The 144,179-nt window shown below is 34.4% G+C and overlaps 10 protein-coding genes, 1 long non-coding RNA gene and 1 pseudogene across 22 annotated transcripts; 6 read left to right on the forward strand and 6 right to left on the reverse strand.

Moving 5' to 3' along the window:
• Positions 1-1,571: 1,571 nt before the first annotated feature.
• LOC142635805 (uncharacterized) lies at positions 1,572-4,619 on the reverse strand. The gene is made up of 4 exons (XM_075809886.1): positions 3,629-4,619; positions 2,074-2,832; positions 1,780-1,993; positions 1,572-1,695 (listed from the first exon to the last, which is right to left on the reverse strand). Exons 1-4 carry the CDS (start codon positions 4,617-4,619, stop codon positions 1,572-1,574), a joined length of 2,088 nt encoding a protein of 695 aa, XP_075666001.1.
• An 8,177-nt stretch (positions 4,620-12,796) lies between these two features.
• On the forward strand, positions 12,797-16,755 carry LOC142637071 (equilibrative nucleotide transporter 3-like). Its single transcript, XM_075811361.1, has 10 exons — positions 12,797-12,905; positions 13,349-13,397; positions 13,643-13,750; positions 14,393-14,548; positions 14,704-14,847; positions 14,982-15,087; positions 15,511-15,686; positions 15,780-15,940; positions 16,127-16,385; positions 16,477-16,755. Exons 2-10 carry the CDS (start codon positions 13,356-13,358, stop codon positions 16,585-16,587), a joined length of 1,263 nt encoding a protein of 420 aa, XP_075667476.1. The 5' UTR covers positions 12,797-12,905; positions 13,349-13,355; the 3' UTR covers positions 16,588-16,755.
• An 11,951-nt stretch (positions 16,756-28,706) lies between these two features.
• LOC142637301 (equilibrative nucleotide transporter 3-like) lies at positions 28,707-32,317 on the forward strand. Its single transcript, XM_075811576.1, has 9 exons — positions 28,707-28,745; positions 28,861-28,968; positions 29,852-30,007; positions 30,114-30,257; positions 30,362-30,467; positions 30,776-30,951; positions 31,041-31,201; positions 31,683-31,941; positions 32,207-32,317. Exons 1-9 carry the CDS (start codon positions 28,707-28,709, stop codon positions 32,315-32,317), a joined length of 1,260 nt encoding a protein of 419 aa, XP_075667691.1.
• A 6,856-nt stretch (positions 32,318-39,173) lies between these two features.
• On the forward strand, positions 39,174-42,870 carry LOC142636696 (equilibrative nucleotide transporter 3-like). Of its 3 annotated transcripts, XM_075810983.1 has the most exons (10): positions 39,174-39,187; positions 39,577-39,642; positions 39,781-39,885; positions 40,332-40,487; positions 40,592-40,735; positions 41,037-41,142; positions 41,436-41,611; positions 41,702-41,862; positions 42,237-42,495; positions 42,587-42,870. In XM_075810983.1, the coding sequence occupies exons 2-10, from the start codon at positions 39,601-39,603 to the stop codon at positions 42,695-42,697; spliced, it is 1,260 nt and encodes a 419-aa protein (XP_075667098.1). In that variant the 5' UTR covers positions 39,174-39,187; positions 39,577-39,600; the 3' UTR covers positions 42,698-42,870. The 3 variants fall into 3 exon arrangements, with proteins under 3 accessions (XP_075667098.1, XP_075667095.1, XP_075667096.1); XM_075810980.1 differs by lacking the exon at positions 39,174-39,187 and having other exon boundaries at positions 39,194-39,642; positions 39,778-39,885; XM_075810981.1 differs by lacking the exon at positions 39,174-39,187 and having other exon boundaries at positions 39,194-39,642.
• Positions 42,871-43,224: 354 nt separating this feature from the next.
• On the reverse strand, positions 43,225-46,422 carry LOC142635806 (isocitrate dehydrogenase [NADP]-like). Its single transcript, XM_075809887.1, has 9 exons — positions 46,298-46,422; positions 45,661-45,740; positions 45,483-45,584; positions 45,240-45,331; positions 44,999-45,102; positions 44,683-44,732; positions 44,349-44,383; positions 44,131-44,230; positions 43,225-43,998 (listed from the first exon to the last, which is right to left on the reverse strand). Exons 1-8 carry the CDS (start codon positions 46,420-46,422, stop codon positions 44,177-44,179), a joined length of 642 nt encoding a protein of 213 aa, XP_075666002.1. The 3' UTR covers positions 43,225-43,998; positions 44,131-44,176.
• A 21,074-nt stretch (positions 46,423-67,496) lies between these two features.
• Positions 67,497-71,332, forward strand: LOC142634042 (equilibrative nucleotide transporter 3-like). Its single transcript, XM_075808310.1, has 10 exons — positions 67,497-67,578; positions 67,966-68,031; positions 68,170-68,274; positions 68,724-68,879; positions 68,984-69,127; positions 69,428-69,533; positions 69,827-70,002; positions 70,093-70,253; positions 70,681-70,939; positions 71,031-71,332. The coding sequence occupies exons 2-10, from the start codon at positions 67,990-67,992 to the stop codon at positions 71,139-71,141; spliced, it is 1,260 nt and encodes a 419-aa protein (XP_075664425.1). The 5' UTR covers positions 67,497-67,578; positions 67,966-67,989; the 3' UTR covers positions 71,142-71,332.
• A 1,232-nt stretch (positions 71,333-72,564) lies between these two features.
• Positions 72,565-75,236, reverse strand: LOC142635807 (isocitrate dehydrogenase [NADP]-like; annotated as a pseudogene).
• LOC142636221 (uncharacterized) lies at positions 74,092-79,386 on the reverse strand. 4 transcript variants are annotated; one of them, XM_075810360.1, is made up of 3 exons: positions 76,432-79,386; positions 76,277-76,331; positions 74,092-74,195 (listed from the first exon to the last, which is right to left on the reverse strand). In XM_075810360.1, the coding sequence occupies exon 1, from the start codon at positions 79,062-79,064 to the stop codon at positions 76,500-76,502; it is 2,565 nt and encodes an 854-aa protein (XP_075666475.1). In that variant the 5' UTR covers positions 79,065-79,386; the 3' UTR covers positions 74,092-74,195; positions 76,277-76,331; positions 76,432-76,499. The 4 variants fall into 4 exon arrangements, with proteins under 4 accessions (XP_075666475.1, XP_075666478.1, XP_075666476.1 ...); XM_075810363.1 differs by having other exon boundaries at positions 76,277-76,350; XM_075810361.1 differs by having other exon boundaries at positions 74,093-74,149.
• Positions 79,387-88,512: 9,126 nt separating this feature from the next.
• On the forward strand, positions 88,513-89,842 carry LOC142637398 (uncharacterized). Of its 2 annotated transcripts, none has more exons than XR_012844622.1 (2): positions 88,513-88,846; positions 89,015-89,842. It is a non-coding gene; the product is annotated as an uncharacterized LOC142637398 (long non-coding RNA). The 2 variants fall into 2 exon arrangements; XR_012844623.1 differs by having other exon boundaries at positions 89,476-89,842.
• A 1,221-nt stretch (positions 89,843-91,063) lies between these two features.
• On the forward strand, positions 91,064-99,427 carry LOC142636116 (lysine-specific demethylase JMJ28). 6 transcript variants are annotated; one of them, XM_075810201.1, is made up of 13 exons: positions 91,064-92,151; positions 92,228-92,376; positions 93,520-93,625; positions 93,719-93,851; positions 93,931-93,994; positions 94,094-94,835; positions 94,977-95,306; positions 96,120-96,683; positions 96,759-96,831; positions 96,912-96,997; positions 97,456-97,575; positions 97,659-97,726; positions 99,406-99,427. In XM_075810201.1, exons 1-13 carry the CDS (start codon positions 91,441-91,443, stop codon positions 99,410-99,412), a joined length of 3,153 nt encoding a protein of 1,050 aa, XP_075666316.1. In that variant the 5' UTR covers positions 91,064-91,440; the 3' UTR covers positions 99,413-99,427. The 6 variants fall into 6 exon arrangements, with proteins under 6 accessions (XP_075666316.1, XP_075666313.1, XP_075666312.1 ...); XM_075810198.1 differs by lacking the exon at positions 99,406-99,427 and adding an exon at positions 99,095-99,304; XM_075810197.1 differs by lacking the exon at positions 99,406-99,427 and adding an exon at positions 98,799-99,088.
• Positions 99,428-101,279: 1,852 nt separating this feature from the next.
• LOC142636656 (uncharacterized) lies at positions 101,280-106,604 on the reverse strand. Its single transcript, XM_075810931.1, has 5 exons — positions 106,472-106,604; positions 103,756-105,094; positions 102,613-102,882; positions 101,886-102,041; positions 101,280-101,701 (listed from the first exon to the last, which is right to left on the reverse strand). Exons 1-5 carry the CDS (start codon positions 106,477-106,479, stop codon positions 101,582-101,584), a joined length of 1,893 nt encoding a protein of 630 aa, XP_075667046.1. The 5' UTR covers positions 106,480-106,604; the 3' UTR covers positions 101,280-101,581.
• Positions 106,605-112,013: 5,409 nt separating this feature from the next.
• LOC142633884 (protein MOTHER of FT and TFL1-like) lies at positions 112,014-113,260 on the reverse strand. The gene is made up of 4 exons (XM_075808140.1): positions 112,965-113,260; positions 112,812-112,873; positions 112,662-112,702; positions 112,014-112,565 (listed from the first exon to the last, which is right to left on the reverse strand). Exons 1-4 carry the CDS (start codon positions 113,163-113,165, stop codon positions 112,342-112,344), a joined length of 528 nt encoding a protein of 175 aa, XP_075664255.1. The 5' UTR covers positions 113,166-113,260; the 3' UTR covers positions 112,014-112,341.
• Positions 113,261-144,179: the final 30,919 nt, after the last annotated feature.

The raw sequence follows: 144,179 nt of genomic DNA on the forward strand, positions 1-144,179 counted from the left end.
GCAAATCTCATATTTCAGGTGGAATCCATGCACGTCGAAATATGTTCTTTTACTTAACAAGTAACATTCACAAAGACACACACACACACACATATATATATATATATATACATATGAAAATAAAAATATTTATCTTTGCACAGTTGGGGAAAATTTTTCTCCAATTGTTCTGTTTTGAATGAAATTTCTCTTGATCTGGAAAACAGGGAGACTAAATAGAATTGGAATATTTCATTGATTGAGAGAATGAATTACAATGAGAGTGAATGAATTACAAATTGGAATGAACCAAATGAATAATAATCTACTCTATCCCCTGTTTATATACAAAAGGTAAGATAACTAACTCTACAAGTTGGCGCCAAAATCTGTTATTTGAAAACTTCCAGAAGCTGTACACGTGGCAAGTCCAAGTAACTAACCCCTGGATTTGTGGAATTAACTGTCTCAACGTTCCTGGATGAAGAACTCATGATGTGGCATAGACTCAATCAATTCCAAGACTGCTGAGCTAATTATGTTCTATGATGCAAGCTTCACTGCCTGAGTAGTGCACACCTCATCAGCAAATGCTACGTTGCTTGCTGCCCTCATGGCTTGTCTAATGCTCTTAGCATCAGTAGCAGCTGCACTACCTACTATACCACTAGCTAATTGTGTGCAAGACTTCTTTGCAGTCTTAATACTCCCCCTCAAGAGTATATCTCTTGCCTTTTGATCCTTTACATCAGTATAAGGATATTCAACCTTAGAAGCAAAAATATTGATAATTCCCAACCTTTTTATCAACCTTAAGAAACTTTCCACTCCCAAGGCTTTGGTAAATACGTCTGCCAGTTGGTTTTTAGTTGAAACATAGAAGGTTTTGAGTGTACCATCAAGGATCCTATTCCTCACAGTATGGTAGTCAGCTTCTATGTGTTTTGATCTCTCATGAAACACTGGATTTGCTGCTATATGAATTGCTACCTGGTTGTCACAGTACATCAGAGTGTAGGCTTAGCATGGTTGACATGTAAATCTTGTAGCAAATGCAAAATCCAAGTCAATTCACAAGTGGTTGTTGCCATGGCCCTGTATTTAGCCTCTGCACTGGAGCGAGACAAAAGGCTTTGTTTCTTAGATCTCCAAGACACTAAAGCATCTCCAAGGAACACACAATAGTCAGCATCACAATATGCTTTCAGATGTAGATCAAATTCAGTGGGGAAGAAAACTCCTTGACCAGGTGTTCCTTTTATGTATTGAAGGATTCTAGCGGCTGCTTTCATGTGTGGTGCTCTAGGCTGTGCCAAGAATTGGCTAAGCCTATGCATTGCATATGTTATATCCGGCCTGCTCAAAGTCAAGTACATAAGCTTGCCTATAAGCCTTCTGTACTGCCCTGGATTAGAAATCAAGTCTCCACTGCCCTTAGATAACTTCATCTGCTGTTCCATTGGGCTTTGGATTGGTTTACATCCTGTCATACCAGTTTCCTCAAGGACTTCCAAGGCATACTTCCTTTGGCTAAAGCTGATGCCATTCTTGTTTCTTGCAATTTCCAAACCCAAGAAATACTTGAGTGACCCTTAATCCTGAATACCAAACTTTGAATCCAAAACAGATTTGAAAGAAGCAACACAAGTGAGATCATTGCCAGTGATTACCATATCACCAACATATACAAGTAGAGCAGTGAACAAAGATCCTTTGCTATGGACAAATAGAGAATTATTAGCTTGTGATTGAACAAAACCAAGCTCCTTGATTGTTGCTGACAATTTAGTGTACCACTACCTTGAAGCTTGCCTCAATCCATAAAGGGACTTAACCAATTTACACACCTTAGGGACAGTAGAAGAGGCTGATACACACTCCCCCTTACTGTGAAAACCTGGGGGCAATGTCATGTAGACTTCTTCATCCAAATCCCTGTGTAAAAAGGCATTATTAATGTCTAATTGGTGTAAAGGCCACTGCTTGGTAGCAGCAAGAGCAAGCAAGACTCGGACTGAAACAATTTTAGCAACTGGAGAGAAAGTTTCAAGGAAATCAAGCCCTTCCCTTTGAGTGTATCCTTTAGCAACTAGCCTAGTTTTGAATCTTTCAACACTCCCATCTGGGTTAAGCTTGACTTTGTAAACTCAATGGGGGTTTTATCAGGAGGCAAGGTAGTCACAACCCAAGTGTGATTCAGGTCAAGGGCTTGAATTTCTTTGTCCATGGCAGCCCTCCAAAGTGGATCTTGAACAGCTTGGGAAAAAGTGGCAGGTTCTTTGGGGCTGGACCTAACTGCTAGCAAGCAAGAATGATAGCATGGCTCTAAATGAGAATAAGTAAGACATTGACCAATGTCATAAGGAGCACCAGCTGCAATAGTAGCACAAGCATAGTCCTGCAAATATGCAGGAGGTCTGATATCTCTAGCAGACTTTCTCAGAGGCATTGGAGGCACTGAAGCAACTGGTGAAGGAGAAGAAGGCACCAGATCAAGAACAGGCACCTGTATAGGACTAGAAGAAGGAATTTGGGAAGAAGGTAAAGCATTAGGAGTAAACTGAAAAGAAGAAGAAGGAGAATCAGAAACTTCCAAGGAAGATGGATCAGAGATGCTAATAGGAGTAACAAAGTTATCAATGCCAGTAGGACAAGAGGCTGCAACATCAGAGTGAAGAAAATGATCTGCAATAAAGGGTGAAACAGAAGCAAAAGGGAAAGAATGCTCATGAAAAGCCACATCCCTAAAGAGAAACACCCTATTGTTGGACAAATCCAGAACCTTATATCCTTTGACCCCCAAAAGGATATCCCAAAAAAACACATTTAACAGCTCTAGGGGCAAATATAGACCTATGATTAGAAAAGGTATAAGTAAAACATAAGCAACCAAAAACTCTTAAATGTGCATAGCTAGGGGAATGACCAAATAATAGCTCAAAAGGAATTTGATTTGACAAAGTAGATGAGGGAATTCTATTGATCAAATAGACACCTGCTAGGATAGCATGACCCCACAAATGCAAAGGCAAATGGGATTGAAACATGAGAGCTCTTGCCACATTTAAGATGTGTTGGTGTTTCCTCTCAGCAATTGCATTTTGTTGAGGGGTTCCAACACAATTTAAATGATGCAAGATGCCTTTTTTAGCAAAAAAATCTTTCATAATGAACTTAGTCCCATTGTCAGACCTTAAGATTTTAATTTTCTTAGAAAATTGAGTTTCCACCATAGTGCAAATATACCCAAGTGCATCTAGAGTAGTCATCAACAATGGTTAAAAAATATTTGCAATTATCAATAATGGAAACCAAGAAAGGTCCCCACAAATCACAATGAATCAGCTCAAAACAAGATTGAGACAAATGTGAACTTTTATTAAAGGGTAAACGTTTTTGCTTTGCAAGTGGACGAATGTCACACTCAAAGTTCTCAACAGGAATGAAACTAGAAACATCACTTGGTTTATTGAAGCCAATTTAGCATTGGGCAAGTGACCCAATCTGTAGTGCCAGATGGGAATTTGTGAACTATTTACAGAAGCAACAATGACAGGTGTAGAAGTACAGCCCTTACCAAGTAAGTAGAGCCTATTGCTTTCTCTACCCAGACCAAGTGTGCTCCAATGAGCAAGGTCCTAAATAATACATAAAGTTCCAAGAAAAATGAGGCAACAGGCAGTGGGCATAGCTAATTGACTGACAGAAATGAGATTAAAGCTAAATGATGGAACACAAAGAACATTGTGAAGTACAAGATGTTTAGAAATTTTCACAATGCCAATATGAGTAACAGAAGCAACTTCTCCATTAGGTAAATTGACAAAAGTGTTCAAGGTAGAAGTGATAGTAGTTAAACATTCAATGGAATGTATCATGTGATCTGTGGCCCCTGTGTCAATGACCCAGTCTAAGGCTTGAAAGGCTTTTCTATTAACTGTTTTAGCAGAAAAGATGGAATGTTGCAAGGAAGGAATCAAAGGATTACCTGACATTGTGTCAACAAAAGGGGAATGAGCACTGTCTGAGGATGTCAAGGCTGTGGAAGGCACAACAGGTGCAGCAGGTACACCAGTAACTCCAAATAGCATGCTAAAGACCGCAACACTTGTACTAACACTTGCAACAAGGTGATTAGCACCTTGATCATGTCCAGAGTTAAAAAGAGCCAACAATTGCTCACATTGTGCTTTAAAAATAGGGCACTGAGCAACTGCATTAGAAGGTACTTCCACAACTTGACCTTGAGGATATGAAACTTGATTAGCATTGGAATTAGGCTTCCCTTTGTGTTTGTAACCTGGTGGATACTTGTGTAGCTTATAACACTTGTCTACAGTGTGTCCAAGCATGTTACAATGAGTACACAAAGGTCTCTCCTTCTTAGGACCACCTCTATTACCTAAATTCCCCTTCGCATTGGCATACATTGCCACTGAATCAGGCCTAGGTGTGAAGGTAGAGCCATGACCAATGCCTTTATGAGATTCTTCTTGGAGAACAAGAGCATACACCTTGCTCATTGAAGGAAATGGCTCAAGCATGAGAATGTGACTCCTCATTGTCTCAAAGCTCTCATTGAGCCCTATCAAAAACATCATCACATAAGATTTCTCGTGTGCAATGCTCAGGATATTCATTGCTCCACATGTGCAAACTGGTAGAGGTTCATAATGAATCAGTTGATCCTAAAGCTTCTTGAACTTAGAGTAATACTCTGTCACCGATAATTGTCCCTGAGTAATTTGTGAAATTTCTTGCTAGAGATTATAGATTTTTGGTCCATTTCCCTGTGTAAAGACACGCTGCAACTCAAGCCACATCTCCCTCGCAGTTTCATAGTACATAATACTGCTTGAAACATCAACATGCATGGAGTTAATCAACCAAGACAGTACCATTGTATTGCAACTTTCCCAATCTTCGTACAAAGGAGATTCAATCTCAGGTTTAACGATCTTACCATTTACGAATCTATCTTTTTCTTGGCAATTAGAGCTAGAACCATAGCCCTAGACCAAGATTGATAGTTCTTCATCCCCAACAATGGTTGAGTGACTAAGATGTTTCCTGGATTTTCACTTGCACTAAGGAAAAATCGATTGGGAGAATGAGACTCTGTGTTGAATTGAGGAATTTGCTGCGTGGATTGATTATGCACAGGTTCAAATTCACTTCCTTCAACAAAAGCCATTGATGCTTCTTACGAGCTTGAATGGAAATGAAGAAAAAGAAAAGAAAACCTTCAAGATTCAATTTCTTGAAGTAATCTCTGTTTGGTAAGCAAGAAAAATTGTAGCAAATCTAGCACACACTAGGGCTCTGATACCATGAAAAACAGGGAGACTAAATAGAATTGGGATATTTCATTGATTGAGAGAATGAATTACAATGAGAGTGAATGAATTACAAATTGGAATGAACCGAATGAATAATAATCTACTCTATCCCCTGTTTATATAAAAAAGGTAAGATAACTAACTCTACAAGTTGGCGCCAAAATCTGTTATTTGAAAACTTCCAGAAGCTGTACACATGGCAAGTCCAAGTAACTAACTCCTGGATTTGTGGAATTAACTGTCTCAACGTTCCTGGATGAAGAACTCATGATGTGACATAGACTCAATCAATTCCAAGACTGCTGAGCTAATTCTATTCTCTGATGCAAGCTTCACTGCCTGTGTAGTGCACACCTCATCAGTAAATGTTGCGTTGCTTGCTGCCCTTGTGGCCTGTCTAATGCTCTTAGCATCAGTAGCAGCTGCACTACCTGCTGTACCATTAGCTAATTGTGTGCAAGACTTCTTTGCAGTCTTAATATAATCATTTAGAAAAAATCCCTCTAAATAAAACTATCCTCTCATATTCTTAGTTATATAATCTATTATATAACTGGAGATAATCATAGTCTTAATAGACATATATAGTTTTATCTATTACTGAATAAATTGGAGATAATTTATTCAAATTGGCTTGGAAAATATCTTTATTCGCTTATATATATTTTGGTTTGTACATTTATTATTTTCATGAGGTACTACTACTATTAGACCACTAGTAAATTACCTATGCGATGCACGGATAATGTTGTAATATTTTATGTAAGATGGTTTTAGAAAATGTTGTATAATTATAATAGCATAATTGTTATAGAAATTTATTAGCAATGAGTTCATCATTAAAAACAACAATAATAAATTGCACACTCATATCCATTATAATTATTCAATTGAAGCAATGAGAAAAAAAAAATTTAGAGGGATACAATAGAATAAAAGTTGATATAAAATATGTCTTTCTCTTTCTCATTAATTCTAAAACAAAATATACATCTCAAACACCCACAGTTAATCACATCATTTACAAAACTCACAAATCCACAACATCCGACATTAACATAAAAATTGTAATTGTCGTTGTTGCTCAATATAAAATGCAAGTCCCCCTTCCTTGGTTGTAGTCACCTCATACAGGTTAGGATTGGATGAGACACAATGTTAGAGCTAGATAGGTGTAGTTGAAAGATTGAAGGAAAATTACATTGTTTTTGGTCTGTGTGTATTTGACGTAGGATGTCATGAAGGGTTATAGGTAGGTAAATATAAAGGGGTAGAAGTGCAAGAAGTAAAAATGATGAATTAAAATGCAAATTAAAGAGCGTTGTGTGTATGTGTAAGGGATGGAAAGTCTTGAAACATTGAACCAAATGATACAAAGAATATTTTTTTTTTAATTAGAAAATTTTTGAAACATTGAATCAAATGGAACAAAAAATCAATATTTATGGCATGTTTGGATGGAGGGAGGAAGGAGGGGAAGTGAAGGAGAGTAGAGTAGAGTAGAGTTGGCTAAAAATAAGCTAATTTTGTGTTAAATCTACTCTACTCCCCCTCCCTTATCCTCAATCCAAATGGATCATTAATTTATTCTTATCTTGGATGTGGCACTTGAGAAAATATCAATTCTCTTTATATAGAATGCGCCGCTTGGCAGAACTTCAAATTTTTTCCTATGAGGTCTCTTTTAAATATTTTGTAGGAAATTATCTTATAACTCATTGGATTTATCAATACTATAATTCTTAGTTACAATAGTCATAGTTTATGTACGAAATTTGCTAGTATAAGTGTAAAATAATAGACAAACGAAATCTTATTATCATTAAAAACCAAATCTACTAAGTTTGCCAGTAAAAGTGTAAAAATCTATGGACTTTGTAGAGATTTGCAATTCCCAAACACCCATTCTCATCACAGGTAAACCAAATCCTAACCAAACCAGCAAAAGGATATCAGTCACAAACCATAGATATTGACATATGATAGTTGATGAAGAACATAAAAATGAAAGATATAAAAGAAAAGATTGACTTCAAAGGGAAAATTCAATTGTGATGATACTTAGGCAATTTTGGTGAAGGAGTAGAGAGAGAATAATTGGACTTGGATCAAGGGAGACAATTCCGTACCGTACCGGCCGGTACGGCCGGAATTTTTCGTGCCGGCGCCTGGACCGGTACAGAAACAGACCTGATCCGTATCGCTCTAGATACCGGAGTGTACCGGGTTGTTTCGGCTGTTTCGGTGGATTTCGGCGATTTCGGCCGATATATTGGTTTCGGACCGGTATAAGATTTAAAGTAAAAAAAAAAAAAAACCAATTTACCAAATCTGCACTTCTTCTTCTTCGTTGCTAACAGTCGCTTTCCTTTTCTACTCTTTGTTGTTCTTTGCTTCAATTTGAGAATAATGGTGAAAAAAATTCTTCTAATCTTGTATTTTTTTTTTTTCTAGCTTTGCTCACTTGTCCACGGGCTGAGAAAGCGCTCATCTCCATTACAGTTGAAGATTGAGTCCATTGCTACCTTCGATTTATACTTGGAATTTTCTAGAACGGCCTCTTGAGTTGTGGTTCTTTTACCGAAGCTTTTGTGTAGTCAGTTCAGTTGTGGTTCTTTTACCAAAGAAAAGAGATAAGACCAAACACTTTTTAAAAAAAAACAATAGCTGGCATCAACTAGCGCACTGTCATAATTATAGAATTACTCTCATTAAAGAAAAACCACTAATTCCAAGTTTTCAACTCTGTAAATTGTTATTTGTAATGAATAAGTCTGAATTTATTTGCTTTTCATTTTTTTTATACATTAATATATTCTTTTTTTTAATGCTAATACATTAATATATTCATTGTTTACTAATGTACCCATAAGGCCATTACATCATTTTTAATATTTATATTATCATTTTTTGACAAATAAAGAATAATAAATTAGTTGATTTTTCTTTAGTCCAAAGAAAATTTTGCTTAAATAAAATATTATACCCAGAAAATATTGTATTTATATATCTATTTATGAAAATAGCGGTAAACCCGAAACGGTACACCGGTATTGACCGGTATCCGAAATATATCGTACCGCTGGCCAAACCGGTACAGCCTCCGGTACGGTATTGACTTCCTTGACTTGGATATGCTTGAATTCCTTGCTATTGCCCTTGTTATGGGATTTCATAAGTCACTTCCATTTATATATGTGTGTGTGTGTGTGTGTGTAATTCAACAAAACACCCAACATGGCTAAATTGTAAACTATATAGTAGATTTAGGAAAATTTTAATGCCAAATTTTATGGAAAGCAGTTACTTTTTTATTTTCTTATAAATTTTTAAAAATAATATATCATAAACCAAAGCCCTTAAGGCATCCGTTAACATTGAGGATTTTGTTTGCTGCCAAAAATTCCCGTGCCAGCCAAGGAAAATTCTAGAGCATGGGCTTGCGCTTTACAACAAAATATCATGGGCTTAAATTTTAAAACATACCCAACAAAATATCATGGAGTTGTAGGAGAGTATTAGGATATTCTCTCTCCATTTGTTCTTAATATAGAGACAGACCATTATACAAAGAAGATTTACATTTTATGAATTTTAGATGAGCTCATCTAATTTCTAATTAGCAGAGCCTTCTGGTCTCTCTTCTCATCTTCATAGACGGTAGATGTTAAGGGAAACTTAATGATAGTAGCTCAACAACATTCTTTCCATCGTTACAATTCCACCTTCTTTCTATTTTTCAGTTTTTATTTCATGACTCAAATCATTTCCATCCCTTCCCTATCTGCGCTTCTGTGTGTGTGTTTTGGAGTAACAATTTTACAATTAACATGATGGGTTGGGCAGCAGAGGGGAAAATTGACTCCTCCCCCCTCCTCACTGCTTTTCTGTTATTGCCATTTCCTTCTCAAAACACTACTCGTTTAAATAAATCTGTACAGGGGTAGTGTTATGGAGTTGTTGAGTGCATTTGAATTCTCTTCAAAATCAACTAAAGTCTGTAGCCTCCAATATTTCTGTTCCTAGAATTAATTTGTTAAATCTTAAATCTTGTGTGCCATTCGGTGTGCAACCTTGTTAACTTCACACCTGACGTGCTTAGATTTCCATGCTCGTAAATATGATGCAACATGCTTTGCATCATCATTGAGATTGCTGAGAGCATTTTGTAACCGTGGAAGTGGAAGAGTTGAGAGAACTAAAAAAATGATTTAGAATTCTGAATAACCTGTGGAATTAATGGGGAAGTGGAAGAGTTGAGAGAAAAGTAGAGTAGCAGTGTTAAATGATGAGATGGAAGTAGAAAAAATAAAGATAAAAAAACTGAATGGCTAAGTTACCAAAGAAGGGTGTCATTTGGCAGAATATCATACTCTCTCACTTGAGGTCTCTGCTTTTATATATATATTGATATTGATATTGATTATTATTAATATTTAGGACTGGGCATTTGTCAGGGTAGTATTATTTGGAATATGACTGAAAGGTTTGTTCCCCCCCCCCCCCCCTCTTTTTTTAACAAGAGATTGAGAGGGGTATGTTAAACTTTTTTCTTTCATAAGATCTATTTTTGTTTTGTTTGCCCTCTTCTCCTTTAACTGGCATAATACCCATCTTTATTCGTAACTCTCTCTAAGTCATTTCAAATTTGAATATTTTTAAGGATACAATTAGTTTCACGATATATCGAAAATTGTCAATAATTTATACTTATTATTGCAATACCCTAGCAGTTTACATCTTGCAATGAACTTTGAAATTAATATGTATTATTTTTTCAATGTAAATAATATGATGTATGATTATTCTTTTACGTAAATAATGACTAAAAATTGAAATGATTAACAAACCTGTTTCGTCGGATCTTATTCAATGCATTTTATCTTTACTATTGTCTTCATAATATTCAAAGATAAATCTTCCTATGATTTTTTTTTTTTTTTTTTTGCATGTATTTTTGGTATTTCTTGTATAGGATCACATTTTTTACCATTCCTATCATTGAATTTTTTTAAAGAAAATATTAAATTAATGGCATTTTGTGAGATAATATATGATATTTATTAGATTTTTTTGTTGTTATAAATTTTAGAAATATGCACTTGTCAATTATTTCAGCAACCTCAAGGGTCTTAAGATTTATATATATTTTTGTTGCACTGATCGATGACAGAGAATTTGTCTACATAAATTGCATCGAACATCATTAATAGACAAACGCATATTGAATTGAAATTGGGGAAAAATAAAGACATGATTTCATGATGATGAGATTTTCTAGAAGTATCACCTATACGTGGGGGAGGAAGAAGAGAGTTTGTAAGAGAGTAAGAGTTTTTGCTTTGATTTACACGTGGGAATGGTCAAACTTGGGTCATAATATGTAAGATAAGAACTGGCTTGAGTTTTCATAAAATTTGGTCTACTTTTAAAAGGTAGTTTATTTTATAGTGAATTAATTTTGGTCTAATGGGTCTAACTGTCAAGAACAACCCATATTTTATATAATAGTAAAAAGAAATTACTATGATCTATTGGGTAACAGTAAAAAAAACTTAATAAAAAGATGTAAAAAATACTAAATTTATATAATAATAAAAATAAGTGACTATGATCTATTGGGTAACGGTTAAAAAAACTTAATGAAAAAAGGTAAAAAATATTAAATGCAATATTAGAATGCCACATAACAGGACAGTAAAAAGAAGTTACTATGATCTATTGGGTAACAGTTAAAAAAACTTAATGAAAAAAGGTAAAAAATTAAATGTAATATTAGAGTGTCACGTGGCAGGACCTTATGCACTCTCACATGAGGTCTCTGCTTTTATATATATTTTTATATAATAGTAAAAAGAAGTTACCATGATATATTGGGTAACAGTAAAAAAAAACTTAATAAAAAGAGATAAAAAATGCTAAATTTATATAATAGTAAAAATAAGTTACTATGATCTATTGGGTAACGGTTAAAAAACTTAATAAAAAAAGGTAAAAAAATGTTAAATGCAATATTAGAATGCCACATGGCAAGACAGTAAAAAGAAGTTACTATGATCTATTGAATAACGGTTAAAAAACTTAATGTAAAAAAGGTAAAAAATTTAATATAATATTAGAGTGCCACATGGCAGGACCTCATGCACTCTCACATGAGGTCTTTGCTTTTATATATATATATATATATATTGATGATTAGTTGGGGTCAATTTATAACCCAAAACATACACACACACACCCCTTTGCTCTCTTGTTAGATTTGTTGTCAAGAGAATATATATATATATATATATATATATATATATATGTGTGTGTGTGTGTGTGTGTGTGTGTGTGTTATATATATATGTGTGTGTGTGTGTGTGTGTGTGTGTGTGTGTGTGTGTATGTAGAGAGAGAGATAGAGATAGTATTTAGTTTGAATGATTCTAAAGACACAACATTTTTCACTATCATTTTCATAATTTATAAAGGTGACAATTTGTGATTGGAACACCATCACTTTCATATAAATCCACCACTAATAGCATTTTTTCTATCCACAAATCAAAACATATCATGTCAAAAGTTAGGAAAAAGATGGTTCTGATTTAGTTTTCCATATAAGAACCAAGTGTTTCAGGTTTATATATATATATATATATATATATATATATATATATATATATATATATATATCTATATTATGTCCCTTGGGCATGGATTTGCACATCGCACATGATTCTAGAAAATCTGAAGTTTTGTTTACATGTACCCTCAATCAGATGCACACGATTGTTCACTTGTTGTATACATTTTCTGATGTGCTTGGTATTATGGAGGTGACAACCAAGAGAATTTTTTTTGACTTATTGCAAAGATCCATGGGCAACAATTTTAATTTATTAGAGAGAGAGATGGCATATGCACTTATTTTGTCACTTTGATGTGTTAGTATGACACATTTCAGAACCTCAAAATTTTGATCCTTAAGGATTTGGTAGCCAATTTTGTAATAAAAACTTTCTGCCCGGGAAACAAACAAAAGTATCTATAGATTCACATAAGAATAGTATGAACACAAACTTAGAAGATGAATCTGAACTGAAACCACCAGATCTGGTTCAGTTGGGTAAAGCAATACTAAATAATAAAGCTTTAGCTGGTGAGAAAGCTGATATCACATGGACATCTTTTTCTATTTCTTACGTCTAGCCGTTTACTTCAAAAATTTATTGAACTTATTGACTTTACATTTGGAATAACCAAAACTACATACACTACATGATAAAGAAAGCAGACAAGTACCTAGGAATCCTAAAACTAAACAAGTCCATAAAATACGACTAAAAACCCGCCAATTTTAATGAAGACCATGTTATATGGTTGTTCTTGGATAAAGTAAACATGGTTCTGGCATCATCAACTAATTTATAATTTTCAAGAAGTCAAACTCCACCAAAATGATTTAGCTTTCACTTAAGCCATCTGTCTGTCATCGTTGACACAGTCTCTGAAGATCTTACTAAAAGGCAAAGAACCTTTGTTCTCAAAATTCCACGCTCAGTGATTACAAGCTCATTTCTTTTCCTCAATACTCTTGATAAGGTTTATAACCACTATTCGATTTATAGTTCACAACATAAGTTTTCATTTTTTTTTTTTTGCCAAGCTTTATTTAGCCAAAATGTTAATTTAATATTTTTCTTCTGGATAATAAGTTCAACAGTATCTTTAGTGTAGTCAAGAAAATCAACTTTTGATTCACTTCATCTTATTGTTTTTCTATAATCTTTTTCCACATTTCTGTTCCTCCAGTTAGCACTAGCAGTGACAGAAGTCCCAGGTTCAAGCCAGAATACAATGTTCAGATTGATTTTATTTAGATATAGTTTCATTTCCATGTAACCAGTATTGAATAAGCTTATTTTTTATTTTTGTTATTTGTATCTTTGACATGGTTCCCGTAGACGATTTCCAGTATCATTTATATTGCAATTATTTCCAACTACATGAGAAATATGCCTTACATGGTTTTTCTAATTTTATAGGGAAGTAATGACTATTGTTGATAAAAATCAGCCTCAAACAAGACTTCAGGTTTGTGCTTAGTCTTTGTTACACTGGTTGAATTTCTTTAGAAAGGATATATATGTGTGTGTGCGTGTGTGTGTGTTAAAAATGAGCCTCAAACAAGACTTCAGGTTTGTGCTTAGTCTTTGTTACATTGGTTGAATTTCTTTAGAAAAGATATATGTGTGTGTGTGTGTATAGACACACACACACACTCAACCCAATTGAAATATATATATATATATCTAATATTTTAAAATTTCTGTAAGAAGCAAGGAAGATATAAAGCAGTGGCAGTTTGCTGGATTCTTGGACTGGGGTCCCTGATGTCATGGAACAGTATGCTGACTATAGGAGATTACTACTACAAGTTGTTCCCAGTAAGTTATTCATAATTGATGTTACTTGCCATTTCTTCTTAAAGCTCAATGAAAATCAGAAGACAGCTAGATTTGCCTTCTGTTAAGTGATCTGACGTTTTTCTGAACCAATAATATGAAATCTAGCCTAAGACCTTGTTGTGATTCAAATAAGTCACTTTGCAGCACAAGGTGCAATTTCAATTTCGTTGAAGTGGCTATGATCTGTAGAGAAAATACAGGTTTGAAATTGTCTGCTGTAGGAACCTAATTCTTAGTAGAATAGGAGTAAGATTGTCTTATCCATCCTGGAAGCTAGGCAAGCCTTAACAATGCATACGAGTAAGATTAGTATATTCTTCAATTCTGAAAAGAAAAAGAAAATGAGGAAGAGTTCAAATTCCTTGATTACTAATTTTCTATACTTGTTAGTTGGTTAGTGTCTATAGTGGTTGAAGACTTGAAGCATCTTATCATGTTCACAAGATGGTATAAGGAGGAACTAACCCTCATTGATTTCTCAAACTTGAACAGCGCAAGGGAATTACTTGCTTAGTTACTTAGAAGATAAATGTTACAATTATATATCTTACTACATAATAGAAAAAATTGAAAAAGATTCTAGATTGACTAGTCTGATAAAATTTTCCTCTTTCTTTGAAGCTATACCACCCTTCAAGGGTACTTACCCTCGTTTATCAACCATTTGCATTTGTGACAATGGCATTACTAGCCTACAATGAGTCAAAGATTGATACTAGATGGCGGAATTTGCTTGGATACTCACTCTTCTTTGCAAGTACTGTGATGCTCATAGTTGTAAGTAATGCTGATACAGTGATACTTTGTGATATGCCCAACTCAATCTTGGATTGCATCATCAGATTAATTACCTCACACTTGTTTGATGTCAATTCATTGATCATTGCTTCTAATATATTTGGTTCGACCTTACATTCATTTTTCTGTGAAAGTTGGATTTAGCAACATCTGGGAAAGGAGGAGTTGGTCCTTATATTGGTATATGTGCAATTGTTGGTTCCTTTGGAGTAGCAGATGCTAATGTTCAAGGTGGAATGGTTGGAGACCTATCTTTCATGCACCCAGAACTCATTCAGGTTTCTTCTGCTCAATGTGTTTTGACGTTCTTTCTCTCTGTTACTAGCCTATCAGCCTGCTATCTCTTCTTCTTCTTTTTTCCCTCAGGCTATCAAATTGCTCTATTAATACACACTGTTAGTATGTTCTGCAGTCCTTCCTTGCTGGTTTGGCTGCATCAGGGACTCTAACGTCTGTTATGAGAATAATCACAAAAGCCGCCTTTGAGAAATCTGATAATGGTCTTCGCAAGGGGGCTAGTATGTGAATTTTTTAAACTATATTCTCTTTAAGGTCCACCACTGACCCCACTTTTATTATGCATCAATCAAAACAGGCCAAACTAGTTGTGAAAAATATAGTGTCCCTAGATTGATCGAATCTCTAATAATAAAGAAAATTGCCTGTTCTACTTCAAATATTTGTTAGTTGCTAGGCTAAATTACTTGGAGCCTGATGTTTTATATTCTGAGTTGGTCCTTTTCTTGTGATTTATATAAGTATGCTTTTGTCATATGCTATAGTGATCATAAGTGCAAAGGAAAGTTTATTTTTATAAACTGGACTAGTAGGCATCTACTTTTTAGGCTCACACTGCAATCAAAAATTCGACTCCACAATGTTTTCGATGTATTTCAGGAACTTTCCTCAGCAATAATTTGTTTTATGACTGTCATTTGCAGTGCTATTCCTAGCAATCTCAGCATTCTTTGAGTTTCTCTGTGTTATTCTCTATGCCTTCTTCTTCCCTAAACTGCCAATAGTGAAGTACTACCGCTCAAAGGCAGCATCTGAAGGATCAAAAACAGTATCAGCTGACCTTGCTGCCGCTGGAATTCAAGTGGAAGCAGACCAAGAAGTATTGTAACACTCCCATTATTCTCATAATACATGGTGTTTCAAGGACATTATAAGATTTCAAATCACTAACAAGCTTTTAAAATTTTCACAGGCACATAGGAATGCTAAACGCCACGAACGATTGAGCAATAAACAACTATTCTTTGAGAACATTGATTATGCAATTGACCTGTTCCTGATATATGTGCTGACATTGTCAATTTTCCCCGGTTTCTTATATGAAAATACAGGAACACACCAGTTGGGGTCATGGTAAGTATTCGTTTGTCCCAAAGTGAGAGTAGTTAGTTCATTGATGGTGATTTTTGTGCATTCTTTTTGTTATGATCTATTTTAGGGGCCTAATAACTTGAAGTGTTCTGTATTTTATTTTATTTTTAAATGAAATTGTCATTTTTTTTAACTATAGAATTTTTACAAGGCTCGTGGCGTTTGCAGGTACCCACTAGTTCTTATTGCAATGTACAGTGTCTGGGATTTCCTATCAAGATACATTCCTCTTTTGCAATGCCTTAAGGTGGAATCCAGAAAGGGCCTTTTGATTGCAACTCTTTCTCGGTTCTTACTCATCCCGGCTTTCTACTTCACAGCAAAATATGGTGACCAAGGATGGATGATCATGCTCATATCCTTCTTGGGACTATCCAATGGTTATCTCACTGTTTGTATCCTCACAGTAGCACCCAAAGGCTACAAGGTTAGTTGATATCATTGTTCACAACATGTAGCACATTTAACATTTGCCATAGGTTCCTAAAAAAATTTCCTTTGGTTTTTTTGTTTTGTAGGGACCTGAGCAAAATGCCTTGGGTAATTTGCTTGTGTTGTGTCTTCTAGGTGGTATATTTGCAGGAGTTGCTCTTGATTGGTTGTGGCTAATAGGTCATGGAAAATTTTAAGGCGAGAAGTCCATAACTATCACTGAATAAAACCACTCGCGTCACTTGATTGTAGAACTGTTTGTGTAATTATAATGAAAGCAAACTGTAGAGGCTTGATGAAATTATTGACCTTGAACCCAAGAACAACAGCAAACAAACAAAAAGTCTTAATCCAAAAGTTTTAAGGTCGGCCATGGATCCTCAATAGGTTTTTTAGGGTCGGTTATATGTATTTTTTTTCTCTATTTTATTATATCTACTATAGTCATAGGATTTGTATTCATCTATAGTCATACTCTATGTTGCTCCCCTTTGAAAATTGACCTTATCTATTGGCTTTAAACCTAAATATATATATATATAGGGGTAAAAATAGTCCATTTTTTTCCAAGTATCTTATATGCTTGTCTTACACACAACCACTCTTTTTTTTCTTTTCTTTTTTCTTTTTTTTTCTTTTTTTTTTCTATTTTGTTGAGAAAAAACGCACTGCCAATCTTTATCCAACTATACACTGATCATAAATATCCCAAATAACTATAGTCTACAGACCCTCTTAAGGAATAAGAATATCAATTCACATATATCTACCATCTATAGGATCACTCTGGTTGGCATCTAAAAAACAAAAAAAGGTGAAAAGCCATATAAGAGGAATATATGTATGGACCTCATCTTTCTCCTACATGAAGCATGAAGTATACCACTATATATGCCTTGGCTTATATACAAATTTCCATACAAAAGTAACTAAACACAATTATATCTGTAAAAATATAAATCAATCAATATATATATAAAAGCAGAGACCTCATTATGTGAGGGTCTAAGCTTTTGCCAAGTGGCACCTCCTATAAAGTTTCTCTACAATCATCCAACTCTCCCATTAATTGACTGAGTTTACATCACAACTCTCTCTCTTCTTCGTGTCTTTTAGTATACCAAATGTTTCAGTTTTTTTTTTTTAATAAAAAGGGATACTAATAATTGATGAGATCGAGATAGATAATATTCTAGCATTTCTGTTGCCTAAATTACAAAATTCCATATCTTTTATTTATTATAATCATTATTATTTTATTTTATTCTATGGGAATCCTTATTATTTTATGGTTATGAATTTATATACAAACATCTCATAAACAAAGTCTCCCTCCCCTGTTAGTCTTTTTCTTTTTTTTGCTTTTTTTTTTTTTTGGTATGGCAAGTTTTTACGTTAGTTATTTAAAAAGTTTCTGCCTTTATGATTGTGTAGATGCATTAATCACAGCTTGCCTTCAAAATGACGTTTTGGTTTTTGCCTTTTTGTTTTCACATTATGTACGTTATCAATACTTTGCTTTAATGATTAATGTAGGATTTTCTAAATCTTTGACTCCCCAACCACTCTCTCACGCTTTGCCTTCCCCTCTCAACTTTGACCATATGCCTCCATTCTCTTTCTTTCTCTCTTAAAAAAACTTTCTTTCTCTTAAAAAAAAAAAAAAAAAAAACCTTTAATAGTTAAATTTCCTAAACTACTGCTACTCTCAAATTTTTCTTCCATACTCATAATTTTTTAAAACACCAAGCCAATGGAAGAAACCTATTGCTCCTGTAATCTTTTGTTGTAGCCAGTGGCTATCCATCGCACATTAAGTGGCCTTGACATGTATGAGTTCAAGCTATCTTTTGTTACTTTCAAAATTTCATTTCTTCACTTACAATCGGTAGGGTTAAGATCGTGAGATTCTTTGTCTTCCTATTTTCTTTTATAGGTTGTGTTATTGTGTATGTCGATTTCCAAAAGATGCTTGAAGTCTAGAACTGAGAAATCAATAATTGTTTATTTAGTGTAAAAGTCTCATTGTCATTGTCCTTTCAAGATTGTTTAATCTTCGCATATGACTTTAGTAGATTGGTCTTTTCAAAATAAACAAAAGCTAAACATGTTGTAAATCACAAATTGGATTATAGGGATCAAGCAGTTATCATCTAGGGTGGAGGGTTTTTTTTTTTTTTTTTTTTTGATACAAAATAGAAATTTTACTTTAGCCAAATCTAAGTGTATATGTGTGTGAAGCTCTCTCTTAGAGACTTGAACCCCGGCCCTTGCCCCCCATACCCCCACAAGCGCTTATACTTGTGAAGTGACCATCACACCAAGGGTGTGCAGTGATAGGGTGGAGGGGATTTAGTCAATGGCAATTGACTTTGCAGAAGAAAAACAACACGACTATTCAATCTGCATTCTTTAGACTCCAAAGCTTCTTTCTCAAGTAAGTCTCTTGATATTTCATTAAAGAAATACATATTGACTATTTTCCTACAATAAATTGAGTTTTGGGTTTTTTTTTTTTTTTTTTTTTTGAGTTTTGGTTTAATGATGATTGTATAATGATCTATATGTGGTGTGTGCTTTCTTTTCTATGAATTTCAATAATGTATGAATTGAGGATTTTAGCATTTTTGTGTATTAAGGTTTTTTTTCATCTTTATTTCATTATTTTGTTTAGTTTTTGTTACTTTTTATAATGAACTCATCAATCAATATATATATAAAAGCAAAGACCTCATGTGAGAGTGCATGAGGTTCTGCCACGTGGCACTCTAATATTACATTTAACATTTGTTACCTTTTTTCATTAAGTTTTTTTAATCATTACCTAATAGACCATAGTAACTCATTTTTACTATTATATAAATTTAGCATTTTTTACCTCTTATTATTATTATTATTATTATTATTATTATTATTATTATTATTATTATTATTATTATTATTATTATTTTTTAACAATTACTCAATAGATCATAGTAACTTCTTTTTACTGTCATGTCACGTGGCATTCTAATATTGTATTTAACCTTTTTTACCATGTGGCACTCTAATATTACATTTAACATTTTTTACCTTTTTTCATTAAGTTTTTTTAACCGTTACCTAATAGATCATAGTAACTCATTTTTACTATTATATAAATTTAGCATTTTTTACCTCTTTTTATTATTATTATTATTTTTTAACAATTACCCAATAGATCATAGTAACTTCTTTTTACTTTCCTGTCACGTAGCATTCTAATATTGCATTTAACCTTTTTTACCTGTTTTCATTAAGTTTTTTTCACTATTACCCAATAGATCATAGTAACTTATTTTTACTATTATATAAATTTAACATTTTTTACCTCTTTTTAATAAGTTTTTTTTTACTGTTACCCAATAGATCATAGTAACTTTTTTTTACTATTATATAAAATATGAGATCTTGACAATTAGACACATTAGACCAAAATTAATTCACTATAAAATAAACTACCTTTTAAAAGTAGACCAAATCTTATGAAAAATTCAAGCCAGTTCTTATCTTACATATTATGACCCAAGTTTGACCATTCCCACGTGTAAATCATAGCAAAATCTCTTACCCTCTTACAAACTCTCTTCTTCCTCCCCACGTATAGGTAATATTTCTAGAAAATCTCATCCTCGTGAAATCATGTCTTCATTTTTCCCCAATTTCAATTCAATATGCGTTTGTCTATTAATAATGTTCTATCCAATTTATGTAGACAAATTCTCTCTCATCGACCAGTGCAACAAAAATATATATAAATCTTAAGGTCCTTGAGGTTGCTAAAATAATTGAGAAGTGCATATTTCTAAAATTTATAATAACAAAAAAGTCTAATAAATATCATATACTATCTCACAAAATGCCATTAACTTAATATTTTCTTTAAAAAAATTCAATGATAGGAATGCTAAAAAACATGATCCTATACAAGAAATACAAAAAATACATGCAAAAAAAAAATTTTCATAAGAGGATTTATCTTTAAATATTATGAAGACAATAGTAAAGATAAAATGCATCAAATGAGATCCTACGAAACATGTTTGTTATTCATTTCAATTTATACTCATTATTTACGTAAAAAAATAATCATACATCATATTATTTACATTAAAAAAGTAATACATATTAATTTCAAAGTTCATTGCAAGATGTAAACTGTTAGGGTATTGCAATAATAAGTAATATTGATACAACAATAGGTTGGTATTACATTTTATGCGTACTTTGTGAAAGGAATGTCAAACCACAAGCAAAATCATTTTGGTATGCAAAATGTGAAACAAAAATAAATCTTTCTATCCCAAAGTTAGAGGCACTCACATTAACTACATACTCTCCAAATATTTATAATATATTTATCTCACTATAACCACTATATATATACAATTGCAAACTACTTCAGATACATGATTCAAATTGAAGTTTTTGATACAACTATCAAAACAAATTTTGTAATATTTGATTGAGATGTCGAGAAAATCCTAATTGAATCTACAAGATATTTTGCTGAAAAGTACAACTTATTTAAATTATTGTAAAAAAATTGATATTGGAGAACGAATTCCATGTGATTTGAAAAAAAAAATTAGGAAAAAAATGGATTTCTCTACTTCATTTGAATGAATTCAATTTAAAGGGTGATTTTGAAAATTACATGGTTGCTAAGATTTTTGATGCACCTTCAAATGATAAAAAGGTATGGAAGAAAAAAAAATACACAATTCAATATGCTATATTAATTCTTTTTGCTGCACTATTCCAAAATTAAAAAAAAATAAAAAATAAAAATATTTACAAAAAGCTGTAACATCATTGAAATTTAATATAAATGCAAATACTATGAAAAATCTTAGCAACAAAGTCTAAATTTTGTAAGATTCAATTAAGAATCTCTTGATGCCAATTCATTAGTAATTAACATAAATACTATGAAAAATCTTAGCAACAAGTCCAAATTTTGTAAAATTCAAGTAAGAATCTCTTAATGCCAATTCATTAGTGATTAACACAAATGATGCAACAAAAGAAAAAAATTGATGAAAGCTCAAAAATTGAACACATATGGACGGACTAAACTTCAAACGTTGAAGATAGAGAAATTGATGATGATAACAAGCACCACCATACCTTAATAACAAAGATTGAAGAAACAAAAAAAAAATCATAATGAAGCTTTTTATTACATCATATAATAAAAATCAATAATGTAGAATGAATTAATATGCTTTTATCAACTTTTATTATACAATATTACTCCAAGTGATTTTAATTATTGTCCATTACTTGAACAAAATAATTATAATAGATATATGTGAGCAATTTATAATTGTTACCTTTTATGATGAGCTCATTACTAACAAAGTTTTATAATAAATATGCTATAATATATGTCTAATATTTTTCAAAAACAAATTTACATAAAACATTACAACAGCATCCGTGCATCGCACGGGAAACTTACTAGTTACTAACAAAGTTCTATGACAATTATAGTATAATATATGTACAACATTCTCCAAACTTATCTTACATAAAACATTACAATATTATCTGTGCATCGCACGTGCAACTTACTAGTATATATATAAAAGCAGAAACCTCATTGTGTGAGGGTTTACGTTTTTGCCAAGTGGCACCTCCTATGAAGTTTCTCTACAATCATCCAACTCTCCCATTAATTGATTGAATTTATACCACAACACTCTCTCCCTTCTTCATGTCTTTTAGTATACCAAATGTTTTAGTTTTTTTTTTAATAAAAATGGATCAATACTAATAGTGTAGAGATCAAGAAAATAATGTAGAAAATTTTTGAAATAGATCATTTCTATCATTCTCCACGCATAAGTGATAAATTCCACAAACTAAAACTTCCAAACACATACTGTTCTCGCTATGTGATATATCATATCATAGCCAAAAAGTCAGGATTTTATTTTTACTGTTCAAGATTGGTGGAAAAAAAAATCATTTGATTAGAGTGTCTTGGGTATTACGTGTCCTAAATTATTGGAGATATCTTGAAGTTGGGTTAGTTGTTGTGGGGCAACTAATCCACATTCTTAAGGTCACTGTGCACTCTAATGATGTAGTTTGCCACGTTAGGAAAAAGGTGCTCGAGATTTGCAATATAAATAGAGTGACATCCATTAAGGTCATCACACTTCAATAATAAATAGTAGAAGTATCATCTCCATAACAATGTCTACAAACAATGTTAGTAGTGAAACAGGTTCAGGCTACGGGCTTGGGTCTGGTAGTGGTTCAAGCTATGTGGTTCAATCAGTGGTTAGTTCTGCTGTGACCATTGTTGAATCTGTTGTTGAAACGGTTGTAGATACAGTTACTGGGGCAGAATCATGTGGTAGTTTTTGCTAAGTGGGATATTGTATGACATTCTTCTCATTTAAGCTTCCACCTCGTCTAAATTTACCATTTATGTCAAACTATTAAGTAATGACAAATGCATTTATTTCAATGTATTAATAAAATTCAAAGAATTTGTATACATTTATAACTTTACATGCTTTGAATTGATGCGGATGGATTTAAAAAGTCATGAAAAATGTAGGATAAAATTTAAAGAATTTTTATATAAAAGCAGAAACCTCATTGTGTGAGGGTTTAAGCTTTTGCCAAGTGGCACCTCGTATGAAGTTTCTCTACAATCATCCAACTCTCCCATTAATTGATTGAATTTATACCACAACTCTCTCTCCCTTCTTCATGTCTTTTAGTATACCAAATGTTTTAGTTTTTTTTTTTAATAAAAAGGGATCAATACTAATAGTGTAGAGATCAAGAAAATAGTGTAGAAAAATTTTGAAATAGATCATTTCTATCATTCTCCACGCATAAGTGATAAATTCCACAAACTAAAACTTCCAAACACATACTATTCTCGCTATGTGATATATCATATCATAGCCAAAAAGTTAGGATTTTATTTTTACTGTTCAAGATTGTTGGAAAAAAAATCATTTGATTAGTGTCTTGGGTATTACGTGTCCTAAATTATTAGAGACATCTTGAAGTGGGTTAGTTGTTGTGGGGCAACTTATCCACATTCTTAAGGTCACTGTGCACTCTAATGATATAGTTTGCCACGTTAGGAAAAAGGTGCTCGAGATTTGCAATATAAATAGAGTGACATCCATTAAGGTCATCACACTTCAATAATAAATAGTAGAATTATCATCTCCATAACAATGTCTACAAACAATGTTAGTAGTGAAACAGGTTCAGGCTACGGGCTTGGGTCTGGTAGTGGGTCAAGCTATGTGGTTCAATCAGTGGTTAGTTCTGCTATGACCATTGTTGAATCTGTTGTTGAAACGGTTGTAGATACAGTTACTGGGGCAGAATCATGTGGTAGTTTTTGCCAAGTGGGATATTGTATGACATTCTTCTCATTTAAGCTTCCACCTCGTCTAAATTTACCATTTATGTCAAACTATTAAGTAATGACAAATGCATTTATTTCAATATATTAATAAAATTCAAAGAATTTGTATACATTTATAACTTTACATGCTTTGAATTGATGCGGATGGATTTAAAAAGTCATGAGAAATGTAGGATAAAATTCAAAGAATTTTTATACGTTAATAATTTTACATGCTTTGAATTGATACAGATGGATCTAAAAAATCATGAGAAATTTAGGAATCAAAAAAACTTTTCAATTTCCTGCATAAGACTAACTTCAATACAAAATTGCAAGAGTCGAATTCAATGAATTGGGCAAATATTATTTGTCTCCACATTTGTCCAGTATAAATCTCCATTTCCATTGGATTTAAAAATTAAACTTCCAAAATTTTCTCGCAATGTCTTTGTTTTTCTTTCTGAGAGGTATGTTAATTTTCAAAATATTACGTTTGTCTTAAATATTTTGTTTAGATTTTATGTACACAATTTTACTTATGCAACATTGTAATTTATTTAGGCTTATTTTTTCATATTATGTGTCAATTTATATTTTAGGTTTTCTGTATGATGCGTATACCTGATAAGGATCTATTTTTGCTACTTTTAGTTCAATTAAAATTGGAAGTTAAATTGTGATATTATTGCATCACTACTTTTAGTTTTCTAATTTATTTTATTCTATGGGAATCCTTATTATCCATCTCATAAACAAAATCTCCCTTCTCTGTTAGTCTTTTTTTTTTTTTGGGTATGACAAGCTTTTATGGTAGTTATATAAAAATTTTCTACATTTATGATTGTGTAGATGCATTAATCATAGCTAGCCTCCAAAATGACGTTTTGGTTTTTACCTTTTTGTTTTCACATTGTGTACATTATCAATACTCTGCTATATTGATTAATGTAGGATTTTCTAAACCTTTGACTCCCCAACCTCTCTCTCATGCTTTGCCTTCCCCTCTCAACTTTGACTATATGCCTCCATTCTCTTTCTTTCTCTCTTAAAAAAACTTTCTTTCTCTTCAAAAAAAAACCTTTAATAGTTAAATTTCTTAAACTACTACTCTCAAATTTTGTTTTCATATTCACAATTTTTTAGAACACCAGGCCGTTCCTATTGCACTTGTGATCTTTTGTTGTAGCCAGTGGCTATCCATTGCACATTAAGTGGCCTTGACATGTATGAGTTCAAGCTATCTTTTGTTACTTTCAAAGATTCATTTCTTCACTTACAATCGGTAGGGTTAAGATCATGAGATTCTGTGTTTTGTTATTTTCTTTTATAGGTTGTGTTATTGTGTATATCGATTTCCAAAAGATGCTTGAAGTCTATAACTAAGAAGTCGATAATTGTTTATTGTAGTGTAAAAGTCTTATTGTCATTGTCCCTTCAAGGTTGTTTAATCTTAGCATATGGCTTGAGTAGTCTAGTCTTTTCAAAATAAACAAAAACTAAACCTGTTGTAAATCATAAATTGGATTACAGGGATCAAGTAGTTATCATCTAGAATGGAGGGTTTTTTTTATTTTTTTTATGCAAGATAGAAATTCTACTCTAACTAAATCTAAGTGTATATGTGTGTTAATGTCTCTCTTGGAAACTTGAACCCACAAGCACTTATACTTGTGGAGTGACCATCACACTAAGGATATGCGTGGTAAGGTAGAGAGGATTTAGTCAAATGGCAATTGAATTTGCAGAGGAAAAACAACACAACTACTCAATCTACATTCTTTAAACTCCAAAGCTTCTTTCTTGAGTAAGTCTCTTGATATTTCAATAAAGAAATACATATTGAATTTTTTCCTACAATAAATTGAATTTTGGGTTAATGGTTTTTTTTTTTTTTGAGTTTTGGTTTAGTGATGATTGTATAATGATCTATATGTTGTGTGTGCTTTCTTTTCTATGAATTTCAATAATATATGAATTGAAGATTTTAGCATTTGGTTCATTAAGTTTTCTTTTTTTTTTTTAATTCTAAATTTCATCTTTATTTCATTATTTTGTTTAGCTTTTGTTACTTCTTATAATGAACTCATTACTAACAAATTTCTATGACAATTATGGTATAATATATGTACAACATTCTCCAAACCTATCTTACATAAAATATTACAATATTATCCATGCATCGCACGGGCAACTTACTAGTTGACCATAAAAACTCGTCCTTGGATACCCACATCACGTGGCATGAACAGAAATCTTAAACATGAGGGAAGGAACAAACATGAACGGAAAATTCAACCCACCCTTTTCTTCTTAGCCTGAACTGGGTTTTTTTTTTTCTTTTTTTCTTTTCCTCTCTCTTTAATTAATGATAAAAATAAAAAGTTAAGGATGTTCACAGTGAAATATTGATAGACTTAAACGGAATGGTCAAATAATTGGATCTGTTCTCAAAGTCAAGGGTGTAAATTGACAATTTTAAAACACGAGGGATCAATTGACAATAAGCACAAACTAAGAGAGAGTAAAATACATTTTTACCATTACATTAAAATGTACGTTTTGAAATCGTCTCTTCAAATTAAAAGTCTATATGAGAAATTGCATCTTTAAAATGCGATTTCATGTTGAATTTGGAACCACATACGTGACAATGTTTGTATACTTCACATTGTGAATTGTGATACCTCAGGTTCATATCCTACAATTTGACTACACAGTTCAAATCGCGATTCAAAGTTGTGTTTTCATTGTTAGCAAATGCGCATCTTGATCTTGAATTCGTGATCGTGATTTCACTGCATAGTGAAGTTGCAGTTTAATTTCATTTGGGTTCTTAAAATAATAATAATAACAAACAAACAATCACATTTGCACATTCCAAATCCCAAATAAATGATTTCATGAACGATCCCTCTCCAATCTTAGCATTCATTATGTTATTGGTTAGAGTTGACTGTAGACCTAAGACCGACCTGCCTAAGTCGGTTTTTGAAACAAATGACCCGCCACCGACCGGTGACTTGATCAGATCCAGTCAAATCCTTCGAGTGGGTCAAGTCGTCAAATTGGATGGACAGCCCTACTTTTAATTAAGAGAGAACTAGTAGCTAGCAGATAAGCACAATGGGCAGAAAATTTTGATAATTTTTATTTTTTTGTTAAGTGCAAAATGAAAATAGTAAATATGACTTATAAATGTTAGTTTCAAACCCTTTTTAAAATAATGCTATATTTTCTAACAAAGTATAGACAATACATTAGATTATTTTCTAAATTAAGCTATTTATATATTTGTTTCTTCTAAAAAAAATCTATTTATATTTGTTATTTGAAAGTGTTTTAAATTTGTAAGTTCTTTTTTCATTGAAAAATAATGCATTTTACATTCAAAAATTTTTTTTTTTTTTGAGAAGGATCAATTATTATATAAGGCGAGATATCTTGTAAATAAAATAATGTAAGGTTGGAATTTATTTTAAATGCTCCTTACGAACAATTCATCCTCTATTTGTCTCGAATGGCCTATAGAGGAAGCATATACAAATAAATCAATCACTTATATTAGAAAAACTAAATTAAAATCATGCTTTAAAAACACAATTTCACAGTTTTAACTAAAATCATGTTTTCAAAACATGAATTCAAATATGTACAAAATGCATGGTTTTAAGGACCAGTATGATCAATGAGTCAACTTTGGTCCCAATTCTTGGTTTTTTCCAGTTTTTAACCAGTTCTTACTAATTTTGACCGGTTTTAGGGCTTTCACCAGACCAAGCCGCCAAGTTACTCTTATTGGCCTTTTTATTTCTTGCACGCATATCAAATTTTCTCTATACATATTACCGCCGAGCTGTTCTCTTATAATGCTTTTCTGACACCACTTCCACTAGGTAGTTGCCCTATCATTTATAACACCTTCTCTTCTGCATGTAAGAGGTAGAACCGAAGAGGGCATCTTTTACATACCTTTGTCTGGAGAGAATCTGAACGCCAAAAAAAAAAGAGCCTGTCGTTTTAACTGACCAAGCTTCTCTTGACGCTTATAGAAGAATGAAGTTACACATTTTCATCTTCTTGACACGTTCACACCATGCGTTCTGCCTTCTAGGCTCAATTAGTATGTACAATGTAGTCATTGACAACTAGTTTTGAATCTTATAATATTAGGCAAAGACCCTTTTGCTCTAATCCATTCTTTCAAGTGCCAAAAACATTTGCTTTTCCCAGTACACTTGATAAGGTCTCTCTCTCTCTCTCTGACTCTCTCTCCCTCTCTCTTGAATAGTTCACAACATAACTGCTGTTTCAGTCTGTATGGTTAGCTTCCTGCTTCTTTTTTGGTTGATTGTTGTGTATTTCTTCTCTCCATGTGAGGGGGTTGCTGTGGTGTAATTGTTGGTGGCGGCCCTGTTTGTATGTTGTTTGTGGTTGTAACTGTGTTTCCTCTTGGATGTTGTTGGTAATGTCCTAAAATCTTGCTTGATTTATCGGGAAAAATAATGATAAATTTTCATTTTGCCAAGTTTGATTAGTGCAAAAGTTCAGGGATCGACTATGTATGGTTTCAATGTTTGATTCCCGGTGTCAAAGACAATATGCATGTTGGAGACATTCCTGCTTATCATTAATGTCTTATGGAGGGGGAAAAAATTTATTAAAAAAATTATTTGGAAAAAGATATATTTTATATTATTTTATTTTATAAAATGCTTTGACTCTATATTTATTTTTTTTTAATTTCACAATTGTTATTCATTTTTGAAAAAGTTGACATTTCTATCTTTCATCTCAAAAAGAAGAAGTTGACATAAGCATAAAGTGTTTCTATAACTAAATAAGATATACATAAAGATATACATCTTTGCGGTCTTACTTTTGTTTTCTAATTCTTATAGGGGAGTATTCATGGCGAATGATAATAGTAAGGCTCCAATAAGACTTGAGGTTTGTGCTTAATCTTTGTTACATTGATTGATTCAAAAGAGAGTTGAATTTCTTTAGAATATTATAAATTTCAAACTAATTGAAATATAATATTTTTCAAAATTTCTGTTAAAAGCATGGAAAATTTAAAACAATGGTGGTTTGCTGGATTCTTGGACTGGGGTGCCTTTTCTCTTGGAACAGTTTGCTGACTATAGGAGATTACTACTATAGCTTGTTTCCGGTAAACTATTCATAACTTATGTTACTTTCCATTTGCTTTCAGAGCAAAATGCAAGTCAGTAGACAGTTAATTTGTTTTGCTTTTATTAAGTAATTATTGTCTTTTTTCTAACCTTGGAATATAAAATTAGTCTAGGACCTTATTATGAATCAAGTTACACTTGGCAGTTGGCAGGATAAGGTACGGTTTCAATTGAGAAATTTGTCTTTGATGTGACTATGATCTCTAGAAAAATACACCAGTTTGAAATTGTCCACCGTAGGAACCTCATTCCTAGCTAGTAGATTGTCTTATATAAATTAAAAAAATATTATGTTTCATTATGTAATTTACCAATTACAAGATACCGTATGTCTCTTTTTCTTTTCTTATAAAATAATCAAAATTTAAAATTGAAAAAAAAAACATATAAATGGCATAGTCTAATTGATAGACTTAAAGTGAAATACTTTTAAGATGATTGAAAATTTTTGTTCATGTTATTTTATATTGGATCTACAAAAATTAAGAGTGGTATATTCTTCAATTTTGGGAAAATCGAGAAGAGTAAAAATTTCTTAATTACACATATTTTCACACACTTTTTCATCCATAAACATTTTTAAAAAATACAAACAATGTTACTATGACAATATTAACAAACAGCACCTTAGTTTCTAAGGCTTTAGTATTGTTCATGCATCTTTTCAAGTTCACAAGATAGTACAAGGAGACTAACCCTCGTTGACTTCCCAATTGATACGCTTAAGAATATTTCCTCCTTCAGCAGGGTTACTGAAACTATAAGTGTTATAATTAATTGTATATCTTACTATATATTTGAGTAAAAAAAGATGGGTTTTCAAATTAGTTGGTCTGATAAAATTTTCCTCTTCCTTTGAAGCGATACCACCCTTCAAGGGTACTTACCCTTGTTTATCAACCTTTTGCATTTGCAACAACAGCAGTACTAACTTACAAAGAGGCAAAGATCAATACTAGATTGCGGAACTTAATTGGATACGCTCTCTTCTTTGCAAGTACATTGTCGCTCCTAGTTGTAAGTAGTGCTGATTTATGTACCTCATGATACTTATTTCATAACAATTCTCTGATCATTGAGTCTAACAAATTTGATTTGACCTTTCTTTTACTTTCTGTGAAAGTTGGACTTAGCCACATCTGGGAAAGGAGGAGCTGGCCCTTATATTGGTATCTGTGTAATTGTTTGTTTTATTGGAGTTGCATCTGCCAGTGTTCAAGGAGGAATGATGGGAGAATTATCTTTCATGCTCCCTGAACTCATCCAGGTTAATTCTGCCAAGTGTTCTTTTAAGGTTCTTTCTGTTTTTTTTTTTTACTTTCCTATCGTCCTGTTATCCTAATTAATGCAGAATAGTACTATGTTCTGCAGTCCTTTCTTGCTGGTTGTGCTGCAGCAGGGACTCTAACTTCTGTTTTGAGACTACTCACAAAAGCAGCATTTGAGAAATCTGATAATGGTCTTCGCAAAGGGGCTTGTATGTAAATTTTATTTAATGATGAAGAAAAATGTTGGTTCTATTCATTACTTGTGTTAGTGAGTGCCTTACTGAGAACATGATGTTTTATATTCTGATTTAGTCCTATTCTATAGGCTTTTCTCATATGCTATAGTGATCATAGTTGCAAAGGTCAGCATGAGAATAGCACCGCTTGCTATTCTCACATAGGTTCACATAGCACCGCTTGCATTTTGAATTTTGACACTTCAATATCTAACTTGAGTTTAAAATGTATTATAACACTTCTATAGACGATAACTCATTTTTATTCCTGTCATTTGCAGTGTTATTCCTAGCAATCTCAACGTTCATCACGTTTCTCTGTTTTATTCTCTATGCCTTATACTTCCCTAGCTTGCCAATAGTGGTGTACTACCGCTCAAAGGCAGCTTCAGAAGGATCAAAAACAGTATCATCCGACCTTGCTGCCGCTGGAATCCAAGTGGAAGCAAACCAAGAAGTATTGCAACACTCCCTTTCATCTCATAACGCATGAAGTTCAAGGACATTATAAGCTTTCACTAACAAGCATTTAAAAAAATTTCACAGGTTGAAGGGAATGCCACACCCCAACAACGATTGAGCATTAAACAACTATTCTTTCAGAACGTTGATTATGCATTGGACCTGTTCCTGATCTATGCAATGACATTGTCAATTTTCCCTGGATTCATATTTGAAAATACAGGAGCACACCAATTGGGCTCATGGTAAGTATTCATTTACCAGAAAGTGAGACTAGTGGGGTATTTTATCATAACATGGAACAAGATTGTAGTATTTTGTCCCAAATCCATTTTGCAAGGCATTCAGGTGTGACTGCAAATGAAAAGCTTTCATTTTTTTCATTTTGCATATTCTCAGAACAACAAAACATCTGCTTGCTATTTGGAAAAAATGTAAATCACGAGCTTAAAATCAATACTTATTCCCTATACTTTTAGCTATTGTAATTTGATGACATGGATGTAATTCATTATTATCATATATTTTCTTAGGTCCATCACAAGCAAACAATTTTTATTACTTAAAACGATTTTTGCATGTACTTTTAGACTGAAAAATCAATTGCCATACTAATGCCGATTGGAAAAACATGACTGTCTTTGCTTTGACTAAAATGATGTACTGAAAATCTTATCAGGTAGTTTTTCTCCACATTACCTTATCATTTGGCTTTTGACCTTTCAGGTACCCACTTGTTCTGATCACCATGTTCAATACCTGGGATTTCATAGCAAGATACATTCCACTTGTGCAATGCCTGAAGATAGAATCTAGAAAGGGTCTTATGATTGCAGTTCTTTCTTGCTTCTTACTCATCCCAGCATTCTACTTCACAGCAAAATATGGTGACCAAGGATGGATGATCATTCTCACATCCTTCCTGGGAATATCCAATGGTTACCTCACTGTCTGCGTCCTCACAATAGCACCTAAAGGTTACAAGGTTAGTGGATGTAATTGTTCACAATATATAACACATTTAACATTTGTCACACCACTACACACCTTAGTGCGATGGTCACTCCACAAATATAACTGCATGTAGGGTGTGAGGAGGCAAAGATCAAGGTTCAAGTCTCTAGAAAAGAGCTTCACATATATATACATTTAGATTTGACTAGAGTAGAATTTATATATTGTATAAAAAATAAATAAATAAATAAAAACATTTGTCACAGACTCCTAATAAAAGTATTTTGGTTTTGCAGGGACCTGAGCAAAATGCCTTGGGTAATATGCTTGTGTTGTGTCTTCTAAACGGTATATTTGCAGGTGTTATTCTTGATTGGTTGTGGCTAATAGGTCATGGCCACTTTTAAAGTGACTAGTCCATAATTCTCTTATCGAAGAAATCCAGTTGCCTCATTTGATTGCTTCACCAATCAAATCTTAGTACATTGGCCTTATATTATAGATTAAGCATTTTAATTCATCCTTTTCTTTTACAATATTCAACAAGGATCTTCTATGCTTGTCTTATGCACAACCAATCTTAAACCAAATATATCCCAATCTAAGAAACCATTACTTTTCTTCTTTCACTGGTGAGAACAAGAAGCCCAATTGGCTATTGTTTCCTAGTGAGAACAAGAAGCCTATTGTCTCTTGATGATTAAGAATGTCAATGTTATGATCCAGGTTGATGTGTTAGATAAATTGTAATTTAAATTATTTGAATTTAGGCTTAAGAGATAGAATTTATCTCAATAAAGCTTGTTAGTCTTTAGGAGCAGTGATAGGTATTGTCAATTTGTTTTATAGTAATTGTTATCATTAACCTGTAATTCCTCTTTAAGACTTTCTTTAAGACTTTCTCCTTCTCCCCATATATGTGTGTGTGTGTTAAAAATACTTAATATTCTAAAAAAAATATCTCAAACAACTTATAAATTGCAACCCAAATCAATCATACAATTACATAATCAAAGCATGAACCTATAACATAAATTACCTTCTGAATTACTACTTGAAATTTTCACAATTATTAATTGAAAGAGAATCGCCAAATTTAATTTTTAGAAAACATCAAGACAAGGTATAAGAATTTTTTTTTTTTTAAACTTCCGTAGAAAAAAATATTACCTACATTATTTCAACCCTTATGGAAAAGAAGGCTTACATGTAGCATACAAAACATGTTTAATTGACTTAGAGATTTAAAAATTAGTCAACCGACTATGGTAGAATTAAGGTTTCAAAATTTAAATAAAACAATTCTACAATAATAAAAAATTATTTTGCGATAAATATGATTATGAAATGCATTATTTTATATTAAACTAGCATATAACCCATGCAAATGCATTGATACATTTAAAATTAAGCAAAAATTTTATTATAAAAATATAAATAATTGGTCAAATTATTTTTTTTAATTAAACGTATTTAGTCATATGTTAAAATTCTTACCTAAATTTAATACTACTTATAATCATTTTTTTATTATTCTTAATAAGATAAAACGTGTGGTAATTTTTATTAGGGAAATGCTAATGAATGCTCTTAAGGCATTGGTTAATAATCCATTTAAAGAAAGTTTTTAAGTGAAAATAAAATAAAACAATTAATGTTTTGACAGTATTTTTCATTTTCCATAAAAATTGTGTCAAAACTTTCCTAAATTGAATTGTTAACCAATGCTCTAAGGACATTCGTTAGCATGACCATTTTTACTAAATACATATGATTGTTTTTTTTTTTAATTATAGTTCATTAATATTAAATTCTTAGTAATCTGCACTCATTAAGAGGGTCATTGGTAATGTTGTTCTAGTAACATTGTTTGTATTTTTTAGAAATACGTGTGGGTGAAAAAGTGTGTAGAAATAAGTGTAATGTTGTTTAAAAATAATCACGTACCAAACAGCCCCTAAATCACTTGACAAAAAGATTAAAAAATTTAAGTAAATAATTATGGTGTGGTCTCCACAAAATTGAATTCCAATTTTAAATTTTAATTGAACTTTCTCTAAATTTTACCTATTATTATATATATAGATATAGATTAGTTCAAATTACAAAATAATAATAAAAATGAGACTACTCTTAAAAAATAACCACGTACAACGCGCGAATCCGCGACTAGTGATTATTAAAACTTGAACAAAAGCCAAATGTGTCAATGATTTCAACGAAGGGCACAATACATATTATACCTTTAGAGACTACAGGTAAGATGCATGAAGATACGCATGACCAAAGAAAGAAAATCAATAAAACCAGGTACAAAAGAAATATGCATGTGCACGTTGAATAATAGCCAAGATCATCAAGGTTGTCCATATACCGTCCACAACAAGAAGTAAATTAAGATAATCTTCTAGAATGGCTGGCAGCATGTAAGAGAAAACCTTGAGTATAATCCAAGCCCAATTAAAAGAATCTATTCATAAGGGTGACACAAATCATATTGTACATAATGACACAACTTGCTTTCACACCCGTTGCCCACATATGAATGAATTTGCATCCATTAACCCGTGAAGGAAGCATTTATTGACCCAGCCAATGTGTCTAAAATACTTTGCTACTTTGCTAAGTTCATCCTTGTTGATGCCATCTAGTATTAGAAGTGAATGAACCCAAACCACGTTGTTGTGTTACAAGGACATATGGCAAACCATGGATATGGATATTGATGGGATGTGCTTTGTAGGGACGAATGGATGGACCAAATTACATAGCAGATTCCGTGTCGCCGAAAGAGCAACCAAACCGCAACTACAAAGCTTTCAAAGATGCACAGATGGTGTTCTTGGCGATGGTGGGGTCAATTTTCTTGAACCGATGAGCTATGAAAGGGTCTTGCCGCTTTGATGGATGGTAGCAGCAAGCGTGACTTTGACTAAAAATTGGAATACTGAAAATTGGAGTTTAAAAAATAATCTATATATATGTAGGACAGATGAATCTAGTGGCAAAACAATGGCATAGAAACGAACTCAGAGGAGAAACACTAAAGAAGACAAAGACCGCTTTTTAAACATACAGTAAGTACAGAAAATCATGACCACAAAAAGGTAGTTCTAATATGTTAAATATAAGTATTGATATATCATGTTAAATATACTATAATAAATATCATTATCTCCTCCGCTCTACTTACTATTTAAATTCCACGTGTTGGATCTCACTTATTAAAATGTAGTTTGAGTTAATACATGAGGAGGAGTGATAGAAGTATGTGATTAAATTATTAAATTTATCATATCTTAATAGTTTAAGTTTTTAGAATAATCAATAAAATAAAATAAAAATAACAAATTAAAAACACAAAACTAGAGTACATCAACCCAAAGCAAAGTTCTATAGAATACAAAAAAATCATTAACTTAAAAGTAGAAATGCAAGAAAAAAATTTAAAAGATTTTAAAAATCCACTAAAAAAAGAAAAATATATATATATGACGTAAATGCACTTTTAGTCTCTACATTTTGACTCGATTTCTATTTTAGTCCCTACATTTTACTTTTAACCATCTTAGTCCCTAAACCAATTAACGTGTGACATTTAAGTCTTTACCGTCACCCAACTAACAGAAAATGCTGACGTGGCTGACGGCACAGTAAAATAATAATTAAAAAATCTATTTTGGCATTAAAAAATTGTCACGTGAACATCTAAATTAATTTTAATTAAATAAAAAAATTAAAAACAAAAAATTACATCAATTGTGATCTAAGAACATAAGAACTTGTTCTTCAATGTTCTTCTTAAATCAATAAATAAACTCAACAGCGACATGACATCAAACCCAGAATCAAAGAGCAAACCTAGATTGAATATCAAATACATCAAACCCAACAACAACTTCAAACCCAACAACGACTTCAAACCCAAAATCAAAGAGCAAACCCAGCAACGACACTTTCCTTTATTTGAAATCCAAATAAAAAACAAACAAAATTTTTACTTTTTTTAGTTTTAAAGTGAACACCAGATTTTCACTACATAAATTTAGATCTGTGTTCATCTTCAACAATAACACAATGAACACAAACCCATATTTAAATATAACAACACACCCAAATTTTTTAGCATTTCTTGCCATTTCTTGTCAACCAAACACAAAAACAAAAACAAAAAAACACACACAAACCGTGGCAACCAATGGACTCAAGGTAGTGAAGAACTCCATCCTTGAACTTAGTTTGGTTTTAAGGAAAATTAAGATACACTTATACATTTTCTTGGCAACCAAACAAATTTTTCAGTTTCAGAAAAACAATATTCTAGATCTGACAACCAACCAAATTTTTGATGTCAATCCTAAGATCTAAACATTTTTCACAAACCCATCAAATCCCCTTATACACAAACCCAACAAATTCTCTATCACAAACCCAAAAAATTCCTTTCACAAACCCATATTATCCTTTTTCAAATTTATCAAAAATCCAAAACAAATACAGCAAACTCAACCCAGATAAAGAGAGAGAGATGAGAAAGTGAGGAGGGAAAGGGGTTTCCGATCTAACTGGAAACCCATATGATGGTGCTCGGAGTGAACTGGAGCTCGGAGGAGTTAGCAAGTTGGTAGACTAAGCGAACGAAAGCACGGCGGCCTTTCTGTTCCTTCTCCTTGTCGTCAAAGGCGTAGATGAGGTCTTTGAGTTGAGCGCCAGGGAGTTGGCCGGTACGAACGCCGAGGACGAAGCACCAAGATAGATTTCGTCGAAGATGAGAGAAGTGGAGAAACTTGCTTAAAGAGTTCAAGAAGGCTAAGCACCAAGATAGAGGGAGAAAGAAGAAAAAGAGGAAGAAAGAAAGAAGACTAAAGAAAGAAAGGGAGGCGGGAAAACTGAGAGAAAGATCTGGGGAAGAAGAAGAAAAAGAAACTAGGCACAAACATAACAGATCTAAGTTCCACCATTTTTTTGTTTTTAATTATGTTTTTTTGTTTTTTATAATTTTTAAAATTGATAAATTTATTTTTTAAGGTCAGAAGCTGATGTGGATGTTGATGTAGCATTTTTAATATTATTTTAATGAACACATCAGCATTTACTGTGCCAACAGTGCACTTCGTTTGCCACGTAAATTTTGCCGTTAGTTGAGTGACGGAAATGACCTAAATGTCAGGCGTTAATTGGTTTAGGGACTAAAAGTGGTAAAAATAGAATGTAGGGACCAAAATGGAAAAAGTGCAAAATATAGGGACTAAAAGTGTATTTACGCCTATATATATATATAAATGAGAGAGAACAAGGGTGAGAAGAGAAAAAATAAAAGGAAGATGCAAGGATAGAAGGAAAAAGTGATATTACAAGGTAGAGAGTAGTTGGGAGAATGATATGTTCCACACCATTTTTGCTCTCAAACTTTGCAGTCCCCCCTCTACTTTTATATAGCTATTAACTAAAGCTATTTTCTTTGCATCCATACTCTTGATAGGTTTTCTATTTTACCCATTTTGTGCATTGTGGTATATCATTTCTGATTAAATATGTTTTAATTACATCCCAAGCTTAGAAACCTGGAGAACAAGAAGCCTCGTGTCTCTTGATGATTAAGAATATCAATTTGCATGTATCTTACATTTATAGAAGCACACTCTCGTCCGAGTATGTTCAAGGTGAAAATCATATTCCATGACCCAAAAAAAGTACAAGATCATTTTAGTGCTATATTATTTTATTATAATATTTAATTGATTGGAAAGTTGATTTAAAACAAGATTATGGATTGTGAACCATTAATTATTTTAAATAATATAACATGGGAGGTTAGGAATTCCAAATACTAAAAATTATCTTTAAGACCACACAGGGTGTGGCTTGATGGTAAGAGTTCTTGTCTTAACATCCAAAGAGAAACAGTTTGAGCGATAGCTGCAGGAAAGCTCTACAGTACACATAATATTACTCATCATCGTCACGTGACATGGAGTTGATGAGCCCATACTAGAGACCTTTTTTTTATTCAGCGAAAAAAAAAAATTCAAATCTAAATCCTCTAAAAAATTTACACACCAAACCGATATCTAAATTGTAATAATTTATCAGGTAGGTGTAAGTTGTAATTATCTGTTGAGAAATGGGTTTAAAAGAGTTGAATAAAACTCTAAATTATTTTTATCAGGCTTTACAAAATAATTTAAACTCAACGACCCAACCCAATTGGTGTTTAGAGTTGTCACGTTGGGTTGGCTTCTACCTTTATAATGCTATCATGGGGTTGGCTTGCTTTTCAGTCATGAGAGCTGTGACAACTTGTAATAACAAGATAGAGAAATGCAACAAAAGACAAGAGAAGAGTAGTCATGGAATATGAGTCCATCTCCTACCATGGTTTGACTAGTATTTATAGTTCCACTATTTTTTTATGAATTATATTTATATAGTTCATCTGTGAAGCTTTAGTATCATAAATAATAAAATATTTTGAGAAAACGGTACCGTGATCCCATGGATCTACCCACAAGGAAAGATAATATATCTTTTTATACATATAAGTAATAATAACGAAAGATAATATAAAATTAAAGTATTTAAATAAAATTTTGGGGAAAAAAACCTACTATATATATATATTTGGAAAAACAGTATAAACCATAGAATAACCCTCTAACTAAATGCTTGTGGGGTGTGGGGGGCAAGGGTCGAGATTCAAATCTCAAAGAGGAAGCTTCATACACATATATACTTAGATTATGCTAGATTAGAATTTCTTGCTTGTATCAAAAAAAAAAAATATATATATATATATATATATATTATATATAAAAGTTAGTGGGTTCCAGTTAGTTCAATTAGTAAAGTCTCTAATAGTTGCATAAGAAATTTGGAGTTCAATCCCTGCCTACACCAAAAACTGATTGATGTCTTGGTGTAGGCAGGGATTACTACTATAGTAGATTCCTTTGCTTTTTAACATTTGTTCTTACTTGAATTTTATTCCATTGATTGACTATACATTTGAGCTAATCATCCAAAACTTTAATTCACTAGTCAAAACTCACCCACAAAGATTCTTTGGCTATCCTTTTGATTCATTAGTCATTCATCAATCGCGACCACCTTCTGTCCTTTCATGATTCTAAACCAAAAGAATTTTAGTTCTTTTTCTTTTTCTTTATAAAATTATATGGTCGACACCCATTTTTGCTTTCAAACTTTGCAGTCCACCTCCATACTTTTATATAACTATTAACTAAGGCTCCTTTCTTTGCTTCCATACTCTTGATAAGGTTTCTATATCCCTCTTTTGCATTATAGTATGCATTTCCTTTTGTATAATTTCAAGCCTTTGTTTTAATACAGTGAAAAGTGAACATTTAGTTCATGGTTTTTACTCCTTTTGCATTCTCAAAGCCATTCCTACCGCTTTTTTTAATCTTCTTTGAAAGTTTTGTACTTGGAAGGAGCTAGTTACTGCTCAAAACCCATAAACAAGGCTTGTTGAAACTCATGCTTGCATTTATTTTTTTATTATAAGTAGGCTGCATAAATGTAGATGTTTATTCCCATAATCATGCTATGATAACTCTTCAGTTTATAGCTCTTCCTTCAATGTTTTGTTTGCTTCCAATGGACCATTTTAAGTATCAGTTACAATAAAAGTATATAACTATTGCAGAGTCTTGACTCGTGACAAATAGCCATGACTATTTCTGTAGAAACTAAGGCTCCAACAAGGCTTGAGGTTTGTACTTCACACATTGTTTCATTGCTAGAACATTAACTTGGGGGATTTTGCAAATTTTCAAAGAAGAGACTGAGTGGAATTTATTTCAATCAGAACATTTATATCTAATATTTAATTAATACCTGTAATAAGCAGGGAAAGCATAGAGCAATTGTAGTTTGTTTCTTTCTCGGGCTTGGGTCTCTTGTGTCATGGAGTAGTATGCTGATAATTGGAGATTACTACTATCAGTTGTTCCCGGTAAGTCATGCTTATTTCAATATATTTTTTGAGGCTAAAGATGACTGCATAAACTGTTCCCTTTAGATATTGTACAAGTGCTTTAATCTTTTGAAGCAAGGAAGACACTACAGCTTTTTGGAATTCAATGTTGATAATGTATGAGAAGGGGCAGGCTCAACTGAAACTTTTTTTTTACTTTTATTTGGTTTATATTTTATTTTATATATGCCCTATGAAAACCTAGAAAACTAAAATTGGGGGGGGGGGGGGGGGTGAAATTATTATTAAACCATGAGTTCTATGTTATAATTGCTGAGAGCCTAAAAATGGAGGTACCTATTCCTGTTTTACAAAATAGTTTTTAAGGAAAAAACTATTGTTTATGGCATTCTGTACTTCATTTGATTTATTGTAATGAGTTTTGAGATTAATTAGACTTACAAGGTTTTCCCTCTCTTTGGAAGAAATACCATCCTTCAAGGGTACTTACGCTTGTGTATCAACCATTCGCGCTTGGAACAATGGCTATACTAGCATACAATGAATCAAAGATTAATACTAGGAAGCGCAACATATTTGGATACACTCTTTTCTTTGCAAGCACTTTGTTAGTCTTAGTTGTAAGTACAGCTTTTCTCATTTTATATTCTTAATTTTGGCCATTTAATACTTGTAATTCATATTGCATCCATTGTAATTTCCCTTCCTACATGTTTGGTGACAGTTGGATTTCGCCTCATCAGGGAAAGGTGGAATTGGACCTTTTATTGGTTTATGTGTGCTTTCTGCTTGTTTTGGAGTTGCAGATGCCCATGTTCAAGGTGGAATGCTTGGAGACTTGTCTTTTATGTGCCCTGAATTCATTCAGGTTGACATTCTCAAGAGTTCTTTTTATGTCCCTAAATTTTAGTCCGTGAGTTTTTATAATCACTAAAGTTTAAAGTAGTCATTTTTAGTCCCTATGGAGTGATGACATGTCAGTTTTAGTTTGGCCATGTAATATAAGGACTAAAAGTGATCATTTTAAACTTTAAGAAATAAAATCTCTCGTGAGCAGAACTTTAGGAAATCAATAATATATTTGAGCCGAATGTTTTCAACAATTTTCATTGTCGTCTTCATCTGTTTAACCTTAACTTTAATACATGTCCATTGTTTATGCTCTGCAGTCTTTCCTTGGTGGTCTAGCTGCATCAGGGGCTCTGGCCTCTGGTTTGAGGCTGCTCACAAAAGTATCCTTTGAGAAAACTGATAACGGGCTTCGCAAGGGGGCTAGTATGTTGCTCTTATTTTACTAATAGTCGACTGTTATGGTTTTCACAATTTCGCTCATATGTAGTCATTGCTGATTTGATGGAAAATGATGTTCCTTACTAGTTTGTGCTGTTTCAAATTTCAATCTTTCTGATACGCTATTATTATTAGTATTGAGAAGCCAACAATATGGGGTTGAATTTAAGCGTACAGGAAAAGGAAATTGAGCTTCACTAAATTGCATAAAATAAAATTCTTGGTTTTATATAAACTTTCTGAAGCTAAGATGACTAAAAAACATCTTTATTTTGCAGCACTGTTCCTTGCAATTTCCACATTCTTTGAGTTTCTGTGTATTCTGCTCTATGCAATTGTCTTCGCTAAACTGCCAATAGTGAAGTACTATCGCTCAAAGGCAGCATCAGAAGGATCAAAAACTGTATCATCTGACCTTGCTGCTGCTGGCATCCAAACAAACTCAAACCAAGGAGTAATGCACCTTCTCTTTAACCTCATAATGCATCATGTTCAATGAAGTTTTGAGATTGCAATATCGTAATGGCCTTAGAAATTTTCACAGGATGAAGATGGCGCAAAACAACTAGAGCGCTTCAGCAATAAGCAATTGTTCTTTCAGAATGTAGATTATGCAATTGGCCTATTTCTGATTTATGTGTTAACATTGTCAATTGTCCCCGGCTTCTTGTATGAAAATACTGGAACACATGGGCTAGGCTCATGGTAAGTGCTCAATTATCAGAGGAACATTTGGTTTACTTTTTCAAATGATGGTAGTTGAATGAGTAAATGTTTTTCACTGTATTCTAACTGAGCCTGCTTATCAAAAACCATCATTTCCATTTTTAATTTCAATAAAAACAAGTAACATTTGGATATATATACTCCATTAGTCCAGTTCTTTAACATTATCATTCCCTAAATGATTTCTTTGCAGCTTTCAATTGTTTCAAATTGCACTTTGAATGAAGTTTGCAGTTTCAAACCATAGTATTGTTTCTATGCCTAGCTATGTGCTAGTTGCCTACATGTTTGCCTCATCTAGTGAACTAAAAAAGTGAAACTACAATACTAGCACATTGATGATGATCTTTCAGGTATTCACCTGTTCTGATTGCAATGTACAATGTCTGGGATCTGATATCAAGATACATTCCTCTCATCAAAAGCCTGAAGTTAGAATCAAGGAAGGGCCTTATGATCGCAATTCTTTCTCGTTTCTTATTTATCCCAGCATTCTACTTTTGCGCAAAATATGGTGATAAGGGATGGATGATCCTGCTGACATCCTTATTGGGAGTATCTAATGGCTACCTTACTGTCTGTGTCCTTACAGTGGCACCCAAAGGTTACAAGGTTAGTTGACATAGCATGCTACATAATGTGCAGTAAATATAAGTTTTCAAGTGATTCCTGTTTAATATTTATTGGTTTCATTGTTTTGTAGGGACCTGAGCAAAATGCTTTGGGCAATTTGCTTGTGTTGTGTCTTTTATGCGGTTTATTTGCAGGAGTAGCTCTTGATTGGTTGTGGCTCATAGGTAAAGGACGGTTTTAGAGATCCAAGTTACTGTTGTAAAAGATGAAGCAAAGTCAGTTCCTCTTGACCATTTATCACTTAACAGAATGAAAATCATTAGATGAATAGCCAAATGCTAAACTTTATGCATTGTATTAGATGAATACCCAAATGCTAAACTTTCTGCATTGGAATTATATTGTTGATTATATAGCCATGATCTTTTCTAATTTTGTTTAAATAATTAAAAACCTCATAAATAAACTTTACGCATTTGAATTACTTTGTTAATTTTATTGCCATCACATTTTCTAATTTTGTTTAAATTATCAATAACCTCATAATTAAACTTGACAGAGGCACAGGAAATTTTATGAACCAAACAATATTGTGTCCCATGCAAGAAATATGGAGTAAGACCATAGAATTGAGTTGAGCAGGACACAACATATAATCCATTGCAACTGATTTATTGCTTAGTCACGCCAAAGCAGGGACACAACTTCCTTACATAAATCTAAATTATAAAAATAAAATGAGCCTCGTTAAAATATAGTTTTACCTAAAAAATAAGTGATGCTTTAAAAATGTGTGCAAGTAAATAAGCTAAAAGAAATAGTTGATGGCAAATAGGCTTTTCTCACAGCAAATCCGTATTCTTGCAAAAATACTCCATACATGCCTTTTCTTAATGACGGTAGTGATACAGCTGAAAATGGAACATATGTTTGCAGCTAGGGTTCAAAATTCTGTAGCAATTAACATATACAACCAAGACATACACATAAATGCAGTCTGTATCTATATCATTAAAAAATAACAAGTAAAAGTTGTCCCCAACTAATCAAATTAGACTCTAGATGATCATTTATGTGTATTTTGACGCTGCGACAGAATAACCCTATACAAAAACATGAAAGATTTTCTATACATAAAAACTAACATTAGTAGAAGTAACATTTTTTTATAAGTAACATCAGTAGAAGTAATAAAAAATGGCATGTCAATTAGGGAAGTAACTAAGAGCATGACTTTAGATAGCATAGAATGGAAGAAAAGAATTCATATAGCCGATCCAATCTAATCTATTAAGGATCCATAGCCGACCCCAAATATTGGGACTAAGGTGTTGTTGTTGTTGTTGTTGTTGTTGTTGTTGTATATAAACTAAGCACAACAGCATAACTTTCAAAAGAAATAGCCTTTGACAGCAATTACTTGTACCCATGAATAAGAAGTTCAAGATCCTTCGTCATCTTCCCTGATTTGACTGTTCCAACACATGCTGCTCCCAGTTTCACAGTAAATCCAAAAGTTGTGTGTTGTCATCCAACTTTGCCCTGATAACATTGATTTGCTCAATTTTCGCATGATGATTTAAATAATAAGAAAAATCCAATTCCTAAAACTTCAAATTCACAGAACTAAAATTATACAAAACAAATCAATAAAACAAGAAATTAATCTGATACCTGTGTGCAAGACCTCGTGTTCAAGCAAATATTGATGCTATGCTGTTTATGCTGGTTTCACCACCTCTCTGATGGAGCCAGTAATAGTGGTCATTGTCACCTGAAACCCAAGTCCAACTTCACATGTATTAGAAGTGAAAAATGGACCAAAAAGAAAGGCTTAAAAAAATAATTTTAAAAAAATCAGCAAAAATAAAAATGAGAACAGCAAAACATACCAGCACTGATGTCAGCAGCCCAAGAGATCCAAATCCTGTACCAATGGCAAGAGTTTTTATCGTAAACTAGATGAATAACTTAACACTCAGTTAGGACACTCCAAGAGCAAGAAACTTTTCACACAATTTCCGCGTTGATACAAACATTGGGCAAATCAATCACTCTACATTGCGATCATAGTTTCTGCAAGTCCACAAAACCTCCTTCACTTTAAGAACCTAAGCTACCATATTATCAGTGATGGTATTCATACCTAGCAATTCAACCACATAAGTTGATGACAAACAACTTAAACTTCATAAAGTAATTAGCATGATGAACTGGATATCTCACCATATCCTTGCAGCATCAAATTTAGATTTCCATTGAGTTTCATGGACTTCCTGAAATATGTCATTGAATCTTCATGAAATTCGCATGATAAGAAACTAGCAATACATAATAAGTAAGACAGACGCTAAATGTCCACATGGAAGAAAAAAGGCCATGCCTCTCGATGCATAATTAGTAAGATAGACTCTAAAGTTCCACATAGAAGAAAAAAGGCCATGCCTCATATTAAGGTAAAAGAGAGTCTTTGATAATTCAGTTGGAACAAAATTGAACAGAATTGGAATACAAAAGAAAGTCTAACAAGGTAACAGTATACCCTCCATCATATTTCTTAAGAACGGTGTTTTTAGTACTAAGATAAAGTAGCCACCTTTTCTGGTAAGCAGTATTCATTGATGCCTCAGCAAAAGCATGAATGGACTGTTTTCAAAAAAATAATAATAAACAATAAATAATAATAATAACACTAAAAACACTCCTCTAGCAAGTCAAATTCAGGTCAGGCACCAAGTATGAAAGAAACAAAGGAAAAAGAATAGCATTTGTGAGATCTGAACCTCATCAGTGTTATACATGGACAAGGCTACACCTCCAGCACCAGTAAAGTTGAAAACCTCTAACTCTTTCTTCTCATCATGTTTATCCAGTACTGCAGAAATTTCAGTTTCCCTTAATAGGTTGATTACATACGAAGGCATTGACAGAAATATAGAACTGAAAAAACTAAGCCATAACAAGTCTCTATAAAAAATGAAACTAATAAGATCATTGAAAAGCTGTCAACTGGGAGAGGATTTTACCAAATACCAATTTAAGTTTTCTGGATCCTGGTATAACTGTATCAGTTGCCCTGTACTGATCACCAAAAGCATGACATTTAATGTACATAGGCTCAGTCCAACCTGACAAAGAAAACCAAGTTAATCTGGGCCCTTGGCTTTTTAATATTACAAACCAAATCAAGAAAACATTACAAACCTCTTTCAAGATGGGGGATGTTTTTGCAGATATTTGGTTCTTTGAAAAGAGTACCTGGTGTAAATGGAAAGCACAGTGACCTCTTTCATCAAATAAAAATCTGAAGCAAATAACAAGAAAAAACAAAACAAAAAACCATTACCATGGGTTTGGGTAAAGAATTTATATTTGCACAGAGAAAAGAATGGGGTTTAAAACCCACCATTTATCAATTTCATTGTTTCGTTATCATATATAAATACAAGGAAATAGTACCAATATCTACGTAAAATTCCATGTTTAAAAAATTCTGAAATTCCTTGACCAGTTATTGCTCTACTTTATCAAATTTATAAGAAAGGAGGGGGGGACCCTGAATCCAATCAAATACTTATTGCTCTGTATAAAAATACCATGTGGCCATGTTTTGCTGAAAATTATATATATATATATATATATATATATATATATATATATATATGTATGTATGTATGTATATGTCAGGCTCAATTAAAGTTTGCCCAAATTAAATTGAGGATATTAAACTGAAAAGCCCATCAGAAGAGCGAATTTGGGTGATTTTGATGCAATTAATTGAAATGAGGAACAACAAAGTTTCCACAAAGACGACTAAGGTAGTGAATCTAGTGGTGCTGACTTTGAACAAGGCTGTGGCATAGCATGGGGTATTTCAGTCAGTGACAAGTTGACCAAGGTCATACGAGCCAGAGTATTTACAGCTGGGGATGACGTGGGAGCTGGAGACAAGCTGGTAGGGGCCATGGAGATGGGAAGGAGGTATTGAATAACTAGCAAGTGAGCGAGAAACGTGGAGGAGTTTAGAAACAACTACTGAATAGGCAGAATTTGTAAATCGAAATTTAAGAACTGAATTTCTGGCTAAAATTCTATACAGAATTTAGAATTTCTTCCTACAGCACATCCAAACAAGGAATTTTATTTTATTTAAATTTAAATTCTGTCATACCCCTAAATTCTGTTTACAAATTAACTAAGTAGCCTCCACATTATTTGACAACAAGACACAGCATTTAACAACTGTACAAGCAAGCTATTTAAATAACAAAAATAAGGACAAGCAATTACAATCTCTTTCTTTGTGACAGCTCTAATACATTGTTCAAAAAGAAAATAAGCATTAATGGACACAGCAACAAGCCACATTTTGTTGAAGATGGTAATCATTTTTTTTCCTTATAGGTAAGAGTAATTATATTAAAAAAAAATTAAAAAAAACTACTTCACGCACAATGGGCACAAAGTAGACTAAAGAATTACAGAAATAACAGGTGGAGGGTAAAGAAGTTTAGTCAAGATTTGTTGCAGAAATAAAGTACTTTTGCCCTATAAGTTATGTTAATATTTCATTTGAAAATTAAAAGAAAGGTTACATTTAAAAAAGACAACTTAAACAAGCTTCATACCCCCCATCTTTATACAATAATTTTTTTTTAGGAAGCATAGCAGCCAATCATAATCTTTGCAATCATATATTATCCCTTTTCAAATTTATCAAAAATCTGAAACAAATACAACAAACTCAACCCAGATAAAGAGAGAGAGATGAGAAAGTGAGGAGGGAAAGGGGTTTCCGATCTAACTGGAAACTCATATGATGGCGCTCAGAGTGAACTGGAGCTCAGAGGAGTTAGCAAGTTGGTAGACTAAGCGAACAAAGGCATGGCGGCCTTTCTGTTCCTTCTCCTTGTCGTCAAAGGCGTAGATGAGGTCTTTGAGTTGAGCACCAGGGAGTTGGCCGGTGCAAACGCCGAGGACGAAGCATCAAGATAGATTTCGTCGAAGATGAGAGAAGTGGAGAAACTTGCTTAAAGAGTTCAAGAAGGCTAAGCACCAAGATAGAGGGAGAAAGAAGAAAAAGAGGAAGAAAGAAAGAAGACTAAAGAAAGAAAGGGAGGCGGAGAAACTGAGAGAAAGATCTAGGGAAGAAGAAGAAAAAGAAACTAGGCACAAACATAACAGATCTAAGTTCCACCATTTTTTTTGTTTTTAATTATGTTTTTTTGTTTTTTATAATTTTTAAAATTGATAAATTTATTTTTTAAGGTCAGATGCTGATGTGGAAGCTAACGTAGATGCTGATGTAACATTTTTAATATTATTTTAATGAACACATTAGCATTTACTGTGCCAACAGTGCACTTTGTTTGCCACGTCAGCTTTTGCCGTTAGTTGAGTGACGAAAATGACCTAAATGTTAGGCGTTAATTGGTTTAGGGACTAAAAGTGGTAAAAATAAAATGTAGGGACTAAAATGAAAAAAATGCAAAATGTAGGAACTAAAAGTGCATTTACGCCTATATATATATATGAATGAGAGAGAACAAGGGTGAGAAGAGAAAATATAAAAGGAAGATGCAAGGATAGAAGGAAAAAGTGACATTACAAGGTAGAGAGTAGTGAGGAGAATGATATGTTCCACACCATTTTTGCTCTCAAACTTTGCAATCCCCCCTCTACTTTTATATAGCTATTAACTAAAGCTATTTTCTTTGCATCCATGCTCTTGATAGGTTTTCTATTTTACCCATTTTGTGCATTATGGTTGTAGAAAGGGAAAATTCCCGACCTATCACAAGTTGGCACATCATACTACCAAGTCCACAAAATACAACCAATTACAAAGCGCCACGTACTGCTGCTAGGTTTTGCCATCACTATTCAGAAACCAATAGAAATTTGTCAAGTGTCATTGAAATAAAGGCATGAAGCACATCAGCATGCGTAAGCAATGACACAAGCAGCCCTACACGTGTAAGCGATGACACAAGCAATCTAACATGTGTAAGCGATGACATAAGCAGACCAATCAAGCTGTGACATGTGTCACCAATCATACTCTGCCACGTGTCGCTCACCCACCTCCAAACTCCTATAAATAGAAGCCTTCCTAAGATATTTGGCCGGACAAAAAAAAGATATCTTAAGTTTAGAAATCCAGAAACTCTGCCGGAATCAAACCCCGAAGCCTCCAAGAATTTCAAGAACTTCAACCTCGAATACAGACAACATTCGAAGCAAAATCATCCAAACTACTCGTTCAGGTCTCAAAGGTCACTAGAATCAAGCTCAAAAGCCTCCAAAAATCTCAACAAACCACAAATCAGCGAAGCTCTAAGGATTCTAGCCTCTAAAGCCCTGAAGAACTTCCACCACAAACCTTCAGAAAAGAAGAACACACGAAGAACACACAAAGAACGTGAAGAACAAAGAATTTCTAACAAGCTCATAGCTAGAGATTCATTGTAATTTTGTTTTAAAGATCTTCGATCCATTCCTCAGCCAAATTGAAGGATATCTTGTGTTCGAATTAAAATCACATCACCACAATTCCAATCAACAAATCTTTCAAGGAAATCAAATCAGAGGATCACTCTTTTGTAATTACAGAGAATTGTACCACATATTCATCAATACAAATTCGCATTTGTGAAACTATTTTACTTGTTTGATTTATTTCGAACTAAGAATTTAGTCGTCTACAAATTCTGGCATGCCCAGTAGGACATCTCTGCCTCTCATCTCTTTCTCTTTTAAAAGAAAAGAAATTCGATTTGCTACTAGCTTCGATGGCCTCTAACAAGAATGCTCAAAAAACGGTGAGGGATGCTTCCGTTGCAGATGATTATGTCAGCCCAATCACTCGTAGTCGATCCAAAGCTCTTGATCAACCGCAACCTCAATCAACCAAAGAAAGCAAGATTCATAATACCATCTCTCTGGACTTTCTTGCAAAAAGGAAAGCTACCGCTAAGGATTCATCTATCTCGAAAGATTTTGAGATCAATGATGAATCATCCCCAACAAAGACCTTTTCTATCAACTCTTCACCTGTGATGAGAAACTTAAGGAGCAAAATGCCTTTGACTCATCCTGTCTCATCGTTTTCTCCATCATATCTAGAGGTCATGCCAGTAATGATGACCAACACCTCTACTATGGAAGAAAAATGGCTGAAATGGAACAAACGGTCACCCTTCTCACAAAAGCACTTGAAGATAAGGATGTCCAAATTGCAACCCTGATGAACAAACTGGCAGTCCAAGATTCGCGTGAATCAAATCTTGACCTTGAGCACCCTCCTAGCTTTACCTTGAAGGGAGAAAACGCTAGGGGTGATAAGGGAAAAAGAGGTGAAGGCACTTCTCAACAAGGACATTCCACCTCAATGGCCTCGATATCTGTCCAACAATTGCAGGACATGATAACGAACACCATACAAGCACAATATGGAGGTTCTTCCACACATTCTCTCATATATTCAAAACCCTATACGAAGCGCATTGACAATATGAGAATGCCAAATGGGTATCAACCCCCCAAGTTCTTGCAATTTGATGGCAAAGGAAACCCTAAGCAACACGTTGCTCACTTTGTAGAAACCTGTGAGAACGTAGGGACTCAAGGAGGCCTCTTTGTACAGTAGTTTGTTCGTTCACTGAAAGGGAATGCCTTTGATTGGTATACGGACTTAGAACCTGAGTCAATTAATAGTTGGGAACAGTTGGAAAGGGAGTTCCTTAACCGGTTTTACAGCACGCGTCGCACGGTAAGCATGATGGAGCTTACCAATACTAAGCAGTGGAAAGACGAGCCCGTTGTTGACTATATCAATCGGTGGCGTTCTTTGAGTCTAGATTGTAAAGATAGACTGTCTAAAATATCTGTTGTAGAAATGTGCATCCAAGGCATGCACTGGGGACTTCTGTACATCCTGCAAGGGATAAAGCCCTGAACATTCGAAGAATTGGCAACTCGTGTGTATGACATGGAATTGAGTATCTCTTGCCATGGAAATATGAAACCTCCCGTACCTGAAGAAAAGAAAGAAAGGCGAGAAATAAAGAAAAATGACAGGAATACGAAAAGTAATTTCAAAGACTCCATGAATAACAACCCTGCCCCAATCAAAATTTCAACAGGAAATGTGAAGGCTAATGAGAAGAGGCCTGAGGGAGGCCAACGACGCGAGACGTGTCGCTCATCACTCAAGGAATGGGAACAAAAGGTGTATCCTTTCCTTGATGCTGATATGCCCGAAATGCTAGAACAATTGCTCAACTTGAAATTAATTGAATTGCCAGAATGCAAACGACTAGAAGAGGTAGGAAAGGTTGATGACCCGAACTATTGTAAGTATCATTGCATCATAAGTCATCCAATCCAAAAATGCTTTATTCTTAAAGAACTCATCATGAAGCTAGCCAAGGAAAGGAAAATCGACTTAGATGTTAGTGATGTTGCTCAGTCAAACCTTGTAACATTTGCTTACGGGTCACCTAGTTGCATGTCTCCAACTACTAAGTAGGGGGTAAATACCACGTTCATCCAATTTGGTTCTTTGGAACCTGTTCAAATTCAGCTCTCACAAAAAGCAACTGATTATAACTCAAATGATGATAAAAAGTCAACACTGGATGAGGAAGAGGGTTGGACGTTGGTTACTCGTAAGAGATGGAAGAAGAGACGAGTATTCCCTCTTCATTTGATCACCCAAGATTTCAGAAGAGCACAAAACCAAATTCAGCCGCAATCAAGAAGAAAGAATGATAAAAGGAAAGAAAGACTAAGAACGAAAATGAATGATGATTCGGCACAAACCCAAAAATTTTGAAGTCTCGTCACATTGGAAGAATTCTTCCCCATAAAATTCTTTCAAAACAAGTCAGCAGAGGCTGTTCACACGGTCTCTCGTTGCGAAGTTGATGAAAAACAAAAAGGTGTTGACCATGGTAGTTCAAATGAGACTTTCTCATCTTTAGAACAACTCAAATCTTAGGTTGATAAAGTTGAACCCTCGCAATCCTCCACCTCACCAAAAGAAGGGATCACCCAAGCTCTTGAAGAGCCAAAGATTTACACTCCTTGTACCAATACACTTCAACAAACACAGGAATGTTGTGTGTGCTCTCCAGACTTAACTTTCACTGACGAGGATCTATTGTTATGCTCTAAGCCTCACAATCGTCCACTTTATGTCTCTAGTTATGCTCGTGAACAAAAGATTGATCGCATTCTCATTGATGGAGGTTCAGCTATTAATATACTACCGAAAATGAAAATGAGACGACTTGGTCTTGCTATGGAGGAATTATCGCACAATCACTTGGTCATACAAGGTTTTGACCAAGGAGGACAACGTACCATCGGCATGATACACTTGGAGTTAATTATTGGAGAATTGACAAGCAATGTTTTGTTCCATGTCATTGATGCCAAGACAACCTACAACATGTTGTTAGGACGTCCATGGATCCATGGGAACGGAATAGTGTCGTCAACTTTACACCAATGTTTCAAGTATCTTCAAAGTGGAATAAAGAAAGTCGATGCCGACTTGAAGCCTTTTTCTAAGACTGAAGCTCACTTTGCTGACGCAAAGTTTTATGTAGAAGATGATATCTCTAATGAAGTTCTCCCAGTTGAAATCCCGTCCATGAAAAGCAAGCAGGGTGAAAAGAAGCATGTTAAATTCATCACTAGAAAGGATATTCCTTCCCCAAAGGAAGATCCAGGATATGGGAATAGCCAGTCTAGTGAATCTACAAGCAATTCAAAGAGAGCGAAAAGTTCTACGCCTTCCAATAACCCTCCATTCCTCCGTTATGTACCATTATCACGCCGCAAGAACGGACAATCACCATTCACGAAATGCCTTCAATCTACAATGGACATACGAAGACCTCCTACAAAGCTCACAATGAAGGTTGTAGCCATATTGAAAGAAAATCATGTTATGCCTTTAACTTCATCCACAAATCCTTTGCCCTCGAAGCCACTAAATGGATTTGTGAGGTCTTCACAAAGTTTGACAGAGCATGGTATTCTACCAAGTAAACAGACGAAAGAATGGTTTGACCTAAAGGCATATAGGCTATTAGCCAAAGCAGGCTACGATTTCTCAAAACAAAGCGGCCTAGGGAAACTAATTCCAGAAGCCACCGGAGAAAAGATGCACGGCCTTAGTAAAACACAAGGGAAAATGCGGCTTGAAGGGCATGAAATTCCTATCCCAAAAACCGGAATAGGTTATACTCCAGAACCACCGGCTCAAATATGGATCAATAAAAAAGCAATGCTTCAAGTTCCTAATACGTAACAGTAGAGGTCGACGAAAGTTCGAATCAAAGAAAAGATCACTCTTCATCACGCATCTTAGTATTCGATCGCATTAAGGCTTCATCGTCACTAATTACAGTGTTCGACAGGTTAAATACGGCTTGTTTAACACAAAGTCGGGACACTTTTGCGTGTGGATCAGTCTTTAATCGATTGGGGGCAACGAAAAGGCCCATTGATAGTTGCTCTCAAAGCTCAATAAACTTTGAGGTTTAAAAGAAGGAGAAAGCTAATAATGAGATCTGCAGTAGTATTCCTTCACGCATGAAGCGCAACTTTATCTTATATATCAGCACTGAAGGAGCTCTCAAAGTCAAAAGGCGAACGATTGTACACACAAGTCAGTCACTCGTCCACAATGAGCAAATTGAAGAGGTATCATCCTCGTTTCATATTACAGTAGAAGAAGATACACTGTCAGATTTTGAAGCCACCAAGGATGAGGTCGATGAAGCTCCCCTAGCCTTGGAAGATGGAGTACAAGCTACAGTTGATGAACTTAAAGAGATCAATTTAGGAACTACTGAAGAACCTCGACCAACTTTCATCAATGCCCTTCTCAGTCCTGAAGAAGAAGAAGGATACCTCTAGCTCCTGGTAGAATATAAAGATGTGTTTGCTTGGACTTACAAAGAAATGCCTGGGCTCAATCCAAGTATTGCCTTACACCATTTGGCAGTAAAGAAGGGCGTACGCCCAGTAAAACAAGCTCAAAGACGCTTTCGGCCGGAGCTTATCCCTCAAATAGAAACTGAGGTCAATAAGCTAATTGAGGCAGGCTTCATTCATGAAGTACAGTATCCAGAGTGGATCACTAATATCGTCCCTGTCAAAAAGAAGAATGGACAAATCCAGGTGTGCGTTGACTTCCATGATCTAAACAATGCGTGTCCTAAGGATGATTTTTCGTTACCTATCACTGAGATCATGGTTGACGCCACTACTGGTCATGAAGCCTTATCTTTCAAGGATGGCTCTTCTGGTTATAACCAAATTCGAATGAATCCTAAGGATGAAGAGTTCACAGCTTTTCATACCCCTAAAGGCATTTACTGTTACAAAGTAATACCTTTTGGATTAAAGAACGCTGGTACTACTTATCAACGAGCCATGCAAAAGATCTTTGATAATGTACTTCATAAGTACGTGGAGTGTTATGTCAATGATCTGGTGGTTAAAACAAAAAGGAGGGAAGACCATTTGGTAGATTTGCGATCCATGTTCAACCGCTTAAGAAAGTATCAGCTTAAAATGAACCCTCGCAAGTGCGCTTTCGACGTAACATCTGGGAAATTTATTGGTTTCATTGTGAGGCACTGCGGTATTGAAATTGACCAGTCCAAAATTGAAGCAATCCAGAAAATGCCAGAGACCAAGAACCTGCGAGAACTTAGAGGCTTGCAAGGAAAACTAGCTTACATACGACGATTTATTTCAAACTTGGCAGGTCGATGTCAACCTTTCAATAGATTGATGAAGAAGGATGCGCACTTTGAATGGGATGAGACTTGTAGCAATGCTTTTGCGCGCATCAAAAGATACTTGCTTAATCCTCCAGTTTTAGGTGCTCCTTTCCTTCGAAAGCCTTTGGTACTGTACATCGCAGCACAAGAAAGGTCTCTAGGTGCTCTTATGGCACAAGAAAATAAAGAGGGGAAAGAAAGAGCCCTTTATTATCTAATTCGAACTCTCAATGGAGTTGAATTAAATTATTCTCCTATTGAAAAGATATGCCTCACTCTTTTCTTCGCCATAGACAAACTAGAGCACTACATGCAAGCACATACGGTCCGTTTGATAGCAAAGGCAGATCCAATTAAATATGTCCTCGCCAGGCCAGTGGTTTCAAGTCACATAGCTCGATGGGCAGTCTTGCTGCAACAATACGACCTTGCATATGTTCCGTAAAAAGCTATCAAAGGACAAGTATTGGCAGATTTCATAGCTGATCACCCAGTTTTATCTGATTGGGAGTTCTCTGATGATTTCCCGGACGAAGACGTGTTTTACATTGAAGTAATGCCACCATGGATGATGTTTTTTGATGGGGCTGCACGTCAAGAAGGAGCGGGGGCAGGTGTAGTGTTTGTTTCTCCACAACAACAAATACTTCTATACTCGTTCTCATTAAGCGAACTTTGCTCTAACAATGTAGCCGAATATCAAGCATTGATCATTGGTCTACAAATGGCCATTGAGATTGGCATATCACAACTCGAGATCTTTGGGGATTCCAAATTAATTATCAACCAAATCTTGGAGCAGTATGATGTCAAGAAAGAAGACCTTGTCCCTTATTGCAAATATGCGAAGAGGTTGCTTGCAAATTTTGAGGTAATTACATTGGAACATATACCAAGGAAGGAGAATAGACAAGCTGATGTTTTAGCTAATTTGGCTACCGCCTTAGCATTATCCCAAGAAGAGACAGCCAAAGTTGCTATTTCCCAAAGGTGGGTGGTGCCTTTCGTGGTTGAAGAAGAAGAAGAAGAAGAAGAAGAGCAAGTCAATGCCATTTTTGTATGCCTTGTCGAAAAGGAAGATTGGCGACAAACGATCATTGCATACCTTCAACATGGAAGACTTTCGGATGATGTACGCCACAAGACCGAAGTTCGGCGAAGGGCTGCTCGATTCATTTACTATAAAGAAACTCTCTTCCACCGTTCATTTAATGGTTTGTTTCTCCGTTGCTTAGGAGAGGAAGAGGCTAAACAAGCCTTAGAGGAGTCTCATTCTGGAATATGCGATGCACACCAATCAGGTCCTAAGTTACACTACAGGATCAAGCGAATGGGTTACTATTGGCCTACGATGGTGCAAGATTCCATGGAGTATGCTAAGAAGTGCGAAGCTTGTCAATATCATGCAAACTTCATCCATCAGCCACCAGAACCTCTACACCCAACTGTAGCTTCTTGGCCTTTTGATGCATGGGGGCTTGACACAATAAGACCATTACCAAAATCATCTGGTGGTCATTTGTACATCTTGGCTGCAACTGATTACTTCTCAAAATAGGCAGAAGTTGTGCCTCTTAGGGAAGTGAAGAAAGAAATGGTGGTCAATTTTATCCGAACTCACTTGATCTATCGGTATGGTGTCCCTCAGTATATCACAACCGATAATGGAAAACTGTTTCAGAATAGGTTGATGACGGAGCTGTGTGAGAAATTTGCATTCAAACAGTACAATTCTTCTATGTACAATGCCCGAGCGAATGGATTAGCCGAAGCCTTTAACAAAACTCTTGGCAGTTTGTTAAAGAAAGTGGTATCCAAAACTAAGCGAGACTGGCATGAAAAAATTGGAGAAGCATTATGGGCATATCGAACAACATTTCGAACGCCTACTCAAGTGACCCCATATTCTCTCGTTTATGGAGTAGAAGCTATCCTTCCCTTAGAATGCCAGATCCCATCACTACGGATCACCATTCAAGAAGGGTTAACTAAAGAGGAAAATGCCAAGCTTAGGTTACAAGAGCTAGAGGCACTGGATGAGAAAAGGCTCGAGGCCCAACAACGCCTTGAGTGCTATCAAGCTCGTTTGTCAAGCGCATTCAATAAAAAAGTTAAACCACGATCATTCCAAGTTGGTGACTTAGTCCTCGCCGTTCGAAGACCTATCATCATGACTCATCGTACAAGCAGTAAGTTCACCTCAAAATGGGATGGACCTTATGTTGTACAAGAAGTCTACACTAATGGAGCTTACAAGTTGATTGATCATGAGGGTGTAAGGATCGGCCCCATCAATGGAAAGTTCCTCAAATGCTTCTATGCTTGAAAATCAAGAACTGCTCCTCAGTAAGAGTTTAAACTGCTTACTGTAGCACTACAAGAGTACATGATGTCTTCCCATTACCTTTGAAAGTGTACAAATAAGGAGAAATTAATCCCACTCTATGTCACCATTTGCGAGTGTGGCGTAGTGGCTGGATGCCCATGTTGCCCTTAAGGCCAAGGTCTCGAGTTCGATTAGAGGTGGTACCCACTATTGCGCAATTGGTACCCATGAAATGCTGTGGGGTGTAGGGCGAGGATTACGCACGTGAGCCCTCCCTTTTTTTTTTCTTTGTAAAAAAGAAACAACAAAAAAAATCATTAAAAAAAATTAATTAACAAATATATATATATATATATATATATATATATATATATACACACACATTGAACTACGTAATGACTTGATCCCTCTCAAGGGTACGTAGGCAACTTAGTATCTTTTTGCTAAGTTCAGTCACTCAAAAAAAAAAAGAGTTTCATTATTAAAACATGAAAAGAAAGAAGCAGAGAATAAGTCTTCTTTATTGATTGACAAAAGGAAAATAGTACAAGGGAAATCATAATGACACGTATAAAGGGAATTAAAATACAAAAGATTACGACATCCATTTCAAGTCTTTCAAACTAGAATGACTATCTTCCAACAAGGCTCGTATCTTCTCTAAAGCCTCCATATCTTGGTCTTCAAGAACGGGAGCGGATTTGACTTCTTCAAGTTGTTCCTCCAAAGCTTGCACAACGTCGTCTTGTTCAACCTGATAAGTTTCGATCTGAGACAATGATTGTTCTAATTGGCCAAGCTCGGTTTGCAAGTTAGCCATCCTCAAAGTAACAATATCAAGCTCAGTCTTCAAAGATGCCTTCTCACGCAATGCTTTAGCAAGCAGGAATTCAACTTCAGTCTCACGTTGAATTAAGATAGCAGGACTTGGTCGTGTATTCAGAGATTCTTTCATCTTCAAATAGTCTGCAATACCCTTGCAATATTTGTCAACATTTTCGCGTAAGTATTGAGGGTCCATTCCAAGAATTTCAACCTCACTATAAATTTCATGTACTTCAGCTTGTGGGAGGATATTGTCTATAGAAAGATTCGAAAGCCTGTTTAAAAGAACATCTCCTAACATAGAAGCTCCTATCCTACGCACGGAAGAAATATGCACCTTGGCATGAAATATAGAAGCTTCTAGAGGGTTGATTGGTTGCAAGGATGAGAGAGGTGTCATTTCTGTCTCAATTGGAAATTTGGATGACGTGCCAGCATCAGCAAACTTACGCCTCTTGAGATTCTGAACTCTTCGTAGATGGCTTTGAGGTAGAAGACTAACTATGTGTAAGAAGATGTGCATGATCAGTAGAAGTCTCCACATCAACACCTTTTATTGGACTCTTTAAATGTTTCCAACTGGGGTCGAAGTCGTTACACACCTTCTTTTCAAAAATTTCAATGGCATCCCTAACTGGTACAGCAAGCAACCCTTTGATGCTTTGACTTTGTGCAAACTTTGACAAGGGTTGTGGAATGTTTGAGTCTTGTAGATCCCTTTTTCCCTTCTGAGGTTTGTTGAACGTCAGTGATTTAACAAAGGAGAAGGCAATTTCAACTAGTAAATTTGTTCCTCTGGTAAAATTAGTTTTACATACTCCTTCCCACCATTATTTGTAGCTATGTCTAACCCGACTTCCAAAGTCTAACGCAAAAGCCAAAATGAGTACCTTGGAATCTGTGTTGCGACAAGTGAAAGATTGGTAGAATTGGTACAGATCTTTTAAAGAGCCTGTATGAATTTTTTCCTTTAAGTCACTTGGAATGTCTTGATGAAATCCAAAGCACCGACTGAATCTATGGGGGCTATATGCTTCTACAATGTGTTGGTCTTTACATCAAAGTGACAAGTACCCTGAGCAAAGGCTCATAAAGTAGTCGAACCTCTGAATGGATAAATGATCATTATCGACGAATGCCTGGTCATAGCTTTTATTAAAAGCAGTCTCGTGCCAAAAGAAGTCAGTGGCAATTCGTATTTACTTTCGTGCGGACAATTCACTGAACACAGAGGCAGAACCTACACCGGAGTATTTAGTCATCAAAGGATGGGATAGTTTGGCATGGGCGATGCGGTTGCTTCTGAAAAAATGACCTACCCAGGCGTAAACATAATGAATAGCAAAACTAGCTCCAAACTTGCTCGGAGTAGGAGAGGAAGAAATGGTGTTAAGCCCACGATAAATGCTAGTTAATACTGGGGGAGCAAGGCCAAATGAACAACCATTGGCCATAGAACTAGCAATCTTGAAAGTGCCGAGACAAATGCTATTCGGATCCTTGCTAGGAAAGACAAATATGCACAGCCAACAGGAAAGAAGTGCCGATAGGTAAGTCTCCTCCTTTAAGTCACCCTCAATTTGAAGATCTACAAAGACCCCGTGTTCTTTATCAGACCATGGTCCAGGCTCGTTTATCTCACCAAAGGGATTCTGACTCCACTTGGGAATGGTTGCCCGTCTCGCTGGTTTTTTGGGAGCTGGGTACTTGCTGTTTCCTCTGTACCAAAAAGTAATCCAGTCACGAACACTCACTTTCCCTTGCCTTTTCATCCAATTTTGAAGGTGATGATACGCCATGAAAAGGTAGCGACAGCTGTGGGGTAGATAGGGTCGTCCTTGGTCATTGGTTCCATCTAGCTCTTGCACATTGGGTACCACTTCATCATAAAATTCACTTGTGCAAGGAAGTCCGCCCAGAATGGAAAGATCCCATGGTGTGATAGAAATTTCCCCAACTGAGGTGTGGAGGGTATTGGTAGACGGACTCCAACACTCACACAATGCCTTCATGAGATTCTCATCATAATCATATGTGAATAGGGAGGCAAAGACAGCATTGTAAAGGTGGACCGCATCAAGGAGGTCCTTACACCGGCCAAGCACATCTTCTAGCCAATCCCAATAAAGGAAAAAATAGGAAAACCCTTCATTCGTGCTAAAGGAAGAATCCCAATTGGCAGGTTTTGCAATTATCTCTCGTCCCAAAGTGCTGTACGGCTTTGATTTGGCAACATTTTCGTGATGCGAAGCAAGAAGGGTAACTATCTCCAAATTAGAGCCGCCATCAGAGGGAACAACTTGTGACCATTTCGGCAAATTGAGAGGATAAGAGTTACATCCCCATCTCTCTGAAAATCTTCCAATTATGGGCAGACAAACAATCAAAGTTGTAGCCTTTGCATCCTTGTCATCTTTCTCCTTACAAATGAACAAGGCTGGTTCTTGACCAATCTTCGAATCCTTGAAAAAAAGCATCATGATACCTAAAAAAAATATTAGTAAAAAATAAATAAACATAAATAATAATAACAATTAAATAATTAATAAATAAAAAAAGATAAGTAAAAAGATAGTTTCTCTATACTTATATTACGTTACCCATTGAAAGCATATTGTACAAAACTTAGTGCATGGCCTAGGTGGCTTTATATAGGAGCCTTGGGAAACTATCAGAGAGCTGTGGAAAGGCAAAGAACCGTACTTTCAAAGAATATTGTGCTAACTGCCCCCAGAAGATCATGCTGGCAGAAAGAATTTATTGCATTAGACTTACGATGGAGTTCTAGTCTGCATATTGTTCGAGAGTAATGCTGCCGCCACAAATTATTTTACAACATTTTTTTTATGTGATTAACCTCTTATTGGTTTATATCTACACCTACCATTAAAATCACTTTTGTTTATATACTAACAACTACCCACCACATTAGCAGTTTGTAAAATTATTTGTATATCTAGCATTATTTACTATTCAAACTAGCTGTGTCACCACCCTTGAAAACTTGAGATGTCAAACACTGTCAGAACAGAGAAGACTAAGATGGCAACCAGTCCAACAATGTCCGCCGTCTCCTCTTCTAAATTTCTAAATCCTCTGACAAGATATCACAAAAATCAACCCACAAAAATCTTCTGAGGACTTCGAATAAACAAGAAGATAGCAACAAAGTCCAACAATGTCTGCTGGCTTCTCTTCCAAATTTCTAAATCCTCTGACATGATGACAGCAAAATCAACCCATAGGAGTCTTCTACAGCCTTCGATCCACCAAACTTGAAAATTTCAGGCCTAGATACCCAGCCAAGCGCTGCCACACATGGCTACAAATTCTCAGTGACCCGCAGGTTTCTCATTCAAATCTACGCAAATGTGAGAACAATTTTACAAAATTGATGCTACCATTAGAGCTATCGGCCTTCACTCTACAAGACCTAAAATTTTTAGGTCCAAACAATCAACCACGCGCCGCCACAAGCTCACGATGACCACCGGTTTAGTCCATCAAAACTGTGCAAATCTGTGCACAATTTCACAAAACCGACCATACAAGGGTCTTCTACGGCCTTATAACTACAAAACCTGAAAATTTCAGGCCCAAAATCACAGTCACGTGCCGCCACGCACCGCTAGAAGCTCTGACGAACGAACACGCGCTCCCACGCGCCACCCTCACCTTCCACGTGCTCCCATGCGCCGGCTCATCTCCCCACGCGCGTTACACGCGCGGGCATGTGTCACACGCGCCAAGTGCAATCATATGACATCATCCTCCACGAACTGGTTTGACCCGGACCGACCAGGAAAACCAAACCGGATCCGGACCGCCTGAAAAAAAAATGCTTTGACAAGTTGGAACTTTGACTTTGACCAAAAAGTAAAAATTTTCAAAACAGGCCTGTCCCACTCAATTTTTTGCGTACTTTCCAATTTTGGGATCTATTTCTCCAACCGAGACTTGAAAATTGCACAACAGTCCAATTTCTAAAGAGTTTACTTTTGCACAAATCTTGACCAAAAGTCAAAATTTTTGAGATTGACCTATCCCACTCAATTTTTCGCGTACTTTCCAATTTTGGGATCTGTTTCTCCAACCGAGACTTGAAAATTGCACAACAATCCAATTTCTAAAGAGTTGACTTTTGCACAAATCTTGACCAAAAGTCTAAATTTTTGAGATTGACTTATCCCACTCAATTTTTCGCATACTTTTCAATTTCGGGGTCTGTTTCTTCAACCGAGACTTGAAAATTGCACAACAATCCAATTTCTAAAAAGTTGACTTTTGCACAAATCTTGACCAAAAGTCTAAATTTTTGAGATAGAACTGTCTTGCTCAATTTTTCACGCACGTTCCAATTTTGGGGTCTATTTATTCATTTAAGAATCCAAAATTGCTCAAATAGTATGATTCTACAACTATTGGCTTTGATGTAAACTTTGGTCGAAAATCAAGATGTTCGAGCAAAGCTTGTCCTATCAGGTTTTCATAAAGATTTTGATTTTGAAATCTACGTATTTGTTTTGGACTTAGAAACCACCAATCTGACCCACTTCTCCGAAGTACTAGCGGTGTCCAAAATTTAAGCTCTCAAGATCATAATTTGAGATCCATCCATTTGGTTTGGATTCCCTTAAAATTATCCTCTAGACTTAATCAAGGATCCCCTTTCAAAGAACAAATGAACTCTTACAAGTATGTCTCAAAATTGAAATTACACTAGGTCACTATTTCAGCCTACCATTTCCGTCGGTGCCTACCAATCTCCAACCTACCATTCTCATTCTGCGCCTATCATTTTCGTCCACCATTCTCACCAAAAAGTCTCGTCTGCCATTCTCAACTACCTAACTACCGTTCTTCATATCTTTGCTATAAATAGAAGGGTCGGATTCACTAAAGCCCATCAAGAAAAAAAACACACTGAATCATGAAATGAAGATTTTTTTCTTTCAAATTTTCAAATCCTCCTTCTCACGGTCATTCCTCACTGTGGCCTCATCATTCTCAACACCTAGCAACCAAAATCGCTTCATAATCAGTTTGAAATCAACCCTCTCATGGTTCAGTAGAAACCCTTCTCATAACATTATCGTTGTTTTAGGATTCAAACAAGTTTTGTTTCCCTACTTAATGACCTCATTTGTCCATAAAGTTACTCGTAACAAGGTCTGCATTGTTGTTCCATGCTTTCTTGGATTTGTTTGACCAGGAAATCCAAGTCCAGCAGAGACACCCGTTCCTAAGATCAGGGCTTCCGTAGTCTCTCTCCAACTGTTTCGTCTCCCATCAGAAGCAGTGATTCGGAACAAACAGCAACTTGGCTGGTTTCTAAAACCAGGATCACAAGTTAGCTCCACCTTTCATTTTGTTGTGCTTTCCCAACAAGTTGCATTAGGTGAAGGTGGTAAAAAGTGTTGGGGTATCCTACAAATTGTCTCCCATCCAACACTTACAATGACCTCCAAGGTACTAGCTCATCAGAAATTAGCCTTTGGTGTCGGCAAATGGTCGCCAAAGTCTCATTCCATATTTCCACCAGCGTGGAGCCCAAAGGTCATCATTGTTGGTACCTCAAAACACACTTTTTGGAATTACTCCAACTTAAGATCAACTTGAAGAATTTCAAAAAATATACTTCTAAAATTACTTCAACTTAATGTTCGTCAGCATGGTCTAGTTGCACAAGCGCATTCAACGACTTGTTGTCGGACCTTATTCAGCATGCAGTCAATCCCACATCCCAAGGTGTACTTCCCAGAGACATCTACGTTAGAGAGTCCCCAACATGCAGGGTCAGTACCATGGTGTCATATGTTTCATTCATTCACTTCATTTTCATTTTTATCTTCTTCACCACCAACATCAGCACACCCAGAATCCTGAAATTACCTCAACTTAACCTGAGTGATGCAATAACACATACGCATTCAACCACACTCCCACATGTTCTTTTTGTGATCCGAAGTATACCCTTCAGATATAACTTCACCAGAAGTTCTTAAAAATAGGAGGCTAGCTCTAGAGCTCTGCATGCTGTACCCAGCCAACATTCTCACCTCTTCTCCATCTTCAACACCCTGTGATCGCCACCAACGATCCAAAATACTCTTCTGAAATTACTTCGACTTAACCTCTATTGAGAAAACTTGGTCACGCGAGTTCATTCAAGTACTCGCAGACCCCTTCTCGATCTCATCAAAGCCTTTCATATGGGTGGGTCTACTCTTCTGAAATTACTTCATCCTGTTAAAAGCTCCACCACCTTCAGCTATTTCACTAAAAGAGTCAAGTATAAAAATCTATTTTTTTTCAAGACTCATTCACTCACCATACTCCAAAACTATGTGCATGAACGAGTCTCGATGGGGCATTTGTAGAGAGGGAAAATTCCCGACCTATCACAAGCTGACACATCATACTACCAAGTCCACAAAATACAACCAATTACAAAGCGCCACGTATTGCTGCTAGGTTTTGCCATCACTATTCAAAAACCAATAGAAATTTGCCAAGTGTCATTGAAATAAAGGCATGAAACGCATCAGCACGTGTAAGCGACGACACAAGCAGCCCTGCACGTGTAAGCGATGACACAAGCAGCCCTGCACGTGTAAGCGATGACACAAGCAATCCAGCATGTGTAAGCGATGACATAAGCAGACCAATCAGGCTGTGACATGTGTCACCAATCAGACTCTGCCACGTGTCGCTCACCCATCTCCAAAATCCTATAAATAGAAGCCTTCCTAAGACATTTGGCCGGACAGAAAAAAGATATCTTGAGTTCAGAAATCCAGAAACTCTGCCGGAATCAAACCCCGAAGCCTCCAAGAATTTCAAGAACTTCAACCTCGAATACAGACAACATTCGAAGCAAAATCATCCAAACTACTCTTCCAGGTCTCAAAGGTCACTAGAATCAAGCTCAAAAGCCTCCAAAAACCTCAACAAACCACAAATCAGAGAAACTCTAAGGATTCTAGCCTCTAAAGCCCTGAAGAACTTCCACCACAAACCTTCAGAAAAGAAGAACGCACAAAGAACACACAAAGAACAACAAAGAACGTGAAGAACAAAGAATTTCTAACAAGCTCATAGCTAGAGATTCATTATAATTTTGTTTCAAAGATCTTCGATCCATTCCTTAGCCAAATTGAAGGATATCTTGTGTTCGAATTAAAATCACATCACCACAATTCCAATCAACAAATCTTTCAAAGAGATCAAATCAGAGGATCACTCTTTTGTAATTACAGAGAATTGTACCACATATTCATCAATACAAATTCGCATTTGTGAAACTATTTTACTTGTTTGATTTATTTCAAACTAAGAATTTAGTCGTCTACAATGGTATATCATTTCTGATTAAATATGTTTTAATTACATCCCAAGCTTAGAAACCTGGAGAACAAGAAGCCTCGTGTTTCTTGATGATTAAGAATATCAATTTGCATGTATCTTACATTTATAGAAGCACACTCTAGTCCGAGTATGTTCAAGGCGAAAATCATATTCCATGACCGAAAAGAAGTACAAGATCATTTTAGTGCTATATTATTTTATTATAATATTTAATTGATTGGAAAGTTGATTTGAAACAAGATTATGGATTGTGAACCATTAATTATTTTAAATAATATAACATGGGAGGCTAGGAATTCCAAATACTAAAAGTTATCTTTAAGACCCCACGGGGTGTGGCTTGATGGTAGGAGTTCTTGTCTTAACATCCAAAGAGGAACAGTTCGAGCGATAACTCCAAGAAAGCTCTACAGTACACATAATATTACTCATTATCATCACGTGACGTGAAGTTGATGAGCTCACACTAGAGACCTTTTTTTTATTCAGCCAAAAAAAAAATTCAAATCTAAATCCTCTAAAAAATTTACACACCAACCCGATGCCTAAATTGTAATAATTTATCAGGTAGGTGTAAGTTGTAATTATCTGTTGAGAAATGGATTTAAAAGAGTTGAATAAAAATCTAAATTATTTTTATCAGGCTTTACAAAATAATTTAAACTCAACGACCCAACCCAATTGGTGTTTAGAGTTATCACGTTCGGTTGGCTTTTACCTTTATAATGCTATCATGGGGTTGGCTTGCTTTTCAGTCATGAGAGCTGTGACAACTTGTAATAACAAGATAGAGAGATGCAACAAAAGACAAGAGAAGAGTAGTCATGGAATATGAGTCCATCTCCTACCATGGTTTGACTAGTATTTATAGTTCCACTATTTTTTTATGAATTATATTTATATAGTTCATCTGTGAAACTTAAGTATCATAAATAATAAAATATTTTGAGAAAACGGTACCGTAATCCCATGGATCTACCCACAAGGAAAGATAATATATCTTTTTATACATATAAGTAATAATAACGAAAGATAATATAAAATTAAAGTATTTATATAAAATTTTGGGGAAAAACACCTACTATATATATATATATATATATATATATATATATATATATATATATATTTGGAAAAACAGTCTAAACCATAGAATGACCCTCTAACTAAATGCTTGTGGAGTGTGGGGGGTAAGGGCCGAGGTTCAAATCTCTAAGAAGGAGCTTCATATACATATATACTTAGATTAGGCTAGATTAGAAACTCTTTCTTGTATCAAATATATATATATATATATATATATATATATATATATATATAAAAGTTAGTGGGTTCTAGTTAGTTCAATTAGTAAAGTCTCTAATGGTTATATAAGAAACTTGGAGTTCAATCCCTGCCTACACCAAAAACTGATTGGTGTCTTGGTTTAATGATAAAAAGCTATCATCAGAAGCGAACGTCATAGGTTTAAAAAAAAAATTAAATATAAGATAAATCAAAATACAAAGATTCCAAAGCATGAGGAGGAGAGTCCTCAATCCAAATGACATCAAAACCCTACGCCACACTGCAATACTTAAGTCAATTTAAACCCTACACTTTCATTAGCATGCCAATCAAAATCCTATCCCACTTTATTAAGTTCTGAATGAGATATCTAATATATGCACAAAAAATGCATTGATTTATCCAACTTGTATTCCTTATAGTATTATTTCCTCATATTAGAGGAGAATTTTACCAAAAAGAAAAACTCATCTGAAAGAAATTACCCCTCCCCCTCGAACAGAAAACACCAAAATTGCCTTCTTCAGAAGGGAAAAAAAAGTACCATACTTGTGTGTATTGGTATTAAATTTCTCATTATAATGGCAGAATTTAACAAGGAGTGAGACTAAGGGTTATGATTGTCACGCCAATAAAAGCATAGAAAATTGTGAAAAAAAATTATTTAACTATATCACTAACACTCTCTTTTATATGTGGACTCAAACTCTCTTAATAAGTCCAACCTAACATACGAAATTTTATTACTTTATAAATTGAAGACGGATATTGGAGACAGTGTTCAAACTCAAACCATATTTCTGACAAATTCAGCAAGTAACAACAACAGGCCCTACTATGAAGCAAACCCAGAGTATAGAGAGTGCTCAAAATTAGATTGGGATTCATATTACTAGTTATGATGATCCATCTACCTAGTAAAGTAATAATAAAATGCTATTAAAGTCTACATAATTAAAGCAATTATTATTAATTAAAAACTTCAACTCCGGTCCATCCAAGATTCCACGTGGATGTCCTTGTCTAGGATGAAGATTTTTTAATATGAAAGTATGAAACCCTGACCCAATTTCTTAAGAAATGGCAATATCAAACACTGGCTAAAGCAGATTGCAGAAAATGAAGTTTTGTCAGCCAAAAAAAAAAGGCAAATTACTACTATAGTAGATTCCTTTGCTTTTTAACATTTGTCCTTACTTGAATTTTATTCCATTGATTGACTATACATTTGAGCTAACATTTGAGCTAATCATCCAAAACTTTAATTCACTAGTCAAAACTCACCCACAAAGATTCTTTGGCTATCCTTTTGATTCATTAGTCATTCATCAATCGCGACCACCTTCTGTCCTTTCATGATTCTAAACCAAAAGAATCTTAGTTCTTTTTCTTTTTCTTTATAAAATTATATGGTCGACACCCATTTTTGCTTTCAAACTTTGCAGTCCACCTCCATACTTTTATATAACTATTAACTAAAGCTCCTTTCTTTGCTTCCATACTCTTGATAAGGTTTCTATATCCCTCTTTTGCATTATAGTATGCATTTCCTTTTGTATAATTTCAAGCCTTTGTTCTAATACATTGAAAAGTGAACATTTAGTTCATGGTTTTTACTCCTTTTGCATTCTCAAAGCCATTCCTACCGCTTTTTTTAATCTTCTTTGAAAGTTTTGTACTTGGAAGGAGCTAGTTACTGCTCAAAACCCATAAACAAGGCTTGTTGAAACTCATGCTTGCATTTATTTTTTTATTATAAGTAGGCTGCATAAATGTAGATGTTTATTCCCATAATCATGCTATGATAACTCCAGTTTATAGCTCTTCCTTCAATGTTTTGTTTGCTTCCAATGGACCATTTTAAGTATCAGTTACAATAAAAGTATATAACTATTGCAGAGTCTTGACTCGTGAGAAATAGCCATGACTATTTCTGTAGAAACAGAGGCTCCAACAAGGCTTGAGGTTTGTACTTCACACATTGTTTCATTGCTAGAACATTAACTTGGGGGATTTTGCAAATTTTCAAAGAAGAGACTGAGTGGAATTTATTTCAATCAGAACATTTATATCTAATATTTAATTCATATCTGTAATAAGCAGGGAAAGCATAGAGCAATTGTAGTTTGTTTCTTTCTCGGGCTTGGGTCTCTTGTGTCATGGAATAGTATGCTGACAATTGGAGATTACTACTATCAGTTGTTCCCGGTAAGTCATGCTTATTTTCAATATATTTTTTGAGGCTAAAGATGACTGCATAAACTGTTCCTTTTAGATATTGTACAAGTACTTTAATCTTTTGAAGCAAGGAAGACACTACAGCTTTTTGGAATTCAATGTTGATACTGTATGAGAAGGGGCAGGCTCAACTGAAACTTTTTTTTTTTTTACTTTTATTTGGTTTATATTTTATATTATATATGCGAAAACCTAGAAAACTAAAATTGGGGGGGGGGGGGGGGGGGGAGGGAATGATTCTTCAACCATGAGTTCTATGTTATAATTGCTGAGAGCCTAAACGTGGAGGTACCTATTCCTGTTTTACAAAAAAGTTTTAAGGAAAAAACTATTGTTTATGGCATTCTGTACTTCATTTGATTTATTGTAATGAGTTTTGAGATTAATTAGACTTACAAGGTTTTCCCTCTCTTTGGAAGAAATACCATCCTTCAAGGGTACTTACGCTTGTTTATCAACCATTCGCGCTTGGAACAATGGCTATACTAGCATACAATGAATCAAAGATTAATACTAGGAAGCGCAACATATTTGGATACACTCTTTTCTTTGCAAGCACTTTGTTAGTCTTAGTTGTAAGTACAGCTTTTCCCATTTTATATTCTTAATTTTGGCCATTTAATACTTGTAATTCATATTGCATCCATTGTAATTTCCTTTCCTACATGTTTGGTGACAGTTGGATTTCGCCTCATCAGGGAAAGGTGGAATTGGACCTTTTATTGGTTTATGTGTGCTTTCTGCTTGTTTTGGAGTTGCAGATGCCCATGTTCAAGGTGGAATGCTTGGAGACTTGTCTTTCATGTGCCCTGAATTCATTCAGGTTGATATTCTCAAGAGTTCTTTTTACGTCCCTAAATTTTAGTCCGTGATTTTTATAATCACTAAAGTTTAAAGTAGTCATTTTTAGTCCCTATAGAGTAATGACATGTCAGTTTTAGTTTGGTCAAGTAATATAAGGACTAAAAGTGATCATTTTAAACTTTAAGAAATAAAATCTCTCGTGAGCAGAACTTTAGGAATCAATAATATATATTGAGCCGAATGTTTTCAACAATTTTCATTGTCGTCTTCATCTGTTTAACCTTAACTTTAATACATGTCCAATGTTTATGCTCTGCAGTCTTTCCTTGGTGGTCTAGCTGCATCAGGGGCTCTGGCCTCTGGTTTGAGGCTACTCACAAAAGTATCCTTTGAGAAAACTCATAATGGGCTTCGCAAGGGGGCTAGTATGTTGCTCTTATTTTACTAATAGTCGACTGTTATGGTTTTCACAATTTCGCTCATATGTTGTCATTGCTGATTTGATGGAAAATGATGTTCCTTACTAGTTTGTGCTGTTTCAAATTTCAATCTTTCTCATACACTATTATTATTAGTCTTGAGAAGCCAACAATATGGAGTTGAATTTAAGCGTACAGGAAAAGGAAATTGAGCTTCACTAAATTGCATAAAATAAAATTCTTGGTTTTATATAAATTTTCTGAAGCTAAGATGACTAAAAAACATCTTTATTTTGCAGCACTGTTCCTTGCAATTTCCACATTCTTTGAGTTTCTGTGTATTCTGCTCTATGCAATTGTCTTCGCTAAACTGCCAATAGTGAAGTACTATCGCTCAAAGGCAGCATCGGAAGGATCAAAAACTGTATCATCTGACCTTGCTGCTGCTGGCATCCAAACAAACTCAAACCAAGGAGTAATGCACCTTCTCTTTAACCTCATAATGCATCATGCTCAATGAAGTTTTGAGATTGCAATATCGTAATGGCCTAAGAAATATTCACAGGATGAAGATGGCGCAAAACAACTAGAGCGCTTCAGCAATAAGCAATTGTTCTTTCAGAATATAGATTATGCAGTTGGCCTATTTCTGATTTATGTGTTAACATTGTCAATTTTCCCCGGTTTCTTGTATGAAAATACTGGAACACATGGGCTAGGCTCATGGTAAGTGCTCAATTATCACAGAGGAACATTTGGTTTACTTTTTCAAATGATGGAAGTTGAATGAGTAAATGTTTTTCACTGTATTCTAAGTGAGCCTGCTTCTTATCAAAAACCATCATTTCCATTTTTAATTTCAATAAAAACTAGTAGCATTTGGATATATATATATATATATATATATATATATATATATATATATATATATATATATATACTCCATTAGTCCAGTTCTTTAACATTATCATTCCCTAAATGATTTCTTCGCAGCTTTCCATTGTTTCAAATTGCACTTTGAATAAAGTTTGCAGTTTCAAACCATAGTATTGTTTCTATGCTTAGCTATGTGCTAGTTGCTTACATGTTTGCCTTGTCTAGTGAACTAAGAAAGTGAAACTACAGTACTAGCACATTGATGATGATCTTTCAGGTATTCACCTGTTCTGATTGCAATGTACAATATCTGGGATTTGATATCAAGATACATTCCCCTCATCAAAAGCCTGAAGTTAGAATCAAGGAAGGGCCTTATGATCGCAATTCTTTCTCGTTTCTTATTTATCCCAGCGTTCTACTTTTGCGCAAAATATGGTGATAAGGGATGGATGATCCTGCTGACATCCTTATTGGGAGTATCTAATGGCTACCTTACTGTCTGTGTCCTTACAGTGGCACCCAAAGGTTACAAGGTTAGTTGACATAGCATGCTACATAATGTGCAGTAAATATAAGTTTTCAAGTGATTCCTGATTAATATTTATTGGTTTCATTGTTTTGTAGGGACCTGAGCAAAATGCTTTGGGCAATTTGCTTGTGTTGTGTCTTTTATGTGGTTTATTTGCAGGAGTAGCTCTTGATTGGTTGTGGCTCATAGGTAAAGGACGGTTTTAGAGATCCAAGTTACTGTTGTAAAAGATGAAGCAAAGTCAGTTCCTCTTGACCATTTATCACTTAAAAGAATGAAAATCATTAGATGAATAGCCAAATGCTAAACTTTATGCATTGTATTAGATGAATAGCCAAATGCTAAACTTTCTGCATTGGAATTATATTGTTGATTATATAGCCATGATCTTTTCTAATTTTGTTTAAATAATTAAAAACCTCATAAATAAACTTTATGCATTTGAATTACTTTGTTAATTTTATTGCCATCACATTTTCTAATTTTGTTTAAATTATCAATAACCTCATAATTAAACTTGACAGAGGCACAGGAAATTTTATGAACCAAACAATATTGTGTCCCATGCAAGAAATATGGAGTAAGACCATAGAATTGAGTTGAGCAGGACACAACATATAATCCATTGCAACTGATTTTTTGCTTAGTCACGCCAAAGCAGGGACACAACTTCCTTACATAAATCTAAATTATAAAAATAAAATGAGCCTCGTTAAAATATAGCTTTACCTAAAAAATAAGTAATACTTTAAAAATGTGTGCAAGTAAATAAGCTAAAAGAAATAGTTGATGGCAAATAGGCTTTTCTCACAGCAAATCCGTATCCTTGCAAAAATACTCCATACATGCCTTTTCTTAATGACAGTAGTGATACAGCTGAAAATGGAACATATATTTGCAGCTCGGGTTCAAAATTCTGTAGCAATTAACATATACAACCGAGACATACACATAAATGCAGTCTGTTTCTATATCATGAAAAAATAACAAGTAAAAGTTGTCCCCAACTAATCAAAATAGACTCTAGATGGTCATTTATGTGAATTTTGACGCTGCGACAGAATAACCCTATACAAAAACATGAAAGATTTTCTATACATAAAAACTAACATTAGTAGAAGTAACATTTTTTTATAAGTAACATCAGTAGAAGTAATAAAAAATGGCATGTCAATTAGGGAAGTAACTAAGAGCATGACTTTAGATAGCATAGAATGGAAGAAAATAATTCATATAGCCGATCCAATCTAATCTATTGAGGATCCATAGCCGACCCCAAATTTTGGGACTAAGGTGTTATTGTTGTTGTTGTTGTTGTATATAAACTAAGCACAACAGCATAACTTTCAAAAGAAATAGCCTTTGACAGCAATTACTTGGACCCATGAATAAGAAGTTCAAGATCCTTCGTCATCTTCCCTGATTTGACTGTTCCAACACATGCTGCTCCCAGTTTCACAGTAAATCCAAAAGTTGTGTGTTGTCATCCAACTTTGCCCTGATAACATTGATTTGCTCAATTTTCGCATGATGATTTAAATAATAAGAAAAATCCAATTCCTAAAACTTCAAATTCACAGAACTAAAATTATACAAAACAAATCAATAAAAGAAGAAATTAATCTGATACCTGTGTGCAAGACCTCGTGTTCAAGCAAATATTGATGCTATGCTGTTTATGCTGGTTTCACCACCTCTCTGATGGAGCCAGTAATAGTGGTCATTGTCACCTGAAACCCAAGTCCAACTTCACATGTATTAGAAGTGAAAAATGGACCAAAAAGAAAGGCTTAAAAAAATAATTTTAAAAAAATCAGCAAAAATAAAAATGAGAACAGCAAAACATACCAGCACTGATGTCAGCAGCCCAAGAGATCCAAATCCTGTACCAATGGCAAGAGTTTTTATCGTAAACTAGATGAATAACTTAACACTCAGTTAGGACACTCCAAGAGCAAGAAACTTTTCACACAATTTCCGCGTTGATACAAACATTGGGCAAATCAATCACTCTACATTGCGATCATAGTTTCTGCAAGTCCACAAAACCTCCTTCACTTTAAGAACCTAAGCTACCATATTATCAGTGATGGTATTCATACCTAGCAATTCAACCACATAAGTTGATGACAAACAACTTAAACTTCATAAAGTAATTAGCATGATGAACTGGATATCTCACCATATCCTTGCAGCATCAAATTTAGATTTCCATTGAGTTTCATGAACTTCCTGAAATATGTCCTTGAATCTTCATGAAATTCGCATGATAAGAAACTAGCAATACATAATAAGTAAGACAGACACTAAATGTCCACATAGAAGAAAAAAGGCTATGCCTCTCGATTCATAATTAGTAAGATAGACTCTAAAGTTCCACATAGAAGAAAAAAGGCCATGCCTCATATTAAGGTAAAAGAGAGTCTTTGATAATTCAGTTGGAACAAAACTGGGCAGAATTGGAATACAAAAGAAAGTCTAACAAGGTAACAGTATACCTTCCATCATATTTCTTAAGAACGGTGTTTTCAGTACTAAGATAAAGTAGCCACCTTTTCTGGTAAGCAGTATTCATTGATGCCTCAGCAAAAGCATGAATGGACTGTTTTCAAAAAAATAATAATAAACAATAAATAATAATAATAACACTAAAAACACTCCTCTAGCAAGTCAAATTCAGGTCAGGCACCAAGTATGAAAGAAACAAAGGAAAAAGAATAGCATTTGTGAGATCTGAACCTCATCAGTGTTATACATGGACAAGGCTACACCTCCAGCACCAGTAAAGTTGAAAACCTCTAACTCTTTCTTCTCATCATGTTTATCCAGTACTGCAGAAATTTCAGTTTCCCTTAATAGGTTGATTACATACGAAGGCATTGACAGAAATATAGAACTGAAAAAACTAAGCCGTAACAAGTCTCTATAAAATATGAAACTAAAAAGATCATTGAAAAGCTGTCAACTGGGAGAGGATTTTACCAAATACCAATTTAAGTTTTCTGGATCCCGGTATAACTGTATCAGTTGCCCTGTACTGATCACCAAAAGCATGACATTTAATGTACATAGGCTCAGTCCAACCTGACAAAGAAAACCAAGTTAATCTGGGCCCTTGGCTTTTTAATATTACAAACCAAATCAAGAAAACATTACAAACCTCTTTCAAGATGGGGGATGTTTTTGCAGATATTTGGTTCTTTGAAAAGAGTACCTGGTGTAAATGGAAAGCACAGTGACCTCTTTCATCAAATAAAAATCTGAAGCAAATAACAAGAAAAAACAAAACAAAAAACCATTACCATGGGTTTGGGTAAAGAATTTATATTTGCACAGAAAAAAGAATGGGGTTTAAAACCCACCATTTATCAATTTCGTTGTTTCGTTATCATATATAAATACAAGGAAATAGTACCAATATCTACGTATAATTCCATGTTTAAAAAATTCTGAAATTCCTTGACCAGTTATTGCTCTACTTTATCAAATTTATAAGAAAGGAGGGGGGGACCCTGAATCCAATCAAATACTTATTGCTCTGTATAAAAATACCATGTGGCCATGTTTTGCTGAAAATTATATATATATATATGTATATGTGTATGTATATGTATGTTACGCAGAACAGTGCAACAGGGTATGTTACGCAGAACAGTGCAACAGGGTATGTTACAGGAAAGCTGCTAGTTGCCTTGACAATTAAGGGCCAAACCACAGAATCTCGAATCTCACTGCTCTAAAATATACTCGAAAATGAATGTACTATTTGGGGGCATGCATTGAGAAAAATCGGCACTTAAATGACATTGCCATAGTCAAGACACCTTCGGAGTGAAAATAAAATATTTGATGGAATGATATCAGCAAGATTTGGTGTGCAAATCCACATTGTTTTATGTGGATTTTAATGGTGAAAGCGTAAGAATTAATCTTCAATCATGTCAAGCTCAATTAAAGTTTGCCCAAATTGAATTGAGGATATTAAACTGAAAAGCCCATCAGAAGAGCGAATTTGGGTGATTTTGATGCAATTAATTGAAATGAGGAACAAAACCATAACAAATCCGGGATGATGGTGGAAAAGTTGAGGTGAGAAAGAGAAACATAGCTCTGATGGGATCTGGAACAACAAAGTTTCCACAAAGACGACTAAGGTAATGAATCTAGTGGTGCTGACTTTGATCAAGGCTGTGGCAGAGCATGGAGTATTTCAGTCAGTGACAAGTTGACCAAGGCAGAGGAGCCAGAGTATTTACAGCTGGGGATGACGTGGGAGCTGGAGACAAGCTGGTAGGGGCCATGGAGATGGGAAGGAGGTATTGAATAACTAGCAAGTGAGCGAGAAACGTGGAGGAGTTTAGAAACAACAACTGAATAGGCAGAATTTGTAAATCGAAATTTAAGAACTGAATTTCTGGCTAAAATTCTATACAGAATTTAGAATTTTTCCTACAGCACACCCAAACAAGGAATTTTATTTTATTTAAATTTAAATTCTGTCATACCCCTAAATTCTGTTTACAAATTATCTAAGTAGCCTCCACATTATTTGACAACAAGACACAGCATTTAACAACTGTACAAGCAAGCTATTTAAATAACAAAAATAAGGACAAGCAATTACAATCTCTTTCTTTGTGACAGCTCTAATACATTGTTCAAAAAGAAAATAAGCATTAATGGACACAGCAACAAGCCACATTTTGTTGAAGATGGTAATCATTTTTTTTCCTTATAGGTAAGAGTAATTATATTAAAATAAAAAAATTAAAAAAAAAACTACTTCATGCACAATGGGCACAAAGTAGACTAAAGAATTACAGAAAAAACAGGTGGAGGGTAAAGAAGTTTAGTCAAGATTTGTTGCAGAAATAAAGTACTTTTGCCCTATAAGTTATGTTAATATTTTATTTGAAAATTAAAAGAAAGGTTACATTTAAAAAAGACAACTTAAACAAGCTTCAAACCTCCCATCTTTATACAATAATTTTTTTTTAGGAAGCATAGCAGCCAATCATAATCTCTGCAACCAAGAAGTTCTCTAGTGAAGCAAAGGCAGAAGTCATGTTAAACAAAGACTAAGACATGCAGGGGCAAAAAAAAAAAGACAGAACACACGCTACAGAAATGCATGACAGATATACTCATACAAAAGTGGTTTTCCTCCTTTATTTGCAGTAATTTTATATACCCCATATTACAGGAAAGAGCAAATATGTAGGTACTGTTTTTCTTTGAGCTTCCAATAATATTTCTTACTGATTCATCAAATATATATATGCAGAAGTACTTGAATGCGAAGTTAATTCCATTTTGACTCAAATATATAGTTGTATGATACCTGAAGATGAGTGACTTCAGAGAGGCCTACCCATAAAGCTTCCTTTCTGCTCTGCCTGCAAAATCAACAGCCACCTTCAATGTAAGGTTACAACAAAAAGTGTTCCCATGTAAAGTACTGAAATTCAATATATAGCATGATTCATTCGGATCTACCTTTGAATAGTTGACTGAACTAGTTTTTGGATTTTGGGTTCATCTGACCATTGGCAGTCAATAGAGTGCTATCTCCGAAATTGCAGTTTCTTGGCTTTTATAATTCCATGGTGTAGAATAGAGACACTGTGGGTATCTGTCAGTATTCCCTTAGTAGACATCTCCTTAAAGAGGTCCACAGCCTTATCCACATCTCCCTTATTACAATAACCAGACAAAAGAGCTGTGTATGTCACTGTATCAGGTTCTAGTCCTCTATCAATCATATTATCAAAGAGGGCAACAGCATCCTGAAGGTTTTCTGTCTTACAGCACCTATCAATTAAAACAGTGTAACAAATAACATCAGGTCTTATACCATTGTCCCTCATTTCTGCCCAAACAGTTGAAGCATCCACTTTCCCTTCCTTATTTTCCCTTGCATCTAAAGGGGAACAAACCCTTCTTAGATTCGTTTTGGAAAGACCATCTAGCAAAACTGTGTAAGTGATGACATCAGGTTCAATCCCTCTCTCCTTCATATCATGGAAGAGATCCTGGGCTTCTTGTAAGCAATTCATTTTGCAAAAACCATGTATCATCATTGTGTAGGAAATGACATCTGGACTTGACCCTCTTTCAACTAAAAAATCAAAAAACCATCGAGCCTTTCTCATATCTCCAGCCCGACAAAGAGCAGCTAAGACTTTACTGTACATTATCTCACTTGGTTCTACATTCAATGCCAACATTGTCTCAAGCACCACAAGAGCTTCATCACAGACACCTTCCAAGCAAAGGTTAGTGAGTAGTTTAACGCATGAACTTTTTTTAATTAAAACTCCTTGCTTTGACAGCCTAACAAAAATTTTATAGGCCTCACTCATACTGTTGGCTTCACAGTACCCATTAACCAAAGCAGAATAGTTATCCACACTCTTATCCTCTAAAGTCCATAGAAATTCTTCAGCTTCCTTTACTTTGCCACCTTTACATAAACCTTCAATAATCATGTTGTGTGTAACAGAGTTTGGTTTCAAACCCTGTGCCTCCATATATTCCAAAAGGTCAAGTGCCTCAGATGCAAGGCCATTTCTAGAAAACCCAGCAGCCAGTACATTATAAACAATGATATCAGGCTTGAAACCGTTTTCCTTCATTTCCTCAAATAGATTCAAGGCATCAACAATTTTTCCTATCAAACAATACCCTTTAATCAAGGTTGTATAGTGCATAATATCTAAATTCATACGCTTACCTTTCATTTCTTCAAGCAGTTGCACAGCTTCTTCAACTTTCCCCTGTGTGCACAAAGCATCCACCACAATATTGTATGACGCCTCATCAAGAAAAATTCCAGACCCCTTAAATTCTTCAAATAGACTCAATGCTTCCGAAGACATGCCCATGTTACACGTGCATTGAAGAATCGAGCTAACAATCACACAATTACTTTTTATACCCTTTGACACCATATCATTATGGAGAGCCAAAGCTTTTAGCAAATTGCAACTCTTGCAGTACCCATGGATCAATGCACCATAGCTTTGTGCATCAGGGACCACCCCTTGTTTTTGCATATCAAGAAAGACACTCTCTGCATCATCTAATTTCATCTCGTCACAGAATCCACGAATGACAGCAGCATAAGCATACACGTCTATAGGGGCATCTGCCCCTTTCCATGCTTGTAGCACTTGATATCCCAAATCCGACCTCTGATGGGTGCAAAGCCCTTTGATATATGCAGTGTAAGCAAAAGCTCTAGGAGTAATCCCTGCTACCTCCATCTCCTGAAACACATGAACAGCTGCTTCCAAATCACCCTTCCTGCAGAGTGCCTTGATCACAATTGCATAGGTGTAATCATTAGGGCTCAAACCTAATCTCTTCAGCTGCTCGTAAATAGCCACAGCCATGTCCACTTTGCCATGCTCAATTAATCGATTCATTAGAAAATTACAAGTGAAGATATGAGGAATGAAACCCCGTCTCTTCGTCTGGAACAAAACATCAATGGCCTCATCAAACATACCGATACTAACATAAGACTTAACCAGCGCATTGTATGCTCTAAGCAATGTCTCATCAGCCTGCAATCCCTCCACCACCACAAGCCTTTCAAACAAATCAGAAATTTCAAAACCCGGGTGTTGACAATGGCCATTAGAGGACCCAACAATGACTTCCAAAAACACAGCATCCAACTTCCTATCCAAACCCCAATAGCATAAGATCCTAACAAGCGCGGCATACGTGGATACATCATGCGCAAAACCCTGTTCCTTTAACCGGTCAAAGAATGAAATTGCGGTCTTGGGATCCCTTTTCATGGAGTTCAAGATTTGGACAACCCGGGACGCGTCAAACAAGTCCTGAGCTACAGGGGTGCTAGTTTTGGTGGGGTTAAGGTTGTGGGTATAACCAGAAATATCAGTTGCAGTACTATTAGCATAAGAAGAAGAGGCAGTAGATGAAGACAACGATGATGATGATGATGATGATGATGATGATGCATATTCATCATCATCAGACGGTTGAGTTGGGCTGAGGAAGGCAAGGGCAGTAGAGATGGACTTAAAAGAAGAAGTGGAACTCAATATTCTGGGAAAACCCAAATTGAGTCTAACTGATGGATGAAACCACATGGACATTAACACTCATATCGAAAGCAGAGAGAGATTCCCAAACACCACAAACATACATACATACATACAACTATGTTTTATGCCCTGTTTGCTAATGAAAACTAAACCAAAACCAAGCAATGAACAAAACAACTCAAATGTGTGTTTAGGAAGTGTTATACCTTACCTCAACTCAATAGAGTTGGTGGTGCACAGCCGGTTTTCGGAATATCACCGCCGTGTGATGGCGGTTCAGCAGCGGCGGCAGTGGTGGTGGGTGCAAGGAGAAGGCCGACCACCGCTGGGTTTTAGGAGAGGAGAGGGATAGAGAGAGAGTCAGACAGAGAAAGAAAACCTAGGCGTTGAGAAGCTAACGTTAGTTTTAGCTTAAATTTGCTCGGCTAATTATTTTAAATGACGTGGCATATTTTTAGACCATGGATTTATTTGAAATCAATCTCAGCCCTTAATTGAACACTCTCTCCATTTAGACTAGCTTTTTAAAAAATATATATATAAATAATAAAAAAAATCATCTTTTTTTTACATTTTTTTTAAGAATAAAAAATCTTGATACGAAATTGGTTGTAACTAGTAACTAAACTTCCACTAACAAAATTAACATTGTTATATATTTTAAAAATCTAACTGTTAAATTGTACATTCTTTATGTTTCTAATATATATGTCAAATTTTCGTGCCAATCATGTTATTTATATTTACTATTCGAATCATAAAATTAGATTTTATACCTAATTTTAAATAAAAAAAATTTAAAATTTAAATATTTGATTAATTATATAACTATTGATCTTAATCTTCTAAAAATTTGCAAGTATTGAGGGGGAAAAAAAGATAATGCGTGGAGTTTTGTACCCAAAATTTACCCATTTTTTAATTGATACCTACCCGATAATTGCTTAAAATACCTAATGAATTTCTTAGCCCAAGTTCAAAATTCTCTCTAACTTGGCTAAATCTTGTTACACCCTTCTTACTATACACTCTAAAATCTGAATACACTTCTTATGAAATCATGAACAATTTTAATTAAAATTATGATATCATGAAAGCAATTTCAACTCACGTTATAGTGTGTATGATAAGTGTGCAATACCCCATGTGTGATACTCATTACTCTTCTAACTTTGTCCTTGCGACAGTGTGAGATGGCAAGTTGAAACTTTCATGTAGCTCCATTACTTGCCATTTTTATTCTATATTAGTATTACGCTCATAAGATGCACAACTTAATCAAGAATAATGTAGAAATTTTCATTAAAAATTTCCATTAATATATTTTATAATTAAAAAAATATATCATTTTAAGCTACATGACAAATGAGTATAGTATTACTCTAAATTTTTATCAAAAACCGAAAAATATAATGGATTATAAAATATTTTAAAAAAATGAAACTCATTTTAAATATCTCAAGATTTTTATTATTGGGTTTTAATCGAATTGGTATTTTTATTTTATTTTATTTTTGGCAGTAGAGTTTCATTTAAGGTGTGTTAATCATTTAATGTACATATAATGAATCACTATATTATACCATATAACTTCTAATACTTGCATTGAGTGAGATGGTATGATCTAACATAACAACCCAACTTTTATCATTACATCAAAAAATTCATGATAGAATATTAGAATTATTAAAATAATTTTTTTTTAATATTGTATACACAAATTTTTATTATAGTTACTAATTTAACATACTTATAGCACACGACACAATAAAAAATTAAAAAAAAAGAGAGGAAAATATTAATTAAAAAAAAAAAAGAGTGTCCATCTAACATAATCACAGCGTATAGGACATAACATTTATTATATGATGATATAATATAGGCAAGGGCAGCTTAATGTATTTGGGGTCTAAGGCGAAAACTGAAATTAAGGCCTTATATATTTAAACGTGATTTTAAAAAAATTAAATATTATTTAAATTCTATTATCTTGTTTTAGATGCAAAATAACTACTAATTAACATGAATAATGAAGATTTTTTTTTTGAAAGCTTATAGACAAAAAAATTTACCAAACTTTTCAAACCTATTGATGTGGCAGATTGATAATGATAAGTAAAAAAATGATATTAGTGATGAATTTAGATAAAAACTAGTAAAAGTTTGTCAATTCAACTTATGAAAAATGTTGTGAATTTTTTTTGTATTGCTCTTTTTTTAGAAGTGCTACATTCATAATATTTTCATAACAAATCCTAGGTGTTAATTTATTACTAATTCTAATTTAAACTCATCACTGATATTAATTTTTTGTCATCAATAATACCTTGTAACAACCTACCAATTAAGATTTATTCTACTACCGAATACCTTTGGTGCGGTGGTCACTCCACAAGTATAAATGCTTGTAGGGTGTGGGGGTTAAGAGCCGGAGTTCAAGTCTCTAAGAGGGAGCTTCACACACATATACATTTAGATTAGGTTAGAGTAGAAATTATATCTTGTATAAAAAAAAAATTTATTCTAAAAGTGTTGTAAAAAATGTTGGAGATGTAACTTTTTTTTTTTTGTTCATTTGATAAAAAAATATTATTTTATTTATTGGCTAATATTTGGATTTAATTAATACTATTTAAATATTTTTTTAAAATCTTATTAGTTAAAATTTGAGAGCTTTTTTTCCTACTTGGGGCCTTAGTCGGCCGCATTATTTGCTTTACATGTAGAGCCAGCACTAAATATAGACTTGACATAACATGTAACATGTTGTTGTATGTAGCTTTTTGTATGTAGTTGTATCTTGTTGTAAACAAGATGCATGAAATTTGTGATCTAAGAACAATGGTTAAGAATTAAGAAAATCCAAAAGCATGAGAGAGCGGGAAAGTTTTCTTTTTCCTTTTTTTTTTTTTTTAATTAGTTACACCCTCTTTGCAATCCACCTCATGTAAATTGTTCGATAAAAATTTAATAGCACATTACAAATTTGAGAACTGGTGATTTTACCAAAATAAAAATACTAGTTTGATAGGTTTACAAAAAGTAGAATTGAGTCTGAAAGGGTATAAAGATTTAGAGTATAAAGTTGATGAATTTACAGAAATCCATAGAATCTACTAATAAGTTAAAAACAAATTGATAGAAATTAATAACCACGGTCCCTATCTTATTAAAATTAATAATGTAATGTTGTTAAGAGCATCTTAGTGTGAAAGAATTTCATTTTTTATGTTAGTATAAACCCGTGGAGGTCTTCTAAGTTCTAACTTTAAAATTAAATTATTTTTCTCAAAAATAAAAATAAAAATAAAAATAAAATCAATAATTGGATATCTTCTAAGTTCTAACCTTTTCTATTCTCTATAAAAAAAAAATAATAAAAAAAAAAAACCGTTCTAACCTTTTTTATAAAAAAGAAAAAGAAATTGGACGTCTTTTTTTATTTATTAAATTCAATCCCTATACAAATGGGCAATCCTAATACGAGTAGGACTTGGGTTGAGCCAACGCGCATGAGTATATGACCGTTGGTTCTTGAAAAAAAAAAAATTAATATGACCGTTAAACCGCCTTGTATATGCAGGTACTATAACATCAAAACCAAAGGCACCCACAACACAAACTCAACAAAAAAGAATCAGTGAAAAATACCCTCTTTGCTCTGCGTGTCTTTCTTTTTCCCTTTGGAATATCATATCAATGGAAGAAATCGCAACAGTGACAGAGACCGAGGCCAAGAATTGCCTGCAGAAAACTCCAACGAAGAAAGTTTTGGGAAGGAAGCGATCTTTGCAACAAGATTTCTTGACGCTGTCTCTCAACAGCTGTCATCTCAACGCAGCAACAAGAGATCATCAGCAAGAAGAAGAAGAAGAAGAGTGTCAGATGAGTTCCCCGTCTCCGCCTCCCACTCCCATTCGCCGCCGCAACAAGCGTTGCCGCCGCCTCGTGTTCTTTGCCACGGGTTCAACAACGGCTCCTGCTCCTCCTGCTCGGCCGCGTGTTTTGTTTGCGTCAGAGGGAAACGCCTTGTGATGAGTTCCACCATTCTTTGTTTTGATGGCAAGTGAGAGTGATCAACTTTTTTTTTTTTTTTCTTTTAATATTTTGATAGTTACTTGGGATTTGAATCTTGAAATCTCACTTAAATTACAAGATTTTTGACACTCAATCGGCTCTCTTTTGCATTCTTTAATTTAAGTTAAATTACAAGATTTTTGACATTCAATGGGCTCGTTTACCTTCTTTAATTTAGGCTATTTAGTTATTTTTCTTGCATGTTTACAAAGTTTGACTATGTTTATGTATGGCAAAAATTATTTTTGTTAACTATTTAACTTATTTTTACTACTATTTATGGACTCTTACTTTTTGGTATTTTCATGGATTTTACTGTACTATTTCAACTAACTTTTACCTTTATTTATTTACAATACTTTCAACAACAAAAAATTTCAATTTCAGTAAAAATTTCAGTTTCACATATTCGTTATTGCACGTGTTTTTTTGAAATCGTGTTTTAAAATACACGATTTCACAATTTTATTTAAAATCAATTTAAAACATGATTTGAAAGGAATGTGTGCATTGTGTGCGCCACAATTTTATTTAAAATCAATTTAAAACATGATTTGAAAGGAATGTGTGCATTGTGTGCGCCATTATAAGTCTCCATAATTGCATGTATCAATCTAGCTAGAAGATTTTTACCTACAAAGATAGAAAAATAATAATGAGCACTCAAAAAGCTTTTTGAGTGCTCATTATTATTTTTCTATCTTTACAAGCTTATCACCATTTTTTATAATTATTTTATAAATTTATTCTTCTTCTCCTTTCCTCCTTTCTATTTTTTCTTCTTTTTTTAAAAATATTTTCTGTTACGGTGTTAAAAGTGGGTGTGTAAGATTGCATTAAAAAAAAAAAGTGTGCTGGTTGCTGTGGGTCTTCAGTACTACATTTGTTGATTAATAAGATTGCCTTATTCTTCCAACAAATAAAATTTATTACTTAAAAAAAAAACTTGATTAGATATTTGTTTTTCCTTCTATTTAACATACAGTTTTTTTTTTGTGGACAAATTACATTGGATCTATTATTCTTTAAGGTGGTTTCAAATCAAACACTATAGTTTCTAAGTTTTTAAATGCAATCATAAAATTTAAGAAAGTTACAAATTAAACGATATAATTTTTTAATTTAAAAAAAGATCCTTAAATTGCAAAATCATATATAATTTGAACCCGCAAAGCATAGGGTTTAAATTGATATGATTTTAAAACTTTGTAAGGGTTAATTGATAAATGTCTACAGTCTACTACATGATTTAATTTGAAACTTTAGGGTAGGAAATTATATTTATTCTTCTTGTTTTTGCTAGTTGCATGGTGATTGATATGTCCAATTTGATTTTGGTTTGGATTCAGTATATTTAGTACATTGGACTTGTTGGAATGATGATACATGGCCAAAAGTAGACACAAATCATCATATCGTATGGATTCAGTATAACTAGTTATATTGGACGGAAGCTTTGTTTCTCCAACTTCCATATCAATAATATCAAAAGAGAAAATGGACAATTTTGAAATAAATGTTAAAAGATTAATAAAAACCAAATGTGGTATTACTCTATATTTATCCATTATTGGCCCATTTCTTTCCAAAAAAAAAAAAAGGCCCATCCAAGATTGCCTTAACCTTTAAAGGGATATCCATATTGATAATTTAATATTCCTGTATTTTGAGACGAAACGTGCCGAAAGGAGTATTGTTGATTTCATAGACGGAACCCAAATATATATAGACACTATTAGCACGCAAACACCGAACCCACACGACTGTTAAGTGTTAACAGCTTGACACTAATACTAAAACAGAATGGTGTTAATAAATGTAAATCAACCCAAATCAAATGAACTTGTGATTCTTAACGTGGGTACATTGAAAACCCAATGTATACGAAAACTCATGCCACGTGGCAACAATTTGCGAGAAGATTGCTAGAAAAACTGATTACCAAAACTGGGTCAACTAATTGCCAAGATGTCATAATTTTAATTTGATTTTCTATTTTAATTCTTAGTTTTCTGAAAATGTCAAAATACTAATTCTTAGTTTTTGCTTCTTACACAGGGTTCAAATATTTTAAGCAAGTTAAAGATTTCAGCCCTTGTAACCCGCCACCATCCACATACCTCACATGGCCCTAATTTTTTTTTTTTTTGATTAAAAGATTGAAGATGGCCCTAATTATGTGGTGCATAAGAGATTAAAACATACTTTCAATATTATGGCATTGTCTAGGGTTTTTGATCAATATCTTGAAATTTCAATCCCATCTTCTACTAATCTACTTAAAAAACTATCAAAAAAATATTTACTACTAATTTTATTACAAAATTTTTAACAGGAAATGTAATTAGTGTTGAATTAATAATGTAAGAAATAAAATTTTGATTAGTTTTTATGTTTAAAAATTGACATTGACATTGGTTTTCGAATCTTTTATCTAAAAAAAAATGACACTAATAAGACTTTTTATATGATAAAACTGGTAGTATTTCTAACATTATTCTACCGGATTTATGCAAATAACATTTCTCTCACATCTCAACTGGCTTTGGCATCTTCCTAAGATTTAGGTAAAATTTATAGATAATAGATAATAATAGTTACAGTACTTGGATTAAAATTATCTGAAGATTTCATGGAATTCTAAATTTTTTTACCATTATCCATGTTGAAATTAATAGATTGGATTTTACCATATCACCAACCTTTAAATAAACTTTAACTATCATTCCAAAATAAATGCATGGAAAGAATTTTTTTTTTTTTTTTTACACAAGATAGAATTTCTACTCTAACTTAATTTAAGTATATAAGTGTGTGGATCTCTCTCCTAGAGACTTAAACCCCAGCCCTTATCTCCCACACTTCACATACACTTATACTTATAGAGTGACCATTGCATCAAAGATGTGCAGTGGTTTAAAGTTAATTAGAAACTCTAGAACTTAATGGTTATATAGTTAATCATTCCACTTTCCTCTTTAGGACAAAAGCAGTTACTTTTACAGTTACAGTTTAATGGTTACAGTTTTACGCGTAGCTACTCTTTCTTCTCTTGCTCATGCAGAGAAACCCTTCTTCTTCTATGAGAGAGATAACTATTCATGCACGTAATCCCTTGTTTAAAAAGCCCTCCATGTATAAACGGAATATGCTTGAGAGTTTTTGAAGAAATCTGTCTGTCTATCTTCATTGTCCGTGTATCAAATTGTTGCCTTGTGTTTGTGAAATTCAGAATCTCCCTTGCTTTTCCCATACTCCAACTTTATTAATAATAACTTACGTGAAGAAACATTTCCTTATTATGTTACCACAACAAAGATGATCTTCTCAATCACTTTTGTTTATATAAATTTTAGAGTTTGAGAAGATTATAAACCATCTTTCCCTGCAACATTTCTGGGTTTGATTAATGCACATCATCAAAAAATATTAGAGAAACCATGTTATCCATTACAAATATCTTGAGGTGTCAAAGACCAATAACAAAACAAATCTCAGTTCGAATTTTGATACGTAATTGGCACAAAGAAGCAATTCCAGTGGTATGGGAAAAGCCTGAAAAAGGGTGGACTAAGTTGAACTTTGATGGGTCTTCCAAAGGTAAAGCAAACAAGGCCAGCATTGGAGGGGTGTTTAGAAACCACAAGGCTGAATTCATACTTGGCTATGCAGAATCCATAGGAAGGGCTAATAGCACCATTGCTGAATTGGCTGCACTTCGACGAGGCCTTGAATTGGTGCTCGAAAACGGTTGGAACGACGTGTGGCTTGAAGGAGATGCCAAGACATTGATTGATATTATTGCAAAAAGGAGACAGGTTAAATCCACAGAAGTGCAAAGGCATGTTAGTGACATAAATTTGATTATATTGGAGCTCGACAATTGCCTTGTGACTCATGTATATAGAGAGGGTAATAGAGCTGCTGATAAATTTGCTCAGATTGGCCATCATATGAAGAAGCCTGGAATTTGGAGGAATGCACCTCCTGATGAACTTTTAGCCATTATGAAAGAAGATGCTGAGGGAAAGACTGTACTTCGATTAAGATAAGCAAATTAATTATAGGACTACCTAGTTTTGTTTATTTGTTAGTTTGTACATTTATTGCTAGGAAGATATATATAGTAATTCTTCATTTTTCATGTGTAAGATGCTTAACATTTCTAAGCATCTTTCATCATGGTCAATTACTTGTATATATATGCAGTTCATTGGATACCCAAAATGTATTTAGTTGTAATTTTTTTTTTATTGAAATGTAATTGTACAAAGTAGTGTTTATGCACTACAAAATTGATCTAGGCCCTTTCTTATAATGTCAGATTTCTCATATATATATATATATATATATATATATATATATATATATATATATATATATATATATATATATATATAGTTTGTCAAAACAAAAAAAGTTATAAAAGGGGACCCCTTTTGACTTTTTACAACAATACAATTTAATCATTTCTGTTCATAACAAAATAACAATTTAATCATTTCCGTAGTACTATGGGCGTGCCATACCATCAAAAATGAGTTTAGAATGTCCCTTTCATCTCATTTTGCTTTCTGAGTTTTCTTCAAATTTACTTAAAATAACTCATTTCAGCTCACCAAATTTACTTAAAATAACTCATGTGATGATAATTCTTATTGACACGCCTTATATGTAAATGGAAAATGATTTCATTTTCATGGATCTTCTACATGACTTTATTTTTTTTGGAGAAAAAAATATGTTGTGCACAAAGTTTTGGTCCTCCTTTCCTGTCACAACTTCAAAAAAGCGGTACCCTTTTCATAATGCCATATGTAGCTCCAAGATGAAGTTGTTTCCCTATAGGATTTCATGCATAGTCACGACACATTAGTCGGTGTCAGTTTTCTACCACAATATGTAATACTACCACTGCCACTTCATTTTATATGATAGAACTCTTACAAACACAAAGCAATTATCATAGAAAAAACGCCATAAATTTTTAAAAGAAAGAGACGCTGCAGTTGTGGGTCAACTATTGCAATGAGAAACACAAAATCGAGTACTTTTTTCGTCTTTTCCAGACATCTGAAAGCCCTAAACTAGATGACATGTATATATACATACTTAAAAATTATGCATACAGGACAGAGATCCACCAACCACTTAAAGGTCCCTTTCCAAACATGTGCTATGAAAATGTCAAGCTTATGAAAACGTCAATAGGATACTTAAATAACCTTACCAACCATATGGGAATGAATGAAAAACGAACAGATGGGACTATTATTTTGGTATACCTGTCAAGAATGAGACAGTTGGGGTGCTTGAGAAGAAACTAATATAGTACAAGATATAAGATTCCAGTACAATTTACTAGTACAAATCTGAAATCTCATATTGATAAAGCATTTTTACATTTGGTCTAGCAGCCTGGTATAGAGTTGCTCTAGCTCTGAATCTGGCAAGTAAAAAATTGTAGTACAAATCGTGTACTACACTATAGAGGCTTCTTTGCATATATATATACATACAAATTTTAATGCACCAAGATGCTTAATTTGATGTGATTCAGTTTTGAGTAAGCATTGGAGACTCCCAGATTGAAGAAACATCATTGAGTGCAGCGTTGATGAAAGTGTGTGTCTGTTTCCTATCTTCTATAGGGAGAATCATGGGCCAGTATTGTGGGACAATTTCATTAGCGCTGCACTCAATCATGTTTTTTTGCTATATGGGGACAATGCTACAGAGAAACCTAAACATCACAGGTTCTTTCTTCTTCACTTGTTTTATTTTTTTTAAGGCTCCCTTTTTCGTTTGGAAAGAGCAAATCTTGAAATTGTTCAGAATAATGAAATTGGCTTCCTTTTAACATTCATTTTATATATACATATATATCGAATTTCTGATAAATTCTTCGCATGTTTCGTGAATAGTCAGGACATTAAAGAACATCTAAAGAGTCATTTAGAGAATTGGCCTGACTTTATCTCTACCGTTCCGTTTGAAGAAATGAAGGATTCCAAAGATTCGATATCTTTTTAGTTGTTGAATCTTTCTTGGATTGATCCATATGAGATATTCCGAATTCCCATTATTAATGGAATGAAAATGATCTCTAAATTGATTTTCTATATATATGCAAGTTGCAACCAAGTTTTGACCCAAGGAGAGGGAAAATGTGAAATTTTTTTCTTATAACGTTTTCAATATACCATTTTGCAGGAAATAGATACCAACAAGCAAGTCCTCTCAAAATATAGCTTACAAGCATGAACAGCTTTTTCATCTTTTTTTTTTCCTTTTTTCTTTTTAACAAGCGAACACCTAGAGCCTTAATGCAACTGCACATTATCTACAATTCAGAGAAAAATTAATTTCTCTCTTTATTTTCCAGAAATGATGGATTGGTCATGAACTAAGAAGACTACTGTTTTCAACCCAAAAAAAAAAAAGACCGCTGTTGCAAATTGTCCTCGTATGATGATCAGCCAGATTCAAACAATGCAGTATTAATTTATAGTGAAGCATTGGGACCAGAAATAAATTAGCCCTCTATAATATAGAGTTCAATTGAGCTTCTCGAGATATGCTTAAACATAGCACACTTTTTTTTTGGGTTATTGCATTCTTTACTGTCACATAGTTTTGTATATCAATTATCAAACAGTAAGTTCATTCAATTCTGTGTATCCACATCATGGTCATCAATGACGATTGACAAAGTGTACCAAGAAATATATTCCATTTATTAATCTGAGTCATATTATAAGAACACGGTTCGTTTTACTATTATTTTTGCTATTTGGAAATCCATTTTTGGCTACTGCAATGCCTCAAAGGCACCTTTAATTTATGTCAATAGCCATGAACAAGGATGAAGCAGCAGCATTCAATTTAGATTTACACGAACTTTGAACCCAATGACTCAAATGAATCTATGCAAATTCTAAACACGAACTTCGCAATGTTGATTTTTCTGTATGGTCAGACTCCTTGTTTTCTGGAACAAGCTTTTGTCCATGATGTTATTGTTAGCTTGAGATCTTAATGAAGTTTGGCAGTTTTCCCATAAAAAAAAAAAAAAAAATTCTAACCCGTCTGTGTATCATATCTGTTTTATATAAAAGAAAATGAAATCCCACACCTATGACCTAACCATCTCAGAATGACACACGATGAATTGCAGCCAAGCCCTTTACTATATTTAGCAGGCCCCATGTTAACAAAGTGAGAAATTCCTTTTCGTTTTCTTTAGGTTAGTAAGTGAGAAATTCATTTCATTAGCAAAGTTTATGAAAATGGTTCATGTCACATCCCCTTGATGAGAATTAATTCAGCTACACGAATTAGAAAAGGACGTCATAGATTTCAAATCCTATCGAATCTACCAAAAAAATCAGCTATACACTGCCAAACAAGCCTCTACACCAACAAAATCTGCTGTACCGTGCACCAAAATGGAGTCTGATTGTTTGACAAAAAACTTTGTAATCATACGATACAACTCCAAATATGGACAGAAACTTTCAGATCAAACTTTACATATATGACACAAAAATAATGCAGATGGCAATCTTTCAATGAATTGCACACACTTTATAGTGCCTATTCTATAAGATATAGATTGATAAATTTAACCCAATAGAGTAGGTAACCAGTTAACCCCAGATCAACCAAAAAATAAAAAAGACTCATTCCTCACTGGTTACTGCATTTCCTACTCATTGCATTACCTATAATTGGTCCCAAAGCTTATAACATTGTCAAGAACATTAATTAAAGCATATTAATATGCTATATTGCTTTGCTTTCACTCCCCCACATCAAATTAGACCATATCAAATATGAAACAATAATACCAAAACAAACAAAAATTCTCCAATTTCTTCAATTTACCAACAAAATTTGCTTCCAGAATCACTCCAAAAAAAAAAATAATAATAAGCACAAAAACCAAAAATTTATAATCTGCTTTGAGATTGACAGTCTGCTATAAAAGATAAAATCTGCTACTAACGAAAACAAAATCTGAAAGAGTCGTGATTCGTGGCAATTACACTGATCCTGATCCCCACTTGTGATCAAAAAATTGAAGAAATCGAGACCAAATTGGACTCTTTATTTCCCGTTAATTACGGAATATGCCATCTCTCTAGACTCTAGACTCCAATCTCTCACAATAAATACTCACCGAAGAGATAACAGAAAATATATATATATATATTAAATAAATTACGAACGCCCTTTTTCTTTTTCTCTGACCCCAAAAATCTCAGCCACTTCTCGTTTTTTCTCACTCCCCAGCAAAATTTTCTCGAGAAAATTTCAATTTTCCGAGAAAATTATAAAAAAATTTGCAATGGAGGAAGAGGAGGCTCTGGCGGACCATCTGCGGTGTAGCCGTACGGACGGTCGGCAATGGCGGTGCAAGAGGAGAGTGATGGAGAACATGAAGCTCTGCGAGATTCACTATCTCCAAGGCCGTCACAGGCAGTACAAGGAGAAAGTACCGGAGTCTCTGAAGCTCCAGAGGAAGAAGAAGAGCAAGAAATCGCAGGGCGGTAAAGAGACGACGGCTTCTTCGGAGTTTGGGATTAGGGTAGAGAGAGTGAAGATGAAGCGGAAGGTGAAGAAACCGTCGAGGGTTTCGGGCTCGGAGGCGGCGTTGCTGGACGAGACATTGCGGAAGATGAGGTCGAAGAAGAAAGGGAATTTGCAGCTGGAGCTGATCAGAATGGTGCTCAAGAGAGACTTGGAGAAGAAGAAGAAGAACAACAAGAAGAAGAAGAACAAGAAAAGCGAATTTTCTTCGGTGAAGATGAAGAAGAATATGAAGACGAAGCAGAATGAGATTGAATTGGAGGACAACAGCGAAGAAGAAGAAGAAGAGTTGACGAGACAATTGCCGAACGGAGTTATGGCGATATCGCCGGTGCCGTCGCCTTCGCCGCGGAATTTCAACAATGTAGATGGAAATTGCGATGTGAAAGTAGGAGTGGAGAACGGAGTGGTCAGGCGGCGGTGTTTCCGGTCCAAGAACATCGAGCCTTTGCCGTTCGGCACAATGCAGGTACTAATTGTGGTTTTTACTTTTTTTTTTCTTTGTTTGTGTTTATTTGCTTTTTGATTGGTTTTGTTGAATGTAGCTCATGCCTTGTGGTCGGAATGTGGCGGAATCAAGGAGGGGAAAGAGGAAGAGGAGGTGCCATTGGTGTCGAAGAAGCGGCTCGTTGAGTCTTGTCTCGTGTTCCAGTTGTCAGAAAGAGTTCTTCTGTGCGGATTGCATCAAAGAACGGTTTGTTTGATTCGCTCACTCGGCTTTTGTTTTTTGATTTAATTGAAAATGATTATCAATGTTCTGTTTTGTGTTGAGTTTAGCTAAATTGTGTGTAGTATAATGTGGGTTGTTGCTACAAATGTTCAATTTATTGGTGCAGTGTTGAGACTAAGAAAAGAATGGAGAAGAATGGTTATATTATATAGTGCAAGTGCGAGATCATGAAAGAAAAGAATGAAACGAGTTTTGAATGATAAAAATCAGTGCAGGATGTATTTAAATCCTTATGTCAATCAAAGGCATAAAGAATTTATGTCTAGCCACTTTAGTTAACTATTTACCTATTTCCTTATCCAATTTTGTATATCACACTTTTGAAAACAATGACATAAACCACAATAGGTAGGATAATTAGTTAGGGATCAAGCCATATGAAGTAAAGGTTACTAGTTAGCAATTCCCCGTCCCCTCCCCTTGGGGGCCAGAACTTACTTAGGAAAGCAAAAAACAGTTTGGGAGATAATATTGGATCCTACAGGTAAAAATTCCCTTATCTATATTATATCTTTTCCCTTTCAAGCTTAAAACGATTTTGTCTTAACATGGTTTCAAAAGGCATGTCATATAATGATGCATTTCAGCTTGTGAATGTACGAGTAGGCCCAACTCTTAACTCATAAGTGGACTAGGATAAAGAATCTTTTAGAAAAGGTCCTCCTACTGAAAAATAGGAGGTTAGCTAAAATTATTTTATAAAGAACACAATAACCTAGATAGTAATAAAAAAAATGTAGTAGTAATATTAACATGTAAACACAAACGCACATGCACTTGCACAGGCATAGATAGAGAAAAGAGTGGTCAATTCTTTATATTGCAGCCAACACTGGCAAAGAAATCATCCCTTTGAAAGCCTTTTTTTTAAGAGGAGGAGAAGCAAAACCATTCATTCATTCATGGTTTTTCATTTAGAACTGTTTATAGAACTTTGTGTGTGCAGCCTCCTCCCGTGCTTTCTTTCAAACTATTCCTACACTTCATAATTTATATATTTTTCCCAACTTATTTATTGAAATTATATATGAGTGAAACATCTTTATGCCCCTTAGCAACATTATCTAAACTTATTTCCAGGTCACTGAACCAATTGATTTTATTTAGGTATTCTGATACTCAAGAAGATGTTAAGATGGCGTGTCCAGTCTGTCGTGGAACTTGCACCTGTAAGGATTGTTCAGCTAATCAATCTAAAGACAGAGAAAGTAAGGTCTGACATCAAAGTTGGCTGATAGGTGAATTATGCATGCTTGTTTCAATTTTGAGTGCTGATTCTTCAATTTCTGTATATGCATTGTTTCAGGATTCTTTAGGGGAGGAAAATAACGCCGAAAAAATACTGCGTTTCCATTATTTGATCTGTATGCTTCTTCCTGTATTAAAACGAATGAACCACGACCGGAGTGTTGAGCTTGAAACAGAGGCAATAACAAATGGTAGTGACAATGATTCTCCACTTATTGATGTTTTGTGCCTCACCTTATAATCATTTTCTGATGTATCTGTGTGCAACAGGGAAGAAAACTTCCGAAGTTCATATCAAGGAGTCTGAATTTGGCTGCAATGAGCAAAATTGCTGGTATGTTATATTCTTCTTGAAAGTTTTGGTATCATTGATGGAATTTGACTAATTTGTCTTTTGTTGTCTGTCTTTTGCATGATATGACTTGGGGCACAGCAATAACTGCAAAACTTCTATTGTGGATCTCCATAGAAGCTGTCCAAATTGTTCATATAATCTCTGTTTAGGTTGTTGTAAGGATTTTTGTCGTGGGAGCTTCACTGGAAGAATTGACACATTTATTTCAAAGAACTCAAATGGAAGGAAAGCTTGTATATCTGGTGACGAGCAACTTTCACTGAAGAAGCTGGCCAAGCAAAATTCTGGTACATTCCTTTCCTCATCTGCTTCAGTGTCTGACTGGAAAGCTTGTAATGCTAATGGTAGGATATCCTGTCCTCCTGCGGAATTTGGTGGTTGTGGTGATAGCTTCCTTGATTTGAGATGTGTTTTTTCCTTGAGTTGGATCAAAGAGCTGGAAGTAAGTGCTGAAGAAATAGTTTGCAGCTATGAGGTTCCAGAAGCTTTTGACACATCTTCACGCTGCTCAGTATGTCTTGACATAGATCATAAAGCCGATGGAATTGAGCATTTGCAAGAAGCAGCTGCAAGAGAAGATTCTGTTGACAATTATCTGTATTACCCCACACTTCTGGACATTCACAATGATAAGCTTGAACACTTTCAGAAACATTGGGGTAGAGGCCATCCTGTAATAGTTCGTAACGTGCTTCAGTCTGCATCAGATTTGAACTGGGATCCAGTAGTCATGTTCTGCACTTATCTTGAGCAAAGCATTGCCAGATATGAGAATAATAAAGATTTTCTCGAAGCTACCAATTGCTTGGATTGGTGCGAGGTCAGTGTATTCCCATTAAAATATATGCCATGTTAGAATGTGATATACTTTTTTGCATTCATGTTAAAATTGTTAGGATGAAATCATGGTTCTTATTCATAGTTTTTGTTTGCTTCATGTATCCTGATTTTGTCATGGCAGGTAGAAATTGGTATCAGGCAGTATTTTATGGGTTCTCTGAATGGGCAAACACATAAGAATACGTGGCAAGAGAAGTTTAAATTGAAGGGTTGGCTTTCTTCGCATTTATTTCAAGAACAATTTCCATCTCATTATGCTCAAATAATCCACTCTTTACCACTTCAAGAATATATGAATCCTATATCTGGTCTTCTAAATTTAGCTGCGAAGTTGCCTCAGGAAATCCCAAAGCCGGACCTAGGTCCATGTGTCTATATTTCCTATGGCTATGCTGAGGAACATGTACAGGCTGATTCCGTGGCAAAACTATGCTATGACTCGTATGATGTGGTATGCCTAGTTCTTTCTCCCAGCATTGTGATCAAATTTACTATTCATCTCTTGAATTTTGGATTTATGCATTTTTTTTGGGGTCAAAACCACTCTATTTTACTCAATTGAAAAAGAAATGCTCTGTTTCTTACTTAATTGACAATTTTTAACCTCCCCCACCCCCACCTCTTTTCCTGAAGGAAAAAGAAAACCTATCATTTATGGATGATCAGATTTCCATTATCTTTGCCATAATGTGTGTTATATATATATGCTGATCAAAGATTTTAGTTGAAGTTCTCATCCTTTTGAGAATAAGCTTCAGTTGAAACATGCATGCTCTTTAGTATGACCTTCCTTATTCTCTCTGCAGGTTCCTTGTGCTATAATGTGACAATGTCCAATAGTTCATGTAACCAAGCCATGATGTGTTCAGTGGTGCCCTTATCCTCATTCCTAATCAAAATAATTAGTTGTTCAAGCAAACCTAAATTATTTACTCTTGTTTATTGTGAGTCTGTGACATATTCTTTTAGTGATCTAGGAGGATCAACCTGACCAATTCTCATCCAATTTTCTAGTCATATATGGCATTTTGAAAGAAAAGCATCTAACTCTGCTGTAATCTATGTTATTCTGGGAAGCTAGCATCTTCAAATGTAGTATCTTCTTTTATTATTCTGCCCCTTGTAGCATTCCCTCTGAATATATATGCATTGGTGCTCATTCTTTCATATATTATAGAAGGTAGAGATTAGTTGGCATGTGTGTAGTCGAGGCTTCTGTGAAAATTGTGTAATCTGTGCCATTTGTTTGTTTCTGTGATTCCAGGTGAATATTTTGGCACATACTACAGATGCCCCTATCTCTGCAGAACAGCTTTCAAAAATAAGAAAACTGCTGAAAAAGCACAATTCTCAATGTCAAAGGGAGTCATCCAGGACTACTGATCAAATAAAAGCTAATAAAGTAAATAAAAAATTGTCAAATGGTGAAAACATAGAAGACTCAGGATTGCAGAATATGATTGGGGAGGAAATGCACTTGCGAAAGAGGGTCGCTAGAGTATCTTGCTTCTCTCCTGCTTCACATGAAGAATGTGTTAGGAGTCTCAAAAATAGTAAGATGTCCGAAGATGAGGGATATGATTCTGATTCCGACTTTGATACTGAAGCCTCTTTATCTTCTAATGGGCCTGTTCTGAGCTCTCGAACATCAGATAAGAGGAAGTTAGGGAATCACAGTCAAAACTCTAATTCTTATAGAAAGAAATTATTGTCCGAGTCTCCTGGAGCCCAATGGGATGTCTTTCGCAGGCAAGATGTTCCAAAGCTAATAGAGTATCTCCAAAGGCACACTAATGAGTTCAGCCATATGTCTGGTTTACACAAGCATGTAAGTGCAAAAAAAGAAGAAACATTCTATTAGCAGGTCAGAGTTAATACTGATTCACTTTAAATACTTCTGCAGGTAGTTCATCCAATTCTTGATCAGAGTGTTTTTCTTGATACAACCCACAAAATGAGGCTTAAGGAGGAGTTTGGTAAGTATATGTTCCATGGGTTTCATCTTTTTTCTTTCAATGAAGAATAACTGAAATAACCCACCTCTCACTGCCACCAGGAATTGAACCCTGGACTTTTGAGCAACGCATTGGTGAGGCTGTCATCATTCCTGCTGGATGTCCATACCAGATTAGGAATCCCAAGGTCATGTGTGCAATTCTATTGATATCTATTTTTTTTCTTAAGTTATAATAGTTTCTGGATGAATGAATGGATTTTATGCATATAATTGCGCAGCTTGTTCTCATGCATCACTATATAATACATTATTTTTGCATAATGGTGAAAACTTTAGGATGACTTTATGTGCTATTTTTCTTTTTGGCTGAAAATTGTGATAATCTTCTTTGCATGCTTCTTTTCTTCTTTCAAATTTTAACAGGAACCCAAAAAAATGATTAAATGGAGTAAATATATGATTGATGAATGATGTGTGTTTGTTCTGATTTGGATTATTGATTTTTAGGATTTTGCCTTATTGTTACAAGTGGATCTGGAACTTTTATATTTTTCAGTTTCTTGGTTAAATTTAGAAATAATAATAATATTATCTGTGATACCCCCATCATAATCTTGTGAACTTCATTTATTTTGACCTACAGTCTTGCGTTCATGTGGTGTTGGACTTTGTCTCACCTGAAAATGTTACCGAGTGCATCCATTTGATTGATGAAGTGCGGCTGCTTCCTGAAGACCACAAGGCAAAAGTAGACAAGCTAGAGGTAGACTTTATTAGAATCTTAATTTCTAATATATCATCTAGAATTGATCAATAATAGAGAGGCCATTTTTTTGTTGAAAGCAGGTGAAGAAAATGGCCCTTCATGGTATAAGTGCTGCAGTGAAAGAAATCCGTGACCTTACATGCACTATGTAAGTGTCCCTACTGATTATTTCTATTCTGCTTGCCTATTTATCTCTATGGCTTGCACTTGTATCAATTGGTAGATTTGCCTTGAGCACGTCAAGATTTAGCATGATACTTGTCAAAATAAAAAATGTGGAGTATCCACTTCTTGTTTTTATTGCTGTATTCTTGGACTTTTAGGTGCCACCCAAAACTGTAATTACCATTTTATGGTCTGCATCACTCTCTTCATACTTAACAAAAGTGATGAGTTTATTTATCAGAATGTGAAAAACATACCAGGTAGAGAGAGAGAAGACTATATTTGTGTGAGTCTGAGAATTTGCTGGAGGTCCAACATATCCATCATTTCCCTTATAAATTGTAATACAGCTGATGGGATGGGTTCAAATCTGAAAGAAGGGTTATATAATATAGAGCCAAAAGAATCTGCATGCTTGTATGTAACTTGAAAAGTATACATGTGCCGCAACATACCTCTAACCACCTGATGATGCATATAATGTGCTATGGCTTAGGACCTCCTGACCTCTCAGAAAGTAACACCCCAATGAGAATAGAGTTATTTCAGACATCCAGATCCATTGTCTTTATACTTGAAAAGCTCAAGAGTACTTCAGAAAGTGTGGTATCGAATGTGTATTGAGGGACTGCTCCTACTCTGGTGCATTGAATCTATTTGTAGTACATATTCATTTTGCAAGTTCATTAATATGGATGGTCCCATGAATGATTGCAGTAATGGCATATAAAAAACTTTGAAATTTTTCTATGTAGATACATAGTTGGTTCTAATTTAGAGACTGCAGTTGCTAAGAAAAGCATCCATCCATAAAAGGGCCATTCTAACATAATTAGATGTTTCTTGCATTTGGTTAGAAGAAAAGGACAGACTTACATGTCCAACGAGAGGCAATGGTTATGTATTTATGCGACTATAGCTGTCGTTTTTCTAGGACACTGCTGTCACTGCTCTCCATTGATATAGGATAATGGTCCATCGTGTTGAGAGTGATTATTAACTCGTTTATAGCTGTGTGTGTGTATTCCTCCCACCGATTATTAACTCGTTTATAGCTGTGTGTGTGTATTCCTCCCACCTTATGCAGTAAGCTTGGATGAGCAAGCTCTTGAAACTCTAAAAGTTTTCACTTTCATGTCATTAATTTGTCACATTGCGCCCTTCACCTATCTATGGAGTGTTAATCATATTGGACTTTGAATTAGAATTCACATATGACCATGTTCGCTATTGATTTCATGGTGCTTTAAATTCCCTTGGGCATCCAAAGCTAGTTTGAACACAGGACGGCTACGGGCTGCTTCTTTTTTTCTTTTCTTTTTTTTCTTTTTTTTTTTTCCTTATAATGCAGGGGAATTAAGCTTCAATCACCTCAAGAGAATGAATACTAGATCTCACCTCTCAATTCTCTGTTGTTGCATTGGATATTGTTCAGTTTACGGAAAATTGTCCACTTGTTATTATGCTCTTAGCAAACAGTCTACAGCACGCATGGATTTTGATTTAAGTAAAAAAGCATCTGGAATATTTAATGAGGAAATCAGAGTAAATGTGATGCTCATCTTTGATTTACTGGCATTTGTCGCATAATAATAGCTTATGATCGTAGCTACCAGCAAATATACCACTCAGAATGTTTTTTTAATAAGATTACAATTCTAGGTTTTGATTCTGCTCTGCTGTGCATACGAGAGAGGAATTGAGAGAAAAAAGAGCCATAACTTGGAACAGCTCTGATTCATGCGTATAGCTGTTTTCTGAATCTTTGTGGGTGTAATCTCGTCTAATGATCTATTAATTCTTACGTGATATGAGTTTAAACTTTAAAGAATCTTCTTTCGTCCCGCTTTGTTCCTTCACTTTTGAAAAATCTAACTTTTAAAAGAACATTTAATTTTGTTTAAAAAAAAAAATTGTAGAAGTTTTTAAAATTGTCCTTAAAACTTTTTAAGACCAGGTGTATGTCGATAAGTTAGTAAACTAATGACTTTTAATTAAAGCCGATGAGCATATTGGGACAATAAAAAATGAAATACCTAAAAAAAAATATTTCTAGATAAATAGAATGAGATTAATGGGAGTACTGAATTGGAAAAGGTGATGCAAGCAACGCAACCGTGTTATATTTACAATTATAAAAACAAACCATGTTAAATGTTCCATGTTCCTTCTTTTTCTAAGTTGAGAGGTGCAAACTAGCAATAGGCGTGTGAGTTAAGCGAAATTGATGCCATGGTAAGTTGCAGGACAGGTAATGGAAGGAACATTAACTAACGTTCATTGAGGCAGGAATAGCCGGAAGAATTGAAAGGAGCCAGAGAGGAACCTTTATTTATTATTTATTATTATTTTGATTGATTAGGGAGCTAATTAACTACAAGCTTTCCATAGTACACACAGCCATAAAGGGAGCTTGAGTTGAGTAGTGGTGTATTACTATTACTATTAATTAAGGGTGGTTGATTTGGGGACCTCTTGAAAATGAAATCATAGGATCCAGATAGGAGCAACCACCCAGCAGCTCAGCTGATTTGTGACATTTTAATTCGAGATAGGCCGGCGCCGGGTTGATGTACCTGGCTGGCTAATACGTAGACCAGACCATGGGCTTGGAGGCCTCCTCAGCCCCATATAACCCATTTCCATTTGGACGGGCCTCGGTTTACATTTCAACCCCCAGTGGGCCTACATGTTTTAGTAATTATCATTCAAATCATGTGCAATTAGCCCTCATCCAAACCCAGTCAGAGGAAGCAGACCAATTTAAGTAAATGGATTTTTATTTTTGGGTCTGAAAAAGACAAAAACGGGTTTTACTAATTTAGGACAGCAGAAGAGGTTTATTTTTTTTGTTAGGAGGAACTCTACAGGTGACACTAATGGGAGCTAAGCCCCCAGTCTACATCTACGACTACGTACTCTGACAAGTACAAAGAAAATGCAGTCGTTGATTGTTGATTGTTGAAAAATCACAAACATGAACACCTCAAAATAAAACACTCTGGCAATGGAATTTTTAAATCCAGCAAGCTTTGCCTGCAAATGGCTGCTACAAAAATCAGCCTATCTTTACTCAACTACATATTTTTAAACAAACGTGTCAGATAGCAATATGGATAGAGAAAGCATATATATATATACGTACATGAAGGTAACTGGGTAGGCCACCGCTCTGTCTGAATGATCAGTTCCAGCCACACATCGACATGGCAAACAGAATCAAGCCAGGTGTTGAGGAAGGAAGTAGCATCAATAATTAGATAACACCCAACTTGATATCTTCTTAAACAAGAAATACTAGTCTTCTTTAGTTGGTGCTATATTGCATCGAAATTTGCCATCATTTGACCGTATGATCGATCCAAAGATTTCTCAAAGCCAACTAAGCTAGTTAACTACAGGATTATCAATACCCTACTTATACAAGTTAAATAATGGTTGAACCAAATACATTAACCAGAAGTTCAAATAAAACTGAGCTAATTATTCTTCTTACAATCTTACATAAAAATATGGTAATTGTACAAAATGTGGACTAAGAATGAAAGAATTTCAAATAACCATTTTATTTCCTTTATATTACTCATTTTTACTGTATTTGCTTGACAATTGTGAGGCATGAGTTAACAGCAGTTGCCGGGGGAAATAACACGTTAAATACAGAAGGATAAGACCTTCACAAAATGAATGGGAGGAAAACAAAATTTTTCAAAAAGGCAGCAGGAAAAAAAATACAAAACAAACCTAAGACAATCATGTATTTTCTTAGGACTGGTATACCATTAGGTTTCAGCATTGTCAAAATTGTTTTCAAGAGCATCAACATACAAGAACCTTTTTATGGGGCCATCAGCCCCTCAATTGTGTAGGAAAGAGACTTTGCCCAGTCAGCTCTGAGTAGAAGTGTTTGCAGTGTGTGCATCACATTGTATGCAGGATCAAGTTTACGCTGCCAACCCTACAATATAAAACCAAGTACCAAAATCAGCAAAATGCATTACATCAACTAGTACTGAGGACTACTTTCAGCAAAAACAGGCACTTCAGTCAGCAAACCAAATTATATTATTTCACTTATTAAGGGTAGTCATAACAGGCATGTCATACAAGAGCTGATATGGCAAAAAGAAGTAAGAAATTACCTCAAGAACTAATGTTGTTACCAACACGGTACAGACATTACCATCAACGTTGACTTGATGACGCCTAACTTTCTCAAGCAATTGCTCCATGCACTCGGCAGGATGGACAAAATCACCTTCTGGAGTACCCCAGAAAGCGAATGACTCTGACACTTCCTGTTAGAATAAGATATTCAGGAAATTTGTGTGCAGAAAAATACTAAAAAATCATACAATAGAAATTAAAAACAAATTAAATATATATATATATATATATATATATATATATATATATATATTCAGAAAACTTGTATGGACAAAATCAATCAAAGAACAGATAACAAAAGTATATATTATGTATGAACTTAGCATAAAAAGAAATTACTAATGTCAGAATGTCATTGAGAAAATGAAGTCGTCAAATAAATAACGAAAACACTCAGTATAAATACATATTTTAAGTGCCACATTTAAGCATTTCTTATTCATTTACGAAGTAATTATTAGAGAAACAAACAAACCATGATTTAAGCTCAAAACTATTCAGAAAATTACAAACACATTTTATTTTCTCATTACTATTTATAAAAAAAAAAGAAGACGAATATGATTCAGGAGGGATGATTTCCTATCATACATAAAACTATGAAAGATATACAATTAAATTTCTATGGTCCTATGTAGAGAGTATAGCTACACAGACTTTGAACAATCATTCCTAAGAATAAAGCTGTCCCCAACATCTTACCTCGATAAAAGCCTTGGGATTTGGGCAGTTTTGTCGTTTTGATAATCTCAGTGTGCACTCTGCTGCAGTGCGGCCATCTCGACGGGCAACAGCCTTAAAAAACTCCACCAAGTTTACTCGATCACTTTGAGAAAGTTCAGCAGTCATGCCTACATCAAGGAAAATGACATGAGGCTTTGTTTTGAAGAGCCCTTTTCGACGAGACTTGCTCTGGGGTACCCGTACAAGGATATTTCCAGGATGCATGTCTGCATGAATAAAGTTGTCCACCTGAAAGAAAAAATTCTGATATCTTGGAAACCAAAACTATATCGTACTTAAATTTCAAACAAAACTACCTCAGGAATTCAACTAATATATTCTTTTAACAACTAGCTTCAACTGATAATTAACAACTGGAAAATGATATTATCACAGAAAAACAAGAATGCAAAATCAAGAACATATTAAATCACCAGCGCATAAAACGCAGAAGAAGGAAAGGAAGAGTTTCCACTTTTTCTTCGTTTTTCTCTTTCATTTTCCTCGAAAATATGCTTCTATATTAGGTATGCTAGGCTTCTCTTATTTGTAAGTTTATAAATATCGAGAGAGAGAGAGAGAGAGAGAGAGAGAGAGAGAGAGAGAGAGAGATGTTCACAGATACAACTAGACATTTAGACTGAGTAATCAATGATGACACTACTCATCCAAAGAAAAAAAAATCAAGGATGACACTATGAATGAGGAGGCAAGGCATGCACAACCAAAGGGGCATCTAGTAATTATCCTATAGAAATTTTTCATGAAGGAGCTGGGGTTCTCTTGGGGATCTTAACCTAGGAAAAACATTTACTATAGCATGAAACTGGGAGTCCTTGACTCAGTCATACCATGACAATTGTTGATTGTCTAGGTTATTCAGGATGTTTTCAGGGTATATCATCAATCATTAGAAAATCATTAGCTTTAATTGATAGAGATTTTTTTTTTGGGGGGGGGGGGGGGGGTAAGTAATAGAGATATCCTTAGACTTTATGTGTCATAAAACCATCACATGATTCACATGAAAATCAAGAATAAAAAATCAATGCAATGCAATCACCAAATGCCAAAGCAACAGAATCAATGCAAGCCATGTCAAATCCAAATAGAAAATGTTACCAGAAGCATCTTTAGAAGTGCATGAGTCCCAATATGAGCAAGCGCAGATTTAATCCGTTCATGTCCTTGAAGCCCATCAACATAGTGTGCAACACTTTCCCCTTGCTCATAAGTTTCAACCAAGACCGCAGGATGCACAAGGGGATACACTGGTTTAGGGAATGAAACATCCTTCCATCTACGGAAATTATAAATAAATCGACTCAAATGAGCAGCTTCTCTAGCAAGGTCTACTTGAGACATCATGAAAACTGCAAACTGCTGTACACTTTCATCCAACCTCAACCACTTCAGAGTAGGAATGAACTGTGAAATTTTTGCTACCAAATTGATTATCACAAAATCCCTCCTGATTGATTCACCAACACCAGGATGTCTAACTTTTACTGCAACTACCATGGGTTTCGCCTGTTGACCAGGGTATCTAGATCTCAAAGAAGCTCGATGCACTTGGGCAATACTTCCAGATGCCACAGGTTCCTCTTCAAAATTCTCAAAAATTTCAGAGAGCTTGCGACCAAATGATCTTTCAATAGTTTTCCTTGTATAGGCAAAGCTATGTCGAGGCGCTTGGCTGTGAAGCTCTGAAAGCTTGATGCATAAATCTCTGGGGAAAAGATCTGGTCGAGTAGCTGCCCATTGTCCCCATTTTATGAATGCAGGACCCGCTTGTTCAAGCGTCCGATGAACAACCTGAAGCCACATTTTTCTAAACTGAGGTCCAAAAGAATCTGCAAATGGTGCCATCATGATGCTGGGTGAAAACAAAATTGATAAATAGAGGGCTCTCAGGAACAATATTACGCCTTCTACTACTGAGAACAGTAATGAGGTCATATATGCATGCCCATCTTGTGCACGCATATACAAACTGTTCTGTGATGGGTAGTATTCTGTGTCTGCCATTGTTTGCTGGGCCCATGCTAGCTGTCCACATGTGAAGGCAAAAATACCAGGAACTAGCAAGTGAGAGCGTGTCAAGGCCAAGCTTACTGCTTGAGCAATCCTATTTAAGTGGGTAAAAGAATGACCATTGGAAGAATATATTTGGTAAAGCCTTTTCCAAGCAACCTGGGCATGATTTGTTACTAACCTACTTGCAGAGACGGCAGAGTAATTCCTGTGTAAAAAACTGTGGCCAAAACTCTTGTTGGTGCTATACAATGATAATGAAGCATTCCCCCTACTTGAAAACCTATTATACGAGTATAAATTGTATTGTGGTAGATGCAGCCCAACTGTAGAAATACCTGTGTGCTTAGTTACTACTGGATAATTCCTCCCTTGGTTTCTAAGAACCGAATTCGCAACTTTCTTTATATTTCGAAACATCAAAAGTCTGCAGTTGTCAGAATTATGTTACTTAGCACAACAAATATTTTGCAAAATTTTACACAACAGCTAACATAATCATAAATCTTTTTAAACTTATTATAATCACTAAAATAAATTGTATCCCCCTACAATCCCAATTATTTTACTTATAAAAAATCATTTAAGTAAGTAAACAAATTAACATATCTTCATTATTCAGTATATAACACACCTTATTGCCTTTTACGATTCAAAATAAGTCCAACATTAGAACCATTCCAAAATGAGAACGCAAGTTTCTTTTCTTTTTCTTTTTTTTGGATAGGTCAAAATGACAATGCATGCTTCAGCATATTAATCTCCCTTTCTCCATAACTTCAACCCTTGGCTAATGGCAAGGACCCTTTCATTCGAAATACTAAAACTGTCACAAAAAATAATAGTACCTCCAAAATGCCAATGAGCACTAGCTCAAGTAGCACCTCCTCCCTTATAAGTTCTAGGTAGAGGGTGAGGTCAAGAGTTTGAGACCAATCAGGTGCATGTGTAACTTACCAATAAAAATAATAATATTAACCTCCAAATTTGAAATATCTAGTAACCCATGAAGCTTAAAAGACTTTCTTAGATTACAACAACAACAAAGCCTTAGTCCCAACATGTTTTCTTTTGTCTATTCTATTCTATCTGAAGTCATAGTCTCTGTTACTTACTACCTTAATTAACATAACATGTCCTTTTAAACAACTAATAATATTATTTTTGGTCTTTCTCAACCTTTTCTTGTTCCCTCAATTCGACAATGACTACGTCTACTGATGCACTCTACCTCCTCAATTCAAATCTTAAAATTTGCCAATAATCTCTAGCTCAAATCACACTTCCACCTACCATAACAATAGAAACGAAGAGCGAGATTTTGGTTTCAATACCTACTGGGTGCATGTCTAACTTATCCACCAAGAAAACAAAAAACACAAAAAAACAAAAATTTTAAACTAAATTTGTTGCTTTGGTTCAACCCCCATTATGAACTATTTGAAATCAAATAAAATACATTACGATTCAACAAAATGGGGTTACCATAATCAAAAAGTAAAACACTAAAATATTTTCAATTAACAAAAACGAAATCAGCTAATTTTGCATTGAAATAGCAAAGATAAACCATAAATCAAGCACTCTTAAGAACCCAAAAGGAAAAAAAAAATTACACTGTGAGATGAGAAAACTATGCAACGAGTTACAAAAACAAAGACTGATATTTGCACCGAGTTTCTTAAGATTCCCAGAAAATTGGAGGAACGAGTCAGCAAAGTACAGCGAACTCGGGAAAAATAAAAATCCGAAATTTGAGAAAATAAACCCTAAAATATCGAGCTAGAGAGAGAGAAAGACGGACCTAGACATGGCGATGGCGGCGGCGGCGTGAGAGAGAGAACGAGAATGAGAATCTTAAAAGGAGTGGTACGTGCTAACGTGCGCAGGTGGTGAATAGTTGTAGCTGTAGCTGTTGCTATTGTTGTTGAAAGCATTTTTTCGTTGGAGATTCAGCCTTGTTCATCGTCTAGGGTTTTACCTTTCAGCCACCATAGGAGAGAGAGAGAGAATTTGATGGTAGAAACGGTGCGTTTTATTGGTTTTGGGGTTTCTTTCTTTTCTTCTTTTTGTTGTTGTTGTTGTTGTTGTTGTTTGGAAGAGGTATTCGCCGTTGGGGCCCACAGTGGTTTATGGCGGTGCGTGCTGCTCGCTTTGCTTAAACAGTTAAACCTATGGTTTCACGTGGACCTTACGCCAAGCGTTTCAACTTAGACCCCAAATAATAATAATTTTTTTTTTTTTTTTTGAGAATTAGAAATTGAATAAATAGACAAGACCAAAAAGGTTGGGAAACATGGAAATAAAAATAAAAGGGGAAAGATAGTTGCGAACTTTATGGAATGAAGGAGAGATTGAAAAGGACCCCTGTGAAGTTGTTGAGAGATGGAAGATTTTTTTTCTTTTTCTTAATTTCATTATACTTTTTGAATTTTGAATGATTTTCATGCACCCAAAACTAACCATTAAAAAACTCATTTGGAAAGTCAATTGACTCTTATTTTGGGAAAACTTCAATAGACACGATACAATGAATATGAATGAGAGCAGCAGTGACGAATTTAACTTAGAGACTATGCTTTGCTTTTGCTTGTCAATTGACTCTTAATATACAAATGGTATTTATATATATATATTTAAATTCATAAGATTTTTCGGCAAGTTTTGGTTCATAAAATTCACACATATAATCTTCAATCTCCCTCTAGGTGGGTTGAAAGATCTTTAATGGAATTTAAGAAATATAGTGGAACCTCTCACAAATAATGCAGTTATCTTCAGTGAACTTCTGTACACGATGAACACATATACTCCTTAGGCTAACTGACTTCAGATTTTATTTGAATGTAAAATATATGGTATTTAAAAATCAAATATGTAATGCGTGATGCATCCAGCTAAAAATAGAATTCAATCGGAGGGAATTTAGCTTAAATAACACGTATAGCAAATCTAGCTAGAAATAGAATTCAATTGAAGGGAATCTAGCTAAGGGAGAGCACTCCAACAATTTAGCTGGCACTAGTGATAATATTTGTTATTTGAGAGAACAACGGGAGCTTGGTAGTTACATACCTATGTCAAGTGAAGAATGAGGGTATTTATACTCATAGTTTGCACTTGTGTTAGTCTATCTCATAATATTTTTGTATACAAGCATTTGCGATCAAGCTAGAATGCATACTTATTGAATTTTAAACCAAGTGATTGAAAGCGAAATAATTGTGAGATTGAGTCTGACCATTCAGACTCTCTTGATGGGAATCGATGCATGGGTAAAACCTTACCGAACTAATATTGATTCTTATTCATTCTATTCATGTAATGCCCTTTTGCTTCTTTTTGTCGCTCTAACCTTCCACGCCCCCCAAACCCAAAGAAAAAAAATATTAAATGTAACTTTTTAAATGTAAATATGAGTAGATAGATTCGCAAACGTGACAGTGTTGATCGGTTGATCTCAATTAAATGTAACTTTTTAATTGGCATTTCTAGTAAAAATAGGCTAATAATACATACATACATACATATATATATATACCTTTTTTTTCCCTTATTTATAAATAGTTCTTGCCTTTTTTTATTAAAATATATTAATCTCTTTCATTTGATTATCTATTCTTTCTCTCTCCCCTATGTGTGTGTTTGTTTCTCAAAAAAAAAAAAAAAATCACTTATTATTGTTATTAGTATCCAAATGTTGGACTTCAAATTATCCTTTCACATGTAAATATTCCAACAATGAGGAAGCCTTGACTCTGATTCCAATAACACAAATACAAAAGAAGAGATTACTTGTAAGAGAGACTATAAGGAAGAAAAAAATATTATATTTACATTCATTAGTTTATTTACAAAGAATGGCATCTCTTTTATACCAAAAGAGAGATGCGAGGAATACAAAAACTTAAAGAATCATGGAGTACATAGGTGCCTTGGCAATTACTAGAAGAAGAAAAAAAAAAGATATATAGATAAACAATGAAAGAAAATAGGCGAAACTACAATGTTGGTCCTTTAAGTTTACCCTATGTGTGTAATTAGTCTCTCAAGTTTAAAACGAGCACAATTAATCCATTAAGTTTTAATACTAAGTTGTATTAGTCATTTTACTAACTATCGTTAGTGGTGTTACTTACGTGACTAACAGAACAATAATTTGTCATTTTTTTTAATGATGTGGCATTTTTTTATTAAAAAAAATTACAAAATGCGAAGTTGGGTCAGGATGTGAAACTAGCTTTGATTTCTTCCCATAAACAATAGACAAATGCAGCTGAGAGAAGGAAGCCAAGCAAAGGCGGACCCACATTAGGGCAAAGGGGGGCCATGCCCCCCCCCCTCTTCCCCCCATTTTGAAAAAAATATAGCACTGTATGATATCTATGATGTATATCCTCTCTGTCTCCATTTTGCCACTGTGATAGATTGATAGTGCAGTGTGTTATGTGTGTGTGAGTTTACTATGTACTTTTTAAGAAGTCATCCTTTGTAATAATGATTAAGTCTTGACTTTTGAATTTGAAAAAAGAGATGGTCGGATAAGGACAACTGAGATAAAAAAAAAAAAAAAAAAGAATAGTGTGAGGACAAAAGGTCCAAGCCATGATCTGGGTCTTGGACCTGATCCGAGGGTATTTACTTGTCCGAGAAGGGTTCAGTAATAATAATGATGTCAAACTTAAAGGCCCACGAGCAAACTATTGCGAGAGGGGCTGGTGGAAATAGTTTGAGGAAGGGTATCTCCTCGGCTAAATGAAGTGAAGGTCAGTTGGTACGCCATGATGACTAGTATGAAGATATATTTCACAAGGGCACAGAGAGGAAGAACGGGTGGAAAATATCTTATAGAAAGCTGCTACTACCGCATTAAAGGCTTTGCACCTACTTCTTTGGCCGCATTAATGAGGAAATAACATCTGAACAGCGGTGATTAGCCTTACAACTATAGTTTGAAGACTTCGGAAGGGCGATTGATGGGACAAGTATCTAGATGAGTGATCTAATCCATACGTGGAAGATGGAGAGATGGAGGGGGATAGTATAAAAGGAAGAGAAAGGCATTTAGGGAGGGGGATCGAAGAAGAAAGAGGGAAAACACTGTACACACCATTATCTTCAATTGTAATCTATTTTTAGAAGAGGAAAAAAGCAATACAAATTGTCTTCGGCTTATGTCCAAGGAGAATTTCTGTTACATAAACAGTTCATTGCATGTGAATTGGGAATCTAACCCATCATTTTTGTTATTCAACATCCATAGAACCTAGGTTTCAAGCCCACTCTCTACACATTTCATTGTATTCGGCTTTTTGGGCCTATTCCCTTCATACTGTTGGGTTCGGGTGCAAATTGTGACCTTACAAATAAAAATTGGAAACTGTGAATCAAAAAGTGAAGCCCGTGGGAACTATGAATCAAATGTGTGCAGTAGTTAGTAATAAATATTATTAATTGATAACGCTTGTTTGTTGGTTTATTTTATGAATTATTAACTATTTTTAGAAAATAATTTATTAACATTAATGTTGTTGTTGCTTGTGGGGTATGTTTGTTTGGTTTATTTTTTGGACTAAAATTTGAAACTATAGAACTATTTAATATGGAAATAATGAAACTTTTATTTGAATGGTTGATGATGAGAAAATTATCTATAATATTTGATTTTTTTTAAAGAGAAAAAAATTACAAATAATTTGAAGCTGATAATGCAGCACTGCCTCTAGTGTTGATATCCCAATTCATGAAAATTTTCAAACAAAATTCCAAAAAAATTACCACCAATTAAATCAGTATTAATCCAAATTGTGAAAATATGAGATTATAATATTCATAAATGGGATGAAATTTGACAAAGCTTGAGTAGATATTAGTTTTGATTTTCATAAACTTTTTTGTGTTTATACTTCCCCCCCCCCCCCCCCTAAACTTCGAATCTTGGTTTCGTCCCTGAAGCTAAGCCAAGAACCAATGCCTCCACCATCAACATTAAAAACCAGAAATCCTTGGAGACCAGTGCAATTGTTGGCAAGCTTTCTAATATGGTCCAAGCACAGATCAAACAATCTCCTTGCCAACTGAGGCGAGTCAAGCTGGTAAGAATGCAAAGTTGGGTCAGGATGTTCATTCGGTGCCCAATTCGCTGATGCTGGAAATGATGTCGTTGTTTGGGTCCACTTCTTCTTTGCCTTTGTGTGAATTTGCGGCCGATTTAGGTTAATGTAGAGGATGGTGGCAGTGGTAGTGGGGTGAGAGCAGCAGATCAAAATATTTTTTTTTTTTTTTAAAACAGCTGATCAAAAACTTGGTATTGAGGAAATAATTTTGTTTTAGATGCTGTAATTAAAATGGCACCAAAAAAAAATTTTGACAAGTGTGAAATGCTTACTAGAATAGTGGCCACAGCAAAGTTGTTGGCCGCATCTCACGTGTAAATTTATTTAATAATTTTTTAATAAAAGAAATGTCACATTATTAAAAAAATGTCAAATTATTATTCCATTAGTCACATAAGTAACACCACTAACGTTAGTTAGTAAAAAAATAATACAACTCAGTTTTAAAACTTGAAAGACCAATTGTGCTTACTTCAAATTTGATGGATCAATTGTGCATACAGGATAAACTTGAAGATCAATATTGTAGTTTTTCCAACAAGATAATTACATGTCTCGGTACATTAGGAGTCCATCCACAATTTCAATCCAAAGCTTGATTTGGCCCAAACTACTCCACAACCAGGTTGGACATCATTTCACTTTATTAAAAAAATGCATGTATTCGTACATTAGGTGTCCATCCACAATCTCAATCCAATGCTTGATTTGGCCCAAACTACTCCACATCAAGGTTGGCAATCATTTCACTTCAATGAGTTTTGGGCTAAGGTAACCCAACTAAGCATGGTCGCCAGGGTTGCATTTGAAGTACGCGCAATGTATGGCAAACCCTTACTTCGCAGTTGGGCTTAGGAATGGACTTTAGGCCTCACAGATTTTAGGCCGACTAGAGTTAATTGAAGCGATACGAAACTGCCCTATCTATTTTAGTTTAGCCATTCCTTGTGCGGCACATAGCACCTTTTGATTTTTCAAGAAACGAAAAAGCACACATTGCTATCATGCGATACTCAAAAGGAGCATCAACCAATTGACAATTGCCATGGTGCACTGCAAAATCGAAGTTGCTCAAGAGTCTTGGAACTATATAGTTCCAAAAAGTTGTGCTCATTTTACTATTTTAGTCCCCGATAACTAATTGGAAGTTCTTAATTATGTCATGATGGCAATCAATTATCACCCAACAACTCAAAAAAAAAAAAGCATTATCCTATAATTTTCTGGCAATTCCAACAAGAAGGGAAGGGGGTACTTTTTCATCAACTTTAAAAATCCAAGACAAGTACGAAACTTACACAAACCAAACTAGCATACAAGTAACCATGTGAATCTAAATTCTACCCTCTTGCTAGCCTATGCCAAAATGTCAAATTATTCATGCAGCCAGTATACTACACTTTCCCCTTACATCACAAAAAAATGGACTCCACACATAGATTCGTGCATGAGACCCATATTTATGAGAGATAAATGTATAGTATATCAAGCATGCGGGATAATTATTCATACTTCATATAAGGATAGCATACACACCATCAAACTATTAACATATTAGTCAACGTCTCTTAGCTGCAGGTTCCTTCTGTGAATTAAAATACACCGCAGCGACTGGAAGACCAAGTTCATATTGAGCAGCAAATTGTCGAGTTCTAAAATTGCCACGGGCATTTGGAGGTGGACAACCCATCATCATTTCACTTTTCTGCTTAAATAGCACAAAAATGTATCGATGAATTCCTGTGGGTGGCTTTGGTCCCATGTAAGGTACCAATTCTTTTCCTACAATCCAAACCATATAGATAAATTTTCTTTCAACATTATACCTTAAGATAACTTAAATTCATACTTCAATTAAAATGGTGAACAAAATTAAACCTTTGGTGGCATCAGACCCTTCTGGGATATCTACAACAATCCTGAATGAAGCAACATGTAGATGCATATTTAAAAATTGTATCCTTGCAATGAACAATAATTCACTTTTTTTTTTTCTCTATTAAAGAAAGGGTAAAAGAAAATTATCACCAATGGAGCCACTCTCTCAATGTTGGTTCACTAGGGCTAGGAGCATCAGGATCGACCATTATCTATTAGACAAAATCATTATAGTTTCACACACAAAATCATGCAAATTTTCACAAGGTACTTTAAATTGAAGAAAATAAAAGAGCTACATACAAGAGTATAGAGATTGGTAGAGACACGAGGACCAAGAATTTGGACTTTAGGCCTATCCACTGCCATAGAGGGCTTGATATCACAACCATTAGCAACCTGTTTGGACCCATAATTGACTGTAAAATTGGTAGCTGGAGTGAACATGTCAAGCACTTCTCCAATCACTTTTCCAACTATTAGTGGCTCTATGGTCCGAGCCATAGCATAAGACTAAATGTGATTATGTAAGTGGTGTAAACCAAAACACACTTGGTACTTATAAGTAGTGAAAGCCAAAGCCAGAGAGAGAGAGAGAGAGAGAGAGAGCAACAAAGAAACACAGAGGTCGTTGCTTGTTGCACACAAACAGTACTTGCAAGTTGCACCCACTAAACTATGCCGCGAGTGATATGGGACCCTAGTTACTATTATGTTTTTATGCTGACTTTGCTTCAGAGATTGCTTTTGATGTTTTTAGATTGAGATGTCAACATGTGTGTTTGGAATTATCATGTGTGGGCGTGACACGTAGCTTTAGAGTGCTTGATGAATGGGCACTGTTCTTGTCCACAATGATAGTGCCAATGAGCCACGTGTCTGTCTTGTGAATGCATGTCGGTTGTTGATGTTACTGTTGCGAATATGACTTTTTGATCTTCAAGTGCAGCACTCTCACCGCCGCAATTACGAATGGACCCAAATACCCTTTGTCGATTTGTCGAAAAAAAGATAGCTTTAATTAACTCAACTCGACTCGGAAAGTCTCTTTCCGCCGAATAAAATATGCTAAAGAACAATCAATCATTATGGATCATCTAATAATAAAAAAATAATTATTATACCGCCAATGTTTTAAGTTGAAAATTTTATTTATAAAAGGGTTTAGTTTAAGTCATTTATTAATAAATTTTTTTAAAAAAATTTTGATATAATTTTGATAAAAAATATTAAACTAAATCAATAAATATTTTCTAAATCAATGCACTTAAAATATCTATTAAGAAAAGCCAAAAAAAAGAAAAAGAAAAAAAAAAGGGAGAGATAACTAGCACTACAGAGACATAAGCATATTCTACACTCCTTTTCCTTTTTTTAAAACGTGCTCCCACTGAAATGAAGTGGTGGCTTCCTGTTAAGGTTATTGGATTGGTCAATGCTGAATACCCTCGCACCTGATCCTTCCATATTATTTGATTTGAAAGGCTTTGAATAATAGGTGGCGATCTGTGGATGGACAGAAGTTCATTGAACCATTAAACAATAGCTAATGATAAGTTCACCTTTTGCCTTGAACTTGATTAGGTTGTTCCAATGTATTTGGTGGTAACAGTTCCTATATTTTGGTTGGTCCAACACTAATTTTCTTTTTGGGTCAAACTTATATCTTAAGTGACTTAAATTGTTTTTGTTATCCTCTCATTCTTCTTACTTTTTTAATAATTAAAAAAAATCCTTCAAACAGCCCCATAAGCTTCCCACATTAAAAAATTGAGAGAGAGAGAGAGATTTTTTTGGTGGATGTTACAACCTCAAGAGTTAAAATACTCTTTTCCAAGATTATGCATCTAAAATTCATCCTCTCTTACATCTTACTTAGCTAAAAACAACCAAAAAGATCTAAAATGTGGCAACATGTACAACAACACTACCTATAACTTAGCTACATTTTTTTTGGTAATAAAGGAATTGCATTAAAAACTAAATAATTTGGATACAAGACACACCATGTCTATCATAATGCATTCCCAAATGGTCTAAATAAAACTAAAGAGCAACATAAGAAGGGGTGTAAAAAACAACAAAATCTTGGCACTGTCTAACACGCTCTACCTCTAATTCCATGGCACTAAAGTTGAGTTGGGAGCATAATAGTAGCCCATCTCTGCGACCCCAGAGTTCAATGTTAGAGGCAATGTTCACTTCTGTAGAATAGCCTTTTACTCAACTCCCTTAGCTAACTCTAATGATGCCCCCACAACCAGCCATTCCAAAGTTTCCAAATGAGTCATTATAGTTGAGTTTAACACAATTAGGCCCAGGTTTTTTTTCCCATCTGACTAGCTTGGTGTTTCTTTCTCTAACAAGACCAGAATCTAGGGTGCAAAAATTACATTTCAGCATATGCTTATCAACTTCAGCATGTAATGAAGGATTGATGGTTTGATTGTTGAAAGTAAATTTCTTTTGTAGAAGCCGAAGGCACCAAATTCCAAATAAGAAGTAATTGCACCAATGAACCTGATTAGGAACACTGGTCTTTTTGCTAAGGGCATTGGACTAAAACCAGTCCAAAATATTTGAGTTAAAAAAGTTATTTGCGGGAGATACTCCAGCATTAACCAGAGCTCCTTGGCAATTGCGCAGTCTCTGAGAACATGAGCGTTATACTTCCATTTTTCCTCATTGAATAGATCACAAATACTGGAGCTTAATAAGCCCCTGCTCATTAAAATTTGTTTAATAGGCAGGTTGTCATGTAAGCATTTCCATAGAAATATTTGAATTTTTTCAAGTGGAAAGTTTCATAATCCATTTGCCATTGGAGTCAGAGTTGGCATCAATGTCATCAAAAGCCAATTTTTGAGGGTCAAAGTTGCAGAGGGACCCAACTCAACTTGTCTATGTTAGCACTTAGCAGAGACTTTTCTAATGGGAGTGGCTTTAATTATAAGAGAGATGGAAGGGGGCAAAGTCATGGAAATGAAATTAAAATTCCAATCCCCATTAAAACAGATATTGGAAATTTGTAGCTGGTCCTCTCTATTTAAAGGGCCATGGATGAAGCTTCTGAATGACCCTTCTTTTAGCCATTTATCATGCCAAAAGGAAAGGCCACTGTTGTTACCAATTAGCCATCTAGAACCTTTGTCACAAATAAGTTCTCCTTTTTTTTTTTTCTTTTTTTTTATTATTGCTTTCCAAGTCCTGGATTGGGTGTTTTCCCTAGCATAAAGGGTATCAACATATTTCAAACTCAAAATTATAGTTTATTTGGTGTTTAAGTTAGGTTTTTCAATAAAATTCAACCACATAGTGTTGGAGCATTTTAATATTAAATAATTAAAATGAATAAATGTTACAACATAAATGTAAAAATATGGGAGTACATATAGAAGATGAGGAGTTAGTGAAAATGTTTAATCCCACATTGAAAATGAGAGAGACTATTTTATTATTTTTAATTGTGGTGATTAATGGGCTAACATGAATTGTCTCAGATATTGGGCACGTGCGTAAGAAAGAGGTGAATGGTGGAGGTAATAATGTTGTGTAATTTCTCTCTTTAAATTAATAAAATTCAGAAGTATTATTTAGCTTCTCTTTGTATTATTTCCATTATCATTGTGTTTGCACCAACAATTTTAAGAATATTCAACATATGGAGCCTATATAAGAGAAACTAAATGAGTCTGTTGGAGATCTCAACAAGCCCTTTCGCTTTAAGGGAGCCCACTTCAAGAGGTGGAAAGGAAATGTTCTCTTTTACTTGAGCCTTCTCAAAGTCGCCTACCTCCTCGCTGACAATAATCCATCAAAGGTTCCTACCGATAAGATGAGTGTGGAGGAATATAGTCTCTATCAAGAAAAAATAGATAAGTATACAAAAGATGAATACAATTGTCGTTCTTATCTTTTGAATTGTCTTGCTGATCATTTTTATGATTATTATGATACAACTTATAATTCTGCCAAGAAAATTTGGAAAGTTTTACAAAGCAAGTATGATACCGAAGAGGCAAGTGCAAAGAAGTATACTGCTAGTAGATTTTTCCGTTACCAAATGGTGGATGGAAAATTGGTGGTGGATCAAACACAAGAGTTCCAAATGATTGTAGCAGAATTGAGATCCGAAGGCATAAAGATTATAGACAATTTGGTGATAGCTGGCATAATTGATAAATTACCACAATCTTGGAGTGAGTTGCAAAAGATTTTGCGACACAAACAAAATGAGACATCCTTGGAGACTTTGATCACACGCATCCATGTGGAGGAGAAGGCTAGAGGACAAGATGCACTCATGACACAAGAGAGCAATGGTAATTCCACTACAAAGGTAAATCTTATCTCAGCCAATAATAATATGCCCAAAAATCATTTTTCTAGGAATGGTCAATTGAAGCATAAAAAGAGAGCTTTTAAAAATAATAATAGACCTCAAAGAAGGGGAAACCCGAATAAAAATTACAATAACCAAAGACCCCCTTCACAAGATCAATTTAATAGATCCTGTTTTGTCTATGGTAAGAGTCGGCATATTGCTCGATTTTGCAAATTTTGAAAATGTGAATATATTCCGCAGGCTAACGTAACTGAAGAGCCTTTAGTGGCTATGATTACGAACATCGATATGGTGTAATATGTTGAAGGGTGGTGGGCAGATTCTGGTACTAATAGGCATGTTTGTTATGACAAAAATTGATTCAAATTGTACACTCCTTTTGAAGATAAAAAAACTATTATACTTGGTGACTCTAGGAAAAACAAGGTTCTTGGGAGTGGTGAGATTGAATTGAAATTCACTTCTAGACATATGCTAACATTGAAAGATGTACTTTACACTCCGTCCATGAGGAAGAATTTGATGTCAAGTTTTTTGCTTAACAAGACTGGCTTCAAGCAAATTATGAAATCTGATAATTATGTAATCACTAAAAAGGGATTATTTGTGGGCAAGGGTTATACTTGCGATGGAATGTTTAAATTGAATGTTGAGAACAATAAAGTATCTACCAATTCAGTTTATATGTTTTCTTATATTAATTTTTGACATGCTCATTTGTGTCATATAAATAGTAGATATGTGGGAATTATGAGTGGTTTAGGATTAATTCCAAGACTATCAAAAGATTTTAAAAAATGTGAAACTTGTAGTCGAACTAAGATTACAAAAAGGCCTCATAAAAGTGTTGTAGGAAATACCGAATTACTTGAGTTAATTCACTCCGATTTATGTGAATTTGAGGGAATTTTAATTCGTGGAGGAAATAGATATATTATCACTTTTATTGATGATTTCTCAAAATATGCAACTATTTATTTGTTGAAAACTAAAAGTGATGCTTTTGAAAAATTTCAAATTTTTTTAAAAGAAGTTGAAAATCAATTCGAGAGAAAAATAAAAAGAATAAGAAGTGATAGAGGCCGTGAATATGAATCAAGTGCATTCAACTCATTTTCCCAGCCTTTAGAAATTATCCATGAAACTACTGCACCATATTCACCTGCTTCTAATGGTGTGGCTGAAAGAAAAAATAGAACTTTAATTGAGTAAACAAATGTCATGTTAATTGAATCTAGTGCACCTTTACATTTTTGAGGTGATGATATTTTAACTGCATATCATGTTTTGAATATGGTGCTACATAAAAAGTCACATACCATACCTTTTAAGATGCGGAAAGGATATAAGCCAAATTTGGGATATTTGAGAGTATGGGGTTGTCTTGCTTATGTAAGGCTTACTGACCCTAAAATGCCTAAATTAGGTATAAGAGCTGCTACTTGTATTTTTCTTGGTTATGCGTTTAATAGTGCAGCCTATAGATTTTTTTTATCTTGAAAACAAAATAATTTTTGAATCTAGTGATACAATTTTTCATGAAGAAAATTTTCATTTTAAATTGAAAAATAGTGTGGGTGAAGAGAATATTTTTTCAAAACCTAGTTCTTCTACTTCACATCTACAAAATCAAGAAAATTTTGAAATGGAACCTAGAAGAAGTAAAAGAGCTAGAGTTGAAAAGGATTTTGGTCCTGATTATTATGTTTTTAACATTAAGGAAAATCCCAAAATTTAAAAGAGGCTTTAACATCACCTGATGCTATATTTTGGAAAAAGGCTGTAAACGATGAGATGATGGATCGATAAATAAGTTTAAAGCTAGACTTGTTGCAAACGGTTTTAAACAAAAAGCTGATCTTGATTTCATTGATACATTTTATTCGGTAACAAGAATTACATCTATTAGATTGTTAATTGCTATTGCTGCAATTTTTTATTTAAAAATTCATCAAATGGATGTAAAAACTGCTTTTCTAAATAGAGACCTAGAGGAAGAGATTTATATAGATCAACCCGAAGACTTTGTAGAGCCTGGACAAGAAAGTAAGGTATGTAAGCTAACTAAATCCCTATATGGCTTAAAACAAGCACCTAAGTAGTGACATGAAAAGTTTGATTCCTGCATGATTGAGAATGGTTATAAATCAAATGAATGTAATAAATGTATTTATTTTAAATCATGAAATAATTTACATGTTATTATTAGCCTCTATGTGGATGATATGTTGATTTTTGGCTCACATATGCATGTTATAAATGAGACAAAAAACATGCTTAAAAGCCATTTTGATATGAAAGATCTTGGCGAGGCTAATTTTATTTTGGGCATGAAAATTACAAAAATATGTGATGGAATATTTCTTGATCAATCACATTATATTTAGAAAATATAATTTTCATGATCAGAAAAGTGTAGCTACTCCTTTTGATTCTGGTATTCATTTATTTCCTGTGAATAATGATGATGAGATTTTTAATCAAAAAGATTATGCTAGCATTATTAGTAGTTTACATTATGCTACTGATTGTACTAGACCTGACATTGCATATGCAGTAGGAATGCTTAGCAGATTTACTAGCAAGCCTAGTAAAGATCATTGGCTAACTATTGAGTGAGTCATGAGATATTTAATTGGTACTAAAAACTATGGATTATTTTATAAAAAGTACGCTACTATGATTGAAGCTTTTAGTGATGCCGATTTGAATACTTTGTCAAGTGATTCTCTCTCTACGGCTAGTTATATTTTTACCTTAGGTAGTGGTGTTATTTGTTGGAAATCTAAAATGTAAACAATAATTGCTAAGTCAACAATGGAAACTGAATTAATAGTATTAGTATTAGCTTCAGCTGGTGAAGAGGCAAATTAGCTTAGAGATTTGTTATATGAAATTCCACTTTGGAGAAAGCCAATTCCACATATATTAATTCACTGTGATAGCACTACCGTAATTGGCAGAGTTAAAAACCGTTATTACAATAGTAAATCCAGACCTATAAGAAGAAAGCATAATATCGTGCGATCTTATTTGAGTAGTGGCATCATAATTATGAATTATATTAAATCTAATGATAATCTTGCAGATTTATCTACCAAGGCCTTGGCAAAAGATAGAGTTTGGAATACATTGAGGGGGATGGGACTAAAGTCCATAGAATCATTAGTCATGTATGAGGATACCCAACTCAAGGACCAGAGATCCTTAGAATTAGGTTTAATGGGAAAAACGAATTATATGATGGTCGTAAGAAATGCACTATTTATTTTTTTAATTATTTAATTTGTAAATAATTTTTTAATTGTTTATCCCTATGATGTAAGTGCATTTATCCTGTAATGTGGAGAGGTTGAGTAAGAAACTCTTAATGAAATTTGTAGCTCGTATGAGTGGGGAATCAGATACAGGAGCACCCTTGACAAAATTTCACCTATGTGAGTATGGGGGTGGGGCCGCTTCCTATGAGATTTGGACTTAATCTCAAATACACTCATGAAATTGGGATCAGCACACGGCTGTAAAGTGCTAGCTATAAAAGCTCATGTCAACACCTGGGCTATTATATGTAAACAGTGACACTTAATTTCCCTAAAGTAGTCATAATTCAAGTCGGAGACCACTATGACTCTAGAGTTGAGATCACTGTTTTACTAAGTGAAAGTTTAATGCAGAGCACACTTTCATGATGTATAGTGACCTATCTATGCCTAGTAATCTCTCTTTAACTAAAATTTAATATTAAAATGAGTGGGGGATTGTTGGAGCATTTTAATATTAAATAATTAAAATGAATAAATATTTCAATATAAATGTAAAGATACGGGAGTGAACATGGAAGATGAGAAGTTAGTGAAAATATTTAATCCCACATTGAAAATGAGAGAAACTATTTTATTCTTTTTAATTGTGATGATTAACGGGCTAACATGAATTATCTCAGATATTGGGCTAGATACGTGCATAAGGGGGAGGTGAAGGGTGGATGTATCAAAAATGGAAATGAATCAGCCTCTTAGATCCGCCTACTTGATAGCCCATTCAAAATAATTACCATATTCGTTGGTGAGTAAATGACCCAAATTAATACTATCACTTTGTGCAAAGGTTGTTCTAGCCATACGACACTTGTTGAACTGGTGTATCCTGGGGGATACAAGTCAGAGACGGTCTGCACCGGTTACAAAGTTTAGCCAACCAAGGGCTTGAATCCCCTTAAAGAGAGCGAGTGTCACGCCTCAGTACAAATAGTGTTGTGTAATTTCTCTCTTTAAATTAATAAAATTCAGAAGTATTATTCAGTTTCTCTTTGTGTTATTTCCATCATCATTGTGTTTGCACCAACACATAGTTATATTAATCATTTGACATAAATATTGTTATTTTTTTTATGGACAATTAAATTCAACCATATGGTGTATTGGTCAATATAACTATACATGGTTAAATTTATTTGGAAAACCCAAGGTACAACACATAAGGAAATATACCTAAGTTTTGTTCATATTTATTTCTACTTTATGTACATCTATAACCATAAAACAATTTTATCTCCATGTTGGAAAAAGCTCTTAATATAGTGAGTGTCAATCAACCAGGGAAAAACCTAGGATTTAATTTCAACCACATCAGGAATAAACCTTTCCAATTTCAAACTCTCTTAGATAAAGTGAACTTGAAAGCTTAAGGATGCAAAGCTAATCTCCTTTCTCAAGCGAGTAGATTAACCTTAATAAAATCTGTCCTAAATTCCCTACCCCTCTACATCTTTTCATGTTTTATTTAAGGTCCCTGAGTTTGTTTGAAGGGCTTTGCATAGATCCCTTTGTAATTTTTGGTGGGGGCATTAAAATGACAAAAGGAAACTTCACCTACTGAGTTAGGGAGCTTTGTGTCAGCCCAAAGGGGTGGAGGACTAGGCATGAGGAAAGCATCCTGGTTGAAAAAAGTTATGTTAGCCAAACAGGTTGGAGACTATCCAGCCAACCCAATTATGTTGTCTCTAAAATTGTGAAGGCCAAATACTTCCCTAATAGCTCCCCCTTTGACGGGAAACTAAAACCTTAGGATTTCTAGTTCTGGAAAAGTCTATGCTCAACACAAATTCCCCTCTAACTCTTGCCAAATGGAGGATAGGCATAGGCAAAAGCATTAAGATAAATCATGCTGTCTGGTTCACTCCTAAAATTGATAACACTCAGCTGGAAGGGTTGGGTGTTAAATTAATAGAGTAGCTGACCTCATACATCAGAACTTTGGAACATGGAATCACCAAACCGAAGTTTATAATTTTGAAGAAGCTAAAAAAACCATGAGCGAAATTCCCATTTCACGAACAAAGAGGGACGACAACCTCATTTGGCCTCTATCCATCAGTAGAATCTATGAAGTTAAAAAAGAATACAAATCCATTATCCAGCAGTCACAGCAAGGTAAAAATTGGAGGAGCATGGATGGTGAGGTTTGAAACAGTTATGAAAATTTAAGATCCTTAGAGCATTCTCATCAAAGGTGCTAAAAATGCTAAATGCTAAATGCTATATTTTAGCATTTTTTAGCACCTCAAATGATAAAAACCCACTTAGAGCATTCACATTGGCCTTGCAATATGCCAATGCAAGCCTAATTTGGCATTCAAGCCCATAACACACCCAACAACTGAACGTGTAAACTGCGAAATGCCAAATTTTTTTGGCATAGCGCTACATTACCATCTCAAAGGTGAGATGGTACTGTAGCGCTATGCCAAAACACAATACAATATTTTAATCCTCCCTTTCTCTCTCTCTCTCTCTCTATATCCGGGTTTTTGCTTTTCTCCATCCCCTCTCTCTCTCTCGCCATTGAAGCTTCTCTCTTCCGAATCACCAAGCCGCTGAACATTGTCACCAAGCCTAGCTCTTCCTCTCCGAGTCACCGAGCCGTTGTCACCAAGCATCTGCCTCTACCTCTACCGATTCACCCTCACCCATCCCTAAATCCCTTTGATTCACTCATCTCATAAACTCAACACCAAGCCTCTGCCTTTGCCGATTCACCCTCACCCATTCCCAAATCCCTTCGATTCACTCATCTCATAAACCCAACACCAAGCCTCTGCCTCTGTTGATTCACCCTCACCCATCCCCAAATCCCTTTATTGATTCACTCATCTCATAAACCCAACACTCTAGATACCCATTTAACTTTTCACTCCATCACTCTCTCTCCAAACCGAGATTCTCAAGGGTTCTTAAGGGTTTGTGGGCTTGGATTAATATTTTGCTCAAAATGAAGCTTCGTCGGTCTCTTAAGTCAAATCAAAATCAAAATCAAAATCAAAAGGTGGGTTTTGATCAATGTATTCGATTTTTTATGATTGTGTTTCTTTTCTCTTTTTGCAAGAAAAAGGGGGATTTTCATATAATATTAATAGCCCCCCACTTGGTCAATTAAATTTGGCATTAATTCTTAAATCTAACATATGATGAGTTCCACGACAGAAACACTAGACGATATTCACTGATTCTAGCATCTTTTTGTGATGTCTCAAATATTAGAGTTCAATCTCTTTTAGCTTGTCAAAATTTATGGAATTTTTGATGATGAAAGATAATACTTAAAATTTGGAATTTTCTTACAGATAATCAACTTGTGTTTGTTTTTGGGTTTTGATCAAAGAATTGTTGTTGATGTTTGCAAAGGTGAGATTCAGCTTCATCACGAGGGGTTTTTGCTCTCTGTCGGATTAGCATCTTCAGAAAGTTTGCTCAGGTTCAACTTCAATTACCAAAATCCCAATTTCATTAGATAATCGGTGTTCTTGTTTACTGATTTTTCTTCAGCAAATTAACATGTATGCAAAGGTTCTACTAGTGGTTTTTGTTGTGTTCAACTCTATGGTTTTATTTGATTTCCATTTGTACATGTTGGCTATGAATGGGCTATGTTTGCAGATATATTATGCAGAGTATATTTTGAGTTATATTTGCTGTTGTATTCTATTAATATTTGGCTGTGTAAAGGGCTAGTATTTCTGAGTTATATTGAGTTATATTTTGAGTTATATTATGCAGATATGTTGTGTTCAACTCTTGTAGATTTGGTTAAGTTTGTATTTGTAATTGTAGCAATCATTTATCACAAATACTTGAACTCTTTGACTTTGTGAGTTGGCTCTAATTGACTTCATACACTAACTGTTTTAAGTTCCCTATTTAAAAGGGATGGATACACAAGAAGACATAACACAATATGCTAATATCTTACAAATGGATTTTGATTTTGTGGCACCATTTTTAAGTGGGTCTCAAAATACTTCAATCCCCATCAAAGAGTCTTTTCCGACTGTTGAAATTGTCACCTCTAATCCAACAAAACGTGGTGGCAACTTCAATGTAGATGAGGACAACCTCCTCGTCTCTGCATGGCTTAACATTAGCATAGATGCCGTGCAAGGTACTAACCAAAGGGCTAAAACATTTTTGGAGAAAATTTGGCAATACTTTTGCAAGAACAATACTTACGGAACCACACGTTCTGCTTCCTCCCTCCAAAGTTGATGGAGAAATATTAATAGGAAGACAAGTAGGTTTGCTGGGTTCATGGCTAAAGTTGAAGCTCGAAATAAAAGTGATGGGACTGAGGAGGACAAGGTATAAATTATATTGCAATGGTGTCACAATATTAATTTCTGAATAGTTTCAAGACACTAATTATTTTATTTTATTTTTTTAAAATTTAGTTGAAAGATGCAAAGGAGCTATATAAAGCTTCACCAGCTCCTACAACTGGCAAATAAACAGCTTTTGCATTTGAACATTGTTGGGTTGTGTTGAAGAACCAACCAAAGTGGAGTATGCCTAAGGAAAGATCAAAAGAGCTCTCTCAAACTCCAAGTTCAATTGATCAAGTTGGTGGTAATGATGATGACACAATGGTGTTAGAGAGACCAATTGGCAGAAAAGCCGAAAAGGCTAAGCGAAAGAGAACAGATGATGATTAGGGTTTTGAGGATTATTTGGCGAAAATATTGCAATATATTTAGGAATCACATGAACAATATATATAGACTCTTCGCATCAAAGCGGATAGGGTTCAAGTGGATGCCCAAAGAGCTGATTATTTGGTGAAAAAATTGCAATATATTCAGGAATCACATGAACAAGGTAAAGAGGCTTTTCGCATCAATGCGGATAGGTTCGAGTGGATGCGCAAAGAGTTGATATTGAAAAGGAAAGGCTTCATCTTGAAACGATTAGGGAGGCGCAAAGAGTTGATATTGAAAAGGAAAGGCTTCGTCTTGAAACTATTAGGGAGGAGGGAAGAGTAATGACCATGGATACAAGTGGCATGAATGGAAAAGAAAGGCTTTATTTTGAAAATCTCAAGGATGAAATCCTTGCAAGACAACATTTAGATTAAATAGTTGGGTTTGACCCAAGGAGATGATGTCTTGTCATAACCTTATTTTGGTAGTATATTATTTAGGGTTGGGATTGGGCATATGTAAATGATACTTTGTTTCAACCTTATTTTGGTAGTGGCTTATTTTAAGTGTAGGTTTGGAACATATAGATGATGTATTGTTCCAACTTAATCAATTGGCAGTAGGTTGTGCCACTTATGTAATCACATCATTTTTGCTTATATGAAAAACTTATGTCTTTACTATGTTTGATGATGTATGCTTTATGCTGCATTCCCATTGCATATGTTTTATTCCCACTACATGTAAATATCATAAGCCTGTGAGATAGTAAGTATTTTGTTAAACCTGTGAGATAGTAGGTAGTTTCATATATATAATGCTTTAATGATGTCTCTTAGTAATAGTATTTTTTTTTTAATGTTATTAGTCTTTTGTGGGTTTTATTTTTTTTTCCTTAATTTGCAAAGCAATTCTGTGTCTTTATTTATTGTTTCCAATGTAAGTAAATTACTAAATTTTCATGGGGATTAGACAATGATCTCCTATCCCACGTGGGCCTTCATTTACCTAAGAATATTATCACCTGCATGTTCTTTAATTTGCACTATTAATCAAAGAAACTTCAATATTCATTTCATATACAAACAAAATACATTATTCACGGATTTTTCTTACATTATTTCATTACTTGTGAAAAAAGGTAGTGTTTTTTTTAAGGACCCCATTAACAGTTATATAGTAAAGTAATTGTATAATAATTCATCTATGAGAGTTACAGTTGATTCCCAGATTGTTGTTGTGTTTGATGTTTCTTTCCAAAAGTTTTGTATTAATTTTTTTTTTTTTTTTGGGTGGAAATCATTTTCCTTGAATTCATTTTCATGAAAAAGAGTTGGGTTGTGAGAGAGCAAAGGAATAGGCCAGTAGAGTGGGGTTGTGTTGTGTTGTGTTGTGTTTTTTGTGAGTGAAAAAACCTCAATTTCCAGCCCAGCTGACCATGGCACTCTCATGAGAGAGACAAAAGGGAAAAACTATAATAAATTTTGAGTCTTTCACATACACAAATACACAGGTCAAAAGGTAGTTTCACATTTCTATTTTAAATATATATATATAGACACACACATTCTGGTTTGGAGGGGGCTGATGCTTATTAGTTGTATATTTTAGAAAAATAGAACTACTATTGTTTAGCAGACGTGATTTTTTATTTGGTTATCTCGATGAAAGTTGGACTAATAGTGGAGACTAAGAAATATGTTACTGCTTTTGAATTTATTCCTGAAGGCTGCTAAATGGATATTTATCTAATGGATGCACATGAATTTTTTTACTTTATTCAAATAGATGCTTATTATGATGAACTCTCTAGATATGGAGGAGGAAGCATTAGAATTTGTCATTTATTAAAAGGGTAGAAATAGATTAGCATCATTGCACATTCTGTACACACACATGACACAATAAAGAGAGAGGCATTATTATTGGATGCACATTCTGTACACACACATGATACACACACATTCTGTACACACATCATTCACCAAATAAATTTGCACACACCTGACACTACTAACACTATGAGGACTTTACTTGCTTCAACTACCTTTTTGGCTTATTTCAACTAATGTTATTATAATAAACTGCAATAATAATGATAATTTCCTAACACTGTTGTCTTCAAGGTTGTCTCTATAGGTAGCTCTCTTTTTCACAAATTGATTTTTGACGACTCAGATGAGAATGAGGTAATGAGGCGAGTTCTTAAGGCTTCAAAATCACAACGTAAACATCATCAGTATATCGAACGTGATCGTTTGGCTGGCCATAAAAGACTTTATCTCGACTACTTTGCCGACACACCAATATATCCTCCTAATTTATTTCGGAGGAGATTTCGGATAAGTCGGTCTCTTTTTCTCTGTATTCAATCTAAGGTAGAAACTTATGAACCTTACTTTATCCAAAGAGAGATAATGCCCAAAGACTCAGTTTATCTTCTCTTCAAAAGATAACAACTGCACTTAGGATGCTTGTGTATAGAGTGACAGCTGATTTGATGGATGAGTATGTGCGGATTGGAGAAACCACTGCAATAGAAAGTCTGAAAAAATTTGTTAAAGCAGTGGTTGATATTTTTTCCAAGGAATACTTGAGGGCCCCAAACAACGAAGACATTGCTAGACTTTTAGCCAATGGGGAAAGACGTGGATTTCCAGGGATGCTAGGGAGCATTGATTGCATGCATTAGAAATGGAAAAATTGTCCGACCGCATGGAAATGTCAGTACTCTAGTCACATTCGTGAGCCAACCATTGTTTTAAAAGTAGTGGCATCATTTGATCTTTGGAAATGGCATGCATTTTTTGGGTTACTTGGGTCAAATAATGACATTAATGTATTAGAACAGTCTCCTGTATTTTCTGAGCTCGAACAAGGCCGTGCTTTTGCAGTTTATTACTTAATCAATGGCCATGAGTATACAATGGGATACTACCTTGCCGATAGCATATATCCAAAGTGGTCAACATTTGTTAAAACAATTCCATCTCCACGAGGACACAAAAAAAAAAATTTCTGGAAAAGCTCAAGAGGTGAATAGAAAGGATGTAGAGCGTACGTTTGGAGTGCTTAAAGCAAGATTCACAATTGTGCGTGGACCTGCAAGATTTTTCTATAGTGAAACGCTCCAAGACATCATGAAAGCATGCGTAATTCTTCATAATATGATCATTGAGGATGAGCGAGATGTAAATGAAGCGACGAAATTAGATTATGAGCAAATTGATGACAATCCTACTATACAACTGTCACGGGAGCACACAAATGAATTTACGGAGTTCATTGAAACCCATCAATGTATTCGAGACCATAAAATTCATTCTCAACTCCAAGTAGACCTTGTTGAACATTTATGGCAATTAGAAGGGGAGTTGTAGGAACTTAAGTGTGTGAGTTATGAATGTGGGGTTTTATTGTAATTTGATATATGTACGAGTCTTCTAAAGGCAACATTGATATTTATGTATGTGGATTGTATCTATATAAATGTATGTGGATTTTTAAAGTTAGTAAGTTGGGTACATTGATATTTGGCAGATTGCATGTATATATATGTATGCGGATTTTTTAAGTTGGCAGGTTGAGTACATTGATATTTGGCAGGTTGCATGTATATATATGTATGTGGATTTTTAAAATTAGCAAGTTTGAGTACATTGATATTTGGTAGGTTGCATAAATATGTATGTACGTGGATTTTTAAAGTTAGTAAGTTTGAGTAAATTGATATTTGACAAGTTTTTTCTCAAAAAAGAAGAAGAAAAGTTGGCAGGATCTATATATATGTGTGTGTGTGTGTGTGTGTGTGTGTGTGGATCATTAAAATTGGCAGGTTGAATACATTAATATTTGACAGGATGCATCTAAAAATATGCATGTGAATTTTACATTGATATTTGGCAGGTTTGATGGAATATATATGTATGTGGATTTTTAATGTTGGCAAGTTTGAGTACATTGATATTTGGCAGGTTCTTTCTCAAAAAAAAAAAAAAAATGGCAGGTTGTTTAAATAGTTGGAAAGAAATTGAATCATAAATTGGCAGGTTGTACTCAAACTTGGAATAGTGTGGCTTTGATGTTAAATCAGACTGTTGGAATAACGTAGATTTGAAAAAAATGGCTGTTGGAAAGAAATAATAAAGAAAGATTAAAAAAAAATATTTTAATAAAAAGGTGAAATAATAAAGTTTTGAAATATTGGGTGTATTGTAAAATGGTATTTTATAATTGATAAAGTAACTTTTTGGAATGGTAAAATAAGATAGAATTTAGAATCCAGCTGTGAATGCTCTTACATCAAACATTCTAAATCTTAAAAGAAATTAGCACCGAGCTACAATAGAATCTCATTTTTGAGACCTTACTATAGTAAGGTGCTAGAGTTTTTTAATATTTTTTCCCTTTTCTCTCTTTCACTCTCTGCTTTCCTCTCTCTTTCTCTTTCTCCTTCTCAGACCACCATACACTCTTAATCTCAGTCTCAAACTCTCTACTTTCCTCTCTCTTTCTCTACAAGCTGGTGCAACTGTTGATCTTTCTTTGACTGTTGATCTTTCTCATCTCTCCGTAGGACGAGTTGATTTTGTAGGTGGTGGTTGATCGTCCTTGTTCGTGATTTCGTGGGTCTGGGTTGGTTTCATGGTTTGGGGGTGAATCGGCGAGTGTGGGTGTATCGGCGAGTGTGGGTCTACGATGTATCGACGAGTGTAGGTCTAGGCGAAGGCAGTTCGACAAGTGTGGCTGATTTTGGGATTTGATTTTGGCAGATGTGATATAATTTTGGCGGGTTTTGTAGTTGGGGTTTTGATCGAGGTGGGGGGTTTTGGTTGGGGTTGAGAACGAGGTGGGTGGGTGGTGGTGGGTGGTTAGGTGGTGGGTTTTGTGGTGGCTGTTGGTATTAGGCTGAGGCTGGGCTGCGTGGTGGGGTTCAGATTTGCAGGTTGTGGGTGGCATTGATGGTGGTTCAGATTTGCATCTGGGTTGTTTTTGTTTTTGTTTTTCTAGTTGATGGTGGTATGAGGATGTGGGTTTGGGTGGGGATGAGATTGTGGGTTTGGGTTTGTGATTTTGATGGTTGGAGATTGTGGTAGTTGCCGGCTAGTGGTGGTATTTTTTTTTATGGCGGCGGTGGCTGGCAGTGGCTAGCTATCGGTGTGGCTATGATTGAGGTTGCTTGGACTGAGAAGAAAGTGGTGGGTTTCAATAGAGAAAGAGAGAGACACAGTGGTAAAATAAAAATAATATTATTTAAATGAAGTTGTAAAAAAAAATAGAATATTTGATGTTGGGTGAATTGTAAAGTGATATGTTAAAATTGATAAAGTAGGATTTTGAGATGGTAAATACTAAATTTTTTAGAATGTTTGATAAGAATGCTTATAGACTTATAATCTTCATGTGAAAACTGTTGAATAATGCTTTTTTTTTTTTTTTGAGAAATCCTATTTAACTGATAAAGTATGTGTGATCACTGTGATCAGCGGCGGAGTTAGGAATTATTGTTTGAAGGAACTAAGTTGCGGCACTAATATATAATCAAGACAACCCTCATATAAAAATATATATATATATATATATATATACATGTATATACACGTTTTTTTATTATATATACACATATATATACACATTTTTTTATTTGATAAGTTATATATATACACTCACTCAACAAAAAAAAAAAAAACTCAATATTTTCAATCACAGTTATGTTTGACGACGATCTTTATAAAATAAAATTTATTTTTTCCATTTTCATAGTGAAATTCTTAAAAAGTTTCATTTTAAATACAAATTATCAAATTTTATACTAAAGTAAAAAATCTTTCAATTGAACTAAAGAAAATTTCAAAAACATGCAACTAAATACATTAAAATAAGTTAGGCTCCAAACATATTTAAAGCTATCTTGTTCTAACCTATTATGTGTCAACTAAAGACACATTTCATGTGTAGTTTTAGTGACAAGATTTTTTTAATGAGTTGATGACTTGTTAATCGCAACATAATGGGTTAAAAAAGATAATTCAAACATGTTTGATGCCAAACTTTATAAAATATTTAACAGATGTAAGAGTACATTTTACAATAAAAAATAGAATTGCGAAAAATAAAGTTATATCTCTATAACTATTAGACCAATTATTTTTTTTAAGAGCATCATTGGATTAATTCAAATATTTGGGGGGGAAACTCTTATTTTTATAGATTAAACTTTGAAAATACTAAAATAATTATATATATAATTTTAAAATTTTCAAAATTTTGGGGGGCCAAGCTTCAACACAGCTCCGCCCCTGACTGTGATGTGTGTCAGTCTGAGGAAGAGATTCTTAATCACCTTTTTTTTTTAATCCTGTCCTTACTCCTCATGCAAAAGCCATGCGGTTGTGATCAAAGATCAAACCTTAATTCTTTTGCAACCTTGCTCTATCCAACATTGGATTGGGAAGTGGCTACAAGGAATAGTGCAGTACAGGAGCATAAATCCGCTGTTTAAAAGCACCATGGATGCAACACTATGGTCCTTATGGGACAACAGAAATTAGTTAATATTGAATTGCAACCTCCAACACCAGAAGAGAATAAACGTAACTTTGATGCAGCCATTTTTTCGAATTTAGGCAGGTCAGGGTATGGTGCAATTATTCGAAATGAAAAGAGAGAAGTTATGGCTGTTATGATTGCTAGTGGACCGAAAGTACGCACAAGTGATGAAGCTAAGTTACTTGCCTGCCGAAAAGCCATAGATTTTTTTGTAGATGCTGGATTTTCAAGGATGATAATTGAGGGTGACAACACCAATGTTATTCATGCCATTTCTTCCTTAGTGGAGAACACTTCATTATTTGGCAATGTTGTGGATGATATTTGACATTTGTTGAGGGGACTGCAATGGTCTAGTGTTTGCTGTATTAGGAGGGGTGGGAATAGAGTAGCACATGCGTTAGCTCAATATGCTAGAAACACATTAGATGTGGATTTGTACTGGATGGAGGACTCTCCCCCACCAGCAATGGCTGCTTTGTATCATGACTTTTCATCTCTTTAATTGTATTATTTTTCCATCAATCATTAGCTTTTGCAAAATGTTGTGTTGTCGAGGAAACTGTGGCTATGGATCTGGCTGATAGTGCAGTAACAGCTATGGACAGTAATTTCAAAACCTATTAAGCTTTTGGGAAATTTTCATTATATCTATCCTCTGCTAGTTGTGGTAGAAACTAATGTTGTTGTTGTTTTTTTTTTCTTCCCCTGTTTTTAAAATTCAATTGCTTTTTAATAATGATAAAGAAAAAGTTTATAACTTTTTTTCCTAGAGGAAAAATTGAAAGGGGTTTTACTAAGTCCTCTGATGGGTTCCTTCGCATGATATAAATTAGGAATTAACCTGTGATTTCTTTCTCTCTTTTTTTCTTTCTTCTTTCCACCATTAGAAGAGTATGTGACTTCCTTCTCCTATTTTATACCATTTTATAGAACAACTTTTTTCTGTAATTATTTTAAGACAAAATTTAGGTATAATACCATAGGTGTTGTTTTTTAGATTCTCCTTTTAAAATTTAGTCATGTAGTTATTTAACTAAAAAAATACGTTTTCATCCTATGAGAAAAAATTTATATGGCAGAATCTTAAGAAGAGAATATAAGTAACAACACCTAAGTCTTAAAATAGTTGTGAAGTTACAAAATATTTATGAAATGTTTGAATAATGATGGTGCAGATGCAAGATGTACCCTGATATGAGCTACTTATAGAAGACCACCACCGAGACCTTTATTGTAGGTGTTGCTCCCTAGAAGATGTATGTATTGCCATTGTAGCTTTGATCGTGGGGATTAGGTGAGATGAGCTATGGCTTAGTGGGGAATGGGGATGGGTGGTTGATAAGTTGCTCACCTGCGGGTCACGTTAGACTAAAAGAGGTTGGAAGCTGATGTGGTATGGCCATTTTAGACATGTAAGATGGTTGGATAATATTTTCCTTTAATTCATGCCACACGTGAGTCCATCTACCACTTAAGTAGATTTTGTTAGTGTAAGGACTAAATTAATCGTGACTTGAAGATAATAGGGATTAAATTGATTGCTTTCAAAATGTGGAGACCAAATCGACAGTGACTCCAAAATGTAGAGACTAAAATGGTGTTTTTGCCTTGAATATATTCAAAATTTATAATGAATATACCCTTTATATATGTATATCAACTATTTTTTATAAATTTTGTAAAGTTTTTGTGTATCATAAGATACATTATACAATATGATACATGATACAAAATAATTAAAAATTGATTCACGATACAACTGTGCCAAACATATTTATTAGGGTAAATTACAGAGTTAATCCTTATCTTTTACACTATATCTCAATTTGATCCATAACCTTTTAATTGTGTCAATTTGGTCTCTAATCTTTTTGGTGTCATGTCAATTTAGTCCTTACCGTTATTCCTTGAATGGAAAAAGCTGACGTATCAAACAGTGTTTTAATTAGTATATATAATTAATTAATTAAGATTTAAAATAGAAACTTTAAACACCAAGACATCAAAATCCCCAATTTAAGCCGACTCTTCATCTCCTTCCTTTCCTCACAATTAGCATAACTTCAAGCTCTATTCTCCAATCACCTATACACTTGGATGAGCCCTAGAGAAAGAAGGCACTATTTGGTTGGTGGTGACTAATGAGAGAGAGGGAGAGGAGGTGGAGATGCGTTTGGGGGCTTAGGAATTTTGGTGGTCACGTGACTAAGTTTTAATTTGGTTTTTTTTAACTGACATGGTGGTACAATTAGCAGATGATGTGACATGAAAAATAATTTTTTATTGCCCCATTTGACATATCAGTTTTTACCATTTAAGGGATAATGACAATGACTAAATTGACATGACACGAAAAAGGTTGAGTATCAAATTAACACAATTAAAATGTTAAAGGCCAAAATAAAATATAGTGTAAAAGATAAGGACCAACTTTGTAATTGTGCATATGTAGGTTCATGGTGGTGGTGGGATATTTTGCTATGGTGGTGAGGTGGCTTGTTGCCGTGGTGGTGGGGTCAAGCATGGTTTGTTGTCGTGATGTTGTAGGTTCATGGTGGTGGGAGTTTGCAGTGGTGGTTGAGGTAGTTTTACTGTGGATCTATAGGATCATGATGGTGGTGGCGAGTGGTTGCCGTGGTGGTGGGGGTGGGTTTCATTGTGGGTTTGCGGCGAGTGGCAGTGGTTTTTGTTGTAGATTCTTCTGTGGGTTGGCAAATAGAGAAGAAGAGCAGCACGAAGAGGGAAGAGGGAAGAGAAACGGCGAGTGAAAAAGGGAAGAGAGAGAAAGAAGGTAAAAAAATTATTAAAAAATGAATAGTATTTGTTGTGATGTGAAAAATAAAAACTAAGATGTAATGTATGTGTAAAATGAAATTATAAAACAAATAAAGTAGGTTTTTGAAATGGTAAAATGAGTACGTTTTTAGACACTCAATACTAGTGCTCTTAAAATTCTAGACTGTGTGTGGAAACTTTTGAAATATATTTTTGTACGTATTTTTCAAATGAAAAGTGAAAACACTACATAATCATTTCCAAAAAAAAATTCTACATAAATATATATATATATATATATATATATATATATATATATATTATAAGAAAATCTACATAATTTTTAGTAATAAAATGAGCACAAGCACATGCACGAGCAAGTGCACGTGAACGGGCACGTTCCGGTTCCACCCATGTAGTTTTAATAGTTATTATTTTAGTGTATATGGACTGGGAAATTCTTAATCTGACCCAGCTCATGGTATCTCTAAAAACCAATCCAATTCGTAGAGATTGGGCCGAGTTGTATATAACAGTGTCATTTAGTCAAGCAAAATGAAAATATTGAACTTTTGTTAAACCATGTAAGGCCATAATTAAAAAAAATAAATGCAAATTACACTATTGGGTCTAATATTCAACTACTTTTTTTTCTTTTCTTTTTTTCTGACAAACAATATTCCAAGTACATTAGAACTAAGTTTCAAAATGCTAAATAAGGCTGATAAATTTGGATGGTTTAATGTGTAAATAGATCCATAATCTTAGTTTTTTTTATAATTCTTCATCCTACCAGAAGTGTTGTAGTTCAATTATTATCTTCAAGTGTTGTGTTCCAATTGAGATATTCAAGCTTTAAATTTCTCTACATTCAAGCTTACGCATATTAGCAAAATGGATGTCATGCATTATCTTAGTGATGTTGCTACTATGTATAGCTTGAAATGATTGTGTATCCAAGTGTTTGTTGTAAACTATTACAAAAAGCTGTGAAAGCAATGAAATTTGCAGTCCTATGAATAGAAATGTTTGTACTTTGCAACCAATAATAAAAAATTAAAAAAAGAAAAGAAAAAAAGAACCACCATTCTAGACTCACATAGAAAATTTATGAATCATTGATCCTCTATTGACAAACAAATTTATTGTCATACCTATGATGACCTTCTAATAGTGCTTGCATATAAGTTGAATGTCACTTGAAAGAAATGAGGAAAAGGAGAATAAAAATGGGAATAAAAAATAAGGATATTTAGAATTGCAAGAAGACTTTTCCACCAAAACTCAGGTTGGTTTTAGCATGCCATATCTTATGAAATAGCGATTATGCAACAAAGAATATGAGTATGGTTGTGCAACATAAAATGCACAAGGTTAAGTTAATTCCCTAACAATCAAAGGCATGAGAGTTGAAGAAAAATACTAACCAATTCAATTGGCCTGTGTTTATTTTAAAGGCAAGACTTAAGTACAGTACTTATGTGCTATTTTTTATGTTATCTTTTTAAGATTTTGCTATGTGTTTTTTTTTTTTTGTCTTATAGGATGAAAGTGTATTTTTTTAGTTAAGTGGCCACACGGCAGATTCTTAAGAAGGAAACCTAAGGAACAATATATAATGTACTGTACATAAATTTTGTCCTTATTTTAAAATGTTAAATGTTTTATAATTTTATTGATGACACCTAGTTTAAGTTGCCCTGTGGCACTACCACAATTTTAACCCCACACTCCTCTCACCAATTCAAACTAGTGGTTTTTTGATTTTGGGTATTCATAGACTCTGTCAAACTAGGTGGCAGAGTGATGGCTGTTGATTGATGATCAATATTGTTAAAGTTAAAAAAGTCGTCTGAAAAATTAATATATTTTTTAAAAATAAAATAGTATTGATGTGAAAAATTGTGGAGCTTCTAGAACTTAGATGACACTATATAATAAGGTTAACAACAAATTAAAGATTTTGATTATATAATATTTATAAATTAGTAAATCAGGCATGATCTATTTTTAAATGTCGCATGCAAATCATTAGTACTTGGCCACAAAAAAAAAAAAAATTGCTAGTCATTGATTAGTTTTGATATTGGAAGATCTTAGCAGCATGCCTGAAAGTAATGTCTTTATTTTATTATTTTGAAAGTTAGCAACTACGTTATCCAAAATGGATCTATAAAATCTAGTGCCTAAGGTAAAGGCCCCCAAACTACATGTCACGTCCACCGCGTATAGGGATGGCCATGGGTAGGGTATGAATCGGGTATACCCATACCCTACCCGAAAAATTTGTCCATGGATACCCGAATATCAATACTCATTAGTATCCATACCCAAATCTTACCCGGATTTATTATCCATGGATATCCATACCTTACCCGAAACCCATTTAATTTTTTTTTTATTCCAATTCAATAAAAAAAAAATTAATCCGAATCTACTCCTTTTTTTTTTCTTTTTTTGAGATAGGGATTGAAATTTTATTATATAAAAATAAAAAATCTCACTCTCTCTAAATTAAACCAAAACCATCTTCTTCATCTTCATCTACTTCTTCTTCTTCCTCTAAATTAAACTTGCTCTTTTTCCCCAATTTCAACTACAACAACCAAACCAAACCAAAAATTTGAAAACTTTACAAACAAGTCTCAATTTTGATCATCAAAATAAGAATCCTAACTTGATGGTGGCGTTGAGAGCGGAGAAGGGCTTCGTGCTTTGCTCGTACTCTTTGAGCAAAGTCTGCTCCCTCTTCTAGACGCCGAGAGAGTGATCGAGACCAATGTGGCGCTCTTCGCCTTTTCGCTTCTTTCTAAGATCGAATTTCCTTCGCGACCAAATGTTCTCAAACAGGTTCGGTTTTGGAGGCTCCAATACTTTCATGGATTTGGCCTTTGGTTGTTCATGTTGTTCTTCTGGTTGTCCATGGTAGCTGTGGGGTTCAAAAGCTTAACCATGGAAGAGAGAGAGAGAGAGAACATAGAGAGAGTGACGGTGAGGAGAGGTGTAGACTTGAGAGCTTTGAGAGAGTTAGAGTGTGGTGAGGACTGAGGAGAGGCAGGAGAGTGTGAGTGATGGTAAGTGAGAGAGATTTATGTTTATATATATATATATATATATATATATATATATATATATATATATATATATATATGGGTCAGGTTTGGATATTATCCATACCCTACCCTACCCAAAAAATTCGGTTAATATCCATACCCTACTCGGTTAAGCTCTACCCATAAAGAACCGGGTATTACCCGGAATATTTGGTTCGGGTAGGGTTGGATATCCATTACCCAATGGGTATGGCCATCCCTAACCGCGTACGTTACAAAAACTCCAACCTTTAATACCTTCCTTTTTGTCTCTCTCATCCTAGCTTTCTCAAGTGAATTGAACATAAGTTCTAATTATCAAAAGTCGACTTCAGGTAAAATATTTAGCGTGTTTGTTTAACCTTTTTTTTTTTTTTGGGAAAACATGCTATGCATACAATATTTTCACAACAATTTTATAACAAATCTTAAGTGGTAAGTTGTTATTAGTTGTTATGAGTGAGTAAAAATGTAATTTAAGTTATAAATTCAATTTAGGACCAATAACAACTATTTTTGGTAATAGAATAAAAAACTTTTTTCTTAACGCTCTGTCAATAACATTTTCTAGAAAACGAGTCACTTTTCAAGAAGTATTTTCTTAAAACTATCTCATTTTCTAATGTTTGGTAGCAACTTTAAATGAGTTGAAAAATAACCTTCTAACTTCCCTTATTTAGTTTACTGTGAGATATAGTTGTTTTTCAAAAAAATTTAATGGAAAACAATCTCTAAAAATAAGCTATACTTTTTATGTTGACCAAATATAGTTTTCCTTTGACTCATCTTTTTTTATACTACCAAACACTAGAAAACATGGAAAACTATCTATACACAAAAATTTCCTTCAAAACAAACGGAGCGTAAATCAAAACTAATAACAACTTACCATTTATATTTTACCGTAAAAGTATTATGAAAATATTACGCAAGGAGTTATTGGACCATGCAATTATGACTAAGATTGTAAATTTTAAAAGTTCCTCATTGACCATTATATGTGTATTACATTATTGCAAATGTTTGAGTTTGTGCAGACGCAAAGCCTCGTCAACCGAAGAAACTGAGCCCTTCAAACAATTAAAAGCCCTCCAGTGGTTGTAGAGTGTAGACCGCGATACCTCTTCTGCTTCAGCCCTCAATCCTAGTTCTCCTGCTTTCGAGATATTTGTTAAGGGTCCAACTAGTTTCTACAAAATATGGCTAGAGAGCCTTAGATCCTAAACAATGTAGTCAAATGTGTTTATCGAAAAGAGAAGAAAGAAAAACTATATAGTCAAATAGTCTACTTTTAAACTATTTAATAAAATGCTATTCTTTACGATAAATGAATAAAGTAACACTAATTACAAGTTCAATTGTTTCTTTTATCTCAAAAAAAAAAATTGTTTCTAAAAAAAATGAAAATAACAAGAAAGAAGTTCTTATTGAATTTTTGTAACGAGTATATTTTAATTAGATAAGTCCTAAACGTATTAGAAAGCTAGCAAATGTAAATTTTAAATCATTCGTTTTCCCATTGCAAATCGTCTTTCAAATCAAAGGTTTTTTTTTTTTTTTGGTAATTACACATAACTCATCTGTGATTTGTGTGAAAATCATTTTGTCTATTCATGTTTTGAAAAGTATTGCTATCTACATGTGGTATGTTCTGTTTATTTTTCGTAACCCACCTCTGTTAAAATCAAAAGTAAATAGATATTTTTACTCAAATTTTATATCTCTTCCCTTCCAAAACAAAAATTAAAGCAAAAAAAAAAAATATATATATATATATATATCAAAAAAAGTTATTTGTCTTTCTCTTCATCAAATTTTGAATACGAAGAACGTAACCAAAAGAATAAAAAGCCTAAGCCCGGTTACCTCTTTCACTGTGGAAAATGGAGAACCCGGGAAATCCTAGAATTGAGTTGAGGGTCTAAATCTAAATCTATTGAATTAGCTCATTGCCTTTTTGATTTCACCAAAAAATGCAAATCCGGCCAACCACGAAAATGACATTCACGAAAACTCTGTTTTAACAACAATTCCACCTCTCTCTCTCTCTCTCTTAGATATTGATCTGCATAATGGAGCTATTCTTCTTGTTCTTTGGTTTTCTCGCTGTAATAGTGGCAGCATTGGAGCTAAGAAAATCCAGCAAAGATCGCATCAACACCATCTCTGCTTTCAATGCCTTTAAGAATAACTATCTCGTCGTTTACTCTCTCATGATGGGTACACTTTTTTTCGATCTGACTCTTCACTCTTTTTTCTCATCTGGGTTTTTGTTTATTCTAGCTAATTTCAATGTAGTGTTGACGTTCTTATTGTTTTGTCATCTGGGTTTGAAGATTTTTCATTTCTGGGTTTCCGTTTCACTTGTCGTGGTCGTCGATGGTGGGCTTTGCTCGCCGGTAGTTGCTATGTATTTGGGTGGCTTTGGATGTTGGCTTGGTGGTTGTTTGGATGTTGGTTTGATTGGTGGATGTTTGAGACAGTTGGTCCTTGGGTGGCGGTTTTGGGTGACTTCAGATTGGCCTCCGCCTCCCTCTCTCACGCCTTGCAATGGTATTGATTTTTTGGATGGATATTGATTGTGGTGGCAATGGAGGTAGGTTTTGGTTGGGGAGGAGAGGCTGAAAATTATTGGTCAATTCTGATTTGTATCGGTTATTTTTCATTTTTTGTTTGTGATGGAGTTAACCAAAGGGTTGAAAGGGGCAACAGGGGTTAGATTTTTTTTTTTTTTTTTTTGGGTACGTTCTTCATGTCTTTCTGTTTAAAATTTGTGTGAATGGAGAAAGAGACAAATATTACTTTTTGATTTTGTTTTCTTATATTTTTGCTCTATTTTTTTGTTTTGGGAGGAGAGAGATATAAAATTTGAGCAAAAATACTTATTTATCCCTGATTTTAATAGAGGCTGCTTAAGTGATACTTTTCAAACTACAGGTAGGCAAAGTGATTTTCGCCCACATGTAAGTTACGTGTAATTACTTTTTTTTTTTTTTTTTTGATAATGATTTTGTTCAAAGAGCATTGGTATCGGCATGTCAACATATTAAAATTTTAGCACTGGGCACACTAATGACCAAAAACTAAAAAACCATCTAAAGCTCTTTCTTTGAGGCCTTGCATGTGTCACCCAAACTAGAAAATTTTTAAATTCTCAATAATTAAACTTTAATCAATACTTATAAATTTATTATGTGTATACATACTAAATTAGTGAATACACAACGATACATGTATATAAATATTAATGTACTGATAATTTCAAAATAATACATTGATATTAATTAATTGGTATTGAAATATTTTATCTTTGAACAAATTAAAATGATGTCTAGTACAATATTAACTTCCTTGCTTCTTTAGCCGAATATGCCTAAAATATTCAAACTCTAGGGTGATATGACAGTTTGATTTCCCTATATTTCTAAAAGCAATTGTACTTGTAGACAATGGTTCTTGAATTTAATGAAAACTTTTATTGTTCTAGCAAAATTTTTTTTTTTTTTACGCTAAAAAACTTTGTAACTCAAATGACATTTTATGGCGTTTTTAATGGATATATCAGTATAAATTCCCCCTCCCCAATCCCCGTTGTATCACATTATTATTATTATTATTATTATTATAAAAGCATAATATTCTCTTCAGCCTGGCCATTTAACTAATTACACTAGTTCTCCTTTGGCCATTTAAGAACACACTGTTTGTTTTCTCAAAAAAAGAAAAAGAAAAAAGAACCCACTGTTTCATTACTCTTTCATATATTTGTTATGATTTTATCAATTCATTTTATTAGCAAATTATTATAAATACATTCTGAAATTATATTTCTTTTCTATTGTTCTAAATATAAGTTTGAAATCGAATATATATTGCACACCTTTTTGATGTAAATATGTCAAGCTAAGTCAAGTCTAACCTTTTTTTTTTTTTGGTACAATGTCATTTTCAACTTTTATTAACTAAACAATGACATCAATTCAAGCTTTAATACACTATTTACTACATGCTACTCAAGCTCTAGCTAAATTGTCAAGAGCCTTGTTGCTTAATTTGCATCTTCTAGTGTCTATTAAGAGAGATACTCATGGTTCAAATCTTTCCACGCTCAACTATTAAATCTAAAAGAATTTTTTCTTAAAAAAGCTCCAACCAAATTTGAAAACTATAAAATTATGTGCTTTGATTGTCAAAAATTCAATAGTATTCGCACTCTTTCATTATTTCACATCATGTATAGGCTGGTGTAAAAATATAGACATTTTGTATAACATTTCACATTTGAGAGTATGAAATTAGTATAAAATTATATCAAATTGAGTTTAAAAGTTAAAAAGTAATATTACATACACAAAATGTTTGACAATATTTTTCATACCAGTTGAGTTGATAAATTTTTACTAGTTATTATATAGACGTACAATTAACATTATTTTTTTATTTACCTTTAACAATACGTCACGTCAACAAATGTCAAATTTTTTTGTGGCTCTGCTCTTTCTCGAAGTAGCCCAAACTTAAAACTATGATTGCTGTGCTTTTGAGACTTCAAGAAAAAAACAAATCATAGAAAGAATTTCATATGAAAATCGGTGGGCTTAGGTTATAGAACGGTTACGTAAATTGGGCCGAATTGAGAGAGGTCCAACACCATCTATAACTATTCTTACGAATCCTATCTGAGGCTTCTTTTTTTTTTTTTTTTTTTTCATTATTCATTTTTCAAATTACCTTATCAATTAACACTTTCGTGATTCAAAATTTTAAAGATTTAATAAATAAATAAATAATCCAGATTTTCGGTGTTCTTAATTCAAATAAATCTACGAGACTTCCGTAGCTGTCGTGGACAACTTTCCCACTTTGCCCATTGTCATTTCGCCTAACGTACCTTAAAAAAAAAAAAATATATATATATATATATATATATATTAAATGAATGTAAATTACTCTTTACTCATTGTCGTTCTTCACTTCTCCTTCTTCCTCTTCTTCTCTTCTTCTCTTCTTCTCCTATATGCTGTCTAGGTTTTATTTTTTGTGTTTTTTATCATTACCAAGTTTGAAAGCTTGAACCTTTAACATTAATTTGCGTAGATTTTTAAAATAAAAATTGATATTTGATCTAGGTTTTTAATCTTTTTATCTTGGTCTTAACTTTTATTGCCGGTTTGGGTGCTGCAAGTGCTTGCTAAAGCTCTTCTCTTTTTTTCTTTTCTTTTTTTTTCTTTTTTATTTTTTCTATGGAAGATACCCCGAAAGTTGTCTATGAAAAACATGATTTAATCAACCTATTTAAGGAAGGATATAGTAATTGATGGTGTAGGAAGGTGTGTGCAAAAGAAATTCAATAAAAAGAACACGCCACATGTCATGCTTGAGGCCGAGAAGGCCACAATAGCTTCGAGGAGATCACATCCTTGAACCATAAGGCCACGTTAGAAGCACGTTATCAGAGGAGATCACACTGAGGGAAATGAACTTTAGGAAAGGTGCCAGCCCTGATTGAAGGGATGGAGGCTGCCACTGCATTTAATACTTTTCACCAAACCTCTTGGCTGCATTTATGTGGAGAAGACCCCCTGAACAGTGCTACCTTGATTGCCGTGACTTAGGAGGGGTTTGGGAAGGTGTCTGATGGGACAAGCACTCAAGTGGTAGCCTGGGTTGTTGGGTCATAAGATTTTAGATTTAAATGTATTAGAACTTCATTTTGTAATATTGGCAAACCATGATTAAAACGTTTAGTCTTGTTTTTAGATTTGCTTAAAGTATATTTATGTGTAAAGTTGGAATCGAGTGAACTGCAGGATTTACTGTGTAAATCTGCCTGGCTCGATTGATTGAAAATTAGACTCGATCGATCGAAGCTCGTGCAGATTGTTTTTTTGAAAAAATTTTCCAACTCAACCCAAGCCCGGTTTGACGTGTAAGTTTTATATTCTGCTCTAAGTATAAAAGAGAAAACCCTAGCCACGTTTTAGAGGTTGTTGCAGTTGTTGTTTATGCTGTGTATGTGAATCTCTTATGAGATCTAGAGGTGTTTGCTTTCACATATACTTAGGGTTATCAAGAATCAAGATTATGTCAAAAACTTGATGATCATTCAGTTGCTGCATTAAGAGCTTAAAGATACACAAGCAGGAGTGCTTGTACTTGTTGTGAATTTGAGAAAGAAGTAGTCTGTGGACTCGGAGCTGTCACGTGGTTGTAGTAGTAAGTTTTCTACTCGAGGTAACAATAGAATGTTAGTGGTCTAAGTTGCTATTGTATCTTCAATTCTTTCATAGTGGATTTGTTTTACCTTAAGAATAGCTAGGTTAAATCATCCTCAGGTTTTTTACCGGTTTGGTTTTCTTGGGTCATCATATCATTGTGTTATTTATTTTTCCGCACTGTTTCAATGATATGATTTATATATGTTAACCTAGATCTGCATAAGTAACCTATGTTAATCACTTGGCTAAATAACTAAGTTAATCTGGTTGTGTTTAAGGGGTCTAAAAACGTACATGGGCGACCGAGAACTAGAGGGCCAGGATTGTCTAAGAGAGGCTATATAATGCTAGAAACCCTCCAGAGAAAAGGGATCGAAAATTTGGGGAAGAAAAACATTGTAACAACCTATAACAGAAGTTGTAACCTAACCTTGAGTAATATATCCAAGAAATACTCACATCGGACATCGTCGAGGAGTGATTGTCCTCATACACTGTTTGATTTTCTTTACTTTCCATCACACTTGATCCATTACATGCGTCGGTCTTTCAATTAAGGCCCAGTCT

This window comes from Castanea sativa, chromosome 5 (genome assembly GCF_040712315.1).
Source record: "Castanea sativa cultivar Marrone di Chiusa Pesio chromosome 5, ASM4071231v1".
In the NCBI taxonomy this organism is placed as follows: Eukaryota; Viridiplantae; Streptophyta; class Magnoliopsida; order Fagales; family Fagaceae; genus Castanea; species Castanea sativa.

Bases quoted from the DNA above. Each gene is read 5' to 3' on its own strand.
- LOC142633884 (XM_075808140.1), bottom strand. From the start codon at position 113,165: ATGGCTCGGACCATAGAGCCACTAATAGTTGGAAAAGTGATTGGAGAA. The intron at 112,874-112,964 runs GTATGTAGCTCT...TTTGTCTAATAG, and splicing joins CTACCAATCTCTATACTCTT to ATAATGGTCGATCCTGATGC. The intron at 112,703-112,811 runs GTGATAATTTTC...TGCTTCATTCAG, and splicing joins TTGAGAGAGTGGCTCCATTG to GATTGTTGTAGATATCCCAG.
- LOC142636221 (XM_075810360.1), bottom strand. From the start codon at position 79,064: ATGTCCATGTGGTTTCATCCATCAGTTAGACTCAATTTGGGTTTTCCC.
- LOC142636656 (XM_075810931.1), bottom strand. The intron at 102,883-103,755 runs GTAACATTTTCT...TTTTTCTTTCAG, and splicing joins CACTTCTAAAGATGCTTCTG to GTGGACAACTTTATTCATGC. The intron at 101,702-101,885 runs GTAATTTCTTAC...TTTATATTGTAG, and splicing joins TAACAACATTAGTTCTTGAG to GGTTGGCAGCGTAAACTTGA.
- LOC142636696 (XM_075810980.1), top strand. From the start codon at position 39,601: ATGACTATTTCTGTAGAAACTAAGGCTCCAACAAGGCTTGAG. The intron at 40,488-40,591 runs GTAAGTACAGCT...GTTTGGTGACAG, and splicing joins GCACTTTGTTAGTCTTAGTT to TTGGATTTCGCCTCATCAGG. The intron at 41,612-41,701 runs GTAATGCACCTT...AAATTTTCACAG, and splicing joins AAACAAACTCAAACCAAGGA to GATGAAGATGGCGCAAAACA.
- LOC142635806 (XM_075809887.1), bottom strand. From the start codon at position 46,422: ATGGCCCCTACCAGCTTGTCTCCAGCTCCCACGTCATCCCCAGCTGTA. The intron at 44,733-44,998 runs GTATACTGTTAC...GACATATTTCAG, and splicing joins CTTAAGAAATATGATGGAGG to GAAGTCCATGAAACTCAATG. The intron at 44,231-44,348 runs GTATGTTTTGCT...CTTGGGTTTCAG, and splicing joins GGCTGCTGACATCAGTGCTG to GTGACAATGACCACTATTAC.
- LOC142634042 (XM_075808310.1), top strand. From the start codon at position 67,990: ATGACTATTTCTGTAGAAACAGAGGCTCCAACAAGGCTTGAG. The intron at 68,275-68,723 runs GTAAGTCATGCT...TCTCTTTGGAAG, and splicing joins ACTACTATCAGTTGTTCCCG to AAATACCATCCTTCAAGGGT. The intron at 69,128-69,427 runs GTTGATATTCTC...TATGCTCTGCAG, and splicing joins TGTGCCCTGAATTCATTCAG to TCTTTCCTTGGTGGTCTAGC.
- LOC142636116 (XM_075810197.1), top strand. From the start codon at position 91,441: ATGGAGGAAGAGGAGGCTCTGGCGGACCATCTGCGGTGTAGCCGTACG. The intron at 92,377-93,519 runs GTTTGTTTGATT...GATTTTATTTAG, and splicing joins GCGGATTGCATCAAAGAACG to GTATTCTGATACTCAAGAAG. The intron at 96,998-97,455 runs GTCATGTGTGCA...TTTGACCTACAG, and splicing joins ACCAGATTAGGAATCCCAAG to TCTTGCGTTCATGTGGTGTT.
- LOC142637301 (XM_075811576.1), top strand. From the start codon at position 28,707: ATGGCGAATGATAATAGTAAGGCTCCAATAAGACTTGAG. The intron at 30,008-30,113 runs GTAAGTAGTGCT...TTTCTGTGAAAG, and splicing joins GTACATTGTCGCTCCTAGTT to TTGGACTTAGCCACATCTGG. The intron at 30,952-31,040 runs GTATTGCAACAC...AAAATTTCACAG, and splicing joins AAGTGGAAGCAAACCAAGAA to GTTGAAGGGAATGCCACACC.
- LOC142635805 (XM_075809886.1), bottom strand. From the start codon at position 4,619: ATGAATATCCTGAGCATTGCACACGAGAAATCTTATGTGATGATGTTT. The intron at 1,994-2,073 runs GCTAGTTGCTAA...AAATTGTTTCAG, and splicing joins GTTGAAAGATTCAAAACTAG to TCCGAGTCTTGCTTGCTCTT. The intron at 1,696-1,779 runs GTAGTGGTACAC...ATTTGTCCATAG, and splicing joins GGATTGAGGCAAGCTTCAAG to CAAAGGATCTTTGTTCACTG.
- LOC142637071 (XM_075811361.1), top strand. From the start codon at position 13,356: ATGACTATTGTTGATAAAAATCAGCCTCAAACAAGACTTCAG. The intron at 13,398-13,642 runs GTTTGTGCTTAG...TTCTGTAAGAAG, and splicing joins AGCCTCAAACAAGACTTCAG to CAAGGAAGATATAAAGCAGT. The intron at 15,687-15,779 runs GTATTGTAACAC...AAATTTTCACAG, and splicing joins AAGTGGAAGCAGACCAAGAA to GCACATAGGAATGCTAAACG.